The sequence below is a fragment of the Corvus hawaiiensis genome, chromosome 3 (genome assembly GCF_020740725.1).
Source record: "Corvus hawaiiensis isolate bCorHaw1 chromosome 3, bCorHaw1.pri.cur, whole genome shotgun sequence".
Lineage (NCBI taxonomy): Eukaryota > Metazoa > Chordata > Aves > Passeriformes > Corvidae > Corvus > Corvus hawaiiensis.
The window spans coordinates 53168843-53313021 of NC_063215.1; the positions used below are offsets into that span (position 1 = coordinate 53168843).

Consider the following 144179-nt stretch of genomic DNA (forward strand, 5'->3'; position numbering starts at 1 on the left):
AACGTCCTCCCTGGAATCCATTTGATACCATTTTCTCCACCTAAGTGTGCTATTAAAATGTAAGCCTTCAAGGAAATATGTAAAGTGTTATTGTAAACATCTCCTTAAGAAAAGGAAAAGGTTTAATTTTAAAATATTTTTTTTGTTGAATTCACAATGCTTCATACTGAACTTTTGTTTGTAGGGCATTGGGGTACTGCTGTGTTTCTCTGAGTGCCTTCCTGCTCTTGTTGGATGAAGGCCTTATTAGCAGAAGGGTGTTCAAGATTACAAATTAAATCAGCAATTTGCAACAGAAGCCTGAGTAACACCTGTTACAACAGTCCCCCAGAGACGGGGTACCCCTGGTGGCCAGCACTGTCACATGAAGACTGATGATTCAAGCCTGAGGTGGCTATGAGTTATTTAAATACAGCATGGGAAATATTTATTTGTATAAGTTAGCTGTTTGGACAGAACCCCTTCACCGCATTACAGTAGTAAAAACAATAATTAAAAAAACCTGCCTGTAACATTTGGTTTATATTATTTCAGAAAAAAAATCTGACAAAATATTTTAAGTTAAAAAAATTCTTTACTCTTGCATCTTAAAAATAGCCAAGCAGTTAATTTCTAAACAATTACAAAGAGAATCACTCTGGGATTAGACCTTTGAATGACAAAATTCAGCTGCAAGCACTTTCATTAAATTTTTCTGGTTTGTACGTAAGTTAATAACTAAGTAATTGTGCCACAGAAAGAGTAGGTCCAAGGTTCATAAAGAAAGTAGACCTGCACTTCACAGGTTTATGACAACTCAATGATCAGTTTCACTGAAAAGCAAGAAAGAACTTTTCATCTGTTGTTTGCAGTCATATGGGTTGTGCCCTTCCAGCTTAAGCAAGACAAGATGATGATATCTTTAAATTACAAAATAATAAAGAAAATATTTTTTTAATATAGCTTCTTCTACTAGAATTAAAATGTATGTAATAATTATCTTATTCCAAAGGTCATTAACTTGCTTCAGTAAAAATGTTTGGTCTCTCTTGTGCATACCAGTATCAGCTTTGAAACTCACAGGGCTTAATTTCATAGAATCACAGAATGGTTTGGGTTGGAATGGACATTGGACATCATCTGGTTCTAACCCCCATTGCCATGGGCAGGGACACCTACTAGAGCAGATGGCTCAGAGCCCCATCCAACCTGACTCTGAACACTCCCAGGGATGGGGCATCCACAGCTTCTCTGGACAACCTGTTCCAGTGCCTCACCACCCTCACAGCAAAGAATTTCTTTCTAGTATCTAATCTAAATCTAATCTCTTTCAGTTTGAGGCCATTACCCCTTGTCCCATCACTTCATGTCCTTGGGAAAAGTCCCTCTCCAGCTCTCCTGTAGACCCCTTCGTTATTGGAAGGCTGCTCTAAGGTCTCCCTGGACAGTGAGCAGGTTCTTCTGTAGGCTCTGCCTCTAAAATGTTCAGCCATGAACACCAATGGTGCTGAAAACTGAATAGAGATCACTGAGTTTTCTCACACTCATGTGGACAAATTCTGCCTGTGAAAAAGCAAAGTGGGTATGTGTACATATCAATTCTTCTCGGTAAGCCACTCTCAGAAATGAAATGCAAACAAAAAAATCTGGCAGAAGAACAAAGTTCAGTCTGGGAAAGCTTTTCTCACAACAGAAAGTCCAGACCCCTCCAACAAAGAGAGTTAGTATGAGATTAGTGTCAAATTATTGAAGACTCAGCTGCATTGTTCCCATATTGAATGCTAAGAGAATTTGTCCTATTGGGATTGGATTTAGGGAGGTGGGAGTGGGGACAGGCTGAGTTTCCAGCTGCCAGGGCCCAAGCAGAGAAACTGTGCAGGTGGGGAAGGTCTCAGCTGAATGGTAGGGGACATATGTTGATAGTTGATGCATTTCCACCATGGAATGCACCTCTGTATCTCTGGGATGTTTAGAATAAGATGTTAGGTTGTTTATTGTCCGCTGCCAGGGGAGACAAAGAATACCTGTTGCAGTAGAGAGAGAGGGATGCCCCCCAAAATGGAATTAAGACAGCTTCAAATGTCTGAACCACCAGAGAATTTCTTCTGTTAAATGAGACCTTAATTGTAACTACTAAGTTTGGTCTACTAAACTTTCCCCTCAGTATGTGCCATGACTAAAGCAAAGGGAGTTACGACAAATCCATTCAAAAGGTAAAAGGGTAAAGGACACAAAACCAGAAAAGGAAAAATGAGCAAGTGTGTATTATACAGGCTAGAGAGAAATGCTTCTTCCATACAATTTTCTGCTGCTCAGTAAATATTAATTAGGTTTTGCTGTGGGGCCCTTTCAGGATATGAATGAATATATTAGCTATTGACAGTTATGAACAGACTATTTGGAGTTATAAATGGAAATAATTTATTTACTGGCATGATGAAACCTGGAAACCTTTAGTGAAAGACAGCAATTAAGGGACGCAGTACTAAAACTGGCAGAGGGAAGGGAAGAAGAAATATCACTGGAAAAAGGGCTTTTTAGTCTACATTTCAAAAGGAGTAAACATGAATGATAAAAGCAGCAGCATGGATTTAAGGTTAGGGATTGAAGGGAGATAAGGAGCTTAAGCCCGCTGCATTAGCACCAACTGGTGCTGTGCATACGCTCCGGTGGCATCTGATGAGGCTGAGTTTGTGTAACTGCACAGGAGACCCAGGCACCAGACAGGGAAAGAAACCACTTTATCAGCTGGGCACACCACAAACTATGGCTTTCCAGTTTCTCCTTCAGGTTAAGTAAGAGTAATGAGAGCTTATCAGGGCCTTGATTAGACACAAGGCCAAGCAGTATCCTTTTCCCGGCAGAATTGACCTTTATAGTGAAGAAGTGGTCCTGCCTTTGCTTACCTTTGCTTTTATTTACAACTAAAGTCACTACAAGAACCACTGTGAACATTGTTACTCAGGTGGAAAGCAGATTATTTCAAATGTTTAATTTATATTTATTTCTAAGTAGAAGAAATCCTACTTCAACCAACAAAACCTCTCAACTCCTACATAAACAATGAACAAAAACTGCTTAGAAAAAGCACTTTTTTTTTTTTTTTTTTTTTTTTTTTTTTTTTTTTTTTTTTTTTTTAAACTGGCATAATTTTGGGAACAGATAGGGTCTCATTCAAGGGTGCAATGTCTCAATTTCATGAGTGTCCTCATGCTAGCAAAATTCTTAACAATAAATTACTCAGAATATAAGTTCTGCTTGAGTAATGTTTATAGAAGCAGGCTCTGGGTTTCTCTGCTGACTGTGCTAACAAGAGTGTCAGCTGTGATTTTGCTTCTTGTGATATGGATTAGATCCAAGCTGAATTTGACTTTTTTCCAAGTCAATTATGAATTATCTGAGAACCAAAGCAGCCAAATGAAATCGCCCTGAACTTGAAAAAGAAATTAAACTGCTTGTATGCTCAGGAAAGAAGAGAATCTCGCTATTTTTAAGAAGTAGGAAACAAATTTATTTTGTGGCTCAGGTTGTTTGTAAGAAGATGCTCAGATATTCTGTTGAAGAATGGTCAGTTAAATAAAGAGAAATGGAAGCAGAGAGGAAGAAAATACGCAACTTAAAATTTTCGTAGGCCAAGTATTGTGTAACATTTCAAGCCATGTACTACAAGCATGTTTCCTTATGCAAATTAAAAAAACCCAAGCAACAAACCAGCAGCACTCTGAAAATCACATCTTGGGGCCTTGATGCATGAAACAGCTCTGTTGCTTGGGTTCACCACAGATGAGGAAACCAACTTCTGTTTCCTTCCCAGCTCTGATTTGCTCTGTGTCACACCACTTTCCTACCTCAGGTTTTACTATCGGTACAACTGGAATAAATAAAGTGTAAGGCTTAGTGTTAACAGATTTGAAGCACATGCATCTCTGACTAAAATAATTTTAATCTCACCTAGTTGCATGGGTAGAACGAGATGAAACAACAACAGATGTCTTCATCCCACCCATAGTGCCATTTTTGTTGTCTGCCACTCTGCCACTGCAAAGCAGGTGAAGTATTCTACAGTACTTTCTATTCTGAACTCGGGCCAAATGATTGAAAACTTGTTGAGAGATCTGTAAGTGAATTGTGTTGTGTCAACAATTTTTTTACATTCACAAAGATAAAAATCCAGTTGTAGCAAGAGCTGAGAATAAATGATGATCCATCCCAGGTGAAGGCAGTGAAAAAATGCCCTTGGATTTCAGTGGGTGAATTTTTTATTTTAAAATGTTTTTTAATTAATTTGGTTTGGTTTTGTTCTTTCAGTGGAACAAAAATGTGAAAGAAACAAACAAATTATATTCCATCTACAGTTTAATTTATGAATCCATTGAATCTAGTCTACCCTCATTTTATTTCTTTCATATGATACTTATAAGCAAAGTTTTATTGATCATCTTTTTATCCTCCTCTCTGTGTTTTCCTGGGAATAGATCTGCTTCTAAATCAGGCAGATATTGCAACTGTCATCAAATATTTAATGATTTTTCTAAGCCTTGTGTCTTGAAATAATTCTGAAAAAAAGATTTATATGTCCATTAGTACATTATTGTTTGCTCAGTGGCAAATGAAAGTTCAAATAATGCAAGTGAGGCAGAATATTGAGAGATTTTAAAAGCTGTAATTTTTCACAAGTTGAATTACTAAACTGTTATTTTATAAAGCTGTATTTATTAAAATTCCCCCACCCCTTGTGTATTGGGCTATGATACACATTTTTCTCCTCCTTTGTTATGCATAAAATGTCACCAAAGTTTATTACAATTTAAATTTTGGTTTTATCATCAAGAAATTATTGCTTTATTTCCCTTGTGGCCCTCATATAATAATCTTTTCTTATTATCAGTCTTACCATTATTAATGGAAAAATTTCCTAATATTGAAATAAATGGATTTTCATCTATTGAGTAGTTTATGTCACATCAAATGACCAGAAAATACAGTTCAGGAAGGCTGCACTAAACTAAATTACCTCTGACCACAGATGCTTCCTAGTAATAGATACTCATTTTCAAATTCATTCTGTGCATTAAAGAAGAACTAATTATGCCAGTAATATCCAGGTAAAAATGCCAGGATTATGGCAGTGATCCTGCTATTATAAGAGAGGAAGGCAGTACAGATCAGCAGCAGTAGCAGCACTGATTTATGTGCAGATACCAACTTTCTCTTCAGCATAGTATGTTGTGAAGAAAAGCCAGTTTTCACATCCCCAGATCCAGTCAATTCTATCATTGGAATGGATTTTATGTCTTGGTCGTTCAAGACACCCTTTTGATTTCCTTGGAGAGTAAAAAGTTTAAGAATAAAATATTCTTTCACTCCAGAATGCCAGAAATTTTGCCTGTTCAAAAAGGAGGAGAAATCTATGTGAGGTGGGTTCAAATTCTTATTTTTATTCTGAGTCAACAGGTCCATAAATAAGGATGGATTCCTCTTGGGCTAAAGTTTTTTATTATTTTATATATATCTATATATCTATATATCTTTAATGTCATCAGTTTCTGGGTGAGGGAGTCTGAGAGACAGTAAAACACAGCACGAAGTCTCCTACATTCCTGTTCCATTTGGGGGTAATGAACATAGCATGATACCTTGTAAGTTTTTCCTTAGAGTCTCTCAGTCCCAGTAATGTGATGATAAATTTATAGAAGCTGAGAAGACCCCCCTGCATGGGCTTGTGCTGTTTAGTCCTCATTCTGCTGAGATGTTTGTGTAATGATTTTCAGCTGAACTTGTTCAGTGAACAAGTTTTACACACAGGCTGTAGGTCACATTGCTTGTGCTCTCCCCTTCCAAACCAAAAGACAGATGGTAGCCAAAAAGATACCCAAAAGAAGCAACCAAAGGCAGAGCCTGGCAACCTTGTCTAAGATTTGTGGAGGATGAGAACAGTAATGCTATGAGATGAATGACCCCAGAGTAATAATTGTTTGGCTCCTAAAGGGAGCCTTAAAAGGGGTGGACAAACACCAACCTGTCATTGCTTTTCAAGCGGAAGCCAAAGAACACAGTGAGGACTCACAGTAGCTGTTGTTCCTTTCCCCCTGGGCTGCACACAAGAAATCCTGGGCATACAGCTACCTCTTGACAAATTCCTCATGATTCTTGTGAGTGTTTCGGCTTGAGAAGATGAGCAGGTGCCACCTGTGACAGATATCACTTCTCCTCCCAAAAGGTCTCACCCTGAGTCTTGTTACATTAACTGCTGAGACAACCAGGAACATAACTTAGGCAAACAGTCCATGGAAAGGCAAATATGAGGAGGTCTTGCTTCAAACACAAGGAATTGCTTCAGAGCAATTTTATGCTATTTCCTTAATTCATTTTGGAACTGAACAGGGTGAGTTTTTTACTTAAGTTTTTTTAAAGCAGTCCTCAACAGGGAACTACTAAGACCATGAATGTGAAAAACGAAGGCTTGGGAAAGTCAGAAGCAACTGTAGCAGCTACTGAACCTCATTAGTGCTTCAAAAATGGCTGCTCTCACTACTGGGCAGTGACAGATGCTTGTTAGTTCGTTTGCTTGTCTTTGGCTTTCAATGTGATTCCAAAATTTTCTTGAAAGCTGCCACTCATGTTTTTTGGCAGCACAGTGCTAAACAAGAGACTGTAGAGGATAACCCTTATAACTGATTAGACTGTACATGTTCACTGAATGAACATCAATTGAATATTACAACTGTACTTTTGGTTAGGTCAAAGTCAAAATCAAAGTTAGTAACAGGATGTTAGGAACAAGAACAGAAGGATGGATGGATGGATGGATGGATGGATGGATACTTTTTCATAATCTACCAGGAAAGAATAAAACACATCATAAATCATAATCCTGGTTTTTGCCCTTAGACTTTAATGTGTTTTTTCCTATCTAGTGCCCAATTTTTTTTCCCAGACATGGTCAATCCTTTTTGCTTCATTGTTTCTCCCTGCAAGTATTCAAGTTTATCCAAACAAACGCAGTGCAAGGGACCTAGAGAATTTCTGCATCTCTTGCTGCAGGAGTTGCTGTCTGAAGCCCTATTTCTAAATCCAAGATTTACTTTCATTCTCTGTCAGACAGTGTTGATTACCGAGTTAGAGAAATTGATTCATGAGGAAAGGTTAAGCAGCTAAATACAAATAGCTTGGCTGCATGATGACTAAGACAGATGGGAACATCATAATAGGCTGCACAGTACGATTGCACTGAGAAGGAAGGGCCTCTGGGGAAAGGCATAAAACATAATCTGGCACATTTTGAGTCTTCCAATTGTCACCAGAACCATTATGGTGAAAAGGGAAGCAGGTGGCTGCTTTACATACTGTTTTGAATTTAAACAAGTCTTAGCAGAAGCACTTAGTCAGTTATGGGTTATCACAAGAGTGCAATATTTGCCCTGCTCCTTTAGATCAAAGCTCTATCCAGCTGCAAATCTTGCCTCCTGCAACACCATGAATCTGATGTTCTGGAGCTGAGCAAATATGCAGGGCTCCTCCCCTTGGTCTTCTCCCAGTTCCCAGCAGTTTGTGGCATAGGTTTTTCTTAAGGTTTTATTAAGACCATTACATTTAACAACTACAAATTAACCCAGCCCTCCATTATTCCTCTACTTTTAATCCCATTATTATTTTTGACATTGGAAGTGATTTCCCCAGTTTAGTTATGCATGGCATGCAACTGTTGTCTAATCAGTAGATTGTGTGTTCTTGGTTGTTATGTTGAAAGATTTAATGGTTGTTTTTTCAGTCTTACAGAGAAAAGGCTTTATTTCACTTGCCTTTTTTCTAGGCTGTGTGGTCATAGTCTGTGTGGTCACTTCTCTTAAATTCCTCCCCTAAGCGGCTATTCCACACTTCCCATTACGTTTGTTGCCTTTTTTTGTCCCCTTTTAAAAATCAACTATGTATTTTCATTATATTATATATCTGGCCTGCACCCAGTGTTCAAGATGTGAGGCTGCCATAAACTGTGACTTGTGGATTTTTTGACAGCTGCTGAGCAGGGATGACATTCACAATGCTATACTATGACACAGCATCTCTTTCCTACATAGTGGTAATAAATCATATTGTGTTTGTGTCAGTGTGGTTGTTTTGTCCCAGGTGTTTTACCTTGAAGCACTGGATTCTGAAAATGGGTTATTTTCTCTCCCAGTCTAATATTTGGAGATGTGCAGCAGGGGGAGATAACTTGTTTACTTCTCTGTCACCAAGTATAAGAAAAAATATTTTTCTTTCCTCATCCAAAGTTAAGCTTTCATGGAGATGGTGGATTTTAAAAGGGTAACTCTTGCCTTGGTCCAAGAGCGAGCCATGGCATTACTGGAGAGGCAAGAATTCTTATTTTCAATGTTCTTTCTCTGTGTGCAACAGCTTGCTGCATTCAGGAGCAGTTATAACGTGAGAAAGATGAAGAGTGGAGGATTTGTATGGGTAGAAAAGATGGAGAGAAGGAGCAGATTTGCAGAGGGGAAGACAACGACAGAGAAAAAGCAAGTCTGTTCACTGCAGCAATGCTTTTGGTAAAATATCCACAGGTTATTTTAGACCATGTGGGATGCACAGAACATTGATAGGGTTAGAAGCTATTCAGCACAGCTATAAAAGCAAAGTTCAATTAAACCCATGTCCAAGTAGCCAGAGTTTGCAAGGAGCTTTATCAATAAGTGCACAAACCTATATTTTGTAATGAATATAACTTTAACCTAGAGAGTAGCATACATGATTTCTAAAATCTCTCTGATAAAACCTCTTTGAAGCTGAAAGGACTCCAAGTTCCATTTACATCAATACCTTCCTAAACAAGCAGGACCTGTAGAAGAACATGTTATTGCTAAAAATAAACAGTTTCTATTCAAAGATATTCACAAGATTAGAAGAATACAGGAATCTGAGAAAAAGTGCATTAGTATACACACATAGTTTGTGCTATTCAGCAGCTGTCATACTATACGCAAAAAGTGATGTTCAAGCAATTAACATATTAATGCTAACATCTCAAACTATAATTTAACTGAAGCTTTATGGCTGAGACACAATAAAGATAAATTGTCAGGCACTCACTGTTCTTTAGGAAATGTAAAAAAGAGAATGTAACTTGAATATGTCATGGTGCTCACTTCACTTTATAATCTTCAGAGGCTTTGCAGAAAAAACTCTCAAATATCTGTATTTTGATCCTTATGTATGTAAAAGAATATCTCCTATTGTTATGATTGTGAGGTGGAGAGCCATAGCTGGAAGAAAAAAGATTTCCCTAAGTAAAAACAAAACACTGCCTAGTGTACTAATATGTAAAATTGTTCATGAAAAGCACTTTTCATATGAAATCCTAATTATAAATTATGATTTTTAACAAAATCATGACATGAATATAAACACACAATCAAAATAATGCACTTGCATTGATAGTACTATGGCGGACGTCGTGTGTAATATTTTCAAAACTGCTGACAAGTAACTCTGGATAATTTTGTAAAAACTAATAGAATTACACCTTCCCATTCATGAAATACATTATAAATATGGATTTTATCCAAACATTTTGACATGCATTTTTAATGAACTCCCCCCCCAGTGCAAAAGAGACATTTATAACCTAAAAAAAAATCAACCTACCAAGCATTTAGTTGCAGGGTATCAACTGCCACTTATGACAAACTGCTTTCTCTATGTCTCTGTTTTCCTGTAATCAAATTACAAGTGGAGGTCATGGTTTTTTTCATAGTATGTCATTGGATTCAGAGAGAGCCACTGTAATTTTATATGCTCTAAATATTTGTGCTTTCTTTCACTATCTAGCCTAGTGAGGAAAAAGACAAATGTAACACCATTTCCAGATTTTTTCTTTATTTTAGAAGGAAATTTATCTCTACAGACCTGGATGTCTTTAGTATTATGATTTTGTTTGGAATGGTGAATTAAGACACTGATGAACATGAAACCTTTTTTTACATGAAGGAAAAGATGTATGAGCTATTTTTCTGTTTTGCTCTCTGGGAACAATTCCAAGCTCTCTTGGTTCATATACAGCACAGCGAATAAGACAGTTTGAATACTGAATGCAATCGCTTTCCTTTTGCAGTATACTTTTTGTGGTGTCCCTTTTTTTCAGGATTCGTGAACTTCATGATAAAGAAATAAAAAAGCCAAATATTACTTTGTAACTTCCATTTTAAAACACTTGTTCTTTTATACAATGCTTCAGAAGGAAGAACAGCAAAGCTGCCTTCTAATTAATGTCTTTCATGTTCCTGGAACTACAAGAAATGCTGAAATACAAGTGATATTGGGATATATTTGTTTATGCCATATCCTTAACTCTTATGATTTTTTAATGTTCTTGCTAATTCTTTTCTGTTTGACAGAATATCAGCCAATAAATGAGGTCAAAGAAATCAGTTATCCACTGTATCACCACAGTATTTGTGTATTTAATTTTTGCTCTAGACAAAGTCATGTGCTGTTCTTTTCTTGTGCATCAGGCTTACATTACTCATTTTTGCAGCCAGTCCTCTAAAAGTGTAGCCTATTTGTCATCTCTCATTTGCACTAACAATATCAACAACTGTTTTTGCTAAACCCACAGTTACAGCCTCCATTAACTTAAATTTACTGACGAGTATCTTGTGCTGCCCTCTTTCTTGGAATAATACAATTCTTAGATTACATTAGGATTTTTAAAAAATATTTTTTCCAGATCTATATTCAAAGCATCTTTATTGCTCTTTTTCAGTCTCTCTTTTGTAGGTGGTGACTACCAAAGCCTACAAGAATATTTAAGCCACTGCCAGCTTTTTCCATTGACCTTTGCATTGAAATGCTGAATGTCATTGCAAGGCTCAAAACATCAGCCTGACTGACAATTGCAAACAAAAATCAGAGTCAGAGCAAAGCAGCTTTCTTTATGAACAAACCACAAAATTGCAGTAAGAGCAAGTGCTGGTGAATGTATTGGATGAGACTGAAAGAGCCAAGGGGAAGTACCTAAAAGCATTGCTTTTAAAGCCAAGTTGTTGGATGTGTAAAGTTTTCAGTGGAATCTGGGGAATTCAAAGGAGAACATGCTGCTGGCATATTGACTCACAGGCTGGCCAAGCCAAATCACCCTTGAGCTCTCAGGGTCTCGTTTAATAACTTACAGGACTAAAAAGCACTCGCTGGGACAAAAGGCCCACGTCTCTAAGAAGAAAGATATTTGTTTGTTCTTTCCAGGACCTTCTCATGCTTAAAGACAAGCACTTAAAAAGACTGAGCACTGTTTTCAGTGTCCAGCTTTACCGCAAGCAAGGCCAGACAGATCCACTTTGGCTCAGGGAACAGTAATTAGTTTTTCTACCATAAAAGCAGCACATTCAGCTCCCTTTTCCTGAGATACAGAGAAGTAGTTTTTCTCAAGCAAAGGGAACTTACTTGTCTGTATGTAAATGCACCATATTTTTCCCTGAAATTTCTTTTCAAAGAAGCACTTGCTACAAACAAAACTCATTAGTGTTGGAAATATCTAAAAGGATCAATAAGGATTTGGATTTTGAAAATACTTGTCTGGCTGCTATTGAAGCTGCATGCAATGTTTATAACCTGAGTTGAAAGATCCTGACAGCTGTTTTGGTTATCGTGGAAGACCAAGGACACAAAGTGAGCTGGCATGGATGCACAGTGGGAAGATTCCAAACCTGAGGCTGCTGCTCTTAGGGGTGCTGAGTAATGAATAGAACTACAGTGAGTGTGCTTTCAGAGTCAGTGGCCTCTTTTCCAATGGTTTTGGTGGAAATCCCAGTCAATCTCTGGGAGGAATCCCATGTAAAAAGATGTTAGCATTTGGCCTTCACATTGTACTTACATGCACAATGACCATCACATGAACAGCATGAAAATTCTGTGAAAGATGCGACTTTATCTAGCGGGGGTTAATTTCACCTAATGCTAGTAATCTAAAAGGTCAATATCTCACCTAAGCTCAATGCTGGTCTCCTTCTTATCAGCAGGAAAGGCAGCAAGAGAGAACCTTTTCCAAAAGCTGATCTATCCTACATACCTTAGACATCCATCTCAGGACAGAGTGGGTGAGTTGCCTGGAGGTGCCCCTTTCCCCCCCTGTGATTAGACTGCTATTCTAGGCAAGATTTAAATTTCTGATTGGCTAAAATTAAGTAAGCTGAACCCCAGGGAAAACTGTCCATACAGCAGAACACATTTTGCTGTGTTTTCTATCATAGTAACTTTTTGTACCACGCATTTGTACCATTCACTCTTCTACAACTATCTGAAAAGGGGTTGTAGCGAGGTGGGGGTTGGCCTCTTCTCCCCAGCAACAAAAGTTGGGATGAGTGGAAATAGCTTCAAGTTGTGCTAGGGAAAGTTTAGATTGGGTATTAGGAAAAATTTCTTCACAGAAAGGATTGTCAAGCATTGGAACAGGCTGCTAAGTGTAGTGGTTGAGTCCCAGCCCTAGGAGTATTTAAAACATGCATAGATGTGATGTTTGGGGACATGGTGTAGCGGTTGCCTTTGTAGGACTGGGTTAATGGTTGGACTTGAAGATCTTAAAGATCTTTTTCAACCTAAATGATTCTATGATTCTGGGATTTTGGTTATATTATTGCTTATAAAATATTTAAAAACTATCTTTGCACTTTGTCAGTTTTTAAAATTAAAATTATAGGGAATAAAATAATAATATTGATTCTTAACTTTATTTATCTTCTTAGTTGGATTAGGTAGTGTGTTTTCATGCAGATAAAGGCTTAGCAGGAAGTAAAAAATATTGTGATGTATGGAGCCAGGCAAATTATGCTTCCAGGTGTCAAAAAATACAGAAGATTTGTTTATAAAAGTAAAGAAAACATTCCTCTTTCTAAGCAACACATAAATATATCCTGTCATCTACTCTAATAATTGCAAGATCTCTGGAAGCCTTCAGACATTTTACAAGCAATACAAAGGATACAAAGCATTACAGCAATAGTATTTCCATTTTTTTTTTCTCTCAAAAAAGCTCATCTGTTTCATTTTTAAAAAGGTGTGATCCTCCCTTAGGCTGACTGTGTTGTACTCAAGGTGGGTTTTGCCATTCGCTATGATAGGACACAGTTCCAGATAATCAGTCTCTTGTTGCAGGCAGCCCAATGTGGGCAACCTTGGGAAACCACATTTACTTTCCATTGTCATGTGCTGGCAGATAGAGTCTGGTAAAGAGGCAAGTGATGCATACCTGGATCAGGCAGTGGGAGAGCAGAAAGTGTGCTATACTTCTGCTTGATGGATGGCATCATGGCTGGGAATGATCACCAGCAACTGGTAAGGCAAATGAACATAGAAACAATAAAAACTAAAGACCTGGGGAGTCTGTGCAAAGCCTGATTAAACTTTTGTGGGTTTTATGCCTTCTAAAGGGTAAAGGTATAAGCAGGCAGTGTCCTGTGGAATGGATATGTGGGGAGTGAACAAGCTGTGGCTGGACTCCAACAAGCTACTGGCATTTTGGCTGGGGTTTTCCAGTTCTCAAAGGCCACAGGGGTAGGGTCTGTCCTGAGAGCCCACAGCCAGGTGCTCTGGTTGGTCCTGGGCCACCTGTGTATCTGGATCTCTTCACAGCAGTGTTGCAAAGAACCTAGAGTTGATCCCAACCCTATCACCTCACATCATACAATTGGTGAAATATTTTATAGATCAATAGCTCAGTCCAGTGATAGAGTATCAATCCTTTGCTACTTCAAAGGGCATCTCTGATGACTTCAGTATTGCCATAGTCATGCTACAGATTTGAAAAGGGGAATGGTATAGAAGTTACATCTGAACTGGGAGCATCAATGCTCCATAGAAAACGATGTATTCCTGGACTCCTCAACTTCCAGGTTGGCTATTATCTCCAGTGTTGTGAGCTGTCTCAGATGTGACTTTTTATAAGCATCCAATTTATGCATGAATCCACATTCCACTGACTTTGAAGTGCCTGGAGTACCTGCCTGTATCATTTCCTTGATAGCAGGAAGAATGGGGAGAGAAGTATGGGCATCAGTAGCTATGACTCTCAGAGGGGGATAGTTATTACATTCTTTGAATGTTTAAGTAATAAAATAACCATTGTGATCAGTTTAAAAATGTATAAAAAACCACTTGCCTTCAGGAAGTAATGTTCAACTTTCATTTCCTCCAGAGACAAATATCAATTCAGAGGAGAAGATAGAATGGAATGAACCAGGTTACTGTAAGACTGTGGGGTCATCATTGTGTAATTCTAGATATTGTTGCAAAAGCTGGAATATTAAATCTCACTGGGTGGAGAGATGGATGCAGTCCAAGGGTAACCTAGAGGGAAATAAGATTGAACTAATGAAAGTCTGCTCTCTCAGTAGTATGTAAAGAATGTCTCCAATACTGTGCTCACTAAAATAGTGTCTCTGGGCAATGTGAGAATAATCATAGGTAGAAATTACACTTCCTACCTAAAATCACATGAAGAAGAATAAAAATCGTGCCTGAGAAAACGTGATCTGTAGACTTCAGCAAGCTGTCTCACTCTTAATGACATTTGAGTATCTTCTGAGATTTCCTAATATAATGAGATTTTAGACTGGGTTAGAGGATGTCTTTATTTCCTTGAATTTTGTGGAACTGCTGATTACCATCTGATTTTCTTCCCTGTTCATATTTGGTTTTGTGGAGGTTCGTTATTGAAGTTGTTAAAGGAATATATTTGACTACATCTCTTTTGACAGAGCTATGAGATATACTTTCTTTGAAAAATTTAACTCAAGTTTACTCAGGTGAAATAACCCCTGAGGATTATCCCTTCAATTTTCAAGCCAAGACTAGAACAGTAAATTTTAGGATTCTCCTTAGGAAGTAGAACTTTTGGGAATTAATATTATCCTACGGCAATGATCACAGGATTACAGAATAACTGAGATTGGAAGGGACCTTTGGATATCATCTGCCCCAGCCCCTTGGCTCAGAACAGGGCTGGACAGACCACCATGCTCAGGACTCCTTTATAAATACCTGCTGACTCTGCCCAGTCACCTCCTTGTCCTCAATATTTTTGGAAATGGTTTCAGGATCAGTTGCTCCAGCACCTTCCCCGGGTGAGAGGTGATGCTGAAAAACCTTTAGTTCCCATAATTCTCCTTCTTGCTCCACTTGAAGACAGAAGTGACATTTTCTTTCTTCCAGTTCTCAGGAAGCCTCTCCCAACTTCTATGGCTTTCATACTGGCCTCTTGGTGACATCTGCCACCTCCCTCAGTGTTTGTGGGAGAATGGACTTGCGCATGTTCGGTTTGTTCAAATGTTCCCTAACCTGGTCCTCTTCCATCAAGAGCAGTTCTGCCTTGTTTAACCTCAGGAGTGAGATAACTTTGATTCTGGCACTTTCAGCTGTATCAGAGACACGCTTTGCTTGCACCTTAATAACTCTTATTGCAATAGTGTGCATGTTTAGCCCATTCTCACTCAGATTTTCAGCCTGTTTCCTGGCATGGCTTACAGATCACATCCATCTTCATATTCACACTTTAGACTGATGAAAAAAAAAAAAAGAAAAATACCGAAAAGAGGAAAAATAACTTAGTATTTTCCCCACAAATTTTAGAAGTGGGCTAATAAGACACTAGTTAGGTGCATGTGTACATTTTTGATAAAGGAAATGGTCAAAAAAGCTGTGTCAAATTGGCCTAGTTTGAGAAAAAAATTCAGGGTCGTGGTCTCAGCTAGAGGCAAATACTTAAACGACAGGATGATGAGGCATCTAATTTCATGGAGCTCTGAGCAGAATTAATAAACTTGAACCAATTGTTCGATGCCATGTGATGGCTTCCTGGACTGATCTATAAAAATTTCTTGATTAGTTGCCACTAGTCATATAAGTGTGTTTATTCATCTTACTGAAGACATTTTGGTGAATTATGCTTTGTCTCATTGAGTGCCTCTGTTGGCTCCACCACTGTAACATGCTATCCACTGCAAAAAGAAAGCTCAACCCCTCTTGAAAAAAACGTTTAACGTTGTCTTTGTCAGATCTGTTTAATACACTTACCCATTCCACTTTATCCTTCCTGACCCTATTACCATGTATTTCCGTAATGCATAGGTGAAATATACTGCTCCATTTCTGTTTACAGATCATAAGACATCTTGGTAGCAGCCCTCTCATGTCTGCCAGACCCCTGTTCTAGCAAATACAGTAAAAGTCTCCCAAATGGAAGTTCCTTCCTAGAAATGATAAGTGTTTTAATGTAAAGTTACTTACACTGTAATATGATGAAATCTTTCGTGCCCTTTCCGAAGGAAGAGGCCACTAATGGCCTGTGTACACCTTTCTTCCTAACAGGTCACAGGCATTCGAAATGGGAATGTAGACAGAGACATTGTTTACTGGTTCATTTCTAGTAAGTACAATTTAAATATATTTCCTCCTTCTTGTCCTACAGTGGTATTTCAGATATGTCACTATCCTGATGTTTGCAAACTGATCAGTATTGACAAGAAGTAAGCAAGAGCAGAGCCTCTACCACCAGAAGGTTTTGATTCCAGATGAAATGCTAATGTGTCCTGATAACAACCCCAGCTACATCTCCTGGCATAGGACTTATTTTCTCAATGTTCTTGTGCTACACGGCAGTCTAGAATGGTATCCTTGAGCCACTTTGAGCGTACAAAATGTTATATATGATGTTACATATCCACATAATGGATAGACATGTCCTGGATTGATCAAAATCATAGAATGTATTCCAAACATTGTCTGAAAAAGATTGAAGTAAACCCAATTTAAAGCTTCACTAACTAGCTTAGGAGAAAAACACTGGGAAGCATTGCTGCCATCACTTCTACACTAGGCATTCATCCTCCTCTTATTACACGAGACCTTATTGTGTCTCATTTACCTTGAGAGTTAAAAATCTTGATTATGGACTGTGTCAGCCCCTTGCCCTTGCAAGATGTGCTGCCTTTAAAATAGTGTGTACTGAGAAAAATCCCAAGAATCCTATACAAATGAAGAATGTTACAGTTGCTCCCTTCCAAATGTTCTGGAGCTTGAGACAACCTACATTTGCCTCCTGGGTACTGCCCCAATACTAAAAGAGAAAGATTTCAAGCACATTATATGACATGAACCAGACAGATAATCTAAAAGTCTGGAAGTACTAAAAAAAAAAAAAAACAACCACCGCCCCCCCCCCCCCCCCCAAAAAAAAAAAAAAAAAAAAAGCCAAACCACTTAACTAGTCTATATCCTTTTGGACAGGATTTTCCAAGGAGAGTTAATTTCCCTGCACAGAAAAAGAGCCTAACTCCTCATCATGCCCAAGAAATTCTCCTCCCTCAGTTTTCCCTCTACTTCTGTAATCTAGCTGTGGTAAAGGACACCTACAAGAATCAAGTGTCAACTTGAGACCAGCTAGGAGAAAAAACATTGAAATGGAAAAGTGCAGTTTTGCAATTAAACTTAAATCTCTCCTTTTGCGTTGTCTCCTTCATTTTTCTTTCTATAATTCTGCTTGTATTATTCTGACAAGGACTTCTGTAAACTCCCAAGATGCCAACCAGAAGCTGACAAGAATGGTGGCAAAAATACTTAAAGCACAAATTCTTTTGACAGACTAACAGGAGTCTGTTGTCTGCCGGAATCACCTTTCATTTTTCCTGTGTGCATTTCTTCTGCTTTGCCCTCCACAGACACCTCAGTGACAGCCTGAGGGTGTCAGGCATAATTCTGCAAAGACATGGAGAAGGAAAAGAAAATGCCAAGTGTCAAGTCTATCCCATGGCCTCCTACTACTACAAAAACTGAAAAGAGAAATCATGGGAAAGTGACCAGTTGGCTCCTTGTCTTGACAAGTTTAATTGATTTTCAAGTGTTTTCATAGCTACACTGGAGAGATATGTGTGTTTAGGATACAATCAAGTGTTCACTGAAATCAATTAGACTCTTCATACTGACTTCAGTGGGCTGAAGGTTGGCTTTCGTTTCCATCATGAGAGTTTAGTAATATGGATTTTCAAAGTATTGATACAAAACTTATCATTCCACTAGGATGGAAAAAAGAGGCAACAAGGGACATTCTGAAGTTTTGTATTAGAAACACAAGATCAGTAGAGCATGAAAGCTCATATATGTGCTCTTATATAACAATAAGATATTTTTTTTGCACCTACTGATGATGTAATTTCTACTGTTACTGATCCAAGTGCTTTATGTTGTTCTTCTGAAGAAAATGTTTGCTGGAATCACGAACCCTGATCATTCAGTTATATTGCCAATTAAGTCCAAGCAGTAATGCTCAAAGGAGCTACAGAGCAGCACACTCTGAAAAAGGGTAACGATCCAAAGATAAACCACTGACTTTGATAGAAACTAAATCAAACTGCAGCATTTAGCTAACATATGCCTTTGAATTTTTGTCATTCTGAGTTGGTTTTATTTTAAAACGGAGACTCTCCCCTTCAGAGCTGGAAAGCTGACATTCTGCATCTGTGTCCACACCGTTTGACATTCCTATCACGGCAACTTACCTTCACTGCCATTTGTCACAAATGCTGATGTGGACATGTCAACTGTCTATGCAGATATGTCATAGAGAAAAAACCAACTGAAATAAAAGTAGATGTCAATAAATAAGCAACAGTGTTTTTGTGAGCATTGTGTTAAATTAGTTGATGTTATCTCTGCTTACTCATCATCAGTAGCTGGAGCTTACATGACAATGAGTTGTAGTAGGAAGCATGATGTTCCACAGGTTTGAAAGGTCAAGTTTAATTTTCCAAACATCTGTAAATTTATTTTCAACACTTCAATGGCAAATCAAATTCACTTGACCAAACTTGTCATATAAATAACTTGCAGTAGTGAAGATAAAAATTCAGAGTAAAATTGGGGAAATCATAGTCCCTGCTGGGTAAAAAGAGCTAGCACACCCTGGAAGTCAGAAGCAGCTGGCTTGAGTGGCCACAGCATTCTTAAATGGGAGCTTTTCTAAATAACCAAGAGCAGGCGCATATTTTCAGTGGGAATAATGCTAATATGCCTAATGTTATCTGGCAGTTTAATATTTATTATTATATAGCATTTGTGGAAGGAACTGCACAAGGGGGGAAATAGTGCAATGGCTAAGATTCCATGCAAAAATTTTGACACTAACTGATCACTTTGAAAAGGAGAGGATCACTTTGAAAAGTGCTTGGCTTTTGAGAAGTCTGAATGCAAATGGTGCCATCCACTCAGGATGATGCTCAGGGGCTCTGGAACACTTCCTTGTGGCTGCTGACTTCAGTACAGCCATCATCATTATGACAATTGTCATAAGCTGGGAGTCCTCTTACATGGTGTAGTGGGTTCGGCATGGGATGTGCTGCCAAGAAGGAATGGGGCCCATAGGGCCAGTGACAGGTCTGCCCTGTTTTCCTCACCCAGAACTTACTGCCTTTCCGAGTTGATAGTTATGATGCTTATTGTAGTGACACATAGAGCTAAGAAACTGGGTCTAAACGACCTCAGAAAATGTAGCTGACAAATCTTTCTGAATATCAGGCATTTTATTTAAAAAGTCCTTTTTTCCCCTAACTTTAATTACACTATAATATTGACTCACGCATTATCTTTTTCTTTCTTCTCAATTTTCCTTTTCTCATTCTTTTAATTTTCCATCACCTTCATTCCTTCTTTTCCTGTGCAAGCCACCAGTCTAACTGGCAATAAAGAAGAGGGATGAAGGGGGTGAGAGTTAGGGATACAAAAAAGAAAGGAGTATGGGATAAAAATATAGGAAATAATAAAAGAGAATATGAAACATGAAAGCAGCACATCTCAAAATCAACAGTCTTTGATAAAAGGCACAGTAGAAACTATTGCAACTATTGCAAAGAAACATAAAATTTTCCTAATTTTACATCAACAGACTGCAAAGAACAGAAAAAAAATGTTTCTTTTTCAAGTTCCTCGTCATGAGTACAAGGTTGTTGGAGAATGGACTCTGCCTTTTATTGAGGAAATTTTTTTTGGTATCCATCCTTTAATGAAAGGATCTGTATAAGAATGCCAGTGGATAGAACAAGATTTCTTACACTTGTGATTTGTCTGCCTAATGAAGGAGTATTTTCAGCACTGTCCACCATTTATTACCTTAGACATTCAGTTAATGCAGCCCATCTTCTCTTGTATCAATTTTCATCAAGAACATGTTCTGGTTTGTCTGTGTTCTGTATTTATGCCCAAACAGAACACATCCAGTTTCATTACATTTAGTTTGAAATAGCCCCACGAAATAGATGGGACACATATTAACTTAAGCAATCTTTGTCTTGATTCTTATCTCTGGTTACTATAAGTCACAGATAATTCTTCTAAGGTTAGTGTAGGTACACCGATGAAAATCCAGATAACAGAAGAAAGTGCTTGCTCCCCTTAAGCATTTGTGACTTTTTCTAAGCAAGGCTTTGATAATATAATCAGCAGCAGTGAAAAACCCTTAACAGATACCTATTGTTCACAGTCAAATGACCTTTTAGGTCAGCTGTTCAATTACCATGACTTACTAAACAGTGGTATCTCTTCCATTCAGTGCCTGGTGTTGAGTGGTATGTTCCTGACAGGCAGAAAAAAATCCAATTATCTACTTTTCTTTCTTGCTTCTTCAGGAAATGTTAGCATTTTTAATACAGCGTGTGGCTGTACAATACAGATGATGGTAGGGCACCTTTAGGAGAATTACATTTTTGTAACTCTTTTTCATAAAGTTGTGAAAGACAGAACGAATTTGCTGCTGCAGCTATCTGAAGAAAACAGCTTTAAATCTGTGCCTGGACAGATTCCATGGGATAATGTTGTGAAAAAGTCATAGGAAAGATGCTATTGCATTTCTTGTTCCAATCCTTTTGGACCAGTCAGTGCATCTTAGGAGGGCTGTGAATTGAATGGCACCAAATGAGAGCTACCTGTTGCAAAATAATTGTTTCTCTGAAGAGAAAACTACTGCATGCCTTTCACAACTCTTCTGAAGCCCATTATCAAAAGTCCTTCAGAACCAGATAAATGACCATATTCAAATTATAGGGCACATTCAGCCCCTGAGAGCAGAGAGACTTGTGTGTCACTCTTTTCTCCACAACAGTCAACCTCAGACTGTTTTGGAGGTTAAAACAATGTTTTTCATAAAATCCCACCCAAAAATCTCAAACCTACTAAGGGGCTGTCCACATTATCTTAATTTTTTTGGCTTCTATGTATGTAACAGCATTAGAATGTACATGAGTTTCTTGACTTTTTTTCTGGTTTTTTTTCTTTTTTTTTTGCCATTGCTTCCTGGTAGAAACAAACTTGGCAGGTAGAAACTTGTCCAAAAGCACCCATGTACCTCACCCAAACTTGCAAGCTTAGAAATTCTTCTGAATCACTCATTTTGATATAGTCTCAGTTTGCTTTTGTGGTTATTTCTGGAGTAAAGTGCAGGAGAATCTGGCTGGATTCTTGATATTTTAACAATCAGTGTAGTTTTCTGTTCTTTATAAACCATAATAAATGTAACTGGGAGGATTTTTGAGTCTCAACAACTTGATTTTTGTGGCAGAATAAAGAGTGTCCTGGGAATATGTTTCATTTTCTTCAGATGCCATGGAAACCTTCTGACCTTTAAATGTAAACTTTCCAATTCGTGGGAAGAGGTTTAGCCAAAAGATTCTCATTAACATTTGTGGCAGCTAAGAAGCTGAATGCTTTTGTGCTAAACTGAAATTTACCTCTATGCCACAGACTATGAAACTATGAGGAAAGGCAGAGATGCTGCTTATGCCAGCAGGATAAGTCCTGAAATGTCCTTTCAGAATTAATTTTGCAAAGTTCTCTTACAACAGACATGGGCATATCCTGAACTCATTTCGTGTGGTCCTGATAGTTTAAAACCTGATGGCATTCTGACTTGAGATATTCAGAGATTTACTTAACACTTCTATGGTACTAGAATATCAAATGCCTTTTGTCCAATAAGCAAAGTGCCTTTTTATATTATACAATGCCCATTCTCTTGAAGGCAAAGAACCTCTGGAAGTACACCTGCTGCTTCATCAGTAGCATTTTCTATACATTCAGATGCATTTTCTATGAACTTCTGACAAAATATTCAGACTCTGAGAAGACACTTATTTCATCTGATGATTCAGGTTCTACATTTCTCTGAATTTTGCCAATTCCTTAGCAGTAGGTTTCTTAGTCAGCACTGTGGTATGTAATTAATCCTTTTTATTTCACTATCAACAGTAAGGCAGTTAACCTTACTTTCATGAACATTATGCTTAGAGAACCATGTATTTTTAAGGCCGGGGGACTGCTGTGTTAATCTAAGCTGTGTTGCAAGAAGTATTCCTAGAGAAGTTTAAGAACAGAGTGAATTCCCTTACTTCCCAAAGGCAGTATTAAAAGTCCCTCTGACTTTGTGGATCAAGACTTCATGTCTGCAGGATATTTTCATAGCACTGATGTGTGAAAACAAGTAAATTTGTTGCAAATTTGCTGCTACCACCTCACTAAGATAATCCACTGAAACAAGCTGAGAGCTAAAGGTCAGAAAAGAACACCTGTGTTCAAAAGGTGGAACAGAGGTGGAAAAGGGCTTGGGGGCAGTTTATGGCTATACAAGAGACTGGCAAAATGCAAATCATATTTTATTTTTATTTACAGGACCTATTGGGTTAGTGGTCAGGTCCTCTCTAGGCTCTTTGGTAAACTTGGTGAGACTGAAAGAGAAAATAGCAAGGTACATCACCTCCACTATTGCTAGTGCAAAAAAGGCTTGGTGAGGGCAAAAACTGCTAAGACCTGGCCACACCATGGTGTTACTTCTTGATTCCATTCATTTTCCTACACTTCCAACTGGTGACAGAGAAATGAGTTCACAATTTCTTCTCTTAGCCCAGAACATGCTCAATCCTCTGATAATCTCAGCTGTTTGAAAGCGCATCTCTTTTACCCTGTGGTCCTTCAGTCATAGAGAACAACTCTAGAAGATGTTGGGATTTCTCCCTGGGTCATCTGAGTTCAACAAAAAGGGTTTCCTTTGTTGCTTCAAATATGTCTGTGTGCCTCAGTGCAGCCCCAGCTCTACTTTGCTCCTGTCTTCTGTGCAAAGTCAATGCAGAGAAGAAAGGTGAGCCACGCAACCTATGAATCTTCTGTTGTTTAGCCTCTAGTGTGAATCAAACAGTGCCTGGAAAGATCTCAGGAATTTATGAAAAGTGCTTGACAGCCATCTTACTTTGTACGTTTCCTTCTTTGAATTTCTCAGTGATAAAGGGACCTAAGACTTAGGCAAAACTAAAAGTAGTTGCTTGTCTCTCTAATTAACAGATCAGGTGTTGGTGTCCTTTTCACCTCCTACCATTCCACAAACAGTCTGACAGCCAAAAGATAGCTAAATGCTCGAGCTGGACTGAAGGTAAACATGCAAGCCTACATTGTTGCTATTTAATAGGGCTTAATTTGCTTTTCAAAAGGCAGGTGTCCAGCACCAAGTGAGATTCCCTAAGATACAGATGGCACCTGCATAGGGCTGGGCTGAAGACCAAGTGCCATTACTGAAGGCATCTCAAAAGACTTTAAATGCTTGTGCTTTGGCAACAGAATTGAATCCTAAGTGACATTTTTAAGGTACTAAAATCAAATCACCTGCAGCAGTAGCAGAATGAACTTCATTTCCAAAACCTAATGTGTCTACATTTTTTAGCATTGAGCTGTTTCCATCATTGTTTTCGAAGAAAACTGAACTTTTGTTGCCTGCTATCATTGCTGTCTGTAAAATGCTGTGACAACAAGCTCTCTGTGTGTATAAGTTTAGAAAATAAGGCCACCTTTCTTCCCATTCTGGTTTAATGACTTTCAGTGGCTCCATTTATTTTGAAACAAGTTACAGCATAAGGCAATTTTGCTACTCGATAGCTTTTGGGTGCAATCTGGTTTTTTACTTAGTAAATAGATGAAGCTCTTGAACAGCCTGAATTCTTTAACTGAAAAAAAAAAGGCTCGAGACAAATTTAAAAGGCAGCAAGCTTCTTCGTCCCTCATGATATTTTCCAAAAACAAAATAGAAAGTCATAATATATGGAAGATGTGTCAAGTTTTCAAAGAAAGAAGGAAACTGGAAAATCCTAAAGAAATTATATCACTAAAGAGAGCCTATGGTAGTTACCTTACCTTGTGACTGAAGTATTTGTGCTGTGATGGAGTGAAAGTACTTTTTGCCGAACAAGCTGAAAATGCTGCCACAGGAGAACAGGCTGACTTCAGCGTTATTCAATTGCTTTGCTTTCAAGCAGTTTCTGATATTTCAAGGTAACTGACAGAATCAAGCCAAATTCACAAACTCAGTCATTCAAAAGGATATAAATTATGACCTTTAAGATCAGAATGGATGTTTCTATCCATACTACATTGTTGTAGTAGATGAAAATAATCAACTTGTACAGAGAGGAGGTGGTTTAAGGCTGCTGTGTGTGAAAGGTGACATGAATGTTCACGAAGAGCTCACCTGCAGGTTGTACCAAGTAATCTGATCAGTGGCTGTAACCAAGTCAACGATGACAGATTTGTTATTGCATCTAGATGTTGGGGATCACACAGTGCTAGAAATGGTGTGGTGATATTGTAGGATTAATGTCAGACATTGCATCCAGCTCGCAGCTGGCAGAGTCACGTGTAGCATTATTGCAGCGGGTATGACTTGAATTGATCTTGCTGAGAGAGCACTAAGAATAATACTGTAGAAAAAGTACCTTTGAAACTGTTTATGAAACTACATATCATGGGAAAAGTATGCTTCAGGAGATGCTATGCTACAGAGAAGAGAATTCCTCTGTGTCTTATCAAGAAATATGACTTGGTACAAAGCGCCACCTCTAGAGATAAACTGTGATGCTGTGTGTGCCAGCAGGGATCCATGTCACACAGCAACTACAATAGACTTCCAGTGAGGACCTACAGAGTTACCTGACCATGTGGACAAAGTAGGCGCTAAAAAATATCATAAAGAAATATCAGGAAATGAGAGCTTCAAGCTGGGATTTAATAGGAAGTGCTTACTTGTTTGGTAGAAAATGAGCTCTAAACAAGAAAAATAGTTAGGAAGACACACACAGAGACAGAAAAATAAGCCAGGAGACTAATAAGCCACTGACAACTTTTCAAAGGCTGGATTTTCAGCAACAGAAGACCATTCTTTATGAGACAAAGCAAGGCAGTATTTCCAGTCAGATTAAAGCAGCAACTTACTCTAAAAGAAATTCCAATGAGAGATTTTAAAGCTGGAGATACTGAAGTTTCTCATAACCACACTTAAAAAGATGAAAACATGTCCCCAGATTTGGCAAAGGAGTTTCCTGAGTACCTTCACAGCACTGAATCCATCCAACAGCATCTCTCCCATCAGGATTTGAAGAAAATAGCTGATACTAGCTTGGAAGATACTCAGCTTCCTGAGCTGTAAACTGCATGAGGCATATGGAAATCACAAACACACGTACCTTGTGCAGCCAAACCAAACATTACCTGGTTTCCAATGCCATGAATTTGCAGTTATTCTGGCATAGGTAATGGCAGTACCATGAAAGAACTGAGACTTGTCGTTCTACATCACATCCAAAATTGTGGTTTTCATCCATCTGATGCATGTGCTGGGACGTGTTCAAGGACAAACCTGATCACCTTCTACTTTGGTATGCAAGTCCGAATATTGACTTCAAGAAACCCAAGGCACAGCTCATCACTGAAAGCTTTTCAGACTTGTATGTCGTTCTCATATCTGCATTAAAAAAGATTTAATGAATAATTTTGTTCCAGGACTGTATTCATGCATTTTTAATAAAATGAACATTCATTCCAACCTTAGCATTCTTCAGCATTCTGTATTAATTACGTACCAAAACTATGGAATTTTTAGTGTCCTAACTCATCATTTGACTAAGCTTACTGGAAGTATTGTCAATTTATTATCTTTTATTCCCTGTATATCTCTGTGATGCAAATTTCTATAGCAGTGAAATATGTCTGAGTACCTTGCTCACAGTTAATGTGGTATTAATATAACAATGAAGTTCATTACATTTCCAGATACCTTTTTTACTAACACTAAATTAATGTTTGAACTTGCTTGATAAAATCCTGCAGTTGCCTAAGTTTGGTTTGGTTTTTTTGTTGTTTTTTTTTTTGTTTCTCCAAATTAATCTAGCAGTTAAGATATTTGTGCTGGAGGTGTTGCTGGGTGAAACTTTTACTTTTGTGTATCATCTGTTTGTGAGATGCTGGATTTTCTAAATCCAGATTAATTATTGCTACTAACAGTTTCACCTCTGGAAGACTGTCTGTCCCAACAGGAAGGATTGAACATAAAGACCTCATGTAGATAGGAAAGGAAAGCCCATCCAAATGCTGTTCCCAGGATGCTAATGCCCTGCTGACACCCATCCCCTCACACTGTACATTCTGAAGTGTTTTAAATGCCAGAACAGAGGCTATGCAGCTAAAAAAAGGAGAAGAGAGATTTTACCTTAGCCTTTATACCAGTCTCCAAATACAGAAATAAATTATTCTGTCAGTCTACAGTCGATAAGATTAAAAAAAAAAAGGGGGGGGCTAAATTGAAGCAAGTGATAGATAGGCCTGACGTTGGGAAAAATGTACTGAATGGATCGTGACGCTCTGGGACAGACTGTCTAGAAAAGCTGTGGAGAATCTGCTGCTGGAGGTTTTAAATACCATTCAGACAAACATCCATCAGGATGGGGGACAGGTAAACTAGGCAATCTCTTAAAATACCTTCCAGTTTTATTTCTTTTTTATGATTCTGTGAGTAGGCTTGTCGTACTGAAATATTCCTCTGATTAGGGTCTGATGCTATGCCTTGTCTCCTGTAAAGCTATTTATCCTTATGTTGTTAGAGACCTATGATGATGAATAAAAGACAGATGCCCAGTTTGTTCTCAGAAGCCAATTTTTCAGCCAGTTGGCATCTGGATTTGCAGACAGATTTCCAACAGAGCTCAGTTCTAGAAGTTCCTTTGTTTCAGGAATAATGGGTCTTTCTAGGTCAAGCATCCTGACGTTTTCTACAAATATGCATAAGTAAAGATCCCCATCGTGCTCAGACACATAGCTGCATTCCTGTAACTCACCTAGGTACAGAATGAGGTCTGAGCTAATCCTCAACCTCATGTGGCTTCCACTGAGATTTAAACTGGGAGGTTTTATTAGTTATTTGTTGTGAGAAAAGATCATGAGCAAGATCATTAAGTTTCTGGGGAGACCTTATAGGCCTTCCAGTACTTAAAGGGGGTCTGCAAGAGCTGGAGAGGGACTTTGGACAAGGGTTAAGGATCACTTTTCACAAGTGATAGATGGCATTACACTGAAAGAGGGCAGGTTTAGATTAAATGGAAGAAATTCTCTCCTGTGAGAGTGATGAGACACTGGAAGAGGTTGCTCAGAGAAGCTGTGGATGCCCCGTCCCTGGAAATGTTCATCCCTGGAAGTTTGGATAGGGGTTTGACCAACCTGATCTGGTGGGTGGCATCCCTGCCCATGGCAGGAGAGCTGGAACTAGGGGATCTTTAAGAACCCTTCTGACCCAAGTCATTCTATGATTTTATAATCAGTTGCTAAGTCCCAGTTGTAATATAGGAACTTGTTAATTCACAGCAGACTTCAAAGATTAACTCACACAGAAGAAAATACTTCAGGAGTCAAGGAGCCTAACAGTAGCTGATACCGTTCCTGAGGCTTCCACATTAAGCCACTCTGGAGGCACATTATGAACTGACAAAGATGCTTGTTCTGACCACCAATAGTTGTTCATATGCTCTTAAAATGTTTGAATGAAGTTTCTAAATTGATTCTGAAAATGGGATCTGACTTTGAATTTAGCTGGCTTTGATTTAGATGCTGTTTAGGTACTTTTGACAAAGTTGTATTTAGCACTTTTCAAAAACGTCAAGGACACAATATGTATTCACAAAAAAGCTGCTGAAGAGGAATGGATGTGAGCATATATATTCCTGGTTATATGTACTTTCAAACATATTTCTCAGCTCTTTAGTTATATCACAGCTACATACGACAAACTGTCCTGGAAATTTGATCCTAAGTGAACAACTGTCCTGAAGGAATGCCCAGAGCAGGATTCTGAGGACAATGTAACTCTAAGTCAAAGACAACAGCAAGAGCTGTCTAGGGTCTTCAACCAATTCAGAGGAAGCATGGTACAAACACTGGTCTTAATACAGTTATTTTCTCATCCACCAGCAGTATTTTTTTAAAGTTTTATTTCTGCATTCTATTTTTGTTCCTGAATACACTGATCTGTTGATGATTTTAAACAATTTAATTCTGAACATGACTTAAGATCTCTGTTATCAAACACCTACACGAACACCTTTGTGCCTTATTTGTGTTTAAGTTTTATTTCTAATCAGGTGCCTAACTGCAGTGCTTGTAGAATTGCAGAACACTTGGATTTTAATTGTATCAAGTTCAGGCATAAGTGACTATAAAACTCTCAAAGAAAAATAATAGTTTCTAAGTGCAAGTGAAAAGATGCTGAGATTTACATAATGGATTTAGTCAGACACCCCTACTGTTTTATAGAGGGAAAAGTGCATGTGCACAATAAATAAATTACACTCTGCCATCAGTAGGTTGCACCTAAATGCATTAGTGGCTCAATTTTCCCCTCATGACTTAGGTGGGGTAACATATTGGAAAGCACATATTTTTTCATTATACTATTTAATTGGTTTGATAAATCTGCTTACAGATGACAGAGTTTTTTATTGCTTCTACTGACTGAGTTACTTATATTTAAACCAGATGTTTTGTGTGTTTACATGCAAGGTCTCAAAATATTGAAAAAAAAAGTTATTATTGTCTGTGGCTCAGATAGAACATGACCAATATCTTGTTCTTTCACCTACTCTGCCTTCAGGCTGCCTTGCTATGTGTGCTTTTCATAGTGTCCACCTCCTAAATCTACTCAGTTCAGGAAAGAGGTGGCTAAAGCACATCCTTCCACCTCCACACTGCCCTCCACGAGGGTGTTTTGATCTATTTATCAACAATTCATCGCCAAAATTATTTTCTTGAAATGCTGCTCAAATCCAATGAATCTCATTTTAATATGGAAAAGTACAATTTAGAAATTGTTAAATTATTAAATCCATTTTTATGAAGACTGAACCTTTCTTTAAAAATAAAGAGCACAGAAAATGGAAAGTTTTTGATGAATTTAATTTGTTTAACTTCCAGATTTTTTTACCCTCTTCTTACATACTTTTCCCTGTGCTTTTCTGGACTTTTTTTTTTTATTTCAAAAAGGGTAAGAAGAATGGATTAAATATGGTCAAAATAGGGAAAACCAAAAAATGGAACAATAATGAAAGTTTCCAGATAAATTCCATGTATTTTTTTTTAATTAATAATCTTTAGAAATAGCCTTTTCTGTCAAAATTGTTAACATTTTCATTTTGGCCAGGTCACTTCTTTTCTCTGTTCAGTGCATTTGTGCACTGAAATAAAGAAGAAAATCTAATATATGTATTATGTTTCCATTTGCAAAAGGAAACTAAAGCAGATTAAGGATTGTGTTACCAGAGGTCTGTATCAGTTTTGTATGGCCAGGTGTTGGTGGCTGGGGAGCTACAGGGGTGGCTTCTGCAAGAAGCTGCCAGAAGCTTCCTCCATGTCTGGCAGAGCCAATCCCTGGCGGCTCCAAAGATGGACGTGCCACTGGCCAAGGCTGGGCCAATTAGAAATGATGGTAACACTTCTGGGATAACAGATTTAACAAGAGAAAAAAAAGTTACTGCGCAGTGGTAATTGTGGCCAGAGAAGAGCAGGGTGAGAGTATGTGAGAGGAACAGCCCTGCAAACCAAGGTCAGTGCAAAAGGAGGGGCAGGAGGTGCTCCAGGCACCAGAGCTGGGATTTTTCTGCAGCCTGCGGTGCTCATGCCCCTGCAGCCCATGGAGTTCCACAGGGATGCAGAGATCCACCTGCAGCCCCTGGAGGAGACCCATGTTGGAGCAGGGGGATGCCTGAGGGGAGGCTGTGACCCCAAGGGAGGCCTGTGCTGGAGCAGGGTCCTGGCAGGGACCTGCAGACCCATGGAGAGAAGTGCCCACATTGGAGCAGGTTTCCTGGTAGGATTTGTGAACCCAAGCTGGAGCAGGCTGCCCTTGAAGTACTTACCCCATGGAAGTGTGACCCACATTAGAGCAGTTTGTGGAGGACTGTGCCTGTGGGATGGACTCACATTGGAGAAATTTGTGGAGAACTGTCTCCTGTGGGAGGAGACCCTACGCTGGAGCAAGGGAAGGGCTCCTCTCCCTGAGCAGTGGCAGAAACATGTGATGAACTGACCACAATCCCCATTCCCTGTTTCCTTGCGCCACTGGGAGAGAAGGTAGAGCTGGGAAGGAGGGAAGGGTACAGGGAAGGTGGTTTTAAGGTCCTATTTTACTTATTATCCTGCTCTGATTCTGTTAGCAATAAATTCAATGAATATCTCTAATTCGAGCTTGTTTTATGACAGTAGTTGATGAGTGATCTCTCCTGGTCCTTATCTCAACTCATGAACCTTTTGCTATATTTTCTTTCCCCTGTCCAGCTGTGGAGGGGAGGGAGAAGTGATTTTGGTGGGTGGCATTCAGCCAGTGTGAATGCACTACAAGGTCACAGATAGGATATGTTACGGACTTGATTTTGCCAGACACTGGATGCCTGCAGCTCACCTTGCACCAAGTGAATTTAAGGCACTTGTCACATGACCTACTCTTTTATTAGCTTAGTTACAATGGAAAAGACAGAGCAGAAGCATCAGAAATGGAAAATGATGGCAGGAAAAGTCTGGCAGTTTGTTCCACAGGGGTGATGGAGACTGCTATTCTGAAAGGCTCCCTGAGGAGGTAATGTAGAGGGAGAGAGTAAGAGCAAAGGGAAATGAAGATTTCAGAAAAACAGACAATAAAAAAAAAGTGCACAAACTATTTCTGGAGCAATAACAACTCTAAGAAAAAGGTATCAACCCAGATGAATCACATCTACATAATTTAAAGTCATTTTATCAGACAAAGAGAAATAAGCATTTCTAGAGAGTGATTCAGCCCTTAGATAGATAGCGTATCTTTCTTTCTTGTGAGACATCTCAAATCACACCATGAAATTCAGATGGAACAGAGCTGGGGCACAACGACTGGGCATTATTAGACTGGTCCTTCCAAAAGATTCTCCTTAAGCTAGGACATTGGAAGTCTGGTCCCAGCGCAGGAAGGACTGGGGTTTCTCTCCGCCTTTCTAGCCACCCACATTTGCAGACATTTTGAGATCCAGCAGCTATGAAGAAATAGGTAAAACCTGACCCTTACCTGGCACAAAGAAGGGATCTGATGAAGAGCTGCAAACCCATATAAAATCCAGTAAACTCCAAAAAACTCCTTTCAGCCTCCAAAAGAATGACGATTTTGCTACCCAAGCACTGCTGGCTGCTTAGACCTTGCTCATTGCAAAGGGCTCCTTCCTGCTGCCAAGCACCTGCTGATGGCCTGCAGAACATGCAGGGTATCACTGAAATGTTTCTATGAGCCCCACTATTTGTCTGAGAATCCATCCTATGCTTTGTGCTGGTGCATACCCCATATATACTCTGTATGGATCAGTGACCTTGTGCCTTTTCAGTAATTCAGCCTGTGTGCTCTGGCTCCTTGGGAAAGGAGCCCAATGCAGTACCAAAGAGCTGCCTTTCCCATAGGAAGGAGGAGGAGGAGGCGGCACACGTTACAGGCTTTCCCATGTTTGCTCTGTCTTTTGTGTGAGCTTGGTTTTCACAGATGTATTTGCACTGGGAAGGTCCAGCCCTACAGACAAAGGTCAAATGCTTTCCAGTGGAAACTCTTCCCCGAAAGAGACTGCAGCATCAAACTTTCCTGCGTGAAAAAAGGCATCTTTCGTCACTGAAATATTCAGTACACAGAAGCAAGATATTTTTGCCCTTTGCAATATAATGTAACTAGAGACATGCTGCCTCCAACACGAGGCCACAAAAGAGGGTTGCTTTATTTTACTCCCAGATTTTTAAGCTCACAATGCTTCCTTCATGTTAGGAAATTCGGTCACAAGAGAGGATCGCTCGGAAAGCAATTGATGAACAACATCTCGCTACTGGCACGACCCCGACACCGGACGCTTGGTCCGACTCCCGCGGGATGCTCCCTGGGGGCTTACGCGTGGCCCCACCGACCCCGCAGCCCCCCGGCCACCGCCCCGCACACCGAGCCACCACCATCTTCTTGGTGCCCGCAGCGGCGCGGCTCTGCAAACGCCCCCTCCTTCGCCGGGAGCTCCGCACCCGCGGGCTGCGCTGCGCTGCTCTGCGCGGGGCACGGGAGAGCGCGGCCGGGTGCGCGCCCGTGCGTGAGCGGGTGCGCGCGTGTGTGAGTGCGCGCGCAAGGCGGGGCCGCGCAGCAGGCAGCCCCGCGCCGGCTGGTGCCGTCTGCGAGCCGGGGCGTGGAGCGGAGGAGGGCGCGGGAGGGGGGGGACGAGCATCCTCCAGGCCGAGGCTCCGTTCGGTTTTCCGGGCTCCGCGCCGGCGAGCGGGAGGCGCTTCGGCAGCAGTACCGGCGAAGTACCTGCGGATCGGCTTTCCTCCTCCTCGCTGGCTTTTTTTAGTTCGGTGGTGGTGGTGCTTTTTTTTTTTTTTTTCCCCTTAACCCTCCCTCAAATCCAGGGAGACGCTTCTGAAGCGGGGCGAGCGCTGATCTTACGTAAATGGTGCTGCTCCGGGGAGGGCATCTCCCCTGCCAGCCCCGGGCCAGGGGAGCATCCCCGGGCGCCGCTCGCCCTGCCTAGCGACCGGGCTCCTCGCTGCCGCCCTGCCCGAGATCCGCAGCGGCACCGGCGGGGGCGGGCGGTGAGCAGCAGCCGGCAGCCCGCAGCCCCGTCCCCGGCGGGTTTCGGCGCCTCCGCGGACCGGCTGCGGGGATGATGCGGCGCGTCGGACCCCGCGGCGGGGAGGGCGCTATGTCAGAGAGATAACGCGCCTCCGCCAGCAGCCCGGGGGCAGTCTCGCTGCCAGCCCCCCCCGGGACCCGGCTGCCTGGGAGCCGCTCGCATCTCGGCGGACGGACTGGCCGCGGCGGCGGGGCCGGGGAGCGGCGGGGCGAGGCCCGGCGGGGCGGGGGAGCGGCGGCCGGCCGTGCCGGGGCACCCCGCCTCCGGGGGGCAAGCGGCCGGGAGGCTGAGGAGCGCAAGCAGCAGAGCCGGGGAGGAGGAGGAGGGCAGCGCCATGACTCATTTGCAGGCAGGTCTCTCCCCGGAGACTCTGGAGAAAGCCCGGCTGGAGCTGAACGAGAACCCCGACACCTTGCACCAGGACATCCAGGAGGTGCGGGATATGGTCATCACCCGGCCGGACATCGGCTTCCTCCGCACCGACGATGCCTTCATCCTGCGGTTTCTGCGGGCCAGGAAGTTTCAGCACTTCGAGGCGTTTCGCCTCCTGGCCCAATACTTTGAATATCGCCAGCAGAACCTGGACATGTTTAAGAGCTTCAAGGCCACAGACCCGGGCATCAAGCAAGCGCTGAAGGATGGTTTCCCCGGCGGGCTGGCCAACCTGGACCACTACGGCAGGAAGATCCTCGTCCTTTTTGCTGCCAACTGGGACCAGAGCAGGTAAAAGCAGGCCACCTCAACCCGCTCTCCCCCCGGGCAATGCGTGGGAAAGCCGTGCCAGAGCAGAGGGAGAGAGGGTGGGCAGCAGGGACACACCCGGCGCTGCCCACAGGGGGCTGGGCAGCAGCCTGGAAGGCAGAGGGAGAGAAGAAAGAAGAAATGTATTTTGTAGCTTAGAGCCCTTTCAGCCAGCTCATCCTTTGGGGTGTGAATTTTGGGAGGCAAGTAGACCCTGCTGGAGTGCTCTTCTCAGCTGTCTGCTAGGAGGTTGACACCCTTCTGCCTCCCCTCAGCCGAAGTGGGCTGGCACGTAGATGATGTGCTTATCCTCCAGACAAAGGCTGGTTGCACTCTCGGCTGGTCTTTCTGCTTCAGCACACACAGAGCTGCTCAAGTGCCATGGGAGAAAGTGGGAGATGCTGCGTGTAGAACAGGAGTACCCATCATGGCTTTTGAGGTGAAAAGTTTGCTTGTGCAGGAAGCTGAGACTCTGAATCCTTGTCATCAGATAAAGAAAGCTCTTCCTGAGCCACCTGGAAATGCCAGGATGGCAGTTGCTGTAACCACTTCTTTTCTCACTCATGCTGCTCCAAATGTCAACTCTCTGCATAATAAGATCCAAGCACACAAACCTTTGATAGCAAATTGAAGCCTAGTCCCTAGAAGAGTTTCTGATCTTTTTTTGGGACTACTGTAGCCTGAAGATGACTTAGTAGGGTGACCCAAGATCTGTCTCCCATCAAGACCGTTTTTAGCAATTGGCTTGATATTATGTGACACTATTTGTTTATTCTAAATACCTTGTGAGGTGTCATGCTCATTTTCTCCTGCAGTCTAAAATTATATCCACAAAAATGGCATGATTTCAGTACATTTAAACTCTCTAAAAACTGCTTCTGTGAACACTGTATTATTTTCTTTGGCTCCTAACCTGAGTACAGGTTTAGGGTCTGAAGCACTTTTTAATGAGAACACTTAGAATCTTGCCAGTTGCCATCTTTTTTGCAGTTAACACAGTGCTGAGTGCTCAGTGCAGATATCCTCAGCTCAGCTACTTTGAAACTTTGGGGAGGACTCAAATAGAGTGGACAGAAGGGACAAAATTTGGGGGAAAGGCATGTTTAAGTTTGCCCTTTAGGTGTTTGTTTAGCTGTCCTCTTGCAGGCTGTGTGGATTGCCATCACAGGGAGCATTCCCACAGCTCCCTGCACTGGTTGGTGTTACAGCTACGGACAGGTCTCTGCCCAGAGGGATGCTGGCCCACCTTGGCTTTCCTCTCCTCCTGACATGGCAGCCACACCCGCACTGTCTGTGGGAGAAGTTTCCTGTCCCTTGCTAGCCCATGAATCAAGTCTAGGGACTAGGGGAAAGCTGTCTGGCACAAATCAAAACTGCCCACAGCCAGGATAACAACTAGAAAGGGTGGATGAATATATGCAGAGCTGGGGCCAGCGTCCTTTTTCTGCTTTGGTTTTCTAGCAGATGGAGCAAAAAAGCTGAGCGAGGAGCAGTGGTGATGAGGCTAAGGACTCGCTGAGTGGGTTTCCTTTCCCACATAAGGACCTTCCTTGTTTCCTACATAAGGATCAAGTCAACTTTTAATTTTAAAAACAACTCCACAAACTCTTAAAATCCCTGAAGGAAGAATTAGCAAAGAAACAGATGTTTAGGACTTTTATTAAATTGTATGTCTATGATGAAGTCCCCTTGCTAAAGGTAATGTGTCCTACTGTATACTGCTATTTCTTATTAATGAAAAAATCCTAAAGCTTCGTGTGACACTTGTCACATCATCACTTGACTTGATCCTAGTCAAAAGAATACCAAGAATTCAAGTGCAGAGATAAAGTAGCATTTAAAACAATAATTGTCATGTGGAAAGAATAGGTTTATTTTCTTCTTGATGTCGGATGTGCTGATATTTAAAGTACATGAGCTCAGCTGACACAGCAATAAATTTACTGTGATCTTTTTCATGAACTCCTGTTGGTATGATTAATAGTACTTATGCTATGATAGCAAAGTGGCTGGGGTACACTGTAGTACTTACTGGACATGTTTGCAATTGGGTGCCACTGCTTTTGAGCACTGCATGCCCACAGCACGCCTCTCCTCCAGAGCGAGGGATTTGTTTTCAGATAGACCCCTCAGACAAAGCGGAGGGAGCTGAAGCCCAGCTGTGGGGAGTGGCTTGCTCCAAGGCACATGACAAGTGACACATCTGGGAATGGAGCTAGGTCACTTTGTTTTCTAATTAATTTAGTGCCTTCCATTATCTGATGCTCGGTGGCTTATCCTGGGGAGCATTGTGGAACTTATGCTAGGGCTGCTGTGCAATATGTCTCAAGCTTATGCCTTAAATGACTTGAGATCTTGCAGTGTTCCTCTTGCAGCAACAGTGGGAGGATTACTTATTGAAGCCTGTCTTGTTATGCCCTCCTTGTATGCTTCATAAACTAAGTTGATAGAGCACAGCAAGCCTCCACATTTATCATGTATGTGCAATTTACTATGGCTAGGATGTAACAATTAGAAATAAAAAGTTCCAATTTGTTATTTAAATGAATAGCAGACATACTATAGATGCTTTATATAGCACTGCCAGCCTATGGTTTACATAGTTCCAATTAGAAAGAAAGGTGTGGGAGGCAAAAAATCCCTATGATAAAACAAGCCTGTGTACTAGATGTAAAATCATTAAATTAAAGCAGGGCCTAAAAACTGTACCAGATGTCCTGCCATTTGAACAACCCAATTAGACATGTATCAGAAAACAAACAAACAAAAAAAGGAAAGGTGAAAGATAATGTACTAAGTCACCCAGCAACTTTTCAGTGTGACCCAGCCTAACTCTCCACCTGTCTGTACTATTGGGAAAATGAAGATCAGTGGCATTCCTGCCAGGAAGCTGGATAGCACTCAGGGAGTGATCAGCCTTCCCTATTGGCTTGTAGGTGTCTACATGTGTTTGAAGACTCCCTTTTCCTTAATGTGTCCAGCTGGTGAAGTTTTATTCAATGACTAGTGTAATTAACTTCAGCTCTCAGCTGCAAGGGATCTGTTGTAAGGCATGGTCTTCTGTATGCTTCCTGGCACCTGGACACACATTCCCCAGGACTATCAGTCCTTTTTGTTGCTATGTGTTTGAAACCTTTCCGGTATTAGTTATCTCAGGTTTTTCCTTAGAAAGTGCATTAGAAGAGTGCAATGATACCTAGTTCCTGGCGGTGTCACAGTGACCCAGTCAGGTCACACCATCCTCAGTGAATGTGGAAATCCTCTGCACTGATTTACTGCTGGCTCTGCTGTTGCATCAGATGGTTTACAGCGAGGCAAAGACAGAGTGCACGGGTTTGCGTTCAAAACTATGCTTTCATGTGCACAAGTGCTAGAAACTTTTCTTTTCCTCCTGTTAAATGAAAATTTAACTTCTATTACTATGAGGAGGCTGGTCTGCTCCTCAACTCACAATAAACAACAGGCAAGACGGCAAGGTATTTTTGAAGCTCTGATGGAGGCAGTATGACAAAATAAATAGCAATGCTAACAATAATAACGTATTAACATTAAAAATCCCTGTTTAGCAGAGTCAATTTTTGTTTAGAAATTATATCTTCCAAGCGATAACTATTAACAGTTAACACTGTTAACTGTGTAAGCACTGTCATTATTTCTACAACTGCACCTGCTGACTGATGCTGTCTTATTGTTTCCTCGTTTTCCCCCAGCTATCCCTATCTGACTATCATCACCTGTATTTAGACTGTAGGTGTTTTGGCCAGGGAGCTTTTTCATCAATGCTAATGTAAAATTTAGATCAGCTGAATCTTCATCTGTGGCTGTGACTGTTAGACTCTGGGCTAATATATGGCATAATGAATGGTATTAAATCTGAATCGAAAAGTTAATCTGGTAAAATATTTGAAACTGTTTCTACTTTTTCTATGCATTTTTTGTAACACTGGTGGTACTTTTTGGTTTTAGAATAAGGTATCCCCAGGGCATGCTGCTGCTGCTTAAGCAGAATAGCCATAAGAGAACTTTCAATCCCCCATCTTTTCAGCATTCAAATCTGTACCCAGACTGACAAACCAAGGAGATACGAGGCATCATTTCTAAGTACTCCTTTGTGTGTCTTGAGGGCTCTTGTTTCACTGAAATTCTAAAAATAGTGAGCCAGAACAGTAGTTTAGAAATGGGATGATGGCTCAGAGACTTGACCAGCTTTCTCTTTTAAACCACAGTGGCACAAGAGCTAATTTGACAGAAGCCTCTTCTTGTCCAAATGGTGGTGAGTTTAAAATACAGACTGTGTATTCTTTATATCTTTAGGACCTTCAAGAGACATATGGCTCAAATCCAAGCAAAGGAGACTTAGCATTTTTCTAGTTCACATCCTGGGAGGCAGATTCATGCCATTCAGTTTTAATTCTTAAAATAACTCAAAATTTCTTTCTTGTAGGGAGGAGATGACAAATAGCCATAGAGATAGTAGGGCAACTGTGCTAAATCAGATTATCTGTTATTCAGTCCAAAAGTGAATTGACTGGAACCAGAATCTGGTTAAACAGATGATATGGTTGATGCCACTCATCATCAAGAACATAAAGTATTGAAAACAGCTGACACAGCTGAATTTGACATGAGACATCTGTACCCTGCATTCTCCCTGTCTCTTCTCTTTATGTTGGCCTGGTGGAGATCACAGTGGATGCATACAAGAGGATGCATAGACCACTTAACTGAGAGGTAAAGGTGAAAGATCCTAGTGAAGTATCACCAAGAGTTGATAGCAATGTTTGCCAGACCGTTTTCCCCAGAAATCCTTGGAAATACGTTGAATCTGTTCATGTGCCACAGAAAAAATCTCAAATAACTTTTCTGTAAAGGGGAAGTTGCTGCCACTGTTAAATTGAAAGAGAGTGGGATGCTCAGTAAATTGTTTGTGGTCTTCTGTTCTTGACAAATAAATGTCCCAGTGAGGTATTTCTGTGGAAAGCTCTGGCACTGTTGGGTTAGAAATGGTAGCCATCACCTTTGAAAAATGGGATTGAAAAAGCATTTGAAAGAATCACTGTCAGTGTGGCTACTAACTTGTCACGCCTTCCCAGGCTCTATTGCTTTAAAGTCAACCTGAATGAAAAATTTTTAGAGGTAGCAGAGTGTGTCTTGCATACCAGTCCGTTTCAGTCAGTCTCAAGCTAGGGCTCACATAAAAAAGGAACATTAAGAGTGCATTATATATGTGATAATGTATTTCCAGCATTTGTTACTCAGATTAATAACTGGACTAAAAAACTTGTCCAAGTTTTCCATTGAATTAAGCATGGTTCCAAAAATAGAAGGCATTAAATACATTTAAATTAACTGTAAGTTCTTGATTATCCTAGCAATTAGTAATACATTGCTAGCTACAGTATGTCCCATAAGAGTCTGTTTAAGCAAGTGAACGCAACTGGATTTAGCCATAAATAAATTAGGATTTATTTATTCACAGCCTGACTTCAGGCTGCTACAGAACATGCACTGCAGCCAATTGGGCCCAGCACACCCTACATACCTGACAGCACTGGGGCAGTCATTAAAAAACTGGTGCCAGGGCAAAATGAGTGGCTTGCTGTTCCCTAAGTACCACGTTTTTGCTTAGCACAGATTGGTAAGAATAAAACAATACCATCTTCCCCTCAGACTTTACACCATAGTCTCTTCAAATTAAAGGCTAATATTTTCTTTTTTTCTTTTCCTTCAAAGTAGAAAGGCAGTCAAATCTGTTGTGGACCCAATTTATTTCACATTCACTAGCTTATCCTGTTTTTCTCATGTTTGACTCGTCATATTTCTGTATCTATATGGAAAGTAATTTCAGCGTGGAATAAAAGTTTCAGCAACAAAATCCTGAGTAATTTTTCACAACCTCATTTTACATAGGATTTTGATTTCCCTAAAGTCCAGCCAAGGGTGGAGTGTATTTTATGGCAGAGCCTGTGCATCCTGGTGACACAAACAGTAGTAGCAGTGAGGTGAAATGTCGGACAACACAGGGCTGGAGTGGATTAAAGATGAGTCTTTACGCAAATAACTCTGTGCTGTGTGAAAGCTTCCATGCAGTTTCTTCAATCATGTTTTGTTTGCTTGGGCTGTTCAGCTGATACTTTCAATACTCGGCTTTTTGCACCACCTAAGATTTCATTTACCACACCACAGGTTTACATTTCTGGCTTGTCTCAGCCCGTGTTCTGAGCAAAAGCTGCTTTAAATGCTCACTAATGGATTTGTCTGTCTTTCTGATGCTCAGTACTGTAGTTAAGTAAGGTATCGAAACCAAGAGAAGAGATCCAGTGCAGAATGAAGAATAGCTCCTATCTTCAACTAATTGCCCTGAAGGGTATTTGAAGTGGGAGGCTTGATTGGTAGTGACATGTCCTTTTATACTTCTGATGTGGCTTTTTAGACTTTAAGAGTACTTCAGATACCTCCCTCTGGCAGAAAGAGTTCTTGCTCGCTTTTAGCCAGACCTGTTTTGTGCAGGACTTCTCTCTTTTTTTTAGTGAGTAAACATAAATATTGTCATTGTTGTTGTGGACTGTATTTCTTACACTAAGCAAACTGCAGTAGGAGTTCTGGTGATGGTGAATGTGCTATGGATTTATGGAGACCCAGCCCTGTGACTGTTATTTACTCTCTGTGGTGGCTGAAACCCTGTTCCCATTGATGCCTGACAGTTTTCCCGTTGACTTAAATGAATTCAACACATAATTAGGTGTATTTGTGTTTACATGTATACATCTTGTATTTAACACTTAGGTATACATTAAAAAAGCATTTTATGGTTGGTCTTAGAGACTGGCCTCATAAACAAAGAATCTTGATGTCTGATGCACCAGATTTCCAGCAGCCTTGTGCCACTAGGAAGCTGTTAATCCAAGGCATGTGACGTCTCCTTAAACTCCTTAGGGAGGATATTAGAGAGATGTACATCAGGGACCTGGGACCCTTCTTACGGGACTGAATGTGGGGTTCTGCTTTGTGGAGCCCTTCTGGAGAATGAGATCTTTTGAATGGGGCAAACTAAATGTCAAGTAGGGTTGAGGCTAATTTTAGAATCTGAACATTTTTAATGTCTGTTCCTTGTATGAACTGTGGTTAAAATTGTCCTCAGACCAAGGCATTCCAAACTTCCTGTAAACCTTAGATCTCAGAAAAGTAAACCATTAGAAAAGAGTTAAATCTCAGAAAAGTTCAAAGGAGAGGAGTGAATATGAAAAAAATTATCCCAGTCAATAAAAAAAAAAATTAAAAAAAAAAGGATCTCCAAAATGAAGAGAAGAATTTTGTAAAATAATGCTTCCCCTAGTGTTTTCTGGGGAAAGCACACTTTCTCTTGTTCTGACATTAGGAGAGTCCTTTTTTAATCCCTTTTCTGTGAATGCATAACTGGGAAGTTCACTGAATTTTAGTTGGCTAAAAAAAAAAAAGATGGAAAGATTCAAGGAGTCAGCCACAACAGATTAATTTCATTTATGTTATTTCCTTTTGCAGATATTTTCAAAATACAGTTATGTCCACAACAGAACAGTCTACTCATTGTATTAAAGCAAGTAAAATTCAGTATAATTTAATGTAATTTCTAAGTAGGCACACATGCTCTGTGCTACATATGCAGAATGGTGAAGAATTCTCTAGGGACTCACAATTTTGAAAACTTCTGTTTGATGCCATCATGGGAGATATTTAAAGGGCCTTGCTTAAAAATATCTGTACACTGAATATTTAACTCTTTCATTTCTGGAATCTTTGTATATCTGATATTTTTAGGTTTAACTTTCTAGTGCCTCATTTGATACCATGGAGTGGACTGGCCAATTTAAGTCTGTTTTGGTAACTGTTAATAAAATCCTAGAATCATAGAATGGTTTGGGTTGGAACGGACCTCAAAGATCGTCTAGATCTAACCCCCTGCCATGAGCAGGGGCACCTTCACTAGACAGAAACACCTCAAAGCCCTAGTGTGTGTCACTTTCTGCTTTTAAGATCCTTGACTAATCAGCCTTCTATAATTGTGGATTTAAGAGAAAAAATTACATGGGGGGGCGGGGAGGGATAAGGAGAGCATGTGGAAATTCTCCTTTTTAGTTGATAATTTTGTAGGTCCTATTATTTCATTCCCTTAGGAAAATATAGAAGGGAACATTGGATCTACGCTTCTGGTATTAGTCTTGGTTTTTGGTATCATTATGATTTTAGAAAAATATAATTTGTGTAGAAGCTCTTATATAGACATGTAATTACATGTAAAGATACTAAAGCAGCTTAGGATACTATACAAAAGTTCAAATTTGCTTTTGATGTGTTACATTCTTGTAGTTTTTTCTGCCTGGCTGATGGTCTATAGGTACATAATCCTGCTCCAGAAGATGAGCTCAACTAATTGAGCTTTTGAGGATTTCCCAGCTTTATGTACCCATGACTTCTGAGGACACACTCGCACTCTTTGATTTAAACTTCTGACAAAGAGAGAATGCTCAGAACTTCTCCACCTCTGTGGCTGTTGCTCCTTCCCTAACCAAATCTCCTCTTCCCATTCTCAGGTACACACTGGTGGATATTTTGCGTGCCATACTTCTTTCTTTAGAAGCCATGATAGAAGACCCCGAGCTGCAAGTGAATGGATTTGTTTTGATTATAGACTGGAGCAACTTCACCTTCAAGCAGGCCTCCAAGCTCACACCAAGCATGCTTAGATTAGCCATAGAGGGCCTTCAGGTAACATTATTGTTTTCTTTCTTTTCCTAATTCTTTTTCGTTTTGCAGTTCATTACAAATCTAGGTCGATAAAAAAGACCTAAACAAAACAAAATTCCAACAACTTCTGAATAGCAAGGCTATTAACACTTTAAGGTGTGGGTGTACAGGCAAGCTACTGTGACAAAAGTGTGAACTCAGTCAGCTAACTGCAGTAACTCCAGATGTGTAGGCTCCTTCCTTGCTATAAATACGAGGTAACTTTTTTGTCTTTATTCCAAAGTGACTGGCTTTCTGTAAATTCAGATGGTGGCTTCTGCAACAGAAAGTTAGAAGTAATCAGTTTATGTTGTAATTATGCACAGGGCTAATGAAATAGGGGTTGCTGCTGCCATGCCAGCTTGTTTTTTTTCGTTGATTCCTTTGGAGACGGTCTCTACATCATTTGTAATAAAGTGTGGGGCCCTGTGATTAGGCAGTTAGCTGGGACTATTTATTTACTCAAAGTTCAGCATATGCTTGGCTCTTTTTCTGGGTCAAGATTAATCTGAGCAGCAGCTTCTGGGACTGAGTATACAGTGATTTAAATTTCTTTCAGCTCATTGTAAATTCACTTTATATGGCATAGGCACATTCGTGGAAAGGATACTGCATAATTTGCATCTGTTTCCTATGGTATTTTATTCTTGTTAAAATGAAAAACTCAAATTGTTAAGGTAGTTGTTTTCTGCACAAGTCTGAGTTGTCATGTTAAGAATATCTGTAATTCACTACTGTGGCAGTGTGCCTTGCTTTTAGAAGGACATGTATTCCTATTCTGTGAGGTTTCTATCATTTATACATTTTTATTACTCATAAAGCAAAATAACAGCCTTACCTTTGAACTTTCTTCACTGTGATAGTGTGATTTTTGAAAAAACTTATATAGCAGCAGGATGGAGTTTTGATTGAATTGATGAAATGGCTCAACTAATATTCAGCCTGCTGTAGCACACAGAAGGGTAGTGACGTGAGATAAAGATCTCAAATCTCATTTTGTTGTGTTTCCTTATGCAACAGTATGATTCTATTTTCTTTCGAGCTGCATTAGAAGGCAGCAGTGAAACCTGTCCTCTAGTAGTGCTGCATTTCCTTTTATTGCTTTCAAAGTTGGGGGGGTTTTTTTTGTGCTTTTTTCAAAGTTAGCCATTGTTTTCTGGTTTAGAAGATGAATAAATGCTTTTGTAGTCTTTGTTTTCAAATGGTGGTGTTTCTTCTTGGGCGTTGTTCAGAGATGGTTATTTTGAGGAGAGCTGCAGTGGATAGTTGCATCTGAAAATGTGAAGGGTGGCCTACCAAACTTCAGGTGGGCTCTGAGACTCTGTATTCTCCTGCCATTGGTTAGTTCATGACTGAATTGAGGAGAAATCCTTTGGCTTACTTAACTTACCCATGCCGCCAGCTTTGTAGTTTCAAATATTCCAAGTCTGATGGTGGCCAACACCTATGGCATCGTTTTGTGCCCGCTGCCTTCAGTGCTGTTTACTGCAGAGATGCAAAAGTGGGCATGAAATGCTGCAAAAGAGAGAAGGAAGAGGCATTTCTGCCCTTTATTTTGGAGGAAAATGTATAGCGAAAACATCATTCTGAATGATGTCAAAGTAAAAAGTGCTTAATCAGGTAGTATGAAAAAGAACACGAACAACTCACACACACTATTTATTTATGATCTTTGTAAACACATTCTGTTTAATCAGAGAAATGAAATTTACTTTGGCTTATAAGATTCAACAGGGCTCAAGATTCTGAACTTTACCATTTGGAGAATTTAAATATTTGTGTTGCTTAGGTGGAAGGGGACAGTGTCAGTGGGATTAGTGACCACTGAATTTGATGTTAGCCAAATCCCTTTGCCTCCTGAATGAAATCTACTGATTTTGCATTATATTTGCTTAGTTTCCATGGGGACCAGAATACTCAATATGGTACGTACCAAAGACTTTACAAGCTATTGCATTTTTGGCTTTTTGCAATGGCTTGCTGTTTAGGAAATTGCTTTTGAAATCAAGGTAAGTAAATACATAGTTTTCTACTGTATAGAAGAAGATGAGTTCTGGTATATACTTTGTCTGCATATATGTTAAATGGGAGTGTGAAAAGAATCATACCCCAAACTTACTTGGATAAATTTGAAAAAGTTCCTAGGTAGCTGTTTCCAGGAAAAGAGACTTTTGGTCATGGCATTTTTAATGTTATAGGACTGATTATCTGTAATCTGATGTGAAATTCTAGCATACCCATCGCAGCAGTGCTGTACCAAACGATTGATGCAGTGTAGGTCAGTGCTGAATTTTAGATCAAATGGTTTTGCTAGACAAGAGGCAAAAACTTCATGTGGAGGTGTCGGCACTTGGCTGGGACCCTTGATGCTCCAGTCCTAGCTCATACACTGGCTGTGTGCTTTTTGAAAAAAGGAGCAACAGTCTTCCTTGCAGATGCTTGTGGCTACAGCACTCAATGTTGCTCCTCATCAGTGAGGAAGATTTGCAATTTGAGCTCCTACACCTTCCCTAATATAGAACAAGGTCAGAAGGAAAACTTTTTGAGAGCTGAAACACATGCCTTGACTTTAGCACTTTGTGTTGACTCTCCCTAGTGTATTCAATGTGTGGATGTTTGTGAATTCCAGTCTTTAGGTGCCCACTTTTCCCCGTTCATTGATTTCTGTAGACAGACTGCTTTTTGGCTCGTGAAGAAGCTAATGTTACTCAGCAGCTGTGTTCCTGAAAGCAGGGAGTGTTACAGTGTTGTGTGCTTCAATACCTGAGTGCCCCGATTAAGTCTCTTCCAAAAACTTTACAGAATTTTGTTTCTTTCACCAGTAATGGGTTGCAATCTGTGTGCTTCAGCTGTTTTTCTCATAGAAGAGAGAACTTTTGAGAGCTCTGAAGAAAACCAGTCCTAACTTTCCATAGACAGTGATAAACTCTGAGCAAAAAACCCAAAATTTATCAGATGGTTTCAATATAAGGAACAATTAAGTTGGCTGGAATTCATCTGGATGGAGGAACAAAAACTGTAGAGGGAAGGTACAGGAATCTATAAAACCATAGAATCATCGGATAATTCAGTTTGGAAAGGACCTCAGGAGCTTGGCAAATCCAACCCCCTTCTTAAAGCAGGGTCCCTGGTGAGGTTAGACCGGGATACAAACAAGATCATGGGTGGCTGGAGAGAGTGGACAAGCTGCAGATGTTATTTGTTATTTCCATTTTAAGAAATGGGCATCATCAGGTGATACTAGGAGGAGACCTGGCTCTTTATAACCGTTGTACAACGTCTGGGTAACTTGTGGAACTCGGTGCTATGGGAAATTCTGGATGCTTAAAGTTTAGTTGTGTTTAGGGAAAATGGAGAGATGAACTGAGTATTAGTAAGTACATAAAAACCTTCCTTAGGCTGTACAAAGTTGGAGATGAGGTGGATGCTGAGTGGAATAATCACATATGGCTGTCTAAATTGTGGCTGCTCTAGGCTCTCACTTTTGGCCTCTGTTAAGGACAGGATATGAGTATGGACTTTTGGTATGGCATAATTAAGTTAAGTGTATATTCCACCCCTTCTTCCTGCTTTTAAAAACCTTCCTTTCATTTTACTGCTCCTGGCACTCCCCTGACCCCTTCTACCAAAACACCTAGCTGAGAACACAGAAAGAGGGAGGAGGTTCTGGTTATGATTATTTTCTTTGTGATAGTCCTTTTTTACACTAGCCCCTATACGGACTCTTTTTAATTATCGAGACAGCATTGTTTTCATAACGCAGGTGAAAACAGTTTCAAAGACTGAAAATCCAATTTGAAAATTATATTGAAACTCTGACAGTTAATAATTTTTGGGGGTAATTATAACTGAGTTTTGCAAAATGGAACACTGTAGGTATGCATGGGACACTTTAACTGATCAGCGGATATTTAGTATTCTAAAACCTGAACCACTAATTCCTTCTTAAATATTGATTTCTATTTAGTGCATAATAGTAGTTGCATGTGTGACAGATTCTTTTTCGTGTTTTCACTCAGGCAGGCTGTACATCCAAATGCTTTGCAAAAATGTGTCGTTATTGGTGGCTGAATGTGAATGCTTCTCCTCTAGTTAAAAATCTGGTGAAAAAGAGATGATACACATTTAAATGGGGAGCTGAACATATGTGGACAGTCAGCATTGTTGCAGAAGATAGAAGACTCTTGCTTCTGGGACGAGGGTGTTTACTGGAAGAAACAGTGATAGTGTTGTGGGGGACAAGGCAGGGCTTTTAACCGTGTCCTTTTTTTTTTTTTGTAACAGAGGAAGGCTTCATACACTAAAACACACTCACTCCTGTAAAAATGAAAGCAAACCAGAAAGTAAATGAAGGCAGCATCCTTGCAGCTACTATTACTTTCAAAAACGTCTTTCACACAGCTGCTCTTGTGAGTTGTAAGAACAATATCTCCAACCAGATGTGCTGCAGCAGTGCAAGGTGGAAGTACCAGACACAGACCATGTACAGTCTGGTGATGGAAGTGACAGGACTTCCTACTTGCATTTTCTCTAAGTGTGAACTCTATCAGTATCTTGCAGGGAGTCTTGCTGAACATCACAGTTGGTTCAACAAGCACAGAGAGTGCTTAAATTTTGCCACCTGGTTCTGGACTACATCTATGCAAACAACATGTTGCAGTGCCAAGAATTCCTGAGACAGCAACTTCCAGAACTAAGGATGCCTCTAAAAACAGTATTTTGACTTCATATAATTACGTGGTTACAGGCTCTGTGCAGTGCATAAGATTATTAATAATGAGCTGAAGGAACAGTTAGCACTGGCAGTGAGCATCAGTGAGCTGCAAACCACAAAATAGAGCTTTAAATGTTTTTGCATCCGGACTTAAAACCATAAACCCCTCTCATTCAGCGCTTAAATTTTCCACCAGTTTTTGAGAACAGGGTCCTGACACTTTGCATATTGCTTGAGAGAATATTAAAAAGTAGCAGACTCAAGCTTTTAATGGGAGTGTCTTCCATTTTCAGGAAATTTAGTAAATAATTTCATTCAGGTTTTGGTTTTTTTTAAACAAAGAATTAAGTTGTTTGTAAATGCTAGTCCCCTGAGCCCATGACTTCTCAGAGAACAGAGGGATGTGCTTGTAAACAGCTTAATTTCATACCAGTTCAACTCATGTTCTGTAGCAACAGCAGTTAAATGGGATATTTTTCCTAAGAGCTTGTTATTTTCAAGAGTTTGCATACACTTGGTCTTCCTTACTTGTAAAAAAGGCCATAAAAAGGCTTACTAGCAATTTACTGTGTAAACAGGGTGGACTGGAAGTGATTGTTATTTCTAGCTCCTCACCTGCTGTCTGGATGGGCTTAACCTGCTGGGTGAGAAGAGACTTTATGACCACAGCTCGAGTTCAGCTACAAACAGGCGTGTCTGTATAGACACAGCCATTATTCAGTGTGGTCCCAGCTGTTACCCTGTTATCTGAAGACAGAATAATTAATTTTCTTGCTAGATTCTTCTGTGATGCTCATAAAAAAAATTACTGAATGCCTTTGGAATGTTGATTTATGTATTCTTGAAAACACACTTTTAAGACAAGGGGATACCATGATCTTTTTTCTTTTTATTTTTCTATCCCCAGCTGAGAATAATTCCACTGGAAGATTACTGTTAAGTGTTTTCTAATTTGGGGTGCCTACTGTGACAGGCTATGGTCTTGATTTTCAGTCACTTTTTATATATTTGGAGTCCAGCTGCCATTTATTTTTCATCAGGAGGATTCAAGACTTCAGTCTTGAGCCCCCAAGCCAGGAGTCTGAATTCTAGCATGGCTAAATTAAGAGCTTCTCATTAGATTCTCTTTGAATGCACATAATGCCACATGGGCTACCACTTCTGAAACAAATGAGAAGAAGCAGCTAGCTAAACTCCCCTTCCCCCCCCAGAAACTCTGCTCTGTGGCATCCTACTGAAAACTGCAAGGAAGCTTAATGGAGTTAAATATCCACCCTGCAAACAACTGCTACTGGAACTAGCAGAGTATCTGCCTGCAGTAGGTTGTCATCCTCCCATGTGAACCTGAACAAGAAAGACAGAGGGCACTTTGCCAGTGGTTTGCAGATATTTGCTGTAAGCAAGGCGTGATTAGTTGTGGGGAGCTTGGCTTTTGTTCAGACACTTTGATCTAACTGGCACAGACTCTTTTACTTGTTCCTTCTGCCCTTTTTGCTCTGACCAGGCTTTGCCACAGTCCTACTGCTTCCCCAGCTCCTCAGCCCACTCCTGCTGACATTGTCTTACTTTGTACTACACTTCACTGATGTGGGTTTTTTTGTTGCTGTGTTCTGATGGCATCCTCCAAAACCTCAGTCACCATAGATGACTGCATGGCACATTAAGTTCATCTTAGACTCCCTTAGGAGATCTCAGCCTTTTGTGGTCTCTCTGGCCAGATGCTCTCCACATCTGGCTTCTAATCATCTTAGCTTCCCATCTCCAAATCTCCTTTTAACCAGTGTTCCCATTGCTCTTCACACCAGTCATGAAAACAGCACTGGAGCGTGTGTCCTGATCTGTTCACATACCAAGTGAGTCCTCTAGACACCAGGCTGTTAAGGAAACTCTCCTTTTAGTTCCTCACACTGGAGCTGGTCTACTTGGTACACATGACTAGGTGCTCACAGGGCCAGGCAGGAGACATTGGGAGCTTCTGAGGATGTTAGTGGAATGACATGGCATGATCTAGAAAAAGAAGAATTTTCTTTTTTGAATCTGGTGTTTTCTTCTACTCAACAAAGTAGATATGGTTAGTGTAGAAACCAATGAAAATGCTCATAGTTGACATTTTTCCATCAATTCAGTCAACAGAGAAAAACATCCAAATAAAATTATTGGATCTTGAGAGAAAGAAATAGAAGAGACTCTTTGTACAGGCAGCCTGCTTCTTTCTTGAGCTTTTGCTAAATGCTAGCCACTTTTCTGCTTTTCTTTATCAGAAAACTGAATCTATCTGCATTAACTAAAGGTAGTGACTAAATTGTTCTGATGAGGCTGAAAAACTAATACAATGCTAAAGTGACACAAACATGAAGGGGTTTGTAGCACAAACTCAGTATAGGCAATTTATTTTTATTATAGGCAATTAATTCTTGCCACTGTGAATGACTTTCTATTGTCTCTGGCAGACCACAGTTCAACAACTATATAGTTATAACCATTCCTCAGCTTCAAAATATCTATTTATTTTTGGAAGTGATTTTTCTCAGTCAAGGTCTAAATATTTCTCTTTTCTTCAGTATCTTAAGGCCATAAGGGGAATAAATAGTAGCCTTCCTTGTAAGGTCACTCAGAAATAAAACTAATTTGTTGTAAATTGTAATGTTAGAGACAGAAGACATGTTTTAAGATCATAGTTCACCTTCCTGCTAAGGCAAGATTATCCCTTGCATTATATTTTCTAGTGCTTCTCACAGTTTAATTTAAAAGCTGGAAGGCAGGTCTGGCACATTCTTTGGAAACTTCCCTACGACTTCTTGCTTTTCAGATTTCCTCTCGGCATTAGTCCTAATTTTTCTATTTCAAAATGTCAACTCTTATAAACCCTTTGCTGTTTCACTGTGTGCTGTTGGGTCCAAGAGCAGGAATTAGTATGTGACACTCAGTAACTCATAGAAAGGAATTGCTTTGATGCAGTATCTATCTGCAGCAGCAGTGATTTGGAATCAGGACCTGGAGATGTTCCTCCGGCCTTGTTTAGCACTGGAGATGGTGAGATGTGAAAATCAGTGTGATCCTCTTTATTTGGAGAGTCTAAATCTAGGTGGTTTTTTTTATAGTGTTCAATTTACTTGTGTTATTTTATATATGCATCTTTCAGGTTTACCTCAAAAGTATACACTGGATTGTTTTTGTAATTATTTTCTGAAACCAGTCTAACCTTTATTTTCCATGATGCTAATAAATCATCTGTGATATTATTAGGCTGTGCACAGTTTTCTTTATGCTACTTTCTTCTGCACATACTACCCCTGCATGTAGTGCCTCTGCCAGCAAAGTCTTACAGGGCTCCATCCACAAAACAATACAGTGTAGGTTTTTTTGTGATTTTGGTTTATATTCCTTAGCAAGTGTTCACCTCCTATGACAATTATTTTTGTGAATCCAATTTGCCTTTGGTTATAAGCAAAATTTTAACTTTGGTTGTAAGTGATTGCTGTGCAGGAAGAACACTGCTGTCATAATTTGCTAATGTTTAAAAACAACTGTGGGAAACATCTCTGGGGGAAGCACCATAAAAATGTGAAATTATATGGCTGGTGATGGTTTCTCTCATCTCAGGTTTCCTAATCATGAAACAATTAAGACAATTCAATTTTTGTACATTTTAATAGGCATAACTGTTTTAAATAAGTGATACTTTGCTGGTGATTTAAAGTAGGTCAGGAGCTGAAAGTTTAGATATATAACAAATGAAGAAAATTATATTTCTGAAGAAAAAACTTAAGTATTTATTGTTTCTAAAATCTCATACTCCAGTGTGGATAATATACTTTAAAAAAAAAGCTCCCTCCCCCAAAAAGCATTTCTGCAGTCTTTTGCTGCATATTTTGCAAAGATCAGAATAAGTTCTTGAAAAACATCTATTATTATATGGAATATGACAAGAGTGCTTGCAATCTTTTCCAGAGTTTTCTGTAATGAAAAGGATTGAGTAGTAACATTTTGTTTACACATAATGAGTATCCAAACATGGATATGAACTGAAGTCCGAGGTGGCTGAACATACCACCCTTTCTGAGGAAAATAAATTTACATTCAATCAAAAAAAAAGAATTTCACTCCAGCACCTGATAGTGAGAAAGCCTCGTGTCTGCATCTCCCCCAGCTCAGCTATGCCGAGGTGCTTGCTTGTTCTTTTGGGTTGCATTTTATGTTGCCCCTCACAGTTTAGGTTTTGACTATGAAATATGTATTCTTCTCCCATATTTTATAGGACTGACCCTAAAATCACACGGTGTCATTGGAAAATGCAATATTTAATTGGTGATTAAAGGTTGTGTTTTCAAATGTATATGTTATTTTCCTGATCTTTTTAGTTGGTTCTCAAGAATCGTTGTAGCTGTTAGAATCTTTTGGGGTAGGGCTTCCTTTCTGATAAGAACTGGTCTTCAACCCTTGGCCACTTCCACCACTGAAAACGTTTTCTGGAAGGAGAAAGTGATTCTACTGTGACTCAGGGGAGGGCCTCCCTAAAGGTGTGTTTCAACTGTGGTTTTCATTAATTCTTACCTGACACTGCACTGAATGTGCCTTATTACCTAGAAAAGCTTCTGAGTTTGTTGGGATGTGCCTTCATCTCTTGCTAAACTATTTGACTGCAAGTATAATTTAGAGCACTGCATCTTCTGGCTGAAGGCCACCGTGCAAAGTATAAAGAAGCCAGTGCAAATCATCAAGTACTGGTAGTCCTCCAGCATTTTCCTCAGAAAGTCTTTGCAAGGTACAGTCAGTCCTCTGAAATCTGCAATGGATCTTTCCGGTCTTTATGCAGAAACCCCATGGATTATTCTCCAGACGTAGTGAGTCCATGTAGAAACACTGGATACATTCAGTAGTTCAAGTGCAGTTATAAACCCGGGCTTTGCAGTAGCAATTTTCAACCTGTGGAAGAGTATATGGTGAAAATGTAGATTCATTTTGAGAGGAAGATGAAAAAGATTTTGAAGGATAGTGCTTAACAGAGGAGAAAAGAGAACACTAAGGATTTTAGGAGAAGATGGGATAGTTATGAAAGCATAAGTTATGAAAGGGCAGGGTGAAGACAGACATATAAGCTGCCCTTCAATGTAGATTTTGAAATGTTTCAAAGTAAACAATTCCATTTCCTATTTTATGGCTGTTATCAATCTCATTGAGTAAAATGTCATCTCTAAAATAAAAATTTTTAAAGCTATACTGATGTACCATTAGAAAATAAAGATTAACATTTTTGAAATCTTAGCTGTCACACATCTGCAATAACTAACCTATATAATAACACCAGATATTATCATTCCCCTCCAGTTTTAGTCAGTGAGTCACATTACATGGTGACTTTGACAGGCACCAAGTGTGCTTTGAGACTGTGTTCTTCCTCAAATTCTTAATTCACTTTCCAGAAGAATTATAGGGGTTAACTGCATACCTCCAGCAACATGTTTCCATTATGAGGGGATGCAGTTAAATAGTTGTGATTGATGAGGGATTATGTATCAGTGAGAAGCTGTCTGAGCCTCTTAACCACTTATTTTCTCATCCTTTATCTTTCAGGGGTTTAGAGATGCAGAATTGCAAGCAAGGTTTGACATATGTTTTGGGCATTAGTTGGGATCCATTGGGTCACGCTTTTCAAGGCATTTTGTTAGGAATATTGAGCAATTGATTGTCTCTGAAAAACCCTAGGACATCTTCATACTATTGCTATCAGTATGATCCAGTTCTGCTCTCCACAGAAATTCAGCAGGAGTGCAATTTAATGAGACCAGTGAAAGGAATCTGACTGCTCTATTTATAGCACACTAATTGATCAGGGTAGCCATGGTAGGAGGAAACTTCAGAGAAAATCAATGCAGTATCAAATGAAAGTAGCACACAAGCCTTTAAAGGCAGCTGCGTGAAAGCCAGTTAAGAATGAATTTATTTGAAGATCCAGGGGAACATCTTGGACCATGTGTGTTCTTGCTTTAAAATGTAGGAATTAAGTCAAAGCAGCATCTTTCATGCAAGGTGAGCCTTACTATGTATTTTTTTCTTCATCCTCTTGTCCCATTAAATCTTCTTGGTGGATTTAGTTTCATATGTGGACTGTAAATGTCTTCTTTTAAGATCTCCCCCTTGACAACCTCACCCTTTTTTTTGTAATGAGGATGGCAGCCACACTGTGTAGCAGAACTGCAGAGCCTCTTGGCTGTGTGTCCAGCACTCGGGCACAGTTCCAGGTCTCATGGCTTTCACTTAAATGCAGGGAGAAGATGGTCTGTCTACCTCCATTCTCCTTCCTGTCATCAAAATACTTGTGACCACAGTAGATATGTAAAGCATAACTGTTTGTACTCATTGCTAGTGTTTCTTAAATCTGTGTAATGGACCTTAGCTTCCTCCTCTAATTTCATGTTTTCCTCATGAAATCTGCTAAATCCTGAGCAGCCCCCTACTTGCCATCTCTGAAAATTATGGTTTTGTGGCAGATATTCTCCTTTACTGGGTGTATTTCCATGCTATGGGCTGACTGACCATCAGTACATTGCTTTTGGGCTGCTGTAGGAGGATGAAGCAAGCAACAAACTACCATGAAGGCATTTCAGCAGTGACTTGTTTCAGAAGGAGTCAGAGGGGAAACAGATGTACTCTTTGGTTACTTTGAATGTGCTTTTTGCTCTTGTGTTTTTACATAGACAAAAGTTTTACTTCTTCTCTGATTGATGGCAAACATGGCAATGATTACAGGCAAAGCTGTCCAGGCTGTCAATGTGTCTCCTTTGCTTCAATGCTTGAATGTGCTTGCAATTAAATGAATAAAAATCTTGTTTCATTTTGCGGCATGTGGGATGCAACACTTAGATTCACTTTTTGAGGAAAAATGCACATACTTTTTTTTCAGAAGCATAATTAAAGGCATGGCATCATGAAGTAGATGCATGAATAATTCTGTTTTTCTGCTGCTTCATAAGAAAGGAGTAAATAATCTACACCTTCCACGAACAGTTAATATCTGTGGGCTAAATTTCTTTAACACCAATAGCTAAGTATATTAATGGTACTACATCTTCTGTTCATTCAGTTTTGAGCTTATGTAGTGGCGTGGAGTTGTGGCTTAATTAGCTAGATGAATAATGTCAGAAATATTGTCAATTATCAATATGGTCTTCATCTTTCTTTAAGCCCCGACTGGGAATCCAGTTCCCAATGACATCAGCAGTTGCCGTGGTGAACGTTCATAAGCTAGTCTTTAATCTCTCATTAAATCACAGGCTAGGAAAGCAGACATGAGGACTGAGATGAAAAAACATGCATCTGCAGCACTGATGTCTTCCCTGAAAAACAGGAAAGGCACACTTCTGTGTTTTTGAAAAAAAAGAGAATTTGCTGCATTGGTGAGCACACTCTCAGCCACCTCTACTGTCTAAGCAACACCATGCAAGGAGAATTTGCAGAATGTAAACAGGGGTGAGATGTGTGGGGCTTGCGAGCAGCTGAAATGGAATATGACAGGGCCTGAATATGATGAATGACTCAGCTCTGTCATGTGCAAGGTTTGAGAATGGAGGTAAGGCTGGCAAGTTTAGGATCTCTTTCTTGCTACACTGGGCTTTAGCTGGACATTTCTTAGAGCAACAATCTGCAAGTTTAAGTTACTGTACAGAGGGGCACTGGAGAGATCTCCGTGTGAGCTAGCAGAACAGAGGTGATGTGTGAACTCACACTCAGACTGACTCATGGGGAAAAAGGAATGGGACAGAGGGAAGAGTACTTTGGGGCCCATGTAAATCAGGATGGGTCTTTTGAGAAACAACTCTGAGTTGGGAGGGCAAATAGAAACTGAGTTGTTACTGACAAGCCCCCAAGTGTTATGTGTACTGGGCTGAGACTGGAAGAGTAGAAGTACCTGTGTTGTAAGGGACATAAAGGTGCAGTATAAAGCTTTTGCTGTGGAACGGCTCCCCAGAGTGGCAGTTTGGGCCAATATGTAACTGTCTCATTCTGTGCTATTTTGTCTAATAGGAGAAAATTATTCTTCCCCATGAAGCTTAATGTGCTTATGTCATTACAGCATTGTGTCTCTAAGAATGCCATCACAGGAGCTGTTACTGGCACAGGAGTTCGTTTCTGCCCAGGTCTTGGTCTGCCAAGGTCTTGGTCTATCTGTCCCCACTCTGTTTGTCCTAAATCAGTCCTGCCTCCTGTATGGGCCCAGATGTTGTGCCAGTGCTTCCCTGTGTTTGTTCTCTCAGTTGCCTGCTTTTGGGGTAAAGGAGTCCAATAGCAATTTTTTTCCTAAAGTAGAAATGGGAAGCCATAATTTTGCACTTTGAAAACGGAAAAAAAAAATTAAAGAGGCAGGGAACAGACCAACAACTGCTTTGTTCTATTTTGCAAATACAATAATTGAAAATAAACCAGAAAATAGAAAAGCAGAATCTGGAGGATCTGGTTTTTTTTGTGGGTTTTTTTTACAGATTTTAAAGTTGGGATTGATTTCCTTTAAGGTTATGAAGTCTTGCTCACAAATCTTTTATGCTTTCCCTGATGCTTTTTATTCCTGGAAAGGTTTTTGACAATTTAAAATTAGTCAGAAGAAGTACACTAAGCTGTAATTTATGTTGCCAGGCATTATTAACCAAGGCCCTGCCTTCTCACACAGAGGACCACACAGATGAAACTGCAGAATAGAATTATCTTTGCCCAGGTCACAAAAAGAGAGGTTGTCTGCGAGAGCACTCTGTCATGTTTTCCTACCAGCACCGAGTTCACACTTATGTCCTTGAAAAATACCATTTGCTCGGATGACAGACTGTCACAGGGCGGGGATGTAGGTTATTGCTGTGAGATGAGAGCCTTTTGGCGTTCTTCTGAGTCACTGGCACCATCTGTCCCTCTCCTGAGGTAAGGCCGGATGGAGCGAGTGGAGCCCTGGCATGCTGTTCTGCTTTTTATTTGCCATTCTCGACCTTGCATCAGTTGTGGTCTGATGGCAGGGTTGGTTTGGGATAACTTGCTTTGTTCCATGTTCTGCAGTGAACCCCGGGCATAATCTGCTTTGACTCACATACTGTATTGCAGGAGACATGTTTTGCTTCAAAGCAGATGGTTTCAAAATGAATGTTTTTGCTATTAGTGCATCATATTGGGCCAGGTGTTGCTAGCTTCTCTTATCCTGCCGTGTTCAGAACCTTGATTTTCTTTTCAACACACGATAAAAATGTAGAAGGGAATTCAGTCAGGATTCACATAGATCACAATTCTGGTCAGCGAAATAGTGTCAGCCTGGTTTCCCTTTTGCTTTTATTAGGTGGGTGATGTGTTCCTGTCTTTTCTCTCTTGGGTTTGATCCTTTCAACATGGGCTGAAATTCACAGCCCTGGGCTCATCAAACCCATATGGATTAAAAAAACTCCCAGCCCTTAGAATAACTTTCAGGCAGCACAAAATGTGGCAGTAGGGTATTAAAGATAACTGGGTCAGGTTTCCCACAGCATTGTATGTGGAAAGATGTGGTAAGTGTTGGTCTTGCAGAAGAAGCTGTGGTGTTGGAGGAGAACAGGCTTTTACAGACAAACCCAGGGCTGTGAGTTTGCTGGCTGAGTGCTTCATGAGGATCGCTGCAACACTAGAGAAAATAAAAACTGAATGAATTTGAGCTTAGTGCTGTTAGTCAGCTTTCAGACAAATAGTAATGACAGGTGAGGCTTGGCAGTGGAAGACACAAGTTGAGGTTATGTGCATATTGGCACAGGAATGACACTGAAATGCTCCTATGAAAACAGAGTTCTCTAGGGATGATGTTCCGTGTGAAGTGAGCAAGGAATAAGCACTGAAGTCTGTGGGATGGTGAAAGGTGACCCACAGCATTGAAACCTGGGGAGAACAGTTGGTATGGACTAGGGAGACTGGGGAGAAGGCAGAGAGGATGGATAATGCTGCAACTGGGGGCATCCTGTTTCTTGAGCATTGGCTGTAAAATAGAAATGGGATGAACAGCAAGTTATTTTAGAATGAAATATACTATAATGCATTTATATATTAACGAGAAGGAGCAGGAGGGGTGAAAGTAGGAGCTGTCACTGCAAGAAAATATCATCAGGCATAGAATTAGAGGAGTTGGGGCTGGAAAGTCAAATTTCCATGCTGTTTCCCAGGTAACAGGTGAGTTTGTTGAGTCTGAGAGACGTCCAGGCTGGGAAGTGGGGCTTGGGGATAGAGGCTCATGTTTGCGTGTGCCATTCTCTTTGCCCTCATTTTTGGAGTCCTAAAATAGATCTAATTTCCCTTAGTGTTACATAACAGTGAGTCAAACCCAGCTTTTAAATATCTTTAATTAGTTTTAACAATCAGATTTCCAGTTAACACATTTAAAGTAATGAATGCTGCTCTCCATGCTTGCAGAAGAGGCTCGGTGGTTACCTGCAGTGAGTGTACAGATGACTTTCACCAAACCCTATTTCCTCTTGAGCTAGACAAGGTGTTCAGTGCAGGAGGTCCAAACTTTCCCATCCATGATGCTGGTGTCTTTCTGTGTCTTTATATTTTCTCTTTTTTCTCTGTGCCCATCTTCATGCTCCTGCAAGCTCTGGTGCAGCCTCCTACGCTTCCAAAGCCCTGCAGCTTTGGAGAGTTGGCAGCGGTCGCCTGTCCATGGAGATCATCAGAGTTGGTGTCAATTTGATGTGGATTTAAACAAAGCTAGGCCTGCCAGGTTGGACAGAGAGTTACTTGCTTGAATTTCAAAATTTTGACTTCTGGTTTGATTCTTGCTTCAGGCATTATTTCAGATCTCTCATTTGAAGGGAAAATATCTTCCCTACCTGGCTGGGAGCCATGTCCAGGGCAATGCAGTATGATCGTTGCTGGGAATGCTTTTCATCTGCAGCAATTGTAGGTGATGCACATACTTGTGCACATGCTTTGATAGAAAATAGCATCTGTACTTGTTATTGCTTTGTGTAGTGCTGAAAAGCACATGCCAGTTTGATTGGTATGGATCAGGGAAGAATCATAACTTGTGTGGACTATACAAAACTATATACAACCTGCTGATCATGCAACAATGCTTCTATTTTAGAAACTTTGTGCTCTATTGGAATACACATAGTAAGGTCTTTGCACTGATGCTGAGTTACATTAATCTGTCAGCACTTGTTTAACAATAGTGTTGTAGAAAAGATAATTAATTTTTTTGCAAACACATCTACATCTATATTTATGTTAGTATCAGAGAAAACCAACAGAATGAAGGAGAGTTTTATTTCAAAAGCATAAAATGCTTGTAAATAAATTTTTTTTCTCTGTGAAATGCAAAACCATGCAAAAGTCTTGATGAAATTTTTTTATTTACTATGAATTCAGCTTGTCTGTTAGCCCAGCTCCTGTTCCCACTGGGGTCGTGCTGTTCACCCTGCTGATAATAAGGAATAAGTTGTTTTTATTATATGCTTATGAAGCCTCTTACACAGAAAAAGCATTCAGTAGATACTCATTAGTGGAGAACTGTTTTCAGACAGGTACGTTGTTTTGAAAAAGGAGAATGACATAGCCCAGATGAGTTACTCTTTAAGACTATCAGAAATAGTTGTTATCATCAACGTTTTACAACCCTGCATGTGGATTTTATTTACTTTGGCTTTATTAGTTGTGTACTCAGACTGGACTTGATTCTCACCTGATGCAGAGTGCAGCTCCTCAGAGGCAGTTATGTTACTGTAGCTTTGGTTCTCCAAAACCCATGCATTCTCTCACCAGATCTGCTGATCAGTGAGCTCTGGTGTGTCCTTCACTTGTGACTGATACTCAGATCTGTGCTGTCTTCCCTTACTTACCCCATGTACCGAATGTTGTTACTGATCCCATGGTTCTTGGTTGAAACCTTTGAGTTGCCTGCTGAGTTAATGCGAATACGGACTGAACTTAATTAATTAATTAATTATAACTTACCTTAAATAGAAATGGCAGTACATTGCTCAGTGCTGTTGAAAAGGAACTGGGATGCTGATGACCTGATGGCTAAGAAAGAAAGAATGATGCATATTTTGCATGGAGAATTACTTGTATCTAGCAGCCATTTCTAGTCACCATTTCAGACTATACAGAATGAGGACAATAAAAATTTCAATGGAGGTGGTATGAACAGAACCATTTGTGTGATACTAATTTTTGTAAAAAAAACTTTTCAGTAGAGGTCACTGTAGTGGACACAAACATCTCTCAGGACTCCTGAACATGTATTTACACAATAGCCCTCATAGTGCTTGAGTAGCCACTCTGTTTAATTAATGGTATTTAAAAGGTTTAATCTGTGTAATGAATAGAATTTTAAAAATCCATGGCTGACATTTGAAAGTGAATATATTTGTTTTGTATGAGGTGCAATAATTTAAAATTGCTTCATGTTTTCCTGAGTTTCTTGCTGGTTTATACTGGGCAGCTGTCAGTGGAGAACACCTCTAAGAGACCGTAACTGTGTACTAATAAAACAGACATGCCCAGGGCTGCTCCCTTCTGCTGCAGTGGCTATGTCCTGACTATTATTATTTTTGTTAGCCTAAGCAGATTGCTGCATTCAAAGGTCATTTTGGAAGTGGTGCTTGATTTCTGTTTACCTTCCAAATTGTTTGGGAGAGGGACGGTGGCTATGACTTACACTTTCACAGTATAGATAATTGAGTTTCTCCTCCATGAATGTTTCTGGATGCTGTTAATTGTGCAGTGTAGATGCTGCTTGATATTTTGCAGAATGTTATTTTGTGTATTTTGGTATTTCTTATGGTACATTTTGTTAGGGAAAGGCCTGTCTCTGCAGTCAGAAATGGAGTACACCCGATAGAATCAGATTAGTGCAGGCCCACAGTGAGTTCAAGTGGGTGAGCTGTATGTGAAGAGCATTGCCTTGGAGAGCTTTGCACTCACCCCTGCAGGCTGGTGTAGCAGGACTGGAATGTCACAGAGTTAGTTGAGCTCATCAGACCCACTTGCTATTAACTCTAATAACATTTGTAGTGATGAGACGGTCACATCTTGCATCGGATAAGTTGTCACGTCTGGTGTTTTCCAGTTCCTGACGACACTTTGAGGCAGTTGAATGTTGCTGTAAAAATGCTGGAGTCAGCTGAAAGTATAGAGAGGGTTTAGATAGACAGAATGAGATTCCTCAAGTTGTTATTTCACCAAGTCATTGAGGTTAATGCTTCTCCATCCATAATGGCACCATGGGACTTTATACAACCAGAAGTGGTCAAGACCCTTTGTTGCTTTTTTCCTGCTGAAACTTGGCACCTTCCATGAGCACACCAACTGTTCAGTTGTGCTGGAACTCTGGGGCAGAGTTGAGCCAGAGAGGAGAGGAACCAATTACTGAAGTGCCAACAACCACTGGACATCACTTTGGGTTCCACCTGGAGGTTACTCTGCATGGTCTCACTTTGCAGGTGAGATCTGTCACAGTCACAGGACTGGGTGATGAAATTTGCAGCAGTGTAACAGCTTAAAATAACAAAGCAATCTGTTTCAATACTGAGGGTGTCTTGGGACACACAGGATTGTGCTTGTCTGTGATTTATATCACCACATAACTCTCCATATCAGATCTGCATGAAATTCAGTTTCTTATCCTGATATGAGCTTGTGTTGTATATGATCGTAGCAAGTAACAGAATGAAATCTGTTAGAATAGCTCCAAGAGGCTGCATTCTTATCCACAAAAACAAAGGCACTATATAGTTCTTTTACAAAATTAAACAGAAACATTATAACCTATGACTCTACATCCCTGCTAAGAAGAATCACAAATTTTCCATAAAGACAAAAAGAAAATGTTTATGTGAAATGTCTCCCTTCTAGAGATTTTTTTATTTGAAAAGTATCAAATGGGTCAAAACAGAAGTATTTAATTTTGGGAAAGCTGCCAGTGTTGAGTGGAGTATTCAGACACCTCACATCCCCATTTACCTCCAGGCTGTATCTGTTCCTGTCTCCAGGAGAGACTGTTGTGCAGTGTAGGAAAAAAATATTTTAACCAAATAACATTGTCTTTGTAAGGAAATGGAAGCTTAGAGCACTCAAAGTACAGCTCCTAGGGCAGTAGCAATAGCTAGCAAGCATTCTGTGATAATTTCCCCCCTGCTTTTTTTTTTTTACATCTACCTTCCTTCCCTCCCTCCATCCACTGAACTCAAATTCTAAGGTAGCCTTTGCTTTTTCATATACTGACAGATTTAGCTGCTGCATTCTTGTCACAGAACACTTAAATATTCATTCTGCTTTTAATTTTAGTGCTGAAAGACTGTAGTGGATACGATGATGCAGGAATTTGGGCTCAGAAAATGGAAGACTTTTAATGCTTCGGCTACGTGTGAAGATTTATCAGCCAGGCTCCAAAATGAGCAGAGCTGACTGGAGTACTGCTTTAAATGATCTATTTCAGTAAATACACAGCCAGGATCTTTAAATGGCTAAGCATACAGCTGGTGTCTGATATCTAGAATGTGGCTGGAAGTGTTGTTTATTCAGGATGAGAACAGGTATTGTAGGTCTGTAGTACTGTACTGTACACATATATACACATCTGCAAATTTCTTTGTCTGAATTGCCAAAAATTAGGTTAACAAAGAAACATGTTAAAAATGATCTTATGGTTATTCCAGCTTGGATTTAATTACATTTAAGAAAATTTAGATGATTTATCTGTGTGTTTCTTATTTCCCTATGTTCTGGCAGTAGGCAGCCCATCCCCTTATTGCCAGCATCTGACTGATTAATTGGTCTCTTGCTTGATCTGTTTTCCTTTTTGTTTATGTATAACTTATTCTAGTGCTTTTCCTTTTTAATATGGTAGCACCAAATTTGCTCAAGGTTTGTGCACTAATGTGGATTAAAAGTCAAGCAGCTGCAGCTCTAATACATAATTGATCTACCAGTAGGGCACAAAGAACTGATTCTGGTTCCTAGATAGGAAATGCCTTTTTTGTCCTATGCTGTTAGCCTGAGCTCTTAAATCTATGTTAATTTAAAGTGAATAGACTACTGGAAATGGACAAATTATCCATTTTAATAATTTTTAAGAGATTATTTTGATGTTTGAGGCATAAGGATTTTTATACACAGACACAGACACACATGCACTCTGTTTGCCATGTACCTTTTAGATTTCAATGCAGTTCTGTTTGTTGGCAATTGAAAATATCTTACGTCTAGAAAATGTGGTACATTCTGAGTCTGTATCTGCCTCTTGATGTGACCCCACACCTGTTAATACCTAACAGAAGATTTTGCTTGCATAAACTATTTTTTTGTACAGGTGCAAGAGCTTTGTGACATGGTCTCAACAACAGCACCCGTTTGTGAATGGATAGGTTGGAAGAGGCCATGTCTGCTCATATTAGCATTGGCTGTGATTTTATTTCAGCTTGTCCTGTGTTGTTGAGGAATGACTCTTTGACTGTTCAGTTAAGAGGAGGTAGAAGCTTGTTTAAGGTTTAATGTTCATTGATACTCTCACTGAAATGAGGAGTTTTGTATTTCCAGCCTCCTTCTGAGGTACACACGGTGGTCACAGCAGGGGCCTTTACAGCTGTGGCATGAATGACAAGTGGGTGAGGGCTCCGTGGTTGTGGGACTAGTAGCATGGGTGTGCTGGATAGCACGGCTTGTGTGGTACTAATGGATGGGAAGTAAGAGTCAGCCAGCAGGGTGTCTCTGCTTTCCATTAAGTCCACTCATGCATACCATAAGCCATCATCCCTGTTCTGGGGATTTAATTCTCTGATTAGCATGAAGCACTAGCACCAGAGTGACAGTAGTAGAGGAAAGCAGAAAATTTAAGCCGCGCTGTAGAGGAGGATTGCAAATCGGAATGTGGCCAAATCAGAAAAGTAGAATGGAAGGAGAGGGAAGGAGGGTCTTTTTGCACATATTCTTATGCTTCCTGTAAAAAATAGGCCACGCTGTTGTAGTATATTGCATTGGAGTTAAGATGCTACAATTTGAATATGGTTTTAGCAGCAGAGCAATAAACATTTTGCAATCTCTAGTTACAAACATCGGAAGATGTTACTTATGCAAAAACAATATCTTTGTAAATAATGCTATATTTAGAAAAAGACATACTTTCAGATGTTGGTAGAGCTAAGAGCAGAACAGCAAATTGTCAGTTTCAAAATGGAAATTGAACTTCTTTCCTAGAGGTTTCATTAATGAATGGAGTTAATTTGACTGTTGCTTTCCCTGGTCTGTGAGCTCTCTGTGTTGCCCTGTGACATTTCTGAAAAGCTGGACTCACTGGTGGGTGCCAGAACTGGGGAGACAGCTCATTCCCAGCCTTTGGAAACTGAACTTGTTCAATGTTGTGCAGACAGCTTGGCAGTGGCTGTGTTTTGCAGTCCTGGTTCAGAGAAAGTGATGCATGAAATGTCAGGGTTTGCAGGTAAGGTAAGCCTGCATTTAGGTGGAGTAAGCTGAGCACATTTTCGACAGTCACTTGTGAAGATGAGTGACCTCGGGCAAGCCAAGAAGCTTGAGTACTTTACATAGGGTAAATATTAGCATTTATCTGCAATTCAGTTTTTAATTGACTTTGAGAAGTCTATCATCACACTGGTTACTTTTGCTGGTGATGAATTTCAAATATAGCACAACTTTGGTAAGTGATTTGAAAAATACTAGGTAAAAAGACTATTTAACCTCAGTGATTTTATATTTTTCATCAGTGTCTGACTTGTTTAGAACTGTGTGCTCTTATATTGTTTCCTTATGTTCAGGTGGACCCTTCTGTGTTTCAGTTCGTTCCCATGGCCTCTGGTCCTATCACTGGGCAACACTGAAAAGAGCCTGGCTCCAGCGTCTTACACCCTCCCTTCAGGTCTTCATGTACATTGCTGAGATTCCCCTGAGTTTTCTCTCCTCCATGCTGGATATTCTCTGCTCTCTCAGTCTCTGTCCTTATGAGAGATGCTCCAATCCCTGAGTCATCTTCCTGGCCCTTTGCTGGACTGTGTCCAGTGTGTCTTTGTCTGCTTCGTACCGGAAAGCCCACATTCCAGACAGTTTCAGAGTTGAGTTCTTTTCTCTGTGGGTATCCATGTGATGTGAACTGGGGCTACTGTTGTTTTCTTTTGCTGAGAATACATTCACATGGGTTCCACTTTTATTTTAGCAAGAAGACATCTGCATTTCTGATTTTGATCTCCCAACTGCTTGCATATGAATTTTCAAGAGTTTCCAAGGTGTGATTTTAGGAGAGATCCTACCATCACATTTTGTCATTACTGGCATATCCTGATAGCACAGCAAACACATTAGCCTTGTCCTAGATATGTATGATAAAACATGTAACTATTTATTTTCCCAGTTTTGCTAATCTCTGTTTTTACTGGAAGTTTTCCTCCATAGAAGCCAGCACAGAGACACCCATGCTTATATGGCTTTGCAAAGACAGGGGGCTGATGTCTGAAGTTAGAATTCAACAGCAGTGATTTGTGGTCCTCTAGAGTAATAACTTGAATGACAGTTCTCCCTCAAACAATATTCAAGTTCCCTGGACTCCCAGGCACATTTTGCATGTGTGTACCACCAGCAGTCGTTCAGGAGTGCAGAAGAAGAGGGAAGCTGAAGTGGAGTTAGCATGTAGGCAATCATATCTTTTCAAGTATCTTTCTAAAGATAAAGTAGCTGAGCAGTTCGAACTGAGGCTTTCTTTAAAGCTGAAAGTCTGAAATAAATCTTTATTCTGTACTATGAGAAAGACATTTGAACACTATTTGGAACTGGAAATAGATTTGTCCTGTGGGGAACTGACTTCTTGAAACTATGTATACTGCATAGTTCATGATACCTCTACTCTTAATAAAATATAATACTTATTAATGGATCTCAAGTCAGTTATTCAATTTCCACAGTAATTTAAAGCTTAATTGTGCTGCACTCTAGATCTCAGTGTCTGCCCTCAGCTGATTTTTCTTAAATCACTATCCCTCCAATTTTACAGTTCAGTTCAATTCTCAGGACTGTCATTTGCATGGAGTGACAGATTAAAATTGGACAGCTCAAATGATTACGACTCTTAGTGCTTACTGCAGTGATGGAGATTGATTCCTCATAGTATGAGGAAACATATGGCTCATGAAATAACTCTTGAAACACTATGGCTTTCAGTTTATTTTATTGTTGTAAATTGAAACTTACAAAGGGCTAATCCAATTTTAATTCATCTTGTCTGAAACTGAGAGTTGCGTTTTTGGAGGAGCTTTGGATAATAAAATTGTAGGCACCAGTTTAGAAGTTCTCCAATTTCAGGGGAGAAAAAGTGAATATTATGGTAGGAGAAATGGTATCTTTCAACTCAGTAACTTACTGGCACTGCATAGCTATGCAATGCTATTTGAAAACATGCATTTTTGCCTCTGTGCAGGGTCTTTGTTCACCTTATCCACCTGCAGACCTGTGCACCCTATTGCCTGGACAGGCTCAGAGTAGTTTCTTGCAGATTTTGGCAGAAGCCAATCCTGAACTGAAAATCCTTAGGCTGGGTCTGGTTCTAGGAGATTGTCAGCTGGGATGATATACGAAATTATATGGAAGGCGTAAGATTTGGTATTTATTTACTTTATTTGAGTTTAGGTCTGCAAAATGAGTCTTGGCATGTGACTGTAAAACATGGGTCTTCCACGCAGGAATACTTTGTATTTCTCTTTCTCTACCTTCCTGTGAAAATTTTGAAAAGGGGCTAGAGAGGGAACAAGATGAGTATGTTTTTCTCTTGTGCATCATAGTAATTTCTTGATGCCTCTCCCTGAATTACTTTTTAATTTAATCTCTTCTGCTCCTCACTTTTACCTTCTTTCTATGGTTTCTGCCTTGCCTCGTTTCTTTCAATCCTTGTCTTAACATTATCTGAAAATTCCCCTTCCTTCCCACGTGCTGTTTAGCCTACTCATATTTGGAAGTCATCAGGTACAAGGAAGGGGGTGGTATCTGATAGCTACTGATGCTCCTCCTTGAAACTACCTCAGGCCCATGGGAAGCTTTCTGCGTGACGAAAAGCATCCTGACAGTAATCCTGTGGTCAACAGTTTGGCAGAGACCAAGGGCTGTTTGGACAGTCTCACTGACTAAAAGAGGATGACTTCAGGACGAGGGTGGTACCAGCTGAGGTGCTGGTGTGGCATTTCAGCTCTTGCTAGGCAGTCCCTGGCCAAAGACTTCTGCCTTCAGGAACTGAGTATGGAATCATTTTTGAACAGTAATTTTCCACATTATTTTTATTCCACCAGTATTATGAAAGCATTGTTACTGTATTTATGCACAGCAGTTAGCAGTATAGTGTTTTTTTCTTTTTGTCTGTAATCTTAATCTAATAAGACATTCACAAGCTGCCTGGAAAACAGACTTTTTTTTTTCCCTATGGGAATTTCCATAGAAGAAATCACCATCTGATAATTGCATATTGTAAAGAATGATTTTCATCACAGGGTAGAAAACAGAATGGAAGAACCTACTTCTACCATTGTTCTTACTGTTTTTCTGGCTTGGCTGATTTGGAAAATAGCATCAGGCTGCAAAAAGTTTTGGGTTCTTTTCCCCCTTTTTAATATCTCACATTCCAAATTAAGAGTTAGAAAAGAGTCAGTGTTGATAGTTGAAAACAGTATTGTCCTTGGAAAACAGCATTTTTTATTTCTTCTTTAAAATTAAAGCCTTTATTTTCAAGGTTTAAACTAAACCAATGGGCCAAGAACCAATGTCCAAAACCCCAAGTCCCTGTCAAAATGAAGAATTGCTAAAAGAATTCCACAATTTCTAATTAAAACTTAAAAAAAAAAAAAAAAAAATCAGGTCAAAACCTATTGAAATTAATTTTCAAAGACATAAAGTAATTTCAAATTAAAATTGAGGTTTTAGACAAAATACTTTCTTTATCAAGCCCACCTAATTAAAAATTGAGAGTGATATAATCCCTTTATCCAAATAGTGAAAGCACAAAATCTATGTAGGTTTTAAATTTTATTATATTTATATATAAACATGCAGACACATATGGTCAAATGGCTTTTAAATCCCACCTAATTAATTTAAACAATATAGAATTTTTATGAGTAGCATATTGAAATGAAAGATGGAAGACTATTTGAAATTAAAACAGATACTTCAATAAAAAAAGCAATATTGTCACTGGATGGATACCATCTCTCTTCTCATTTCATTCAACTTAACATATTTCTATATGAGCTGTAAGATAAAATGACCAATAGAAATGAAAAGGACTGCCAAAAGTCAAATTGCTTCACTGGAAGCTTCTTAGCAAAATGACAACATCCAGTTCTAGATAATTAAATCTTATTTTGTGGGAATGTCACTGAATGATGTTAATTTGCCTTTAGGTACTGTGCTTTTGGTTGAACACAGTAACAAAAATTTATTTGGGCACTTTTTGTTTGTCTTAGAAATGGTTCAACATTGTCTAATAAAAATGAAAAGCTGAGACTAGGAGACAACAACAGTTCTCTTCTTTAGTCTTACAGAGGGAAATCACTTGTGCAGCTGTTCCAGGGATCAAGCAAAATTTCACCACCTGAGATTTCTTTTTTTGGATCTGAACCTTAAAGTCTCCTGTTGTTGGACAACCTGAAGCTTAGTTTCTTCAGAATTTACTAATTTTCTCATAATGAGTTAGGGTGCTTATTCCCTGCCAGTCTTGCTGCATGTTTGGTGATTCAAAGCTGTCTACCAGCTTCCAGTCTAGTTGTGCTCCTGGTCTGGTTTCTCTTCTTTGTTTGGGTGTCGACATTGTCCTTTGTTTTGAAAGGTTCTTTCCTCACCTGTTATTTATTCTCCCTAGTGTGTTTAGCATCTGTTTTCGTAAAAAAAACAACCCAAATTCTTTTAGATGCTACAGATTCACTTTCCAGTCTTTTAATCATCCAATCCTCACCACTGGTTCCAGTCATGTCTTGAGCATGAGTGATCAGTTTTGACACACAAGTTTGTTTGTTTTGAGGCGTTGCAATTACTCGTGTCACGGATGGATGCTGGCAGGAAGTTTGGTATTAGGAATGCCTTGTTCTTTCCTACCTTCAGTGAAAGTTAACAGTTTGGTAGCAAGATGGGTGTCCTTTCCTGATGTGGATGGCAGTGATTCTTGGTTCCTCTGGTAGTTCAGCTCTTGGAGTACTAAGGAAGTGAACTATTCCTTCTAGTCAGAGCCTTCTCTTTCCATGATTTTCTATAGTCTTCTCTTTAAAGAAGACTGTCTTAAAAATGATAAAAATTAAGCTTAGTTGTTTAGTCATGCTGCATTTTGTAGCAGACAGAATGTTTCAGTTTCTTTCTAGTGGAGCTTTCCATTATAAAGATACTATTTTTGTTCATCATATTTTTTTTTTCTCCCTAAAGTGCTTGACTTTTTTGGAAAAGCTAAAGGAGAAATAATGTATTATCTTCAGGAACAAGTCTTAAGTCACATTTAAGAAATTAATAGTTTTGTATGCTTTCTTTGAACTTGCAGTTTTTGTTAGGAAGGTACAGCTGTTGCAGTTTTGACTTTGTAACCTCTTGTTGTCTGCAGATGCTACAGCCTGAATTCATCAGAGCACTCAAGTGCAGCCTTAAGTGAAGTGTGTGAGTGTATTCATTATGTTTGTCCAGACTGTCCTTTGAAGGATGTCTCTAGACTGTCTGCGAAAACAGTTTCACTGCACGTAAGGACAGCAAACCCTCAAAAATAACCCCAGAGCAACATGTGCCCAAGAACTCTCTTGGTGTTAGTGTGTGGCAAGGTGTGTCCAGACAGTCTGTTTGCAGGAGATGAGCAGCATACTTGTAAGGCTCTGATGAGAATGGGCTGCCAAGGCACCTTTGGGCACACAGTGGTCTCAGCAGTTTCTAAGACTACACTTCTAAAAGCTGTGCAAACAAATTTGATGACAGTACTGAGCTCAGCTAGGAGGGCTACTTCATTAAAAGTAATCTTCAGAGGTTTAAGTGTAGACACGATACTCAAGAAGAAGAAAATGCTATGGGCTTTAAGAAGTTCTTTGATTTTTTCACTTGGTAAAGACGAAAAAGGTGGGTCATTTTTATTATTTCTATGATGACAGTCCTGACACCACTAAGAAGACTCACAGTGGTTTTCAGTAGGAATTTGACACTTTTCTTTCTTAGGTACTGTTGAAAATGTCATATACTGTTTTTCTTGTTACTACCTGTGCTGTAAGAGCTCCTGCTGGCCAAAGTGGAGCAGGGCACCCTCTGTGAAACCCTGAGAGCTGGCTTAGGTGATGGCTGAGCCCAGCACTGGGTGGAATTTTATGTCTGGCAAGTAGAAACCTGGCTTCTTAGTATGTGCCAAGGGTGGTAGCAGGCAACAGCAGCTGGGTCCTTGGAGAGAAAGCTTGTAAAGATAGTTTGTATAAATTATGTTTGGCAGAGAGGTAAAATTGCTGTGCTGTGAGTCCACAGAACCATGTATCACAGGAGATGGAAACTAAGTGAGGGAGTTTGCTTGGGATCGTTCTGCAGTGCTGGCCATGCACTGGTAGTCCCCCAGTCCTCCAGACAGCAGCATGGGGGCATGCCTCTTCCTTGGCAGCCTACTGTTGTCACTTGCAAGCCTCGTGTCACAGGAACTGTGGGCTCTGATAGTAACTACCTGCTTGCCTTTGTCTATGGCATGGCCGTGTCCCAAACTGTGCTCATCAGAAACATGCAAAAGTTGTGTTCCACTGCTGAAACAGAGGTTACAGTGAATGGGATGAAAAATCCACCCACTGTATACATAATTAGTTCTTTTTTGTGGTTTGGTAATACCCCATCAGATTTATTACTTTTCCAGTCAGAAGCACAGCTCACTTTACAGCTGATCTCCATCTCTTACTGTTTTCTGGCAAGAGATTCCATTTACTTAGAATTCATGTGATTCATGGGTTACAGGCTCGTCTGTTGAAGTACAGTATGTCTGCAGAGGCAGTTGTGACTGCCACTGTGCTTGTAACCTAATCTGCATAAAACCCCAGAAGAATCAGTGATTTGAAAGAAATTCCTACCTGCTGTTTGTGTAGGATGACCATCTGTCTGGCAAATCCCCACGTGGAAGTCAGATACATCTGAGAAGAGCAAGACAACCTTCTGACACCTGCTTCTCCAGCAGATGTAGTTGCTTATTCTGCTTTTTTATTTTCTTCAGCAGGTGCTTTAGGGATTTGCTTTTGGATCTACTTTCAGCAGCTTTTGAATACTAGTCTAAGTACTGTGTAGAATGCAGGATCATTCTGACCAAATCACCTTTTTTTTTTTTTTTGGCACAAATTTTGAGGGGTCCTAATTACACCTTAGGAAGTGCTTCTGAATCTGGGCACTGCAGTTCAGTTCCAGAAACTGAGAAATACCCAACTTCTTTAGTTCCAGAAAATGTATTCAGAATTTCTGAAAAACACTGAGGCAAACTGGCTTTTAAGATCAAGTGGCATCTTCTATTTGAGGATTGTTCCCAATATATTCATGATCCTCCATGTAAATGGTTTCCAAGATGCAGGAGAAGAGAGTATACTTGTCAGAATGGTACTTTTTAAGGATAATCCTTTTGTCTGCTGGAAATTTTATATCTTTAAAAAGACACAGAGCATTCTGAGGCCACATTAGAATACAAATGCCTATGGCACTCTGCTCTGAATCTGTGTTTGTACGTCAGTTTGAGATATTCTATTCATGCCTATTGAGATATTCTTATTCACAAATTGTCCTCAGTTTCTGTGTGACTCTCAGCTCCGCTGAGATTTCTGGAGCTCTAAGTGCGTGCTCTTTTGTGCATGGTATGCAGCATGGAGCCCTGGATTCCTTTGCTGGAGAGCTGGCCACAATAATCCAAATAAACACAACCTTCTGTAGACAAATTGTAAATTCTGTAACTAAAGGTTAAGGTGTCATCCAGTGATTTATCCTTCCTAATGGATTTTTTGGTTCACTGTGATACAAACATAATTTACTCATAGTTGTGTCCTCGAAATGGTGTTTGGGGATCTACAGTACTGAACAGGGTGTATTATGCGTCGAATTATCAACCATCCTGTTCAATATTTAGTTAATGCTTACAGGAGTTGGGCCTTTAGCAAAATGAGGCTTCTGCAGCAATCTTTCAATAGGATTGTCTTATTGCAAAGCTGCTGTTAATCAAAAGTTTCTGGAGAAAAGCTGCAAAACAGACCATTGATTGCATTGACTGTTGTGCTCTGGCCAGCCAGATGTGAGCAGTGTGTGTTGTAGTCATCCTTCCTGTAAACTATTGTCAAGGTACTGCCTCCTTGATGGAAAATCCAGCAAGTTGTTACAATTTGAAGGTCAGAGGTACCTTGCTGTAAAGAGCCTGCGGGTTAGGCGTACTTGACAGGATGTGAATGGATCCTTGGAGAGGAGTAAGCAATTTGTACTTCATTATTCCCACAGGTCTGAACACATTTGCAGAACTAAAGAGGTTCTGTGAATATGCATGCAGTTTCACTTTTGCAAAGTATATCTCTATGTGGAAACATTTAATGAAAGATTTCCTTCCTGCAGTTTCTGCCTTCCTTTTGTGACAGTTCTTGTTTGGCTTGAATAGTTTATAATTTTTTTCTTGGGCATTTTGTTGGTGTGTGCTGTATGACCCTATGCTTCAAGTGGTGCTTTGCAGATTACATCTAGGCTGCTGTATGTTTCTCTACGGCCTCCTCTCTTGTCTCCAGAGGAGGCAAAATAGGTCTATTTGCACAATGCACCCTGTCAGACCATTTAATTGCCTCCTTTTGAGCCTATGATCCCACTGGCACAGACCTGAAGCTGCCTTTATTGCATCCACATAGGAGGAGAAAGAGAGGAGGAAGAGAAGGAGGTATAGCTGGAAAGGATGTCCTTGTTTGTTACCTGTATGGTCAGATGGGAGCTGCTGCTGCTGTGAGGAACCTGGTTTTGATCTGAGTGGCTGCCTATGCTGTGTCACCTGTTGAATTAAGCTTCAAATGAAAGCCAATAATTTAATAAGTGTGTATAATTAAGAGAAAATTCACTGAGAAGGTTCTGACATAAGCCATTAAAAAAAGGGAGCATGCATATACTGCACCTGTTTACACTTCTTTCCTCCTTCCTCAATGGTATAACTCTGGGCAATGTAGGAGACGGCTTATTGCATTGTTTGTGCATATGATCAACCAGGCAAAGACAAAATGAGGACACACAAGGAATTTGGCAATTGTATTCCAGGACAGAGTGGCTGCCCTCCTCAAACTGCCAAACCCTCTGGCATATTCTCTCGACTTAGAAATTGAAAATGCATATCAGAATCTTTTCCTAGTGAGTTATCTGCCCCTTGTGATTTTCAGCAAGTAAAAAAGAAAAGCCACTGCTTCAATACAGATATGCTGTCCTTACATTTAAGTTCCCAGAAGGTCTCTGACTATGTGACAAGAATTACTGTCATGGATATTGCATAACAGTTTATGCATAATCTTTAATGCAGTCTCAGTTTTATGAAATATGGATAATATTGGAGACATTTTGAATAGTAGTTTAGATTTACACTTTCTTTTTAAGGTGGAGACGAGGGACATTTTTAGTGCTCTTCAATGTCACTGGAAGAGTTGAGATCGTTACTATTAAAAATGAATAAAATCCATAGAAGTGGAAAAGAGAAAAATACATTGTATAAATGGATTATGGGCAAATCATAAATGTTTAAAGCATTTCTGGAGGTTAGAAATGCCATGCCTTTATTTGAATAATGTAGCTATCTCAGCACACTTCCTCCACACTTACTCTGTCCAAGCTGTGTTACTCCTTGGTGTGGAAGGTTGGAATCCAATTGAGAGAACACAGTTTGGAATAATCTTTCTTCTTGTTAAAGGTTTATTATTAAGATAAAGGCGTTCAGAGAAAAAAATAAGGTATTTGATGCATGTCCTACATATGTTAAGAGTCAGCTCAAATTGTATGTATTTGTTTTGTGACACACAGGACAGCTTTCCAGCTCGGTTTGGAGGAATACATTTCGTCAATCAGCCGTGGTATATCCATGCCCTCTACACAGTCATCCGGCCCTTTCTAAAGGAGAAGACACGAAAAAGGGTATTCTTCTTTTTAATTGTCCATTTCCTGCCAGTTGCCGTCAGCAGATGCATCATAGTCTAATAAAGTAGATCAACATGAGATATCAGCTTGCTATTGGTGGAAAATGTTTAAATATATCTGTGTGGTAAAAGGTACCTTCAGCTGTTTTAGAAACTTTTACAACATTATCCTTTAAGGACACAGTCAAGCAGTGTGCTTAAATGTATTTTAAAATGTAAGCATATGTTTGCTCCTGGGGGTTATATAAAAAATATTGCCACATTACAGTTTCTATTAAGGTTGTATTCAATTCCATTCTATTTAATTTCTGTTAAAATGATTTATGTCTTTATTTTAAAAACAGAGTTAGTGAGTACAAAGTCCTTTCCTAGTGTGATTTCCTTGAGATTAGCACAAACTAAAATACCCAGCTGGCATCTAGTAGTATTAGTTTGCAAATACTAATTTGAATGAAAGCCAATAAAAGGGAATTTGTGTGCATGCATCTGTGCATAAGCATGAGCAGCCTCCAAGATGTTGCTGAATTTGTACCACTTGCATCAGTGCTTGGAGCACTGCTTGGAGCAAATTAGAGCTTGGTGGTGATAGCTTATAGAATGATTATTTCTGTAACAGGAACTTTGTCATCCAGGAAAACACAATCAACATCATGTACAAAGGCACTACAAAGAACATGATTACATTTTTTTGTGGAACCAGCTCTCTAAGCAGCTCTGTATTTTCTCTCCTCTAACACAGTCTGCAAGGCCACAATGATCCTTGGTGTGTAGCTGTTTTTCACTGACAGATTATGCTTGAGAGGCCTCTGGTATTTACAGATTTTGAACTATAGATCACAAAGCCTTTTATGCAATATCTGTTATGAATATGCAAATGAAGCCCCATTTTGCAGGATTCAGTTGCACTCTGTTGACTGCAGCTTCTGCGAAGAACATTGTAGTGCCAGATATGTCTGAGGCCTTTTCAACTCAAGTGCTGGGTATGCATAACAAGGGAGTAAAGTGCAGCTCATAGGAGTGTTACAGCATTAAAAATGAGTGACAAGGCAGTTGAACATGGAGGCTTATCAGTAACCATCTAAATTTTTATTTCGACACCTGAATCAATGGCATATATTTTCAGAAATGCTGACTTTTTACAACTGTTTTTTGTCAATACCAAATACCTATAAAAAGTAGTCAGGTAGTTAAATATTGATTTACAATTCTAAACTTAGTGTCAAAATGTGAAAGTTATGGCCAGCACATAAAATTTAAATCAGATTTAAAGTATTGGATGCAGAACAAACAATTGGGGGAAAAAAAACCTAAACCCCACAGAATTCTCTTTAGATTTTTTTCATTAGGCTTATTATTTATCTGGGGTTTTTTTATCCTGAATTATTATGTATTTTTAAAATTTGTCAGGTAGATTTGCAACTGATAGTTATATTCAGATAAATGTAGTACTAGCCATATATAAAAACAACTGCTAAGAAGTAAAACACTCAGCTATAAAGGCACCATAAAGCAAATTACTTTCACCATTAATAAATGTTCTTTCACAAAAGGACAAGTTCCTTTCTGAGATGAAAGAAAATCACTGGTTTTCCATGGTCACATTAACTTTTCTGTCTCCACAGCTGACTGGGAAGATGGTCTAATATAAGCAATAAAAGACAAGCATATATTTAGTCTGTGTCTTTCTGCCTTTTGAATTTAACTCTTGATAAATCATGCTAAGGGTATAGCTGCTCAGAGGGGTCCCTGCAAGGTGAAGTGGAATGTTAAGGATCTCTGAGGGGAAACAATAAAGTTAAACATAAATACAAGTATTCATATATATGTCATACTAATATACAGATATGTAAATGTGTATGAATGTCAGTCTACCAAAACATTGATGGTAAATATCAAATAGTCCATCAACTATTCCCATCAACTATTCAGTGTTGTCACAGGGATTATTTTACTGTTATTACTTACTTCAGGTATTGTCAAGTATAAATGGCAGTTACTGCTATCACTAGATTAAGGAAGAAAATATTTCCAGCACTGTTATCATTGCACTGCACAATTTATCTTATTTATAGAACTCATGGCTGGATGCTGACAGTCAATATATATTCCTTGTTGCATATGGTGAATATTTTTTTTATTTATTAATTATAATCTTAATTTAATTCACTTACTTTAATTCACAGAATTAGGGAGGTCAGTTAACAAGAGATTAACAAGGCTGTCTGTCTATCTAATATTCTGTCCATCTAGCTACCAGACATCAGTTCTTGCCCTCCTTAAGTCCCTTTCCCTGCCAACATTTTAAGTTATTTATACTTTAATCACTTTGGAGATTTATGAACATGGTGTGACCATGCTTAACGCAGAGGTGACATGTGCCTTCCTCTGCACCTCTGTTAGCCCAAAACAACCAAAATATTGAAATTCTACAAAATTCTCCTGATGATGGTCTCATTTGGGCTTTGATGATTTTTGGTGATACACCTGTGTTTTTACCTGCATGCATACATATAGATATTCCTGCATGGTAACAACCTCAACAGCCTGCATCAGCTCATCCACCCCGAGATCCTGCCTTCAGAGTTTGGAGGAATGCTGCCCCCCTATGACATGGGGACATGGGCAAGAACACTGCTTGACCATGAATACGATGATGACAGTGAATGCAATGCGGACTCCTACAATACTCCTGCAAAGGATATAGAAAAGGACCTCTCTCCCAAATCCATGAAAAGGTGAGTTAAAGTTACTGCTGTCTTCTACTATTGCCATAAGGTTAACATTTGCCTTCCTCCTCTTTTATGAAGCTGTAGGTAGTCAGATAAATTCTATCAGTCTATTATATATGAGGACCATTATTTTTTTTTCCTTTCTTAAAAAGATCAGTGTTGATGAGAGATCATGGCCTTGATCATTACTCATGTGAGTTGTGAACGCAGTGCAGCTGATTATTTCTGTGGTGCCATATAGGTTGTGTACACAGTAATGTGTTTGGAATAAGCTGCTATCCCACCTCAGCCTACGGTACTTATTAGAGAAACAGTGCTAGCTGGAATGAGCCTCCGTGCAGAGGGTAAATTGGGGCCAGTTTTCTTTCTGGGTGGTGATGATAGCTCTTATCTTCCTCCATCTCGTAGCCCACTGCCTGGTATCCACCAGCCTGTAAGGGCCAGGGCATTTACAGTGTTTGAAACATCAGTCACAGTGACTGCATGCCTGAGAAAATAGGAGGAGAACCAGGACCAAAATCAGTGCCAATTGCTATACTCAAGCCTGGTAAACATCCTGGCATTTGATACTCTTCTCTTTGAAAAGGTACAGTGTAATTGCTTGGTGCATTTTACCTTTCAGAGTAAAGTATAGGAAGAGCTTAGTTACCTCTTCAGTAACTATGGAAGCAGTGAAGTCATTAACTTGGGAGGGGTGAATCTGATCCAACCTTGACAGGGCAGTAGTCTAAACTGAGAAAATGGTAAGGATTACAACTGTGATATAAAAGGTAGCAGAAAGGGCAGCAGAAAGGGCAGCAAAAGTCAGAGTGCAGCTCATGAGGGGGAGGCCTAGCAATGGATCAGAAAAGAACAAACAAGGCAGAAATCAATATATAAAATCATTAAAATTAAGTTAGGATGTGCTAGGCTGGGAACCCAGTTTCAGGAGATAGCATGTGATGCAAAAGGGAAAGAGACTCTGGAAACAGATCAAACAGGATAAAATAATTTCAGATTTCTCAGCCAGGAAGATGATTTTGGCTGGAAAATATTGCCTAGACTGGAAAGGACAGTGGGGTTTAAAAGGGAGATATTTTTGTGGAAACAGAGGAGACAACATAAGATTGCTATAGGAAATAAAAAAAGAAAAAAGCAATAAAGTTTAAGGATTTTGTGTTGAAAAAACCTACACTGCATTGGAAGTGGGAAATAGCAAGAAACTGTATAGGAATGAGCTAGGATAAAAAGTTAAAAAAGGTTCTGAAACTATATGATAGAATGGTACTGGCATGGCTGCAAACCTGGTCTCAAATTCCCAGTGAGGGAGCTTTGGCCATAAATTCCCAGAGCCTCTAAAATCCCCAATGCCCAGATACATGAAGCTAGAATTATGTAATTAATACAATTAATGGAGAAAATGGGACAGAGAAAAAGAGCCAGGGGAGGGGAAAGGTGAGCAATACACTTATATATGATTTGCATGTAATACAAGAATTATGAGACAATAGAGAAGCTGTCTTAGACAGAAGGATGGAATTAAGGAACTGAAATGCAGAAATCTTTCTGCTGCAAAATGATGTCGTGAGAATAAATAACTTCATCCAAGGGTGCAACAAAAAAAAGTATGAGAAGGCCTGTGATAAGTCCTTTTGGAGCAGACTTTTCCAGATTGTCCTGGGCAAGCATATTACTAAGTGGAAAAGCAATGAGTTGACCATGTTCTTTATTCTTTGTCAAATAATTTTTATTCTCATTTAACTTTTCTTAAAAACTTTCATACAGTATTACACTTCAGTGTAAGCTTCAAATTGACATTCTTTCAGTCTGGGTGAACTGACACAGTAGGAGACCTGGTGCAGAAAAGAAACATGTTGAAATTTATATCTGTATAATATTAAACTAAAATTTCTTCACCTTCTATGCATTTTCTCAGTTAGCATGCCCCGAGCATCTGCTGGAATCCTTGTTCCCTGCTGCTGGACATGAAGAGTACTAAGTAGACTTAATATGCTGGTACTAAGATTGGCAGAAAGTCCCAAGACCTCCAGCATGTTAAGTGCACAGACTCTGTTAAAACACAAATAAAAAAGTTAAGATAAAACAAATAAACTCTATTTCATTAAAAATTAAATTTAACTTGGATTCAGAAATTGATAGGTTGCTTCTCTCAGTTTAAACCCACAGTCAGTATCATACGTTAGTGCAGAAGATTTTTAACACATAAAAAGCCATGACTAAGTCAATGAAAAGTGCTTAGCTTAGAACAAATTTCACAAGCAGATAGCAGACCTCCAACAATTATCTTGTTTTATTTGGCTTACCATTTAAAAATTAGTTTACTGTACTGAAAGAATGTCTTTTTAATACCACAATCCTACTGAGACTTCATTTCTTTCTTACTCATTTTTTGCCCCCAATGTGAACCACTGACATTCCTCCAGATCTCCTTGAATTTGGTTAATTGGATGACTTCACCTTGAAAGGAAGGTTGATTGCAGAGAGGATGGTGGAGATAAGGAGGAATTAATGCCACCTGTAGCACATACCTCTGGGGAGAGCTTGTTTATGTCATCTGGCAACATTGCAGCTGTCTCAGCAGTCAGGTTTAGCCTGTGGCTGTGCTCACCCGTGGCTGTCATCCTGAGGCACCCAGCTGGAGACCTGCATCCTCTTCTCACCTAACCCAGCAGGGCAGATATCTGTGTTGATAAGCTTTGCAGAGGAGCTGTGGTTTGGTTCCTCACCTCTGCAATGGGTCTTTGTAGTATAACTCTGTCCCACTGTGTTTTCTGAGAATGTATTCAGTAATGTTTGTAAAGTTATTTGGGAGATGTAGGTAGAAGAGAAGGAGCTTAGACTTAAGCAAATGCTTTTCCTTTCACATACCTTCATTTGTCAATTGCTGCTGAAGGGGATGAAGCATGACAGTAAATTTCTGTTTAAAACTGAGTGCAAACTGTTTCTCCTTCTTCTTTAAGGCATTTGGGCGTCTGAGCTTACAAACCATAGATCAGGATTTGTGCAGTTCAATTTTTACACCTGCCTGGGCATTGGGGATTTTGGAAGCCCTGGGAATTTGAGACCAGGTTTGCAGCCATTCCAGCTCCCCTTCAGTTTTTCCCAGATGAGAACTGGAAACCCTGTCTGCTCAGTCATTGGCAGCCAAGGGAAAAGGCTCAGTTTTAGCACTACATCCAGTTGGCAAACCTTTGAAGTTAATTTGCTTCCACAGCAATTTTTGTCATGAGCTGGATTTTCCATGAGTGCAGCTTCCCACCAGCAAATTTTCAAACAGCTTTGCATTGGCATGGTACCTTGTGAAGATTTTAAAAAAGCGTTTTTAATTCAGCAGTTTAGTTTTCTGCCTGAGGAACTGACTAGTGTTCAGGATGAGTATTATTGTACACTCTTAATTAAAAAAGTTTAAATTATGCTTATCACAAGAGAGATGGTCATATTTTTAAAGCTAATTTTCTTGATTTTAGTATTAGTATGAGAATGTGATAAATATTATTAGAAAATATCTTTGTATCTAAAGTTTTCATCTACGCTTTAAGTCAGATGTTTTTTCTTGTGTTTTTGTAAGTTTTCTTTAGATTTTTTTGAGAAAGGTCTCATCAACCTCATTCATTGTTTTCACTGGATGATGCCAGTTTATGAGAGTGGCAGATTGACTCCATATGCTTATTTTAGGAAAGGTTAGAATTTGTAAAGGTTTTTCTCTGCACTGTAGCCCTCTAAATGGGCAAATCTGTAGCAATGCTGCAGGCACAGTGTGCTTCCACTGATCAAAAATAGATGCCTGCATTGTAGAGATGTATACATGCTCTTTAGTCATCTTAAATCTTCTTTACAGAAAGAAATAGGCATTTCCTGCATGAGGTTCATCTCACTAAAGGAAACATCTAACAGGGGTTGCATTTACTGTACCCCAGAACTGGCTGCTTTTTGATCAGCTGAGCCATAGCTGATATGGGACCCCATCTTAACACTTCAGGCGTTGTTTTCTATGGAGCATTTTGATTTTGCTGAGGACTGGGTTTTCCTCTTTGTCCGTCACATATGGCTGTTGCACGGTACTGGTACCATGTTATGCTTCTGGGCTGAATCAGAGAATCCAGAGGAATTTTACAATCACCACTGAATTTGCCCTCATCATCCTTCCCTGCCCTGTTCAGTTGAGCTGAAAAGTGAGTTTGACACATTTGTTCGCTGCTCCAGAAATCCTGCTAACCATGGCACTGTTCCCTTGGTTTGGCTTAGGATCTCGCACTGTTGAATTAAGATGCTATTCAGAAAAGGAGCAACTTGTGCTTCCAGCTGACACATCCTGCTAATTGCAGTATGTGATTAGCCAGCTGGGTGGCTGAATTGCACCTTCTTTGCCAGTCCAGTGCTGTATAACCTTCTGGAGAGACGGTCAGTGCTTAAGTCACTACAGAGGACAGCTTAGTTTGCTCTTGTGTCCGGAGGATACTCCCTGCTTCATGATTTCACTGAAGAGAGGATCCACATTATTCTACCTTTTGCTCCTATATTTACAAATCAGCACTGAGCCCTTTAAAGCCCTGTTATCCTTCCATGAGGGTATTTCCTGATGATTTGCAATGATCAGATGCTTGGGTAATGCTGTACCATTATTTTTAAGCCCTGACAGAAATTAAAATAAACAAAAGAAAGCTGAGGTTTACCCTCATTTGTCTTGATCTAGAAATGTCAGATAAACATGTTGTCCCTCTGCAGGTCTCAGTCAGTCGTGGATCCTGGGGTGCTGAAACGCATGGATAAGAATGAGGAAGAAAACATGCAGCCTTTGCTTTCACTTGACTAACAGTTTTTGAGCATTGGACATGAACTGAGGTGGAAGGCACTGCCTCTCAGCAACAAGCAAATCATTGGGAAAGAGTGTAACAGCTGGAATCCTATTTACTCGTGTTAATGTAGCATAATGGCAGCAGGTTTTACTATTCTGCCTGAATTCTGGATGCCCTTTGGTGAAAAAGAAATGGAGAAAAAAAGAAAATGAAATAAAAAAAAAGAAAAGGAATCAATAATTTATTCTGTAAGTGCCAACTTGTTTGTAAATACAATATAATCCTCCAATTTTACTTTGTAAGTTATGGTAAACAAGTGCTATGGAAATGAGTGACTATTAAACATGTCAGTGAAGTGAAGTGCACCGTAAAAAAGAGAAGAAAACGTGTGTGTTCTCACATGCGCACACACACACACACACATACACAGAGAGAGACATGTACTGAACAGAGAGAAACATGTACTGAACAAAGAGAAACATCAAAGTCAATTAAATATTGTCCTTCCCATGGGAAGCCAGCTAGTACATTGACTACTGGGTTTTTTCTGCAATGTTCATGTAGTGTGTGCTAAGATAAAGAGGGAATATAAGAACTTGGGAGATGCTGTAATCAATGGAATGTAGGAATTGGTTTAACAAATAACCCTGGGGCTTAGGATTGTAATTTAGCATAAACCATGTGCATTGTGAGAAAGATCACAGGTGAACTGGAACCAACTCTTGGATAGCCTTGTTGTTTAGCTATATGGATCTCTGAGGTTTCTTCCCTAACTTTTCATTTACACAAGTAACCTGGCTTGGTACCATAATCTGGGTGTTGTAATGTGGGACACGTTGGAGTTACTTCTCTTGCATTTTGGGTGCACATCAAGAATTTTTCCAGAACTCTTGTTCTCCCTTGGAGCAAGACATTAGTCCTCTAAATGCAGGGTAATAACCATTATCTGAAAGTAAAGCCTGGCAGCAGAGGTTAGAAGTTAATCACTGAATCCTGTGCACTGGGAGACTGGATACATATATATATATATATTTTTACCAATCTCTGACAAGCATACAAGGTGGCATTGTTAGATAAGTATATTTCATTGGAGATTTATACAAGAAATCATACCTATTCAATGTACTTAGATATATTATAGATTGTATATTGAGACACTGTCATTATTAATATAGTAAAACTTTCCATAGATAACAGCATTCCACTCCAAGCAAGGATTAATATTAATAAGTTGTAGTCAAACATCTCAGCCTATATGTTTAGGATACCTTTGTTTTGGTTGTAGTATAACTGTATATATTGAACATGTGCCATAATAGAGAAATACATTTTACCTCAAAAGGTCAACAGGTTTCACTAGGGATTGGGTAAATCAGCCGAAACATAGGTATTGTGTCATCTCTGTGTGCTGGCTGATGTGTGTGCAGCCTGTGGTATGCTGAGGTGAGAATGTAATTTCTTATTAGGATTTACATCGACAGTCAGAGTGGGAAGACACACAGGGTGCCCAGCAAGACATCTGAATAATTAGAGGTATTGTAAGAGCATGTCCAGGCAATGCAGGGATTAGTTAGGAAAACACTGACCACAGTGGACGTGCTGGCTCACGACAACCCTGCCTCCCAAGTGCTAGAGTTTGAAACATTTCTTCCATCACTTCAGTGATCAGTGAAGTTTTAAAGTTACTGGTTGTAGGCCACCTCTCCTCATCCAGGATGATTACAGCTGTAAGATTTGGTAGGCTGAGATGAGTTAAGAGCAGAGAGTGAAATCTTGAAAGTCTGTCGTCTAGAGTTTAGCTGTAACTCCTGTGGTGACAGCTTCAGCGTTTCTCAGGGCTGAGAGGACCCTGACTCTTCCAGCATAACCCTTGATTAGCCCAGGCAACACACAGATAAAGCTCTCCTACTTCACAGGTCGTTAGCAGCACTGATAAATAGTGTAATCCCTAATATGCCATCACCTTGCAGGAACTTCTCTGAACAACTCATCACCTTTCTGCTTTCCTAATTCTGTTTTCATGATACGTGTTAGGAAATGCAGAGAGGAGAGATACAGAGCCTGAACTTCTTATCTGTCTGTCCTACAAGTTTTTCAGTAGTAGAAACTGTTCTAATACTACTTCTGTAGTTTGAGAGACTTGAAAAAATGATCTGTTCTTATTTACTATTTTATTCAGTTCTATTTTTCACATTCCTTGTAACATCATGTTGTATAAGTGAGATGTGTCTCCAGTATTCGCATAAGTGCCATATTTGAATGTATGTTATATATTTCCACACTTCTGGTTAGTAAAATAGTATGTCGTCATTGATATGATTTTTAAATCCTTATCAGATAAAACTTAAACATCAGTAGAAATTTTCTCCTTGTAAGGGCTTCAGGATTTAGTCAGTACTCCACATGCATACAAACTGTGACACAGTGGTGATCAACATCTTCATGGATCCATTTAGATACATGGGCCTGACTTTGCTGTAAGACAGCAGAATGCTGATTTCAGAGTACCCCACCTGTCCAATCAAAAAATGCAAATCCATTCCTGTATGAACTTAAAATTTGTTTTGAAGCTTATAAATATTTGTTTGAAAATCCTTTATTTGTGCACTTAACTGTAATTTATGTAATATTTTCAGATGCCTGATTTCAATTTTAAGGTAATAAGTATTAATACATTCTTTCCAGAAAGTGAAAGTAGGATATACTATAATTTTGTGTAACTAGGACCTCATCTTTCAGGAAGAACAAAACTGCTTTTTCAATAAGATTCTCTCTGTTAAAGAGTCGGGCTACAGGTCTTCTTGGCTGCAGCTTTTATTTCACTGAAGCAAATTCTGACAGTGGTAATTGCAGTTGTGACATTGAAAAAGAATATGGAAATGGGTAAGAGAAATAAATATACTTTACCTGCTCTCAGTATTCTTTCAAGGCATTTCTCTTTTACATATCAGGGTACATAAAGGGTTCCATCTTTCTTGTAGAAAATCTTTATAGGTAGTTCAATTTTTATTAGATGAATTTGGACTGAAAACTTTTTCCAATCTTTATTACCATAGGAATTGCTGTCTAATTTTTATAGCAGAATTGAAGTGCTAAAACCAGAATGCAGATGTTTGGGAGGAACTCCTCTTAATTTCTTACCTTTCTTGTGTATTGGGTAGAATGAAACCTTGTTGTAATTATGCATGCCGATATGCATATTAAAAATATCCTGCAATATGAGGAACTTAGTGGAGAAACTGGATATACCTGTCCAACAACATAAAAAAAAAAGGAGGTTTTAGAAAAAAAATGTAAAAATTGATAGTTTTAAGCCTTTGCTAAGATGTAAAAATATCCTCTTACATGATGACTTTTCCAAGACACAGATGTTTAAAAATATATGTAAAAGTTATGGAAACTTTCATGACCAAAACCTCCTTGTAATCAGAGATATCAGTAGACTCTGATTTATAGAGACAGGTAATCAGACCCACTAAGCTCCAACAAATACACAGACTCCCAATAGTTATTAGTTGTAAAATAGTTTGAGATGTCTTTACAGAAATGTAAATTTACTGTATAGCATATTTAAAAAGATGTTTTGCACTCTACAAACATGCTATGCCTAGCCACAAACTGAACACAGAATTAAAGAAAAGAGGAGTAAAAGGGGCCTCAACAGGTCACTCATATGCGGAGGAGCAGATTCACTTTAATGTCGCTCTCAGATGTTTTAGCTCAGTACCTTGCATGGAATGCTCTTTGTATTATTTAATCATAGTCACAGCCAAGCCTAAGCACATTACCTGACAAAATTGTAACCTGGCAGTGTTTTGTTCATGCCTTTTATTATTTTCCTGTTCTGTTTGGGAAATTAAAGTTTGTCAAGCATCCTAAGAACTACCATTTAGCATTACTTGGAAAACACTGCAATAAGCTTTGGTCATATCCCTGTTATTATATTGTTTCTGTTATTATTATCGATGTATGTATTTGTCAAGTCTTTTGATAAAGTCATGTTTGAAAGAGCATGCAAGAGAGAAAAATCCAAAATCAATCAGGCTTCAGGATTTTGTTTAGAATATTAAAATGGGATTTTAGGGGGATGCTGAGTTTGGATTTGATAATCTTTATTTGTCTCTGGGGAATGTCCTGCTGAGCTATTGTCAGTGTTGGGTTCCAAGACAAATTTGGAAGATAAATATCAATATGAAAGACAAAAGCAAATGTCTCAAAGGACTGTACTGAATAAACACTTAATCACATGGCTAGCTGGATCAGGTCCCCCTAAAGAAAGGTGTTTTGCAAGTAGCTTGTGAGTGTGTACTTCTGGTGCTGAGAATAGTTCTTTTGTCCACAAACTTCAAAACACTCTATGAAATTGAGAAAATAATAGTTATCCTGTTTCTCAGATAGCAAAACAGAAACACAGCAAGTTAGAGACATATGTCAATGAAATACATTTTTCTATATGGCAAAGATGACACTTTGATCACCCAGTCTGATTTTAACTGCCAGAGAGAAAATAATGTGTCCCTATTTTGTGTAAGAAGGTCCTATTTCCGATTCACTCATGCTTAGTTTCTTTAGAACACTTTACCATGAGACCTTTGCAAACCAGGGGTGATATGCTTTCCTGTGGAGTTAAATCCAAATTTAACCGTTTCTGCTGAGGAAATAGCAAAAGGGGAGTATGTGCCCCAAATGAAATGCCTTTCTTCCCTGTCTGATTGTTGGGAAAAAAGGTAGTTTAATTCAAAGACCCTCCAAAAGGAAATTTGCCCTGTAAAGAATTCTAAACTTGGTCAGGGATGAAACAAGATACTTATTTCCCATTAACTGTACAAGGAACATCAGTGTTTCGTTTAGAGGCGTGCTCAAGTGACCCCAAATGAAAGTGCAAGCCAAGTAGATAGAACCTTACATTCTGTATTGCCTTGTAACTTTGAATGATCCTGGGTCAAAAGTCTATATTTAGCAGATTCACTTGGACATTCCCTTCAGTCTGCATTGCAGCTTTCAGTTGTGTGGGAATTTTTTTCCTATCAGCTTTTGGGATCTTAGAATGACATTGACCCCTGTTGGATTGCACAAGTTGCAAAGTGGTTTTGTTGTTAAAAAATAACAACTTGTGCAGGGCTGGGCAGTGATAAAGTTGAAACATGGGGCACGAGTTCCCACTATTTTGTCACTTCTCCTCCGGTGTTTTGTGTCTGTAAACTGCTTTGATTGATAAAAGACGTGTTAACACTTGCATGATATCAATTTAAAAATAGAGAAAAAAGAGGTTTTTGCAGTGAGTTCAAAATCAGAATTGATGCCATTGCTGTGGAATCCAAAGGGAGGTGGGGCACTGCACACAGGTGAAATAGAGAGACTTCAAATGAAAGATGCTGATAATTCCTTATGGTACACGTTTTGTTAAAATGTGGCCAAAGTATTTTCTCTGTGGGGACAGTGGTCAGCCAGATCTTTCTGAACTAGTGGCTTACAACAAGTCCTCTCTAATAAAGGTATGACAAAGCTTCCTTTTGTAGAGAATTCACTTCCAGAGAATTGACATATCTGTCAATTTGCAGTAGACAAATGGTGGGAGTTAGTTAGGATTTTTATTTGATATGGAAATGGTGCTGTGATTCCTTAAAGAGGCTGTCACATCATCAGCAACACACAGCAGTGCCTGAAGGCTGGCATCTCAAATCAGGTCCCTTAGTTAATAAAAATTTAAGGGTAGAAAAAAATCAAGGGAAGAGATAATAGAAGATGATAAAATACAGTAATTAAAAAAAAAATCAAAACAGAAGCAAGCTTGCAGTGGAAAGCTGTATGAATGACAAAAATGATGTGATAGAATTTGCACTGACACTTCCAAGAAATTAATCAGTAGCCTGAGTCCCCCACCCCTAGACTGTGAGCAGATTTTCCATTTTTCACACCATCTACCATGTATGGCCACGATGGAGTTTCCTGAATCTTTATAAAATGTTTGAGTTACCATATAAAATGGTAGGTACTGTGGCTGAGCTTGTGAACATGGTTTAAGGGATCAGAACATGACAGCAGAGCCTCACCTGGAAATGGAATATGTGAAGTGCTGTGTCCTGCCTGGCTGAAGAAGTCATGGAGGCAGAGAATGAAAGGACCCCTGTGGCTGTAAGGAAAGGTGGAAGGCCTATGGAGAAAACAACCTTAGTGAGTTGGAATGAACTTGTTGGCCATTTTTGTAGTGAGGGAGGCTTTCACCTGCTCAGTAATATGAGAGGGCTTACAAACCCCATGACACATCTGTCATCAGGAAGGAGAAATAACATATTTCTCACTTTACCACACAAACCCAGTTTCAATACATTTAAACCTGATGCATATGCTGAACCTGAAGTGCCTCTGCTGCTGCTTTTTCCACAGTAGCTCCCAGGATGTGGGTATCATGTAGCATGCAGGAGCTGGAAGGGTAGAACCCCCCAACCTGTCCATAGGAAGAGAATGGAGGGATGTATTCTGCAAGACCCTGTTGCAGAGAAAATTGTGCGGGAGAATTCAGCGCTTGCTTGAGTTACAGCCTGCCTTGCCCTGACATCAGGGCCTACTCTGTGGAAAGCTGTGACTGGAAGTGTTGTGGGAATCTCCCCTACAAACCTGGGTGTCTTGTGCTAATTGTGCAGCCTTCGAGCTGTAGCTGGCGATCTGTGTCCCATGTCTTTGAACAGTGCTGCTGGTGATGTTAACTGTAGCCATTAGTCACTCAGAGCACAGAGGATTTAAAGGAAACTGATGGCTTTAAGCATTGCACTCAGTGCCTAAGAATATCAAATTGGTGATTGTTACAAGTAATGCCTAAGATTATGATAACTTAAAGACTTCCAGGGCTTGGTTGCATTGTATCCTTGATGGGACTTAGTGTATAATCACTTTCCTTTGAGTATGGTTGTCCCTGAGGTTCACCTGCATCTTTGATGCAGCAATGGTAGAAAGAATTAAATAGTAAAAAATGTCATTCTAAAATTATGAATAGATTACCTGACACTATTAAAAAAACGGCTTTGCAGTTTGCTAGTGTTCAACTTGAGAATAATGCCTCTTATAAATCATTTGCTTCTCTAGCTCTTTCACCCTATTGTGAAATGTGTTCTGCAAAACATTCCCAGCTCTTCAGCCCTTCTCCTACCCTCTTGCATTCAACACCATCCTGTCTTCTGTGTGTACTTTATTCTATGAATAACAGAAGAAAACTGTAAAAAAACCACACTGATAATCTGCAGACTAGATCTTGAGGACGAGTATTTTAAATATTTCCCTTATATAAATATCTGGTTAACAGGGAGAAATGGAAAATGAGACCAAGGCCAACCACATGATAGCGGAATACAAAACAGAAGAGTCTGTCTAGGAGTATAGATGAGACAGCTCTTGTGATTTAAGATGTTACCTTCCCCTGACTGTTAGTTGTCATTCTTCACGTAGGAACTACTGCCCCAACATTTAATCAACAACAGATTACAGAAGTACTCATGTCCCAGTGAAGGCTGTTCACAAATCATGTTAACTCTGTTGATTCTGCGCTCATGCAAATACAAAAGCACTCACATAATCTATTAATACAACTCTGTTATGAGAATAATGATTAACAGCTAGTCATGGCAACATCTAAAATTGCAGATTGGCAATCTGTGCCTTAAGGCTCTTGTAATCTGTAGTACTGGCATAGTGGTAACTTCTGAATAATGGGTTTTTGCATGCAGCAATCTACTTTGGAGCCTTATGGAAAATATTACAGCATCATATCAAAATTCAAAAATAAAATAAGGAATAATTTACAAACAGTGCTTGTATCCTCAGGATAAAATTTGTTTCTTTCTCAGCTCAGTACTGTTAGGACTCAGGGGGTCTGAGATTTGTAAAGCCAGGACAAGTTTATTAATCATGTTCTTTCTCTGTAAAGTTTCAATAACTGTTCTCTTTTCACAACTTCTTGTTAGTTTGAATTTTATTCTTGGATCTAGTGAAATGGTTAATTTTGATCTGTTGTGTTCTAACTTAAAGTCTGAAGGTAAAACAACTTTGTGAAACATCACTCTTTATATTGTATATTTAAATATCATCAATTCTGTGTGATCAATGGGCTGTTTTGGAGAGTGCTACTACTTTAAATCATCATTGGTTATTGAGGAAGAATGACATTCTGTTAAATAAAATATGACCAAATGAAAATTAAAATACATATATATTTTTGTGTTTGTACATGGGAGTGTTTGTCTGGCTTCCTTGTGCTAAAACATGTATGGAAGACATATTTCAATTGGATGAACTGCACTTTGTTTTACCAAGGTATTGAAAGAAAACTGAGTGGTATGTCAGCATGGAAGTCTGGTGACACTGAATGTCTCTTTCCACCCAGCAGTAAGTTTTAGAGAGTTAACATATTTCACATTTACAATATTATTTTGAACTGTCACTTGGAAGTCTCTCTTGTCTCACAGGTGAAGATCATGTAGCGATGCAACGCAAGGAAAGCTCATTTCCCCCTCAAAGATAACTCCTACTCTCCTGCCTCTAACACTTGTCTGTAGTGTGTTCCCTAGCATTGTCTTGTGTTCATTGACTTTTCTTTTGATGCCACATCAGGGAGAAATGGTATTAGCTCTGCACAGAGATGTCCCTTTCTTTGGGAAAATGTTTTTGTTCTCAGGAGAGATTAACCAGGGTAGGATAGAGGAGGCTGTGTGACATTGGAGCACTGCCTGATGAATGACTGTATTTCATTCTATATGTTGATTTTTTTCCATGGGAGGGAGAGACCCAGTGAATTACAGTAATGTGTTTATGTGCTTTTTAATGTCATTTTTGTAGTTGCTTTAGACACAAGGACCTTATTCACCTCTTCTGTACACTTTCCATATCTTATCTTTGGTTTACATAGATTAAAAAAAAAAAAATAGGCTGCAGTAGCTTCCTGTTTCACACATAATCTCAGTGGTGTATGCAGATGCATTTCTTATGCCAGCACTGCAATATGTTGAAAAAATATTGATGGTTTCTCATCTACGTGGGAAAATAGTCCCTCAGCTCCCAGGCACTGCGTGGCTGTACACAGTACATAAGCCATGGCTGCACAAGGGTGCATTTCATCATTACATGGCTGTGCGAGCTGCATGGCAATACAGCTCTCTGCTCCCTTGGAAATCCCTCACTTGCATCCCTCTGGCTGACCAGAGTTGAATCCCCTGTAATGATGTGGTTTTCAATGCCTCGCTAGAGTGTTTTGAGTTGTAACCACTACCCATTTGTATGTTGCCAGGCAGCTTTTCCCTGCAAACAATGTGATCCCAGTGTGTGCACCCGTGTGTGTGTGTGTGTGTGTGTGTGTGCATGTATCTGCTTGTCTCACCCCACCTCCCATGCTGGACCCCCTTCCCTAATGTCATTTATCTGTGGAAAAAAAGAGGCCTCAAAGCTGGCATCTTGTGTTGACATGTGACAGCATATTGTGACATGCTCAGCACACCTGGCCCTGATGTGGAGCTGGCTGGAGCATCCCATAGCTCACATGCAACTCCAGTGCCTTTGTTTCCTACCAGAAGGGACCAGCTTGTGGTCTGGAGGATGGGGGAAAGAATACCAGACCCGCTTTTGTTCTGAGGGAACTGGGAAGCAATGAGGACCTACAGTAGGGCTGCACAGATCTTTTAGACATGTAGTACCATAAAAGTAGGTAGGTGGCAGAGGAATCCTTTTTGCTCGCTGTGCTGCCAGACACCAGTGTTTCTGTACGGGCAGGAGCTCATACACAACCTCCAGTCAAAAGGAGAATGTCGATGTCACACCATTGGTGTGGTGGCATGGTCAGGAGGGTGTGCAGGAGTAGGAGAGTCTTGTCTGTGGAATTAATTACCTATCATGCTACCACAGCTCTGGCGCAGCCCACAGTAGCGCTGCAATGGTGGAGGGTACTGGAGTGGATAACTGGGAGCTGTGCTGATAATTTGAATAGTACTGGCAGTGTTTACACAAATCTCTAAGTGTCTGTTGAGCACAATAAAAACGTAGTAAGCGTTCACAAAGCCATAAATTCTCTGTATGAGTAGCAAATAAAGCATTTTGTCTCATTGCCTGCATGATTCTCTGCAGTGATGTTTTCATTCCCATGAGCTGAGTAGTGGGGAAAAACAGCCCTTGGCCTTCCAGACATGTACAGATGGTGGGCTAGTCAAAAGCCCTTCCAGTACCTGAACTCTGACCAACAGCATCCTCTCCCCTCTGGATAGATTACCAGGCTGTCAAGAAATCCTCTTCCCATCATCTATCAGCTTAACTGCTGAAACCCCTGGAGATTAGCAGCTGAGAAAGTGCCTATGTAGCAAAAATGTGTCACACTGGTCAAATGGAGATAATATTTTTTTTTTACACTGTCATTCTCTTCTATTCAGATATACAACTTTGCAACTTCCGTCTTTTATGAAAAGACTAATGAAATTTACAGAAAAAATATTAATGAAAAAGTATTATTTAAACATAGCTGTTTAAATTTTATCTCCAGGAGCGGTAATGCTACAGAAAACAGATAATCGTATGGTTTGATAGAATTAATTTTCATTTCAATTTCTATAAATAAAAACATTTTTTTAACAGACAAGTAATTTCTTCCTCATGGAGCAATGAAGTAAAAATCAGATTGGTCTTAACCATATCCCATTCCCAGAATCACCAAATAAAGTCTAACCACCATATTGGGGTGCTGATCTTAGTAGGATTTTTTTTTTTTTTTTTGATTTTGGTGTATAAACCACAAATTTATAAAATTTGATTCTAAATAAACACAGTAATGGAAAATGGCAACATATTCAAGAATTTTACAATTTTTTCTTTAATACATATACCTTTTTATAGTTCAAATCAAGCTACCACAAACCAAGAATATACCTTGAAATATGAAAGTGCTCAGAATAAAGTGTGAGGTACAAATGTGCATTATGCTATCAGCTGGATATTTTCTATTAAGGCTTTACCTTATCATTATTAGATCCTTTTAATGCTCATATGTGAAGACCTGAAGGAGAAACAAAGTGTCTTGTTTTCAGAAAAAAGAGAAAGGAAACATGGACCTGGAATATCACAACTTACCTTTCTTGATTTAATTTCTTTTACATGTGACTTCCTTTTCTTCTTTAAAAAAACTGTAGCCATGGATCTCAGCTCATGTGGTGCATCAAGCTGATGCACCCCTGTACAAGCCAACTAAACCACAATAGCCTCTTAAGTTATTTTAGAGTCATTAAAACCCTTTGACATATAGTGTATTTTGAAAAAAAATGTAGACTAAAGTTAACTGTGAATAAAGATGCTGCACTTGAGAGAGTTTGAAAAATGCTTGCAGACCTACCTGTCAGGTACATGGTCTCTTAAAGAGGAGTGCTTTGCAGTCACTTTGAGGAGTGATGGTCTTCAAGCTCCAGAAATAAAGACAGGGGAAAAGGAATATATCTTCTAGTAACACGACTCTTTACATGGGCAGATAGTGATAGGACAAGAGGGAACAGTTTAAAAGAGGAGAGATATAGGTTAGATGTAGGGGAGATATTCTTTACTCAGAGGGTGGTGAGGGTGCCCCATCCCTGGAAGTGTTCAAGACCAGGTTGAATGGGGCTCTGAGCAACCTGGTCTAGTGGAAGGTGTCCCTGGCCACTGCAGGGAGACTGGAACTAAATGATTTTTAATTCCAACCCAAACCATTTTGTGATTCTAAGATGTAGCCTACTGTCAATTTCTCACTGAGATAAAACTGCCTCATTATAAGAATTTAGTAAAATACAGAAGTAACTGCAGTGCAGTGTGGATTAATTAAAATTCAGTCATTAACTGAGATTGACCTGAAGTCACAATTCCTGTGAGTAACAACCCCTGTCACTAGTTGTTTTGTTGAGGTTCTTGCAGAAGTTTCCAGGGAAGCTGGGAATGTGACCTGTGATCATTTCTTCTTCTCTTCTTTAAGTTCTCTCAAGTTCTTTGCCTTTAAATTTCTCTGCTAATATCCTGCATTATGAAAGAAAGAAGGTGGATCTATTAGGGAAGAATTTCTTTAATCTTCATTTCTTGCCATTTTCCTGTCTTCTAATTTTATTGATGATGAGGTGATTTTTGTGGGATGGTTTTTGGTGTGGGTTTTTTTTTTTTTTTGGAAGGTGAGGAGATGAGTCCTTTTTTCTGTTTCAAGGTAATTCATCAAATGATGCTTTCATAACCCTGCAGCTGCAAAATTTTTTTTTGACTGTCTATTCCCCCCAGTTTATTATTCAAAGATTTGCTGTTTTTAATGATTAAATATAGTGATCTTAGAAATGCATAATGATGCCAATTTTCTGCTTGGTTTCCCTTTCCTAGAAGCACCTTAACAGTGCAATATAAAGCCCAAGATGACAGCAATTTACACCTCTGCAGAGACAATAAAATGCAAATAATGTGGTTTATCTTGAGTATTTTCCACAGGAAAGAATTCGTTTTACGCTGTCTTTATTTTCACACGTGGAAAAAAAAAAGCTCTAATAAGATGACCACTGTTTATTTATTTATTTACATTTTAAAGCTCAGATAAGAATTTATCTACTACAAAACGCTGTCAGGGAAAGTTGTGTATTGGTTGGGTGCCACATAAGGAAGAGGTGCTCGCCTGCTGCCTTTCACCCCTGCTTGTTTGCAGAGTGATATTTGTGGGTTTTAGATGGCAGAAGTAAGTTTGTGTTTGGCTGAAGTCATTAAATAATGAGGGGTAATAGAGGCCAGTTACTGCACAGCTCCTTGGTTTGCATTTCAGATATGGAAACCTCTTCTTTATAAATGGTACTTTACATGGGTTTTAGTTTCCATGGGATTTTTGTCATGTAGCTTCACTGAACAAAACTGCTGCACCCTAGGGAGAAAAGTATCAGTGCCATCAGAGAACTAATTTTGGGAAGGCAGAGAATAAAACTGTCATCTTTTCCAAGCTGAGAGAGTTTCCCAAGGGCCTTTTTATTTTGTGAGGAAAGCTACCAGAGGCTAGTGGCAGTACTGGTATTGATTTTAATGTTCAAGTTTGCAGTCATTATTTGCAAGAGCATTTTGATTAAAATGATCTGTCTTTGATTTTCCTTCTCAAAATGGCTTTGATTTTAAAATTGATTTTCTGTCTGTTTATAACATATAACTAAAACAGTTGTGGGTTTTTGTTTTGTTTTTTTTTAATCAAGCCTGCTATTCCAATTATTAAAGTGATATCATGAGTCTGAATGCTTAGCATTGCATTTTTTAAAGGAAGTTTTGGTCCTGTTTGGTTCTGTTTGGTCCTGTTTGGTTCTGTGTCCCATTTGCCAAACTGCCACAATTTCTCATGGAAGAGAAACCCTTAAATGGAATGTGCTCTGTTGCTTGGCTTCTGTCATATAAAGTCATAAATCACAAATATATATTGGTTCCTTTAAGAGATTAACTCAAATAATATTAAAGAGTCTAAGAGGGCACTAAAACTCACTTACTTCCTGATTTACTGAACTAGAAAAATAATCATGTCATTAACTCAAGTCCATGTTAAAATGCAAGCCTACTGTTCTGAAAAGTTTAGTTAATGCTTCCACCTGCTCTATAAATTTAAGCAATGCACTCCTCAGCTTTATTGCCTCCATCCTCAGCTAGTGAGGTCCATAATTCCAGGGCACAGATGATTAATGTCACCCTGTTTGGATTCCTGCATCTGTGTGATGAGTCAGGCTGTGTGGGAAGGGACAGTTTAAAGCCTTTGAATTTTCCCCATCTTTCCCTATTCTTCTGGTGTGAGGCTGGCAAGAATTTGTCCAAGAAGCTCTTTTCTACTGAAGATTTTGGATACAGCAAAGTTGAAACTATAAAACATTTAAATGTCATCTACATTTTTGAAGTAAATTTTTAAAACAGTTTAAATACACTTATTTTGATAAAACTATTCCTTTGATGATATGTTAGTTAAAACAATGACATAAAATACTTCTGCTTCAATTTGGATATTTTATTTTGTTAAAACCCTTGGGATTTTTACAATTCATTATAATATGAGGCAAGTATATTTTCAAAATCCATATACTGTTCTTACAAACTAAATTTCCTTTTTTATTTTTTGTTTGTATCAGCGTCTCTTGTTTGCTGTAGGTGCCTTTCAGAAAAGTCATGATTTGATTAGTATGTGCCTCCGGCCCTTCAGAACCATATTCCTCCATTCAAAGGTTTATTTTTTTTTTCTTTTCTCTTCATCCATCCCAAAGCTTCTGCCTCATCCTCTGTCACCTGCTGACAACCAAAGAGATCTTCTGAGGTGCATATTAAATAAGTAAGTTTGTGGCTTTGCTTTTTCTTTCAAAATCTTACAATTCTGACATGGATGTCAGAAGCACTTTCTAATTTTTCATTTTCACATGTGAAAACCAACCCATTTCTCAATATTATAGATAGAAAAGGAACTCATGTGTATCAAGGAAGCAAAAATAGCCACACTGGGGACGGGGAGGTAATGGTTTCCTTTCCTTTCTGATCAGCTCTCAACTGAAAATCAATTTGCTTTAACAGAGAGCACAGCACGTTATTGTGTTATTTGTTAAAAAAATTGTATTCTCTTTGCAGCATTGTAGACTGCCATCAACAATCAATCTAGAACATACAGTTCTGAGCTTGCTTGCACAGAGAGAATACCATAAAACTAAAAATTTTTAATAGATTTATAACAAATATGATGTAATGATATATGCACATGGAGAGTAAATGTGTTAAGACAGTTCAGCCCTGAAAATAGCCAGTGGGGTTTAAGGTATGATGAAAGCCTAAAAACTCATGAGTGGTTTGGAGAAACTGAATAGCCTTCTGGGGTTTTTTTTCTTATGTGAGCAAAGAGTCACCACACAAAATTATCAGGCTGCACATTCAGGATGCATAAGAGGAAATGAGTCTTCATTCACCCTCTAATTAAAATATTTTCACCATTACCACAGAGCACTGTAGATGCCGAAGATGACTTCCAAAATATATATTCATAAAAGGTTTATTTATTTAGGGTCATTAAATACAAAAGGAATATGTCCACTGTCTCAGGGAGATCTTGAGACACAGGGCTGGAAGTATTCTGACAGTTCACCAGGGGAGCATCTATTCCTGCTTGCAGCATTCTCGTAACCTTCCTGGGCATCAGCTGCTGCCCACTGTGAGAAACTGGACTAGGCAGACTTTCATTTCCCCAGTATGGCTTTTCCTACATTCACTAAAAATAGCTTGTATGCTACAGGTTTATTTAGTGTCCAACACTGTGATGGATTTGAGATTTGGTTGCTGTAAAAGCTGTCCTCTTTTGGGATTCTTCAAAGACAGTTATGCTACAAGGGCTTGCTATCATTAAGATAGATGTGGGAAATTCACCTCACCTGACTTTAGACATCTATATATGAGGTAATCACCTGAATCCCTGCTCTGATCAGTGGAGAAGAGAATTTGTGGCTGTTGTCATCTCCCCTAGGAGATAAGCTGTACACTGTGAAACACAGAACTCTCTGTAAGGGGAGCCAAATGATTAATTCTCACTGCCCTTGACTGGTGTCCACAGTGGAGAAAATGTGAGGGGAGAACTGGTAAGAAAGGGAAGTAAGTAGAGAGCTGTATTCTGGTTCTGCTTCCTCCCTCATGGAATACATTGCAAAAAAAAAGCAGGAAATGTGGCTTTCAAAACTTTTTTCAAGGAGAGAGTGGTGTGTTTTCTAAAACAAGAGTGCAAGGGAACATCAGCTGGAAAATCTCTCTGGCATACAGACTTCGACCAGGTTTGGGGTCCACAAAGACGTTAAAGACACCTTTTGTTATCCAGAAGGATCCTATTCTTTCTTTGTGAGTGTAGCATGACTGCAAAAGATAAATTTGACTAGAAAAAATACGTTAATTGTATTATTATTATGTAGTTTTTCCAAAATCCCAGTTCTGCAATTCAGAGGGCTAGCTAGGAATAAGAAAAATGCATTTAAATCACTCCTGGTTCTTAAAAGCTTTATAATGGGAGTGACACTGCCTAAGAATGATATTAGACAGGTGCTGTACACATAGCAGAGCATCTGAAGGGCGGCACGAGGAACAGTGGGCTGCTATTGCTTAGGTTCAAAGGAACTGGACTGTCTAGCTCCTGGTGGTTGAATTCCTTCACAATAGAATTGTAACAGGTGTATGACATATTATTTTGAGTATTGTTTCTGCGTTCAGGATAAAATCATCTGGCTTTCTGCCATATGGAAACAAGTTTGTTACCTCAATGTTTTTCCTATCACCAGTGAAAAACTTGTTTCCCAAATTCTATCTGTGTCTATACTTGCAATTACACCTACACCTTCAACTATCTATATATTATTTTCAAAGCCAAAAATCGTTCTCTTCAATTCCTTTTGATCTGCATCTGTAATAGGTCATTGATTCTTCATGATGACACTTAAATTGCCCACCACTCCTTCTTCAGACAAATTAAATGTACCACAATGCTTTGAAGATTGTGGTTCTTCATACAATCCATGCCAGGTTTCTTCATATAATCCATGCTCCAAATGCTATATTTTGCACTGTCAGTCTGTAGGGAACTCCTTGCTCTTACGGTGTTTTGATGCAAAAATACAGCTGCTGGATACTTACATGAAGGAGAACATATACTAAGAACAGCTGACAAATACTGCTTGAGTCAAAATGGGTGGCATTCATTTGACCAGCCTTCATTTACATGTGACCTAGCTCTATACACCCTTGTCAATGAAGAGGAAGAATCATTTCTAAGGCACTACTCATCTTAAAGCAGAGATCTTAGCTAGGGAAAACTTGGTATGACTGGCAGGGGAGGCATAATGGGAACCTGAAACAGCACATGCACTGTACAGAGGCAGTCCATAGAAGAAGAGAATTACTTCTTTACAAGTTATTAAACAATGGAAGAAGCCCTTTTTACACCTTTTATTTGTAATTAAGAAGTAGGCCTCTAAAGGACAATACTTGCTTAATAAAATGCAGTCAATCAAGGCCTGCATCATCAAAGAGGCACTGCTGCACACACATCTGACCTCTCCTTCACCTCCTTCAGAAGATGTGCCAGCTCATGTTAAAAGTACTGAAATGTGCTCCAGCTACACTTCTGAGAGACAAGGCAAAAGCAATGGACTCTGATATGGCATGAAACCTTCCCACGTTGATCTTTATTATGGTGAATATTCAAATCCTCAGAAGTGTGAGTCATATAAGTTCAGGCTTCAAGAACAACTAATCTGCATGGTGATGGATCAATAAGAGACACTGCAGTGTCTCTTAACAAATTGTGCCTCCTTACATTCAACTCATACTGAACATTAAATTAGCTTATCCGATGGGTGTGTACTACAGTTTGACGTTCTTCTGCTTTCCTTAAAAAAAAAGAATCTCAAAAATCATAGGGTCCTGTGCTGGATCCAAGGACTCATTGCCTATGAATCTGGAGAATACTTCTTTTGTGGTCAGCTAAATCTCTTACCTGAAAAAATCAGCCTCTATTCAAACAGCAGTGGAGACCCAAAAGCTTCTCTCGGAGGCTTCGCTCTGAGGTATCACAGTCCTTTTGCTGAGGGGGTATCATAACTCAGACATCCACAGCTGTTTTAAGTGGAGCAGTTGTAACTTACCACATGTTTGAATTACAGATTACTCTATTTTTCACAGAGTGAAGGAAATCTTCAGAATTAGCAGTGCAACTCACTTGGGATTGCATTTACTGTAATTTGGTTGGGAGATGTCGATAACTCAGACCTTTACTCTGAGCAATGAATTTGTGAGTTTGGGCACTGGCTGAACATTGACTCATATGGGAACAGGGAGTGGAGACGCAGCTCTGGTTCTCTTGACCTACCAGTCAGCAAAGGAAGGATTGTTATTTGCTGCTTGCAGCAGTCAGCAGAAAATTATTTTGGGACTCACTTGTTCTGTAATTTAAAAAGACAACTAAGCTCGTATGTGCAGGATTTAAAGGAGGCAAAAGAGTAAAAGGGAAGCGAGAGAAGGGATGACAGCAAAGTATTTAATGTATTAGGATGTCTATCTCGATGTGTCTGTTGGAGGTTTACTCTCTCCAGTGTTGGAACCTGCTCTCAAATTTAATAGGTCTCTAAGCAGCCAGCCACCCTTTGCCATGGGGTATTGAAAGCCGCCAGAGGCACTGCAGGCTGTGCAGACACAGGAAGCTGGAGATGAACCAACATGTGTATGGCTCTCCTTCAAAAAACACAGGCTACATTACTAGAGCCAAAGTCTGTGTATTGCTGGTGTGTCTGACTTTGGCGATTTTTTTCTGAATGACTGAGTGCAGCATCAGAAAATTTGGGAGCCTGAAAACCAAGTATGGCCTGACAGTATCCACCTCAGTAGAAATCAGAACTCTCTGTGGCCTGAGTTTATTTCAGAATGGCAACTTGCTCCTCTTAGTAATTTTAAAAAACCCTTCTCTCTGTCATTCCATGAACTGTCTGAGCTTGTAACGCATGGAATAGCTCTCACCCTCTTGTACATCATGATACTGCGTTCTTCTGGCTCCAGCCATGAAATTGTCTATACATCTGCTGTACATGTTGTATCATTATCCAGTTACATTTCTATGAAGTGTTGAATGGTGACAATGTTTACTATAAAGCTTTGAAGGATATTTTCTTGTTATGAGGATTCTGTGATAAGGCCACCTAAGACTAATGAATGAAAAAGAAGTGGTATCAGTAACAGTTAAAAGGTAATTTAAAGAATTAACAGCAGGAGAAGGGAAAGCTGTACACAAACTACTTTATACTTTTTCTTACACAGAAGCAGGTGGTAGCTTTCCTATTGTGAATCCAATGCTTTTTACTGCAAATCAATCACTTCTTCCATGGGAACCCACTAGAAACTTTAATAATAGCAATCTATTGCACCTTGCTGTTAGGTTTTGCCGCAGTCTAATCTTCTGGACTTGTGTTTACCAATGATTTAGGATGGCTGGCATCTCTAAAGTACATTAATTGGTTGTAGTCCTACTGTGTTTAAATTCTTGCAAAAAGACATCGTATATTGATCATGGTTTTCCTCTGGGATTCTGGGGAATCAACTCGGTGTGATTTGGAGCTAGCTTGGTTTCATGCTAGAGGATTGGTGCATTATTCATTAAAAAAAAAAGCAACTGTAAATGTAAGGGGAAGAAGAATTTATGAGACAGATCAGATTTAGGTGATTTTGGCACTTCAGACTGCAGCTTCAGGGCCTCCTTTGAGAAGGTCTGCATTATGTTCCCCATCCCTTATGACATTACAACCCTCTGCTTCAGCGCATGGTCTCTTGTATTGTGCCTCCAAAAGGGATTAGTGAGAAAAGAAGGCTAGAACTTCAGTCTCCAGCTTGGATGGCATGGAGCTCCTTGAAGAACTGGAGGCTATAAGGGACAACTCAAACCATCTGTTTTAAGGAGTGATAGACATTTTATTTCCAGACATGTCTTTAGTTTTCACTGTGATCATAACTTGCAAGCACCCCTCTCAGTCTTTGGATGTGAAGGCAAGGCCCCCTTTCAGCTGAGTAGAAAGGGTCGTTCTCTTCTGTCTGCTTTAGGAAGAGAACAAGAGTGTGTGCTTAGTCTGAAGGCATGTGTCTACCTGCTCTCACATATGGGCTGGTCAGGGGTCAGTTTCCTTTTCTGATATAGGGACAATGTGAAGGAACCTTCCTGTCAAATTTGAGTGCATGAGAGAAAGTATAAGGACTGACCATGTTACTGTATTTTTCAAAATTTGATATTTTGATATTTAAGAAGGTATTTACTGAGTGTTTTAAACATTACATATTCAAGCAGAAAGCAGGTATACTTTTGGATGGGTACCTAAAAATTTTCAAAACAGTATTTGGACATTTGGACATTGGGCATAAGTTCATTTAGTGGAAAAAAAGGTTCCAGTTAGTAACAAGACTAATTTATCTAATGATGTATTTATGGATGAGTCTGAAATGTTAGTATGAGTAGTCTAAACTAGTTTATTGGGAAGTTTTAACATCAGAAACCTTATTAGACATTTCTGTATTGTCCAAGCTGCTTGAATCTTTATCTTCAGTAGCGCTATGACTCCAAGGATGGCAGATGTATATTTAATAACTTGTTATATTCTTAGTCAACAATAGTAGTTTATATATGCTTATTTAAGCTGTGTAATCTGATGAATAGAACATGTTGAGGAAGGGGAAAGTTGTCTTTATAGCATAAATCTGTAATGTGTTTTTTATATTGCTTGTAGTAAGCCGAGAAATCTTGTGGGTCTAGATTTGTCATTGTTAGAAAGCTTATTTGAAGATTTATAAAATTTACCTTATTGTTTTACTATATAAACATAAATATTTTTTTAAATATCAAGAATGTGATGGGTGTGCAAAGATTGATCTTGCTGAAAAAAATGCATATCTGATTGTCCTGGGTTGCAGTGTCCTCTTACCATCCTCAGGAGCCGTTGAAACCAGGTGGGGCAGTGTTTTCCTTGCCTCCTCCCCCCAGACTATCTTTCTGTTAATTGCCCATCATTGTCCTGCCACATGACTCAGAGATAACTCCCTCCAGACCATCTTCTGTTAATGAGCCTAATCAACACTTGGCCTCATGACTCATTACCCCATTGTGAGATGCTCCACCCAGAGGGAGGAACCAAGCATCCCATCGTGGATATAATCTGGGACTCTGACCACCAGAGACAACCCTTCCCACTGGATTTCCAGAGGATAGGAGCTACACAGCCACCACTGGACCTTCTGATGAAGAGCAGATCCTCCTACAGGATTTCTGCTTTGACAGAACCGCATCCACCACTTCAGGAGGACTGCAGCCACCATCTTATGGGACTGCTACCACCACACTGACTAACAGGGAGTCAGGTTGTATCCTGACTCTGTCAGTTTAAACCAGTGTTTTCTGCCCTTTTTTTTTTTTTTTTTAAATTTCCCTATTAAATTGTTATTCTGACTTGGTGCCTCCCACTGGTTTGTTTTCAGACTAGTAAACTGATTTATGCCTGTCCAAATGTCCAAAAACATGCAGCCGTACATCAGGCCTCATTGGTGAGATAAGTACTTGCATGTTTTTTGATAGGAATGAAGACAGTTATAAGGCTGTGGGGAAGCATAGATATGGGGTTGAGTCTGCTACTTCATTCTGCTGGGGTGGGGCACTGGGCAGAGCTGATGCCAAGTATGAAGGAGCAGAGGCAGAGGGAAAGGGGCTGCAAGCACAGCAATTCTTTGCTGCTCAGCACTCACAGCTCTCTCCCGCTCCTGAAACAACTCATAGGCTTTATCCAAAGGATGTGACACAGGAAAACTGGATGTGATGAGCAACAGACTGTGAGCAAGGTTGCTGCTTGTGTGTGAAGATAGTAGCAATTGTTGGAAATTTCTCGACCAGTATCCGTGCTGACCTCACCAGTGTCACATAACAAAGTACCCTCTTGTCCCCAACCTCCACTCCACTGTTTGCATACTGACAGTGACTTCATTAGCCCCCTTTCATCTCATCATCACACTAGAAGCTCACGCTAATTTTAGCTAAATTGCTAATTCTGTGTGGTTCTCACTAAGTCCCTGTTTCATACGCAATATTTAATTTCACAGGCACGGTCCAGACACTTTTGTCTAGAGATATTTGGCATTTATAAAGATCATTTATTTGAGAGGGCCCAGACTGATAAGTTAGATGTCTTCATCATTATTATCTGCTATTCTGACAATCTATGTGTCATCCACAGATTTTACCAACAGTGATATTGTGTATTATTAGAGAGCATTAATAAAACATTATTGAATTAATCCCTGTACAGGGATCATCCTGTTAGAATATTCCTCACTTCAATATCTCTCCATTGACAGCTACATTTGGGCATCTGCCAATTAGTGCATTCTTAATCCATTTAATGTGTTCTCTACTGGTATATAAGAGACTAATTTTGTAATAAGACTTACATGTGGCACTAAATCAAACACCTCATGACAGGCAGACTTTACCAATTACTTTTGTCAAACAACTTAGAAATCTAAGAAAAGAAAACCATAGCTACAGCAGTCTTGGGGACTGAGTTACAGAATCTGAGTCAAGATATCTTTTAAATAGGAAAGTAGTTAAATATTTCTTCAGGGCTAATTTCACTGAGGGAATTTAGAACCATGAGTGTGACCTCTAACCCAGGCAGAGTCTTCTTTCAGGTAAGTTCATGAAAAGTGAGTTAGTACAAGGTGTAGCCTTTCCAGGGGAAAGGAATGAAGATACTTCTTGCTCCTCTCCTTCTGGCAGTTTCTGCCCTGAATACATTGCTCCTCAAATGATTTATCATAGGTAAGAGAGAGGTCTTAGTACACAGCACGATTGAAAAAAGGGAATGGGAGCTTGAGTGGCTGTGCAGACCCTCTGTTCCAGACATACTTTTAAAAAACCCCACTGGCTCTTCCTTATCTTCTGAAAGAAAGATGGCAAAGCAGGACAAGAAAGAGGTGCAAACCAGGATAAAGTGCCAAATTTGTCCTTCCTCTCCTTCCTTCCATCTCTGTTTCTGAATGATTTAGATGTCTCCCAAGTCTTCCTTTGTGCAATCCATCTTTGGATACCTGAAAGGATATCTGCACAGGCTCTAGTCTATCACTGTGCATGTGCAGACCCCAATCTAAGCCTGGCAAATGTAGATTTCCACTGGTCAAGCTGTCATTTAGCAGGGGACTTTGCTAGCATCAATATACTTTAAGTCTTCAGAGGGAGCAACATTATATTGCACTTATCAGCTCTTTGCCTTCCCAACCCTACTGCCAGAAGTGAAAATAATGAACTCTGGGGTATTCAGCCTAAGGACAGGCTTTCAGTGTACTAAGGTTTTTGTGCCTCTAAGTATCACCTTTTGGTAGTAGAAGGAAAATCTGCCTTGAAAGTGTAATATGAAATAATTCAAAATAATATCACACTAAACATTTTTTTTTTTTTAACTTGTCTTAATTTAATGTATGCCTACAAACTGAGAACAGTAGCTGCAGCAATCTTATAAATTTTAATAAGCCAGAAACAACTCTTAGGATATTCCATACTAATAATGATATTATGCAAAATAACCACTTACAAGGAAAATCATATAGACTTTTGGGAACCATAACATTCTGTCTTTCCAGATCTATCCTGACACATATATCACAATTTTAAAATGCTATAATTCCCTTGTATATGGCATCAGTTGATTTTATGATCTATAAAGTAATTTAATTGTGCAGGTGTTCAAAGGTTTTGTGTTACTGTCATCAGCCATTCCTTCAGGTAATCATTGTTACTAGAGAAGATGAGAGGAAATAGGTTTAAATATCATGATCTTGACAAATTGGAGAAATGGTCAGAAAAAAGTAGGTTGCAGTTCAACAAACCCGAGAACAATCACTGTATTCACATGAAAAAAACAACAACACAAAACAGGAAAAATGCAGATAGATAGAAGTTCCCAAGGAAAGGATCAAGGCACGTATTATGAATACAACCACATGGACCAAGGTCAACAGTCCAACAGTATCTGTTTCTGATGGTAAGCAATATTTCATGCTTAGGAAAAGACTACAAGAAACAGGAAGGGCAGAATGCCACCTCTCCTGATTCTCTTTCTACTTCTGGCACTTGGGGTTAGAAGCTTAGTGAAGTAGAGTGACATCTTCAACATCATATTTTAGAATACCTAAGTGTAACTTCCAAGTTTATTCAAAAATCTCTGGACCTATTTGTGCTATCCAAATCATCCTATGGCAAAAGGTTTCACAGTTTAATTGTATACCTCATAAAACTTCCTTCCTTTTGTTAAACCTCCTGCCTATAATTTCATTGTGTGCCCTTTATCTTACATTTTACGAAAAATAGTATAGCATAGTTCCTATTCATGTTTTCCATGATGTTTTTATTAATTTAAAAAATAATTTTATAAATGTTGATTATGTCTTTATAAATTTTAAGAGGCATCCTACTCTATGCAATTGGTCTTCAGAGACCATAATGTACTTCTGAAAATTCTTGTCAATTCTTGTCACTTCTTGTCACATTTCTCAGTGTGTCTTCTAATTCTACTTTATCATTTTCTGATATCTGCTGTGATTTCTATGTGGTGACCAGAACTACACACACCATGTGAGACATAAATGCACAAGGTTTTTTTTCAATGACAGTTTTCTCCCCTTTTGCTTTCTTTATAGTTCCACATGTACTAATTGTTTTTATAACTGTTATTGAGTACGGGGCTTACATTTTAAAAGAATTTTAAAAAGGATCTCCACAGTCTCATTTCTGAGTAATAAAATCTTATTGCAAGCTGCTGCTATACATATAGAATTACAATTACTTGTCTTCATGAGACTTATTTTACATTTATTGTTTCCTCCTGAAATCTTTTCATGCTTTATTATGAGAATCTCCTTCAGCAATTTTCAGCCAGTTTATCTGTGACTAACATGAATGTGAGTGCTTGTACTGCACCCCAAGTATTAGCCCATGTCCGATTTAGAGGTGGATCCTATATCAGTTGTTTTTCTATGTGCAGAGCGACTCACAATATAAGCAGGTATGTGTGCAGATACCTGATTTGTGATTACCCAGCTGACACTTATGCACATAAATCAGGCATCCACAAGTATCTATATTTGCCTTTCGCTGAAATTCTGGTCCCCAGTGAATTAAATGTCCTCCTAGTTAGAAATGTAACTTCCTGCTGAGCAATCATTAGGTGTATGTAGTTCAATCCATAAGTTCCAAAATTGAGAGAAAAGTCAGTTAAAATCTCTGCATGTTGGTGCTGTTGATGTCGACTTGTTTTCAGGAATTTAATAGATTTCTGTGGAATGGAGTCTGTAAACTGATTAATGACAACACCAACATCATGGCCTGGACCTTGTATAATTTTCAGAAAAGACTGAATTGGAAAAAAAAGAAGAAAAAAAGCTTACAGGCAGTGCTTCTGTGTGTTCTTTGTGGACAGCTGTGATTACCCTTTGTTCAGTTTTATAACTGTGAAAGAATTATTATAGAGCCTTCACCCAAAATGTTAAAGGCAAACAGAAAACTGGGAAAATAATTTTCAAAATGTAGTGTGTCCAATTAGGCATGAGTTAGCTTAATGCCTGACTGCACACCCAATTGACACATTAAATTTGTCATGGTTTCCTTTTCAGTTTGGGTAATTGTGCATGCAAATGAACAGGTACTCATATAACCTGTAATTTCCATAAGTAATTGACATATTTGCATGTGTAATTACTTTCTTTGTAACTGAAACTCAAATTTTGACTATCTTAATATTCATCAAGAGCATGAGCTCTGGTCCTTTCAGCAGGAAATGAAGTTCAGTGATCCACTGACAAATTGAATCCACCTCAGAAAAGTGGGGAATTACCTCACCAGCCTAGATTATCCTAAATTGTTCTCTTTCTGATTTAGGAAGGAGGGGTATCAGACTGCATCAGCAGTGACACCTGACAAGATCCAAGCTAAATACGAACAACAAGGTTCTAGATACAAAAGGATTATTCTTAGAAGCCACTAAGTCCCTAAAGGTTTTTTTTAGAAAGAATAAAAATGGGAATAGTTGGTCAACCTGTCAAAGCTTTCTAGACTACATACCATAGATACTATATAGGCATCTATATATTAATGCAAAAAACTTAATCTCATCACTGCTGTGAAATAACCAGCATAACAGAGATGGGATAACTCATGACTATAATATGAACAAAAATTGGTATAGTATGCAGGGAGGACAAAGCAGGGAGAAACAAAAAAGTATTTTCTTGCATGTACGAGATAACATGCTTGGTAACTGAAAGTATAAAGTATATCCCAAAAGTCTCTGGTTAATAGCTAAAGAGAGAATAAATGCTAATAGAGAAGAAACTAATAGGGAAGAAACACAGCAGGTATGTAGACAGATCTTCACAATTTGCTCTGAAAAACAAAGATGAAGCTTAATGGCAGGTATGAAAAATAGTCAAAACAGAAACAGGAAGAAATACTAGGTCTTTGAGACAGAATGTGGTACATGGTGGGCCACAAATTGAACATAAATTAATAGGGTTGTGCAGCTGTGAACATTGTGTCTGGGACGTATTGTCAGCAATGCAGCCCACAGGATTTCTGTTCCTCTCAGACCTGTCTTGATGAACTACATTGCTGTGATCGTTACACTTCAAGAAAGGCATGAGAAAGTCCAGAGGATCTCTGGAAAAGGTGGCCTTTGGGTAATATTGAAAAAACTGTGTCTGGATAAGACAGAATAGAAGATATTTGGGACAATGTCATAGAATTTAGGCATATGGAAGTCTGCTACAAAAAAGGAGAGGATAGACTGTTTTCCAAGCTTTTGGCAGATAAAGGAACAGTGATAGGCTTTGTTTTCATTAAGAAATGATCAAGTTGGACATTAGGAAACACTTCCTCCTTATGAGAGAAAGTGACATTGCTAGTCATAGCTTTGCACTGTATGAGCAGGCATCTGCAGTAGTTGTAAAATCCTAATTGCTGGAGATATTAAAAACAATTTAGCCATATGTCTTTCATGAATGACACAGGGATAATTGATCCTACTAGAATTGGGCTAACTGATATTCTCAGGGTTGCTTCCAACTGTTCTTTACATAATTCTGTCATTTGATGGTTGTATTTAAAATTATGTATTCTTAGTAATTGCATAGTCTTTTAAAAAAAGCAGAATTGAAAAATTTTACCATCCCATAATTTTTATCTCTTTCGCTCATACTTGGTCAGGGTCTTTTGTTTACATCTAAGATCATAACAGTTTGCTGAATCAAAATAACACCTCTGCCAAAGGGGATATGAATGCATTACTGTTATGCTTCTGACCTTTTGCCAAGAACAAAAATGCATACTCAAAGGCAAAGAAGAACTGGGCGTAGCATCAGGGTTTCTTTTGTAAAGTTTCCAGTTAACTGAAGATTAAAATTTTTAATTACTATTGGACCGAGTAAAAAATGTTGGTGTGCAGATGGAAGGCATCCCTTCAACAGGCCTGTTTCTGTAGAAGCTGCAGCTACCATACTGCGAGTGGATAGCTGATTAATCAGGGAGCTGGCTGGAAAGCTGTGTTTAGTTCTGTTTCCAGATCTCCCATAGACTTGCATGACCTTAGGTAAATCACCCTTGCTAAGCCCTTGAAGGAACATCCTCTGGTTTATGTGTTTCACAACTCCTGTGCAATGAGTAAGAAGCCATATAGATCAGCTATGACCTTGCTGATGATTTACTCTGGTAGGAACTTAATTCAATACAGAGCAGGACCAGGGCTGGAATTTAGTCTGGGGGCCTCACAGGGCAGTTACAATTAGGAGGAAGCTCTGCAGGTGGTCTGGTACCACCTCCTGCACAGATCTGAACTGTTGTCAAAATTATGTCATTTTACTCAGGAACTATCCAGTGAAATTTTGAAAATCTCTGAGGATGGATCTTACACAGTGTCTCTGGGCTCCTGTTCCGATGCTTACCACTCTGATGGTGGTTTTCTTTTTTTCCCTCACTGGAAATTGTGACCATTGGACCTATGAGGAGACTCTGGTTTTGCCTTAGAAAAGGCAAAATAGCTGCACTTTAGGTTGTGGAAGATTACAGTCAGTCTTTACTCTTCTCCAGGCTGAAAAAAACCTCTTCCCTCAGCCTTTCCCCATACAAGCCCTCAACCATGCGACTGACCCTCCTCTGGCCTGTCTGCCAGTCACACATCTTGTCCTGGGGTGGCAAAACTGGGGACAGGACAACACATACCTCCACAAAAGCATCAAGAAGAGGGGAATAACCATTTTCCCCAGTTCCCTTACTGTACACCTGTTAATGCAGCGCAGCATGCTGTTAGCCTTCCTCACTGCAAGGATGCACTGCTGCCTCATATTTAACTTGTTTTCTAACATGTATTTTCTGAAGCCAGCCAGTCGTTAGCCTGTACTATTTCACTTCCTTTTTCTGTCCCAAGGCATTAAAAATTATCTTTGTTGAAGTTTGAATCTTTGATCCCAACTTTGAGCAAGTTTTTACTCCAGCAAGTGATTCATCCATCTTGTAGTCTAGTCATCCAGTCCATATCCCCAGATTTTACAGTGATTATTTTTAATTAGTTTTCTGTATTCCTAGTTCCATTGCTATAACTTAAAATTTTGCTGTCTGAATGAATGACAGCAAAAACACACAGGGGAAGGAAGTTTTCTATTTTCATTTAAAAATGAAGAGGAGTTATTTTTGTGTTTGAATATACTATCAAGCAGAAGCTGTTCTAGACAATGTCTATAGCAAAAATATTGTAATGTTATTGCAGGGAGAGAGAAATACTGAGTCATGCTGACTGGGTAATAATAGTGCCCACCTCAGCTGGTGCCAGAAATCACTAGCAAGGATGTTTGAGAAGATGAGAAAGGAGTGCTGTGCGTCTGCACAGGAGGTCTGGTTCTGAGTACTCCAGCTATGAACATCCTGGCATGTCCTAAAGGCAGCAGAATGATTATTTCACAAGTTACAAGTGGCTGCCGAAGATTATATGTCCCAGCCATCTCATTCACTGTTCATTTGCTTCCCTCCCTCCCTCTAGGACAGTTATCATTTTGTGCGGGTTACTGATTGGACATTAAACTTCCAGAGGGATAATCCTAGCAGGAGTCAGCACATTTAATTTCCCTGAAGCAGGAATGCTGAAAACTTTTACATGCAGTTCATTAAATTTTGTTCTCATTAAATTAAAATTCTATTAAACATATTTATTTGACTCCTATTGCTATTTATCCTGCTTTCTCTGGAGTATTTACTGGAGTCCAACGTTAATGTTATCAATCAAATCAATTAATGTTATTGATCAAATTTTCAGTGTTATTCCTATTATATATTTAATTCAGTAAGAGTTCTGACCTCAAGAATAAGTCAAACAAATTTAAGAGCAGTGGTCTGTTCACTCTAAATGAAAATTATGTACTTGATTTAAAGGAATAGTTTCAACACTACATGCACAATTTTTGACCATATTTCTATTCCTCCATAAAAAGATTTTGTTTGGAGAGAACAATGAAGTACTTTTTCCCTTATGAAGGAAAGAACTTCAAAGAATCATGTTATCAGAGAGAAGCAGAATATATAAAAGCACAGATGCCTGAAGGAAGAGGCCAAAGGAGACAACCATTAAGTAATTGGATTAACCTCTATTTGGCCCTTTTCAGCTGAGTGAGATTTATTTGGATAACATGCTGTTTTTTTTCTTCCAGGTTTATACACAATGTAGCAGCCATTCTCAAAGACTGAAAAAGAAATTGAAGCATGCATCTCAGTAAAAGTCCCTGTCTGGGTAATATGCATAATAATGCATCTTTCAGTAACTTAAAATCTGGAACACGATTGTTCCAGTAGCCATAACCTGAATAATACACAGATGGAGATATTTTTTTGCATACAATGTCTTTCTAAATTGCAGCTGCAAGGACAACTTAAGGAGGAAATGAGAGCTTCTCTCATTTTACTTGAAAATTGATTTAAGAATAAAAAAAAAAATCTATTTAAAATTAGAATAAAGCATCAAAATCTAAGACTTTGAAAACTGGAAGTCCAAAGTGTCTTTGATTCAAATAAATTATATTTTACATTAATCTATAAAAAAATTTCACCAAGAGCTGAAAGAATTGATTGTGCCTAGATCAACTATATTGTCTAATTTAAAAACAAAGTTATTTCAAAGCAGAAAAACATGAGAGTTTTGTTAGAAAATATCATAACAGTTAATTTGGAAAATTTTGAAAGTTAAACCCCAAATACTTCCTTCTAATATCTTAGCTTTCTCTACAGATATGTAATTGAAAAATTCTCTAACAAATATATACATTTTATAGCAGCTGTAGTAGGAACTGCTTGCTTTTCTCAGAGCCTCCATCCTAATTTATCTAGTTTCTGCATATTTTGCTTGAGGAGAATTTCAGCAAGGACACAGTGCATTTTCCATATCTGTGGATGAGGTGTTATCAGCATTTGCTTTGTCTTATATGAACATAGGTCTGCGGTGATAGTGGTCCAGCCTGTGACCTTCAGCTGTATCCATGCAGAACACCCAACCCAGCCACAGCAACTGCATCTATTAGTGACATAAGGATGGGTTTGGGGCCAAGGGGTAGCTGGCTGATGCTTGATTTGAAAGGGATCAAAGTGCTGCCTATGGGAAACAGAAGGAACAGACAGCAAAGAGAATATTGGGACTTTTGACTCAAAGAGGCAAATAGGAATGAAGCTAGTTCACTGTTAATATTAGAAAATCAGAGAGCCACTATAGAGGATGGGATCTAGTTTCTTCTTGTCCTTCACTCTCATTTAGTTGTGTAGTTGGGCTTATTTCTTTAGTCATGCATTTAATATCTATTAGTTTTAGCTCAGACTTTGCAATGATTTTTACTTTGCAACTGTCTGGACACTGAAAATATAGCAGAACTCAAGTCTGTGCTCATTCAGAGCATATCTTCCTGGAGTGCACACACTAATGTTTCTGTATTTGTACTCTCCACACAGTAGGACCTAAAGAGGATTTTGTTTAATTTGTTGGCATCAGACCAGCTTTTCTAAAGCATCTTCTGTTTCCTCAGGCCAATCTGTTATTGCTGTTGTCAGAAGGAGACGCGTTCCACCCCTTGCCTCTGAACAGTCCCCTTGCCCACAGAGGGCACTGCAGTCAGGAGCTGCCTGACAGGGTCCTGACTTGCAGAGATCAGGGTGGTGATGGACATGTTAAATGAAGCACAACCTCTCTTCCGTGTTGGATAGCCACCTGATGCACTTTTACATGTTTCTACAAACTCCTGGAGGATAGTTGTAGTCTCAGGATCTTTGAAATAGTGTCAGGAGTTTGCCCAAATGTTTTGTCCAAGCACTGAGAGTCAAAATTTACATGAAATTGTGACAGATAGTATCATGGTAATTACTGTCTTGATATGGTCATGACTTCAGCATAAAATACTTTTCATAAACCTATTAAATTTCATCTTAAAAGCAGCTAGTTGTTTTGTTGGGTTTTTTTATTTTTTCCTCTCACAATATAACTTTTGGAAGGGCTGGTTCAGAATTCTTATTCTAATGCTGTCTAAGGTTAGTGATAGCCTTCTTTTGGTTTCCATTATGTGTTGACAGTTTTCTAAGTAGTTGTCCTCAAGATTTCTTGAAGGTTTTCTTCAGAAGCTTGAGTGTTTAATAGTGTAAGAAAGTTTGTTCATGACTGTTTATTTATATCTTTTACAGTCCCATCCTCTTCACTGAGAAAATGTTCATTTCATCACACAAAATTCTTTGAATGGAACTGTTGTATTTTTCTCAGCTAAAAGCTTTCTGCTTGAGTTGCCTGGGATAGAATTTCCATGAGAAGGTGTATTTCTGGATCTAAAAGGTTATAAAATATCTAGAGGCTCATGCTTCCTTTGTGCTCTCACAGGTTTAGGCATAACAGTGAGCAAAGTCACTGATATATGATATTTTTCCATTCTGCAGCTTTTTTGGTAATATTTCATCACCAGAAACTGTCACACTCTTATTTTACACTGAAGATCCAATGCTGGACTAATTACAGGGTCTTCAAGGAACACAGAATGCAAACCAGACAAAAAGCATTGTTAGAAGCTAAGTTCAAGATTTACAACTCTTTTCCCTCAATTATTGTGCAGAATTTCAGCTCAGAAGAAACAAGACAGTAAAAATGTAATTAAAATGCCATAAATCTTACAATAGTGCAGTTTCAGACAAAAGGATTCCCTATCTCAAAATCACTGATAAGCCTGAAGGAAATTGTATGGACCTATGTGAGCTCTTCCTTTTGTTAGAAATGTGGAGCAAGATCTGACCTTAAATTGTAGGAAACATTCCTATCTATGTGTTTATGTAACCACCAGTCGGAAAACCACACAAAGCCTCTATTAAACAACCTTGCTTCTACTGTTCATGTGCTCTGCATGGAAGTGCTTTGATATAGGACCAAAACCAGAGAGGTCTCTGTCTCTCCAGTGGTTTCTTGCCGTGGGCCTGATGTGTTAGGGAGTGAAAACATGGAGTTTTAGATAAATATCAACAAACAGGATTTTATAAGTTTGGGGATTTTAACAGACCCTTTGCCCCAAAAGATCTTAGAAATACTCTCACCATACAATTTTTACCCAGCAGAACCAAGAACTGGTTGTTCTTATTTAGAGCCTTGCGCATCACCTGCTGCCTGGATGCCAATTTTACCATTTTGCTATCCATCCTCTTTCATGTTTTAATCTGGAATATGAATTACTGATGCATGAAGAGAGTGAACTGGTCACTTGGCAGGAATGAAACATCATTCTCTTTTTCACTCTTGCCTGCCCTGTGCCTTCATTTTCCTTCCAGAATGCTGCTACTGACATACACCTATGCTTCCCTCGAGTTAAAGATATCTCATTCCCATCTGAATATGAAATATCTAGAAGGTACAGAATAATCTGCTGTCCTCGGCCTTGACACTAGAGGCAATGGGTCATTTCACCTGTTTTTGCCTTTGCTATGAATAGCATTGCAAAACAAGTCTCCACAAGAAACAAAGGAACTGGAGGTTAAGAGTTGATAGTTTGATGCCAGGAAGCGGCACTGAATTGTTCGCCTGTTGAATGATTTATAGGGAATATATGAGTTTTCATGAGGAAAGTGGAAAGAGTATTTTCTCTGGTAATGTCATATGTATAACACATTTTGGGAGAGAATAAAACAGAGCAAGGTCCTTACTAAAACCCTGAGACTGTCTTACTGGAGTAAATTTGTTTTTTTTATCTCCCTCATCAGAAAAGCAAAAAATCTCTGTTCACCACTGGATGTCTCCCCATTTCTCCACTATTTCGATGGATATTTTTCACAATGTAGACAGGAAATTACCTGTTGAATTATTTATTTTTCAACAGAGGACATGAAGTCACAGTGACCCCAGTTTTCTTTTGTGATAGGCTCTTCACAAATAACTACTTTGAAAGTCAGTGCAACACATAGGTGAGATGCCCTAGGTATGTTTAATTATTTAAGTTAACTTTCATCCTCTTTTCTCAGCAGTCTTAGCAAATTTAATGTGCACTTTTAAGGGAGACTGTTACAAATGTAGAGTCTCGTTTTGCTCTGAATAAAGTGCTATATTCCCTCATTTTGAAAATATTTTTTTCTAGTTTCAGAAGGTCGAAAAGGACAGGTTCATATCTTAAAGAACTCAGATTGGGCTTGGATTTAATTATAGCTAATAACTGAATAATACATGTTAGGAAAGATGTGAAAACCCACAAAGGGGAAATTGACATGAAATATGTGGCCAGGGTGAATAAAACTGGTTTTCTTGTGATTTATTTCAATGATCAAATTGCTCTGCCCCCAGGAACTGAATTCTAAATCACATGAAAAATTTTGTGTGACTTTTCGGCAAACAATATACAGGTTTTAATAGAGCAGGCAATGGATTCTGGGACAATTGTTATTTACTGTCATAATTTTAAATCTGAAGAAGTTATATTTCCGTTAGATGAGTTAATATTTCAGATGAAGAGCAGATGTTGTTGTTAGGAGAAACAATGTTGTCAAAATAAGAAACTAAAAGTGTAATACTTGCTTTATAATTTGCTTTTTCATCTGTGGGGAACTGCATCAGTATTTTTTGCCTAGGTACATTTTTTTGTGTATGTTTGCATAGCTGCATCATATGGATAACCAGTCCCTCAAACATCAGTCCTCATTCTCATGCTTTTTCATTTCAGAATTATTAGCTATCAGCTCATAGTCCCTCTGTGAGCAACCTTCTACTCTGTAGTCATCAGTATCATTCCTGTCTGTTACTCCAGTTTTGAGGATAAGCTAGTTCTTTCCTATCATCCCTGAAATGATAATGTTATTCTTTATTAGGCCTTATAAAAGTCACATTATTACAGTCCTAGTTATTTTGTCCTCAGCAATGTTCTTTGGCAATTAAATCAATTTTGCTGAAGAACTTTTTTCTGAACTATCATTTCTCTGAATGTGTTCCACAGCTTGACATATTGATTTCCAATGTATTACAAAGGGATCTTTTTCACACATGAGAAGAAATTATAGTTTCATTTTATGTTTCATCAAATTTCTTTCTACTAGAAAATTTGTAAGGAAGAAATTCAAGCCCCCCTATCACTGAAGAGATCGGACATAAAATCAAGTAAATATCTTTCCTGTTTGCATAAATTGTCTAAGATTTTAATACACCACATGTTGAAACAATTGCATGATCCTAGGAAAAACATTAACATTCAGTCACTCGTAGCTAGGACTTAAAATTTAAATTCACGGAGTGATTTATTCTAACATATAATAAGCAGGGGTATCAGAGAGGAAATGAGAAATCAATCTGGTACAGTTACAAGCAGCATAATATTTGAGAAATTTTAGAAGGCGTCATGCTGAATAAACACTTTTCTATTCTATATAAAATATTATATACTATACAGGATTTTTATAAAAGGTAGCAATTATATCTCACAGCTGGGAGTCGTTCCACTGGATAAAAATTTAAGAAAAGTAGCCTTTTGAGTGCACAGATTTTGTGCCTTAGCCCTGCAGTTTGAGATTTATCCTGGGGACAGCTGCACAATGCTTTTGGATTGCAAAGAAAAAATTGTTCAGTTCCAGAAATTATAGATAGAGGGGACTTCTTTCCATCCCAAGTGAAATAGCTGGAAAATTAATCAAAGAAGAATTTGTGAATATTTACCTGAATTTGACTGGTAGGGACAAACCAATAAAGACATGAGAAAGGGGAATTGTACTTTCCTAATATGTTACAAGAATCTATCCAGAGAAATTTTTTATTATTTTATTGTTAGTTACAATAGTTGTCCTTTAAATGAGTCATTTTGTTCCTATATTTCATGGCAGGTATTGGATTTGAGTTTGTTTTTTTCAAGCCAAGGTGGCTATCTTACTGGCTCTAGAGGTTTAAGAAAAAGGGAAGAGGAATCAAAGAGAACTATTACAGTCCCAAAAGCTGCTATTTTCAACCTAAGAAAAATTATTGTGCCATAAATCTGTTTCATTAACATGTTCAAATATTCTCGTTCCCCACCAAGTAATAACGATTTAAACACCAAATGATGTCTAATCAACAGCTTTTCTGATTTTCACTAACTAGCTCCCACAAAGCATGATGACAAATTACTTCTTCTGAAATCAGTTTCTTCATTCTTTAGAAACTTCTGCTCTAGTGATAGAAAATTGTACTTCGATAGGCAATAATACCACTCCCATTGGCATTATTTCTGACCATTCCACAGGTAGAAAAGAATTGCTTGTTCAGGCAAATACCATGCCTCTGATACTGATTGCATAGTACCAACATAATTCAACATCTGTAGATGTTTTATCTGATTTCACCTTTATATGGGGTTGTAATAGTAATTAGTAATTGGACTAAAGTCAGTGGAGTTTTTCTAAAATGACTGTAAATATTTATATTTGGAAAGCATTGGTCTGTAAATTATGAGATATAGAAACCTTGTTTCTCCAGTTATTTCAGTGAGGTTATTCCACTTCCATGACAGCAAAAGTCCATTTAACTAGCCTGTAGCAGTCATACCTAAAATTTGTATTATTACAACAAGTATTTTTTGTTATACCAGAATAATTTTCTTAAATTTAACTTGAAAGTTCCCTTTATTTTTTTCAGTTTAACCATTTATTTTGCTGCAGACTCCATAAATATTTTTCTTCAGTTGGATTTAAATTCAACCTTGGAGCATTTTCAAAATCAAAGTTTCTTGAAGAGAAAGTGAAATAAATAGTCTCCTCCATAGAAGCTGTTAGTTTGCCACTCTTTGCTAAATAAGATGCAGGAGAATCAGGAGAGGAAATAAGGTAAATGAAATATTATTAAAAAGCACCCATCAACAGGAATTGTCACAAGAAAATATCTGAGGTGAAAGGCTTCTTTGACAAATAGCAGACTTTGCTTGGTTCTCATAAATTAGAGGGCTGTAATTTTTTTGTCATTAGTTGACCAAATAAAAAGAAAGGGAAGGTGGAATGAATTTATGCATTTGGAAATTGGAAAATTACCAAATTACTAAAATAAATGGCAGCATATCAATGGTTAAGGCATTTCCACTTCAATAATGTACAGGAAAGCAGAGGTCACCCTCCTTAAAGGATTTTAAAAATTTAAACACTTCCGATGGGAAACTTGCCATGTCATAGCTCAAGCCAAGTGATTTCTGAGTTTTACCTCGGATTGTATTACCTTTTTTGACAAAATGTTATCATCGAAAGAGAGCTATACACAGTAGATAGCAATGTGAAAACAATGAGGTAATAATATATTATGTTGTCAAAAATTTCCATTTTTGTACAGAAATATTGCTAAACCACAAATCTGCAATTTCTATAGACAGAGGTTAGCTACCAGAAAGCCTTCTGACTTTTTTGAGGTCAGTTTCTTAAGGAAGGGAGCTGATCAGGCTTTATGACTGCTCATGTCTGTTTTCTTTATGCAGTTGTGTACAGTTAGGCCAATTTCAACAAAGTTTTTTGGAGGACTTTATTCTTAAATTGACTTTCTTTCTGCAAATGTAGCATGGAGTTGTCCCTAGGTGGAAGAGAAGAGGTCTTATTGGTGCTTCTCTTGGTGGAAAAACATGTGGAGATGGGAACATCAGTAAGCCATCCAAGTGGTGGTGCACTTCAGAACGCCTTCAACATACAGTGTCTTGAGCTCCTCTTAATTTGCTGGAAAAAGCAAGAGGGTGCCATGGAGTTAGGTCAAAGGCAAGAGCTTATGACATTATGGGAATAGGTCATAAGGATTTGGCAGACATCTGAGATAAGGAAAATTACAAGAGTATGAAAGGGAACTACTGTCATGGAAGGAAATGGGAGATACATTAATTCAGCTTCTGCCAAGCAACACAAATTTTTGTCTCCTATGTTTATTTGTTCATTCTGCATTACTAATGCTTGTCTCCATTATGATCTCAAACAAATATATTTACCTTTCTATTCCTTGTTTTCTCTTATGTGTAATGATACTATCCATATTTTGGAGAAGCACACAGTTTTTAAAAAAATACTTTTGTTATTAATCTTCCAAAGATCATGACTCCAGGTGAGCCTAATTAAAATAATAGGGCAGTATGCAAAGCTAATTTTGGCAAGGATGTGTCATGAAAATTTTATACAGAGAGAATTAATTCCTTTAATGTGTTGCTGTACTAGTGAAAAAGAAAGTCTGATGACAAAAGGGTTTTGGAAAGGATCTTGGCAATGGTGGAGAATGGTAAGCCTTTTTAAGAGAGAAAAAATGTACAGTATGAGAGTTTAAAAATGGAGAAGAGTATGATTGGTACTGGAATCAGTGAATTAATTGCATGGTATGTATCAGACATCAAATGTTGATGTGAAACCTAGAATGTTCCAAAAAGCATGTAAATAGTCACACTGATGAATCATTGGTATTACTTTTTGAAAGGACTGGCTTAAACTTTTGGATGTTTTGACAGTGATTCTTCATTCATCTACTTCTGTTTTGCAAATCACAGGAGTCATGTGTTTCAGACAATTATTTGCGGACTTTGTGTTGATTATTCTTTGGGAATAAGTCAGGAACTTAATATAGGTAGATAAATTAGCCTAGACTACTTCTCTAGTCCATGGGGAGTGATAAGCACTTTCAGAAGGTGATTCAGAGCAATCAGAATCAGCTTCTATCTTCACTGGCTACATTAAATGTTTATACATGAATGGAATAGATATACCCCAGCTGGGAAGCAGTCACTGTAGTGCGGTAACTTATTTGTTGATGCACTAGAATATAATGAGAGGAAAAGTGCTACAGCTGTCAGACCACTTCTTAATATATCTCTTTTCTCACAGAGAGAGGATGAAGCTGTTGCGTTGATAAAAAGGAACCAAAGTGTTCCTGTGCCAGAGCCATATGAGAAGAAACAATCACTCAGGATCTCACTTGTTCTTCAGATTCTGTCAGGGCTTTCCTACTACCATCTCATGAACAAAGTTTGTTGAGATATATAGATCTTGTTGAAAGCTGTTCAACACATTATCTACACAGTATATATTCAGTTGATCAGTCTGTTTCTTCTTCATGAAATCTGTTGTTCTATGATACATTTTTCATTAGGCAGCTTCCCCTGAGTCTAACATTAATTATGCACCAGACTCTAAGGGAGAGTCAACAAAACCACGTGACATGAATGAGCGCAGCTGAGCATTGACAGGCTCAGACATTTAGGATCTTTGTACCAGGATTTCCCAACAGAAGGGTCAAATACAGGTGGACTTAGCTCTACCTTCATGGGCTAAGTCTGAAAACACTTCACTCTATCTGGGAGCATCAAGATGAATCAGAATCCAAAGTCACTTCACCTTGGAGCCTGCTAAAGAGGCACTTTTCTCATACAAATGAAGGTTCTTTTCCTAGTAGCATGTCAATGTTATCTGTCTTACAGATGATACTGGATTTTGGTTTTGTTTCTGTCTGACATGTTGCAGTACCAGGAATTAATATGTTAGTGTTAGCTTTGCTTTGGTATTTATGTAGTCATTGGATGTGTGACGTGCAAGCACCTAATTAAGACAAATAAACAGTGCCAAGGATCACCACATTTGCTTTGTTCATGATTGCTTGCAATGTAATGGAGGACAGACAACAAAACTTCAGCAAAGGTCAGTGCACAGAATGGCCAATGGGAAATACAACTATATTCATCCAAATGTCCCCCCTAGCTAAGTATTTTGCTGAAAAATAACCCCGGGAGAAATTAGGATACACACTGGTGAGTCAGAAATTGTCCTTGCCAAGCTCAAAGACCCAACTGACTTTAAACATTAGGGAGAGGTGAACCTGTATACAGAGTCAGCATGCACAGAAGAACCTTTTCTTAATAGTACACCATAAATTAATCACCTAATATTAGCAGATGACTTCTAGTTCAAATACGTGGCTTCTGATTTAAATCAGCCTCTAATATGACAGTATACGTTCCAGTGCCAAACCGAGAGGTCTGACATAGTTCCTGCCCCATAAACCATGGTAGGTACTGAACTGTAAACCCTATGTGTTCAACAGTGGAGCAGGTATAAATACTTGTAGGCTTTCCATTAGCAGTTGGGAATTTGGCTATGCATAAAAAATCTGTTAATCACAGAAGTACATGTGAAGGTCTTACTCAGCTCTGCCGTCTCTGGAATGCATTAATTATTTGAGCATTCAGACAGTCTTCCTGCAATCCTCACCTGGTGTTCTTATGACAGACCACATTGCCCATCAGAGATGATGCAAAGGGAGATGGTGTGTGTATGTCTGTGTAGGACACGTGGAGACCTGAATATCTGTCATTGTCATACTCCGCAAGGCAAGTATGACAAGACAATCCTTACTCCATTCACTAAAAGAATAGAGATGGACTTTATGCACAAAAGGTTTAAAACTAAAAATGCTGATGGTCAAATCAGGAATGGCCAGCAGTGATATTGGCTTAAGTAATTTGGGCTTCTTTTCTTCAGGAAGTGAATTGAGAAAATGATTGCTGTCTCAGCTGGCTGCACTGCCATGTGGAAATAATGCTCAACCAGTAGCAGACAGGTCTGGCTTGAAATCAGCTTTTAGTACTGAGTCCTGCTATCCCACTGCTATTTCCTTAACCTCTACAGCTGTTTATAAAATTTAGTCATGTGCCAATAACATGTCCTCTGAACACCCTGGTGTGGAAAATGAATAGTTAGGTTTTCAACAGATGTCTGTTGATGGATTATTTTTGTCAGGAGATGAATTGTTTTATTGGGTTCTGATGTTCTGCTGTGCTCTTAGGCCTCATATCTCATCACTTCATCCTATACTGTTTATTTTCACAGCCATAAATTTGGTTAGTTTAAATACAGGTGTCAACTGCAGTCTGTCATTTTACACATGAATAATTTTTGTGACTGATTTTACCTTATCCGCTAGATAGATACAAGTATCTATCCAGATTGCCCATGGTTCTCCATTTTGGTAGAAGGTTGTGCCTCTCCACTGCAGAGTAGTTGGCTGTTGGCAATCTGTATGTTGGCAACATGTGTGTTGGAAGTACTCAGGCACTCGCTGAGGTTTCCAGGTCTGACACATGCAACAAGGCTGCTGTATTTCTGTTTAATGGCCATATTAAAATTAACCCACTTGGGCACAACCAGATTTTTGCAAAGAAGCTGTCTCTATGGAAAGAACTTCTAAAAGGGAACCAGATGTTTAATTCTGAATTATTTCAGCACAGAGCTTATTCTTAGTGTTTATGAATAAACAACGTAACAAAGTACATGCCTTTTAAGAGTCAAGCAGCATTGCACACATTCACTATGCTGGAGTCAACAGTCTGCAGCACATTAACCTAGCATTCTAAACCCCTAAAGTAAAGTGCCCCAGAGGTTAATTGAAAAGCCACTACTAAAGACATCTTCCTTTTTCTTCAGAACTGCGTATCTACAGAGCTCAGACAGCTGTTCTCAAATAAACACCTAAACAAGAGCAGCCTCATGGGAAATCTGTTTTAGATAGCTTGTGCAAGTACTAGTGGAAATTAACACATGCATTTCTTGACAAATTTTTGAAGATAAAAGAAATTATACCAGCAAAAGATGTAAATGTTTAGTAGCACTTTTGCTTTATTTCATTCCTCTATAAAACAGCACAAGTAAAGACATCCCCGTTTCAATATTTCTTCTCTGATGAATGACAGTGTAGACTTGGGCTCTTCAAGTTGAAAAAAAAATTGTATGATTGGGGATAAAAGAGAATACCATGAAATCAGTAGTATCATGAAGGACAAAAAAAGGAAGTGGCTGTATATTCCCTTCTAGTACACAAATGGAGGTCAAGCAAATGAACCTAGCAAATGGTAGGTGAAAATAAAATAAAGGCTATGATTCCTCACACAACATGCTATTAAGCAGTGGAACCCATTCACTCCTAAATATTTTGGATGCTAGTATTTTACAGAGTTTAAAAACTGGTTAAACTCAGGAAAGAATAATTTGTTTAAGATTACTAATTAGAAAGTCAGCCTCAGTTCAGGCAACTTATTTCTGATGTTTTTGATTTTCCAAGGAAAATACCATTATACATTTGCTCTATTCTTACTGTTTCCTAGGCTCCTTCTGCCAGCAACAGACATTGGTCTAAACAGAGGAAAAATATGTCTATTTTTCTGTTCAGGTGGAAAAATTTTCTAGTCTGGTTAAGTGGTGTGCCATTTTATTGCCATAGAAGAGACCATGTTTTCTTTACCCTATCTTTGGTGTATACTGTGTGGCTTATTTAAATTAGGTTGTTAGCGGTTTATGGAGTAGACAGAAGAATTTAAATCCTTCTGACTTTCCATTTCAGATTGTACCTCTCAATCCAGATGAGCAGGACACTTCTGGTGTAGCTAATGCAATGCAGTGCACTACAGACTTACCCAAGCTATTTCTAAATATACTTCCAGGATCCTAATCCACTCACTCACCTAGCTTTGTCATAGACTTTGATACAGTTATAACCTAACAAGAATGCAAAATAACCTAACAAGAATGCCAAGCACCTCTTTTTCTTTCAGTAGTTTCATGACATTAGGTGATGCTCCTTTTCCCTTTTTCATGTTTCATGTAGGTTCATCCTAGCTTCATATCTGGAGAACACTTGCAAATGCCAGGGAAACTAACAGGTTTCACCTCTTATCTCTCTTGACTGATTGGGCCACTCTTACATCATTACAATACTTGATTCTAATTGTATGCAAACACTGATAATTGTAATGGATAAGTGCTCTAATCTGAGAGTAATTTACTGTTTATGCTATTTGCATGTATGTGGCTTTCAGTACTATCAGAAGGCTGAACAGAAATTGCACAATAGATGTTAATTAACTCCTGAGAACAACTTTTTAAACTAATACTCCTTATTCACATGTTAGTACAAAAAAAGAAAGACATAACAGGATTACCTACAGGAAATAAATTTTTCAGAGTTTGAAAAAAGACATGGCGCCAAAATATGACATATTTTGTGCAGAGAATTCACTAGAGACATCTGAAGAGGAATTCAGTGTGATCATGGTGGCATGGAAAGTGAATGAAGTTTGCCTCAATCTGTTGAATAGCTAAGAGACTGAAGAAGTTAGAATGTAGGCGTTAGTCCCATTGGTGTTGGATGGAGAACCCACATACTTAATAATATAGAAATAAACCATCACATCATAGACGCCATGCTGGAAGGAGAATATGTGGTGGTTAAAATGATTCTGTTGGCTAGGTAGGTTTTTCATTTTCCCATCACAGAAAAAGTTAAAAATGACTTTCAATTTAATTATTTAAATTGCCTCTTCTTTCTCTATTGTACTCAGAGCAATTATGAATTTGGACAAGTCTTTTATCATATGCTAAATGAAGCACACAGGGCATTCAGAAATTATGTCACTTGCCTGCTTTTTGTTAATAATCACTGTTTCATTGGAACTTCTCCTTATCTACAGCACAGAAATGCCCAATAAAGGTTATTTTGATTTATTAAAGAAGTCTTACTAATTTGATTTTAGCTATAATTTTTCATTTAAGTGAACTTTTCATTGCTTTTATTAACAAATTCAGGTGGTAAAAATAATTATTAATGGAAATCCTTTAATAATATTACAGTATGTCTTCATTATACCTTAATCACTCGAAAGAGGTACCTGCAAAAAAACATTAAAACCATAAATGCATTTATGATGAATAACTGTTTTGACTTTTAATAATAACTGAATAACTATTATGATGAATAACTTACGTTGACTCTGCATTTTCATTATGATTTTTTTGTAAGACAAAAATTGCCAACACATGGGATCTTAGATCCAAGTTTATCTAAAAAGCATGAAGAAAAAAATGTTGAAAAGGATGAGGAAACACCCATAAATTAAGACAAAGATAAAACTTTTCAATTATATTTTCCTATTTTCTCTTCATCAATGGGTTTATAACCTTTTTTTTTCAGCTTTTTCTTCCAAAATGCTTAAAAAACTATTATTCATACACAATATTTCTGATAGCAATATATTTTATAATGGAAGGGTCATTTCATGTGATAAAATAGCATATTTGAATAACTTGTTAAAAAATAATTCAAGCACATTTTTAGTTACAGGTAAAACTATGGATACGGTGTCCATGAATTCACGCTGACACGTTGCAATATCTTGGGGTGGGATGGTTATTCAACTCCACAGGCCCATTTAGAGTTCATTTATAAATGTTATGTGACTGGACATCTAAATATGTTTCTTTGAGGAAGCTGATTCCTTCGGACATCCTTCAAACATGCTTAAGAAACTTTGACAGCAATGTCAACAGTATAGAGAAATTGAGACATATAATGGCTTAGCCAGCACAACAATAGAAAATCCGGAGTGGAGCAGTTTGTGTTGTTTATTACAAGTTAAGCATGCTTTGAGTATGTGTGCTGGTTTTGGCTGGGGTAGAATTAATTTTTTTCACGGTGGCTGGTGTGGGGCTGTGTTTTGGATTTGTGCTGGACACAGGGTTGATAACCTAGAAATGTTTCTGGTTTAGCTGACCAGAGCTTACACAGGGCCAAGGCCTTTACTGCTTTTTGTACTGATGCACTGAAGAGGGAAGTTAGGGGTGCACAGGGGGTTAGGAGGAGACACAGCTGGGACAGATGGCTCCAACTGATCAAAGGAATATTTCAGACTGTGTGACATCATGCTCAGTATATAAAGTGGGGCAAAGCAGTGAATTAAGTCCTCGTTTTGCTTTTCTTGTATTGGCAGCTTCTGCTTTCCCTATTAAACTGTCTTCATCTCAACCCAAAAGTTTTCCAGCTTTTACCCTTCTGGTTCTCTCCCTGATCCTACTGGCAGGGAGAGTGAGTGAGAGCCTGCGTGGGACTTGGTTGCTGGCGTGGTAAAACTGTGGCAGTATGTATGAGAGCTTGGGTCCTGGGAGGATCTTCAATGCTTTCAGTCTCCTGGAGCTTGGCTTTTCCATGGTGAGCAAGAAGCACCTCAACAGGTTTTGACTATTTTTGGTTTTGTCAGAAATGAACTTGTAGGTATGTGAAGGTATCAGATCAAAATGAAGGTATCTAATGAGTATTCCATTTATAGCCCTAAATTTTTCTTAAACCATTTTTCATATATCTAGGTCCTTCTTTATGGTTCAACAACTAGAATAATTATCTTCATAGCATGTTGAATATAGAGAAATATATTATTTCTTTGTTCTCTACACACTCAGTATCAATTGAAATACTTCTGTTTCATCAGGATATTGAAAGACAGTCAAAAATAGTCTCTATAACAAAATAAGGTGATGAGTCTTCTGAGGTCCAGATTCCAGGCTTCCCTTCCTTGTAACTTGTCCATGCTCTTGATCACTCTTTTCCTACTTCAATATGATATATCTGAAAAAGTGGGTTTGTTTTTTTTTTTTTAAAGAGAAGTTAAAGAGAAGAAGTGGAGATCTGTTCTGCAGTGGGCATGCTGAAGGTTTAAAAACATTTAGATAAAAATTAAAAATACAATGTTGGCACTCTACATGTTATGATAGGTGGGATAAAGTATGTTTGCTTTCATTAAAGGTGTAGGACGCACAAGACAACCATGTACTCGGGGCTCTAAATTCGTCATGCACTACAGAGTTGAGTCAGAAGAAATATCTTGCACTCTGGACAACTGATGAGCAAATATAGTCCCATATGGGCTTGTTGTCCCAAGCACCACTGTTGAGGAGCTCACCTCCAAGGTAGGAGAGGTTCAGAGACAAATATTCTGTACTCATGTTGTGGAAGGCACACCTGACTCTAGTATTGCCCCTGAAAGGCAGACGTACCTTAAGGATGTGACCTGCCATTGGTTTGAGGAGTGGAAATGTTTCAGTTAACTCTAGCAGTGCAAATTCAGGCTTTCAAGATGAAAGGAAAGACTCTGTGAAAGTTTTATGCCTGAACTGAAACATTATTGGCTACTATGGTTTCATTGGTGTCCCTGCAGAAGAGTGAATTACTGATTATGAAATGAATGGTTTACACCTCTGTGAATTTGAGGCAATAGTAATAAATCAAAGGAAAAATAAAACTCCTACACAAATACAGTAAGGAAAGAAATTTTCCTATGTTTTTATAATATCCAACAAAATTCCAACAATCCTTATGTTCTACATAGTTTTGTGGGAATGGGGAATGTCAGGGAATATTGTAAAAATATTGTTTAGAGTTTGAACTGATTTATGTTCTTGTTTTTTGAATCCCACCTGTGTATATTTTTCATTTTAGATTGTTTCTTATATTTCTTCCTTTTGTTCTCAAAGAGAAACAGGAGGAAAATGAAAGCAACCTACTTTTCATAGGATCAGGGACTTAGGAGCCAGCTCTGGTATTGGGGGTGTGTGAAAGACTGGAATGTTAACAGTTAATGGCTCAAACTATTGACCATTTGCAAAAGCAGCAGGGTGCACACCCATCACCAAAGTGTACAAGCTGGGTGTTGAACAAGATTAAGAAAGAGGCTGAGAACCAGAAAATCCTGCAAGGTGGGGTAGTCTTTTTTATTGTGCCCAAAGTCCTTACACAAGTGGCTAAGCTGTGAAAACTCCCTCTGGGGAAAACTCCCATCTGGGGAAGTACCAGGACATCCTGTGTCAATTCCAGGACAACCTGAAGGTATTTGTCCTTTTTGATGGGCCATAATTGACTCAACCATGCTGATGTAAGAGGCATCTGTAATGTCTTAGAAGGTGTGATAAAACATCAAAGACTCTTCTCTTGGTAAGAATAAAAAAACAGTTAGAAAGTCTTGTGGAATCTCAGTCTTGTGTCATGTAGGTAACATGGGATTAAAAGGGGAGAAGGAGTGAGAAGAGAAATTACATTAATATATCAAATCTGATATTAATACATTTGCTTTTGGCATCTAAAACCTGACCTAAATACAGAACATTCTGCATTGCACTTTATTTGTACATCAAGATTACTGCCATATACTAAAACCAAGTCCATTTCTAGCTTTACTTCTAGTCACATATCATCACAGCATCATAGGTGAGTCTCACATAACTTTAGTCTTATGAAAGCTACTAAGATCTGCTCTTAGCAGCGAGTGAAGAAAGACTTGTTCCTCTCATGGGTGATTCATCCCATCCCTCAGATTTTTATTTTAGATTAGGTGAACTCATCAGCAGTTACCAGTTTCTTTCATTTACTACAGACTTATCATTGACTGCCTTAGACTAGACACCTGACAAGCCAGAGATAAAGTGAGAAAAATCACATTCAGTGTCTTTTGAGTGATACAGTTCCATGTTCACTCTGAGCTTTAGCTTTTCTTCTATATAATCACGTCTTCACTGTGACCTATTGGGAAATTAGAAATATAGCCTCAGAGCTTGCTTATGGTTTGTTTTATAAATTTATTCTCATAAAGTCTAAAGTAACAGAAATATATAGTGCAGATGGATTTTGTTTTCATTCCTCTACAAATTAAGGCAGCTCCAGATGCAGAAGTTAGTCCAGTTGCAGGAATCTTAAATGACAGGATTTAATTTCTTTATGTTGGTGCTATTCGACATTCCTGAAAGAGCAGTTGTGCCAGTGGGATTCGCAAAGGTTTTACTACTGAAGTGAGGTCTGACTTACCAGAAAGAAGTTTAATGCAACCCACTGTTTTCAAAAATATCTGAAAATATGCCATAGAGTTGATTGTCAGAATGCAATAGTTACAGTGAAACACCTCAAATGCTGTTTTAGAAGCTGGTTAAATTTAAACGCGCATATAATTTCTTGGCACTTCAGAATTCATTGCTACAGCAAGAAAAATAGTAAGGATATATACTAACTCAACCACAGAATTTAGGGTTAGAATGGGGATGGTGAGGTGATTATCCTTGCCTCTAGCCAGGATCAGCTGTTGCCGTGCATCTTTTGACACCTTTGCAAACCTTTCCTTTGAAAGTTCTGAAAATTCTGTGGGGTCTACAAATTTCCCACTTATTAACCATTTTTGTAACCAGACAGTGGTATCTAACATTTAACCAAAACCCTGAAGTATTTATATATTTTTTTTTCTTTGATAGTTGGAGCATAGGCAGTGAATCTAAGCCCATTTTCATTTCTGCAGTGAGAGGAGTGTGCTCATTTTCTTCTTTTTGTCCTCACACATCAGAATTTTAGTCAGCAACCAGAATCACATTTCTGGTAGTAATACACCATGCAGATCAAAAGAGATGGAGCCTACTCTGCAGGAAAAAAGTATTTTTAGATATGAATATTTGTTCCACATAGAGTTCCTAATATTGTTATATGAGGTTATAGTTTTTTGTAACACAAAGGCAGAATTATTAAACTCAAGGCTGTGGTTTGCAAGGAAAACATAGTGGTTAAAAAGACTGAGTTGTTTTCTATTCTGTCATGAGTGACTGAGAGATGCATGCAATGGAACAAATGTTTCATAGAATCTTGTGGAAGGCTGAGACAGGAACGGTGGGAAGGGAAAAAGTTTTGGTGGTGTGATATCAGGCTCTGTACTTCTCTTCCTGAGTTTAGATAGTAGATACTTGTCTCATGAGATAGCAGTGATTATTTTTTTTCTTTGACAAATAAAGAACAGAATCATTATCTAATATTTGTTCCAATAGAAAAGAAATTAAACATATGAAGAGTCCTTTGGACACGTTAAAAGAGCAGAAAAGAACAAGGTAAGGAGTTGGTTTTCTGTCAGGCACAATGATGAGATCTGAGCCCTTCTGCTTTCCTTTCTTACACCAGTGAGAGTGTAATAGAAATTATTTCCAATTGAAATTGCATAAAGGGATGGAACTCGTTACATTTTTTGTGTAATCTCACATATTTCTCAGCTTTTAAATTGGATGAGTTTAGCAGTTACTGTTTTGGTTTTGTCGGTTTTCAGATTAAGACAAGTGTTAACACTATGATATACATCAGACTCTTGATAGTTAAAGACTAGATGACTTTTTAGCTAAACTGTCATTGTCATAGTACATAATTACAAATATATATATGTATATATAATTATTATTATTATTATATTTTATTGAGATATGTGCCAAGCCCCATGCTAATACGTAGCAAATGATGGTTACCAACAACAACAATTAACAGAGGAACCAGACTAGAGGAGTTCAGGAGCACCCTGCTTGGGTTCCTTGTTTGGCATGAGCTGGGATTTGACAGATTCTTGAAGCAAATAATACCCAGTCCTCACACACATGATGAAGATCATCTCCATAAATACTTTTGAGACCATATCTGGTGGGTAAGGTAATTACTTGCCTGTGAGGTGACAGCAGTTCCGTCCCCAGGAAGAGCCAAGCTTTCTGACATGTCATAGATGCAAGCCTCCATTGTCTAGTATCCAGTGTTTGATCAGTTTTCCAAAGAGCACTGGGATCACACTGCACAGAGGCAATTTTTATTTCCCAGAGTAACATGCAGTCAAAATTCAGGGTGATGTTTGTCCATCAGTAGAGGGTGGTACAGACCGCTCTGTGTATTTGGGTGCTTGCCAGAAAACAGAGAAGGAAGAGAATGCTAATTTTTTAGAGGGTCAGTGTTGTAATTATTAAAGGATCAGGGGCATGGATCATTGATAGAATTATGGGATCAATAGAAGAACTGTACAAGCAATAGGCCTGGAAGCAAAAGGCCTGTGTGTGAGAAAAAGCTGTCCATGGGAAAGTCCCTGTGTGAAGAAAGCAAGCAGGGCTGGGAATAAAGAGGAAGTTTTGAAACAATGCAGCTGTCCTGATAAGATGTGCTAACCAGGGAAAAGGGGGGTGAACACTGAATTCTTTTAATCATAACATGACTGTGGAAGCTTGCCAATGTAAGTCCAATTATGTAGAAGTAGAAATGTGCTTTGATAAGCTTTAAGCCACTTAGGAGTTAACAAGCTGGTATACTATATAAGTGCCTTTGGATTGCTAGTAAATGGAGTTTTGCTCTTATCAACCATATTGGCTTGGACTGCATTCTTCTCCCTCCGCCCCCCGCTGGGATCCCCAGGCTCTCGTCCCTTTACAATTCCAACAGGTCAGCAGCTTCAGCTGCAGAGCTTGCAGATTTATGCTGGCTAGGCCAATTGATTTGATCAGGGATTGATACCCATCAAAGCTATTACCAAAAAAATAGTTAAACAAAAGCAGACAAATCTTGGTTGTGGTTTGCAAGGGAAATTGATTGAATTGCCTACTCTGAACATTAGCACTGTACATCCAAAGATAGCTCCTCAGAAATACTTGCCAAAGTGAATGTTACCGTCCCAGGGAAGAACAGAAATTTCTTGAGAGCAGCAAAATCTGTGTAGCAGTGACCTTATGGTTTCTTGGTTTCCATTACCTCCAAATCACCCAGAGCCTCATTGTGCCTTGACTTTGCTCTCATCTGCTTTCACCGTTCTCTTGCTTCTCATTTCTTCCTGGGGTGAATGTCTGCTTGCAGATCTGGTCTCTCCTCTCAGAAAGAGGGAGAGGGAAGGAGTGGAAGAAGGTCTTCCTCAGGAAGGAGAGATTCCACTAGCACATTTGCACTCATGTTTGTGTCTTTTATCTCTCACTATTACGCACGTGATTTTCCACTCAATAGTTTTTCTCTGTGCATTTTTTACATAAGTTTAAAATTGGTATCATAAACCAGTGACTAGTTTGGGTATTTTGGAAAGCTTTCTATTAAACCAAAGTCTGTTTTCAAACTTTTAAATAATTTAAGTTGGTTAATTCTAATATAGAAACCTTAATTTTAATGCATAAATCCATGCACATTTAATATAATCTAAGTTGTTGTCCTAGCTAAACATTTCAGTGCTCCAGAATGAAAAGATTTACAGCTTTTCCAATTTTTCATCTCCTGGAGAACAACATTGATGGGTATTGTCTGAATCTGTGTCTCCTGAAGGTTTTCATGATAGGAAAAATCTGATTTTCAAAATCAAATACAATAATAATTGGCATAGATTCATCAGTGGACTACAGTGAAGTGATTTATGGCCTTATGTTTAACATAGCTTCATCAATGTTAACAGGAGAACAGTAACATAAACCTTACTAAAATGGCTGTAGTTGTGTTTGTGGAAAGAAGAGACAGGGTGGCACTGGAGACTGAAACCTCATATAACTACAGACAGCATGGGAAAAAGAGAGTGCTTAATCTACAAAACGTTTTTTAGTTTGTCTGAAACAGTTTTTAAAGAGTTGCACTATATTCCAGCTTGAGTTATTTGACTCCATATAAAAGGCCACAGGTTAAAATATAAGGGCCTATTTCACCTTTAAATTCCATGAATTTACAAATGTATGCTGAGGGAGTGTGCTTAGGTCACTGCACATCCGTAGGAGTACAGGTGCCTTGCTGCATCCACACACACACACATTTCTTCTCATCAGTCTCTGTATGCTTTCTTTCCACTGATTGTGAAAGTGATGATATCTAGCTAGGGTGTGGCTCCACTAGACGTATTTTTCAAGTGATTCTTGTTTGAGCCATCAACAGGGAAGAAGCCATACACAGTGTGAAAAGAATTCATTGCTGGCATCTCAGAAAATAGCACCTCTGTCACGTACTTCTGGGTTTAATTATTGTTTGCTATTTTTTAAAAACAACCTTTAAAGCGTGTGAAATTATTGGCAAAGGTCTCCTTTGATCTTATTAAAAGTATCAAACAATTTAATTTGAATAATTTTCTTTCACTTAAAAGTTTTGGTTGAGACATTTATATGACCAAAATAAAAGAAAGTTCTGATCTAAAAATGGGAACCAGAATTTTCTTAGACTGAAAGTTCCATTACAAGCCTAAAGTCTTCAGCTCCATCGTACAGCTAAGTTCTTTGCATCTTAGCTGATGGTATTATTTATACAGAATATCAGTATTAGAGAAAAAGTGTTAGAGAATGATTTTAACACTCTAACATATGCATTTATCTAAATAAAAACAGAGAATTATACATTTTTGGAAGCAAAAGAATGACAATGATTGCATGTGATAAAAAACCCCTTCACAGCAGAGGTCTCAATATGAAGAGTGGTAGCTGTCAAATGGGATCATACCCAAACTCGTTAACTGCTCTATTTCTGCAATTTTTTGAGAGAATTTGTCAACTAAATTGCAGAAATCCTTTTCTTTGTAGACTGCCAATCACTCCCATCCATGACACAGCTGCCCACAAACAGATAAATCTATAAAATATCCCTATGAATATGTGAATTGGTGTCCCATACCTGGATTTATTTTGAAGTATTCTTGCCCTTGATTACATGGACTTGTCATTTTCACTAATTGTAATCCACTGAAACTGTAGGACATCAATAACATTGCTATCAGCTGAAAATGCTAAACGATTTTTTCCTTAAATCATTAACTTTTGGGCAAATTAGAGGCATGCTGCTGGCTTTATTTTCTGGAAGCTGAAGCACCCAGATGTTTCATTTTCATGGCATTTAGCATTTAATAACCTCAGTGTTACTGGTACTAATTTTCTAAATGCTTTTTCTGCTTTTGTTTTGAAAATAGATACATGACAAAAGGCTTTAGTACTTCAATTTTCTCTTCTACTGTTTGGGGAAGATACCAAAATGATCAGCTAAATGATCAAGCAGTTAAAAAGAAGTGAATTTGGGGTTGGATCCAAATGTCCCTATAGTCTATAGGATTCCATTAACTTCTAGTACATCTGCCCAGAGATGATAAATCAGTTGGCAAGGCATTAATGGGAAAAACCCACCTGGCAAGAAACTAAAAGGGAGGATGATTTGTATGATTTAAAAAATAAGGGTCATAAAATCTTGGAAAAACAGGTTTTTTAGTTGGTTTTTATCTTCTATTTTTTTTCATTTTTTTCATTATCATTTTTTGTGAATTTAAAAGAACTAATTTGATCTATCAAAGAACGTGTTGTCATCCCAGTTGAAATGTAGATATACCAGTATACCTATGTACACACTTATATGTGTAAGAGAGAAGAACACGGTATTGACTTTCACACTCAAAAATTCAAGTCATCGAGCAGCAGTGAAGCAGTGCTTTATTCAGATTTTCTTAAGGCAGACTTAGACACACTCACATTAAAGCAAAGGAGACAAGATAGGCTCAGTTGTTTTGGGAAAGGCTGGTCATATCACTTTGGCAGGAAGATGCAATATTTAGAGAGGCGCAGGGAAGGTTCTCATCAAGTTATCTTCATGTTGCCTTTTCTGCACTGAAACACTACTTCTAAGCCCTAATTTAACAGCATGGTACTTAAGACTTCTCCTTTGCATTGTTTCTTTTCCGAAGGAAAAAAACCCCACAGGAGGTGGGTTGCACAATAAACGTGCATTTATATCTTTGTCATTCAGCTGGAAAGTATGTCTAGACTATTAATGTTAGCAGCTTTATTTTCCCATTTCTTTATCAGGTTTGAAAGCAAGAAGACCTTCACTTTGTAAATACCCCTCTTTAGAATAAAAAAGTAGATGAATTAAATGTTTCTGTTACTCTTTACCAGAATCAAAATTTTTCAGTTTGGTGATTGAGTTTCAAAAAAGTTTGCTTTTTCTATCAGGAGGAGCTTAATATGGGATACATGGGAGAACAAAGTAATTTCTGAGCAAAATTTAGCAGAAAGAATGCGAAAACTTTAGAATTATGAAAGCAAATCTCATACTTAACAGGAAGAAACTTCTTATTACCTCTGCTGCTACCCAAATTCAGCAGTTTGCCGTTTCAGCCACCAGCCATACTCTCTAATAGAATTTTATTGGTGACTGAGACAAAACCCAGAGGCTTAGGATATGGACATGCTTATTACCGTTAGATATTCTGAGAGAAAATTAATAGAACATTTCAGGTAAAATCAGATCTGGGAAGGAGTTTGCCTGTTGGCAGAGTATCCATTAGAATCATAGAATGATAGAATGGCTAGGATTGGAAGGGACCTTAAAGATAATCTCGTTCCCACCCTCCTGCCTTGGGCAGGGACACCTTCCACTAGAGCAGGTATCTCAAAACCCTGTCCAACCTGGCCTTGAACACTTCTGGGGATGGGGAGTCCACAACTTCTCTGGGCAACCTGTTCCAGAGCCTCACCACCCTCACAGTAAAAACTTTCTCTCTAATATCTAAACTAAACCCAACCTCCTTCAGCTTAAAGCCATTCCCCCTTGTCCTGTCACTACATGCCATTGTGAAAAGTCCCTCTTTAGCTCTCTTGCAGGCCTCCTTTAGGTACTGGAAGACTGTTATTAAGTATCCCCGAAGCCTTCTCTTCTCCAGGCTGAACTGCCTCACCTCTCTCAACCTATTTTTGTAGGAGATGTGCTCCAGCCCTGTGGTCAACTTAATGTCTCCCCTCTGGACTTGCTCTAACATGTCAACATCTTTCTTGAGCTGGGGTTGCCAGTCCTGAACACAATAGTCCAGGTGGGGTCTCACCAGAGCAGAGTAGAGGGACAGAATCACCTCCCTTGACGTGCTGGCTACACTGGTTTTGATGCAGCCCAGGATACAGATGGCTTTCTTCACTGCTAGCACACACTGCTGAGTCATGTCAAGCTTTTCATCTAACAGCAACCCCAAGTCCTTCTCCCCAGGGCTAGTCTCTTTCCATTCTCTGCCCATCCTTAACTTGTTTTTGGGGCTGCCCCAAACCAGGTGCAGGACCTCGCACTTGGCATTGTTGAACTTCATGAGGATGACCTGGGCCCACCTCTCAAGCCTGACAAGGTCCTTCTGGGTGTTATTCCTTCCCTCCAGCATGTTGACTGCATCACATACTTGGGTGTCATCAGTAAACTCACTGAGGGTGCACTGAAACCCACTGTCCATGTCACCAACAAAGATGTTAAAAAGCACCAGTCCCAATACTGACCCCTGAGGAACACCACTTGGTACTGCTTTCCATTTGGACATTGCACCACTGACTTCAGCACTTTGAGCATGATCATCCAGCCAATTCTTTATCCACCCAGTGGCCCATTTGTCAGATTCACGTCTCTCCATTTTAGAGATATAGATGTCATACGGGACAGTGCCTTTGTACAAGTCCAGGGAGACGATGCCTGTTGCCCTTCCCTCATCCACTACTGCTGTAACCCTATGGTAGGAGGCCAAGAAATTTGTCAGGCATGATCTGACTTTAGTGATGCCATATTGGCTGTTACCAACCACCTCATTATGTTCCACGTGCCTCAGCATATTTTCCAGGAGAAGCTGCTCCATGATCTTGCCAGACACTGAGGTGACACTGACTGACCTGTCATTCCCTGGTTCTTCCTTATCTCCCTTTTTAAAAATGGGTATTATGTTTCCCCTTTTCCAGTCAGTGGGAACTCCACCAGATTGCCATAACTTCTCAAATACGTTGGATAGTGGCATAGCCACTTTCTCAGCCAGTTCTTTCAGGACCCATGGTTGTATCTTGTCAGGTCCCATAGACTTGTGCACCTTCAGGTTCCTTATATGGTTTTGAACTCGGTCTTTTCCTGCATTGGGTGGAGAAGAAAAATGGGACGACTTAGGTTTTTCTTAACACAGAACAAGAATCAAGTCAAAGGGAACACAGGTGTCACAATTTGAGCAAGAACATATTTTTCCCCTTGAGAATAATCAACTCATCCAGAGAAAAAGGCTCAAAATTGTAAACAAATTTTATCTAATGAGTATTGGTAAAAGAGTTATGTAATAAAAGTGATATTTAGAAAGTGCATTTTTTGCAAAACTTTTCCAAAGGAAGCATTTCTGAATAAGTTGGATTGCTAAGCTTTTGGATCAGGCAAAATAAAATGTATTCTAAAAATTTTACTCATTTCCATCATAATAAAAGACAACATTGGAAACTGAAGGAAAGTCCTGAGAAGTATTTACTACATTGACTAACCCAGTCCTTGAGATTTGAGGACTTCAGAACAAATGGTTGTGTGGTGTATGTATCACAAAAAATGTGCATGCTCAGAAATCTATAAACCAAGAGAAAACCCAAAAAGTGTCATGTTATTTCATTGTTTAATTGAATGGCTAAGAATTCGGCATTGAGAGGTACCTTCTGTTTTGCCCACAGGTGAATAATATGACTTCTTAAGTTTTTGGTTAATTGAGAATTTATGGAGAACTTCTGGTATGCAAGCTATAGATCTAGTGACATTTTCAGGTGTATAAATAATACATGCTTCATATTTTCAATTGCCTTTGTATTTCTTCCTTCTGGAGAACTAAAAGGTGGCAGAAATATCACCTCTTTAAGATGAATCTTTAACAAATTCTTCTTTTATGTATGGTTCCTGCCTAGGAACCCTCATAAGACATTTTATATTTACTCTTATTTTGTCAATTACAAGCCCTTCACACCTTAACTTTCATTATTACTACTCATGTAATACTTTTAATTTTTTTCTTGGCTTCCAAAATCTTCAATCCCTGGAAAGAAGTGCTGCCAAAGGTGTGTAACTGAGGGCAGTCAGATGCTGACTGTTTTAAGTTCAAAGCAGCTTAGAGGGCCAGTGTTCTCCCTAAGGGGATAAGTCTCTGATTTCTTACTATACTGAGTGGTGGAAGAGTATTAAGTAAGATAGGAAAGGGAAAAGTGTTTCAGCTGCTCTCCTGAGTGCCTATGTCCTAGCAGATAAAGACATCTCTTTACAACTCTGTTTACTGAACTTCTCTTATGTTGTCTTAGAGTTTTTGTCATACAGAATTTGGCATATAAACAAGAGTACATTAAGCAGTAAGTGGCTGTGTATAAAAAAACATAGCAGTGTAGTTCTAGAGCTGAGGATTAGTGGAATAAATCTTTGTGGTAATGTACTATTTACAGATGTCTGTCTTGTGTTCTAAGTGGTGACCCCAAGTGTGGGACAAATAGCATTTTGCTGGTTTTTAGTAGGAGATGTATAAGATCTGTGTAATAACCAGCTGTGGTGGGTCAGCCTTGGTTAACAGCTGCTCACTCCTCCCCTCAGGGAGGGAAAATAGGAAGAACAAGAATGAGAAAGCTCACAGGCTGAGCTAAAGACTGGCAGATTGGTTACGAATTACCACTGTGAACAAAGAAGACTCAGGGAAAATAGGCTCACAAAAATGTATGATTTCACGATTTGGATAGTGGGAAACAGAAAGGCAAACATTAAATCAACATCTTTCCTCCCCCTTTCTCAAGCTCAAGGTCACTCCTTCACACCAGTCTCCATCAGTAATGATTGGCCCACGGTGGTTCCTCTTCACTGCTCTGTCCTTCTCAGACTTTTAGCCTGCTGTGGCATGGGTGCTCCACAGGCTGTAGGGAAATCTCTGCCCTGATGTAGAGCAGCTCCTCTTCGTCCTCATCTTCTGACCTTGGTTCTCCATCTGCTGCTTTTCACTCTTTTCATTCTGTCTTCCTCTCTCTCTGTGGCATTTTCAAACCTTCCTTACAGATGCTTTCCTTGAGGCACCACCATCAGGGCTGTGGGGCTCAGCTCTGCCCTGAGGTGGGTGCCTTGTAGCCATCTGGAACCAGCCATGTCCAGCCCAGGGCTGCTCTTCACAGAGGTCACCCTGCAGCCCCCACCAGTGCCTGGGCACCTGCACACTGTTAATCACTAAAGGAGCTTCTTACACAGACTTTCTCAGCACCCCCTCACTAACTGGTGCAATAGGAATGAGCCATTGAGAAAAGCTCCGATTCACCAGAAGGTTTTAAAACAGACAGAATTGGACTCTAGCTGTGACATGGGTAGATGTGTAAAACTGAACAGGGACTGAAGGATGGGGATGGAGTCTGAGGGCTGCACCAGCAAGAGCAGACAGCTCTTGTAAAACTTATCTCACTAGGCTTGCTGCAAATTGACTGCTCCTGTTGACTTCAGCATGAGGATTTTAGCACCTCAGAGAAAAGTGCGCAGCCAAACTGCCGAGTGATACACCTCATACATGGGATGGCCCACCAAACTCTGCAGGGCAAAGGACTCTTGAACCCCAGTGCAGAGCTGAGTGCCTGCAGTTGTATCACCTTCAGGCTCTAGTCTGTTTCCCACACCAGCTCATCTGCCTTAACCATTGCTGATATAAGCCATAGTTCCTGTGGAGTGTGGGAGCTGGGAATCTCACCTTTTTTTTGCGGTCTCACTTTCTTGACGGCCATTTTCCTAAGAGTCTGAACGATATACTTGTCATTGGAGATCACAGCTTTGTCTGTACTGGTTGTGCAGCTGTATTATAAACAAGCCCTTTGATGAACATACATGATTTGGTGTAGATGGAGTCCTACCTCGAATGACTGCAGCACCATTTAGCTTTCCATCAGAGTGTAATCAATGAAGTGTGTAAAAAAGCTGGCTAACTATTGCTAAAAGCCCATTAGGAGTAAATACAATGCGGAATGGGCAATTTTCCAGCCTCTTTGTAATCAGAAGATTTCTGAAGCTTGAATACATAAACCCTTGTCCTGCACTTTTGAATTCACAGAACAACATATTAGAGCCACTGAAACAGGGTTTATATTTTTTATTTTCCAAAATGTATAACAATCAGCATATGTTTTTGCAATATTTCAGGCTAACTTGAGTAAAACCATGCAAACCAGGAATTTTTTTAGTTTCCAGGTGAATTTAAAGAGAAAAACACTTGCATCTCTGAGAGTGGACCTGTTTCTCCTGTTTTTCCAGGCAGTGACATAGATTAGGAAACAAAATTAAAAGATTGATTTTATATCACTTATGCAATTTTGTTAATTGTTTATATTTCCAAAGCTTTCAGATATCTAATTGGAACATTGTGAAAATGAGATCTGGAACAAATTCTTGTCATCTCCCATCTCAGATAGGAAGAAAGGATTAAAGCTAACTATAATGAAAAAAAAATTATTTTTCCCAAAGAAGCTGAAAAAAAATAAAGGCTTATAGTATATAATTTTTTTGTCCTGATTATTGGTGTTAGATAAAATCTTGAATTAACTGATTTTGCAGAAAGTTAAAATCTCATTTTTAAGACAGCTTTCACAGTAAAAACCTAGGGCAATAACATCCATAATAATATATACAAAATCACAAATTGGGAAGGAAAAAGTCACTGGAAATATAAAAAGAGACACAGAAAAAAAATTTGAAGATTATCATTTACCATTAAAAATTCTCTGTTGTCAGTGCTATCTCTGGAGCAGATTTCACAGGGGTCTGTGGGAGCATTCACCATGAACACTCATATCTACAGTGTAATTCTACATGGGAAGAGCTACTTCTAGAGCAGGACCTGTTCCTGCTGCTTTCTGGTCACCACTGCCTAAACTGCTTGTAATGACGGTTTTTGCAGCACAGGACCTGTGCAATATCAGAGCACATTAAGGCCAAGGATCCAGTTCACATAAGGCCATGACCAGTATTCAGAGAGTACCAACTGGACCCAGAAGCGTAACAGCAAAGCTTTCTGAATTGCACTAATCTGTCAAAGAATCAGTTGTCCAAAACTTACATGAGTCAATTATTTGATTAGAAGTAAGAATGGATGGGGAAGGACAGTGTATGAGGAAGGAGGCCAATGCTATCTTGATCTAAACTAAAAATAAAAAAGTGATATATAGTTTTTGGTGTGTTCAGACTCTACAAGTAGTCACATTCTACAAAGAGCATCATGTTGCTTCAGCAGGAAACTACATAACTAAGGTCACTGCTGTATATTTCCCAGATTAAATGCAAAAATATAGTAAGGAAATGCAAACGAATAGCAGCTTGCAAAAATGTATGATTATTTACATTGCCAGACGTAGACTGGTGAGATGCCAATTTTCAGTCATGTGCCTTTACATGGATCAAATGCCATCCTGTCTCTTTCCTGGGGCAACAAATCCCTTATTTCTACATAAATGCACAAAAAAAGGTTGAGGACAAGCACATCTACTTTCAGTTCTACTGTAAGTTATTTACAGTAGTGTGCTGTGAGGAAGTCTTTTCATTTCATCTAGTAAAACAAGATACCTGGATTATTTAATGTGTTTATGTTTATTTTTTTTTTTTTATTTTTTTTTTGTTTGGGCTTGGTTTTGGTTTTTTGTTGTTATTCACTGATCTGAGATAGCATGAAATTCACATAATTACTTACTGGAAATTTGGTTTGCTTTAGTTTCATGAATGGCATCTCACATCCTAGCTTTTCATCTGGCTTATGCTAATAGCAAATTGTTGGCTGGTATATTGTCCATTTACAAGGTTTTTGCTGCAAGACAATCTGATTTAGCCACAGAATAAAAGTGGAAGCACTATAATTATTTCGTTAGTTTCTTCGGACTTTCATGTCGGTAAAACAGTGGTTTTCCTAACCTTTGCCATGTGATTTCACTTTCTCTTCTCACTTTGGGCCTTAGGAAGAGAAGAGCTTGTATTTCACCAACAGGCAGGGCAAAGTGTCCATCCTTTTACAGCTTCAGATTAAATAGAAATATTCATCATTAACATGACTTGTGGAGTCAACTTACTGATAGTGTATTGAGCTGCTCCGATTAAGTGTGAGCTTCAGGCTACACTGGTCAATGAGACATAAAAATAGCACCAGTCACAGAGCACATTTTCATGACTTAGTGAGGCTTTTTCCTGTCAGCAATTTGATTGAATGTTAAGAAGAAATAGTTTAGGATTGCAGCTAGTCTTGCAATCTTGCTGATATAAGAGCTACATTCAACCTTTCACTCCTTAGATAAGATTAAATGGAAAAGAGACTCACTTCAATGCTGAGCATGTAGGTAAAGAAAAACAAGAGCAAAAGAGGCATGAAAACACACGCACATGCTCACACACACAGTCACATCAATGCTTTGTTAACATTGCAGCCTTTCCATGAGAAACTGGGCATGAGAAACTTTTACATTTCTGTCTTTGTTAAACACAGTTCATTACTGCTTGTTCTGCCGCTGCCCCATGGAAACTTTTTCCAGGTACATGTGTGCAAGTGGATCACGTTCTTGCAATGACAAGTACCACTGCAGCTACTGTGGACCTCAGCAGAAAAGATAAAGTGCAAAATATCAGTGATCACAGGACTCAGACTCTCTACTGCCCCGGTTTCCTTGTCTTTCTCTTGGAAGTCTTTGAGTGAGTCTTTTCTTCCTTGTTTGGAGGGGCATTAATAGGAAATTGCAGCCCAAATCCATTAGGTCCATTTAGGAAGACACATTGAAAGTAGCGGACAGGAGCTAGGAAAACAAGGAAGAGAGGATTAATGTTTGTGGTTTCCAAACTGGGGCCATGAATCTATTCCATGTTCTTTCAGAAAACATGTGTATGATTTCATTCCCATTAAGTGAGTTATAACAGCACAAATCTCTAGCGTGATCACAAGCCAGGTTTCACATATCAACAGGATTTTAGCTAAAAAGCTCAATGAGAGATCTTGTAGCACAAGATGAGAAAATATTGGCAATTTCACATTTAAATACATCATTCTTCTCAGTGTTATAGCTCTACTTCTCCCAGAATACTTGTATTTTGGGATAGCTGAATGCAAGCCCATCAGAATTCACACATATATTTTCTGGTTTTTATACTTTGCAATGACTTTCAGATGCATTGAGGAGTTCCAGAAGGACTCATATCTAGTTCATATCTAACTCATATCTATTTTATTAGACTTCAAATGAATTATCTTTTATTGTGAATAAAGAGATCATAAATGTACCTATTTTCTAACCTTTCACAATCATGGATGTTTTCTCCCTTTTAATTTTTGAGTACTATGTATGTCGTCGTACTTTCCATTATATTTTAAAAGCTTCGAGAACACATGCTTCAGCACAGATGTAATTGATCTAATTTGCTTCAAAAGCTATTTTGCACTGTGAGATTAACATTGACAAGATTTTAAAGGACAACTATTAGCCAGTTATGTGTTTGGGAAAAAGGCTGGAGGAATGTTGGCATCTGAAACACATTAGTTTTCACATGTCTGATATTCTGATGACTTTTTCTTTCCCCTGATGTTCATCCCATATTAAAAAAAAAATAAATAAATTAGATGTTCCCTGTGAAAATTCTAAACTGAGATGGACTCCAGGGCTCCCTGCATTATAAACTGGGGCACAGGCCTTATTTATTGACTTCCAGGTCCCATTAAAAACCATGTCCCATAGTGGAAAACAGAGCAGCGTGTCAGAAATGCTGGTATATTCAGTCCAGTTATATTATCCTCTGTGGTTTTCTTTCCTGACTCATGCAAAGGTTAAGTCTTTTTTATCTAAAAGCACACTTGAAAAAAAATTGGAAATGAGATCCTTCTGGATCTAATGACTTACTGCTTTTTCACTAAGTCTAAGAATGGGAATGGTTTTTTTCCCAAAATTCTCAGTGTTTCTATGTTTCTCTGTGAGATGAATCTCAGATCTCTTTAGAAAACAGAGATAAAGCAACTCCCCTGAATAGAGTTCACAGCCCAAATGTGTCAGACCAAGGTTCTCCTGTGAGGCTTGACAAGCCATGGACTGGTGAATGTGCTATGTCCTCCACCACTAACCTTTCTATGTACACACTTGGGCAGAACCAGAAAGTTTCTGAAACATATTTTCAACAAATAGACTTATTCCATTCTTGAACTAAGGTAAATTTCATGAGTAAAATTACTAAAAGCAATATATTGCCACAGGAACTACTATGATTAAAACCAGTATTCTCTAACCAAAATAGTTAGTCAGAGATTTTTCAATCAGATCTCTTAAAAACACCCCACAAACACAAAATCCCCTAAAATTTAATCACAGTGGATGCAAGATTGACAAAGATAAATTCCTTAAAGGAAGAAAAATGCCAATTACAAATCATTTTTACTGTTAAAAGGAAACTATTTCTGTATATTTTTTTATGGACACAAAAATGAAAATAAAAAAGTCAATTACACTCTTCTTCATGAAGAAGGTGAGTAGGGCACCATGCACTTTCTAGCTCCAATAAATACCAATAAATATTTTACTTATGGGTAAAAAAATTATTATCCCCTGTATTTTACATGCTATCAGAATGCAAAAATGTAGCTCTTTTTCTTCAGATGCATTTTTAAAGTTCTGTAAAAGACTAACATACACAGCTGCATACTTGCAAGTATTTTAAACATGGTTATGTTATTTATGTGTTGCAATTATAGCATCTCTGACACTACAATGTTTTCCAGAGGTGTTACCTGATCATCATTCTAAAAACACTAGTAGAACTAGCTGCTACAACAATTTAATTTGAAAACCTGATGTATAGTCTATTGTTAAAAGCCACTAAATTCATGAAGGGGAAGGGAAATGGCAAACTTTCAGATTTTTGCAACTCAGCCAGCAGCTACAAAATAATTATGTGGGCCATAATTCTAAATTGGAAAAAAAAAGCATAGAAAACAATTCTTTTGAAAATATTATGTAAGAATTATGTTTATTTGGAATGTGTAATGCTAAATATCACTTTCTAATTGTTTATTTGGAATGTTAATGCTTTGTTGCGTTATTTCTATCTGCAATGTTTGTGAAGTGAGCCCTGTTTTTTGGCTAATATGTACTCGTGTTGATTGCAATATGTTGAAGTGATATCCAAATGTTTGTATAGCTTATTATTTATCATCTGTCTTTAGAAAACATCAGAAAAATGTTGGCTAAAGAAGAACCTCAGGAGAAATAGGGATGGTAGTAATGACTTTGGAAAATTTTCAAGCTAATTGTTTTCATAAGACTAGCACAATTTGTTTCCAATTTGTGAAACTTTCAGTGTTGAAATTAGGCGCAGGCCATATTTCTTTTTTTTTCTGGCATAGATCCCTCAAATACCCCCAAAAGGTATATATATATATATATATATATATATATATATAAAATCTCCCCCAAAACCTCACCCAAAACCAGGATGTTTTGGTTATTTCTCTGCCTAAAGAGTAGAAGTAAGACAGGATAAACAGTGCAAATGGGACAGGAGTAAGAACATGGGACTAGAAAAGGCAGGATGTGTAAAACAGGTTTTAAGGTAAGGAGGAAAAAACAATCATGCTTCTTCCAGGATGTGCTGGTTTTGGCTTGGGTAGATTTTGTTTTCTCTATAGTGGGTAATATGGGACTATGTTTTGGATTTGTTCTGGAAACAATGTTGCTAGTTCAGGAATGGTTTAGCTCCGGCCGAGCAGGATTTACACAATCAAGGCCTTTCTGCCTTTCACCCCACCCCACCTGCGAGGGGGCTGGGTATGCACAAGGAGCAGGGGAGGGAAACAGCAGGGACAGCTGACCTCAGCTGACCACAGGGATATTCCGTAACATATGGCATGATGCTCAGCATGTACACCTGGGGGAAGAAGAAAGGGGAGGACATTTGGAGTGATGGCATTTGTTTTCC

At 38.9% G+C, this 144179-nt stretch overlaps 1 protein-coding gene and 1 long non-coding RNA gene across 2 annotated transcripts; one reads left to right on the forward strand and one right to left on the reverse strand.

The window, feature by feature from the left end:
• Positions 1–32551: 32551 nt before the first annotated feature.
• On the forward strand, positions 32552–89040 carry CLVS2 (clavesin 2). Its single transcript, XM_048297462.1, has 5 exons — positions 32552–33701; positions 42290–42464; positions 73183–73293; positions 75810–76030; positions 80750–89040. Exons 1-5 carry the CDS (start codon positions 33313–33315, stop codon positions 80835–80837), a joined length of 984 nt encoding a protein of 327 aa, XP_048153419.1. The 5' UTR covers positions 32552–33312; the 3' UTR covers positions 80838–89040.
• Positions 41608–49075, reverse strand: LOC125322977. Its single transcript, XR_007202318.1, has 3 exons — positions 49065–49075; positions 46792–46796; positions 41608–41681 (listed from the first exon to the last, which is right to left on the reverse strand). It is a non-coding gene; the product is annotated as an uncharacterized LOC125322977 (long non-coding RNA).
• Positions 89041–144179: the final 55139 nt, after the last annotated feature.

Bases quoted from the DNA above. Each gene is read 5' to 3' on its own strand.
- CLVS2 (XM_048297462.1), top strand. From the start codon at position 33,313: ATGACTCATTTGCAGGCAGGTCTCTCCCCGGAGACTCTGGAGAAAGCC. The intron at 42,465-73,182 runs GTAACATTATTG...TGTGACACACAG, and splicing joins TAGCCATAGAGGGCCTTCAG to GACAGCTTTCCAGCTCGGTT. The intron at 76,031-80,749 runs GTGAGTTAAAGT...GTCCCTCTGCAG, and splicing joins TCTCCCAAATCCATGAAAAG to GTCTCAGTCAGTCGTGGATC.